Source organism: Bos indicus, chromosome 22 (genome assembly GCF_029378745.1).
Source record: "Bos indicus isolate NIAB-ARS_2022 breed Sahiwal x Tharparkar chromosome 22, NIAB-ARS_B.indTharparkar_mat_pri_1.0, whole genome shotgun sequence".
NCBI classification, from domain to species: Eukaryota; Metazoa; Chordata; class Mammalia; order Artiodactyla; family Bovidae; genus Bos; species Bos indicus.
Window position 1 is genome coordinate 11,998,567 of NC_091781.1, and position 121,200 is coordinate 12,119,766.

The following is a 121,200-nucleotide window of genomic DNA, read 5'->3' on the forward strand; positions in this document are numbered from 1 at the left end:
GTGTCTAATTTGGGTCTGTTATGAACAATGATAATAAGGAATCTTGTTCATGTCTCCTAGAGCTTGTGTGCATGGATTTTTCGAGGTTTCATACCTACCAGTGGAAAACCCATGTGATGAGTATATGTACTTTAGTAAAGTACATAGTAAACTCTTAGTAAAGTTAAACTGTTTTCCAAAATGCTTATGCCAATTCGCATGCTCCAGCAGTGCATTAAGCTTCCTGTTGCTCTATATCTTAGCTGACACTTGATTTTTGTTATAGATTCTATAAGTTTTACAGATTTGATAGATGCATAATGATAGAGCACTATGGTTTTAATTTGCATTTCCCTGATTACTAATTAGGTTGTGTGTTCTTTTATTCATAAATAATCATCTTACTAATCTGCTTCTGTGGGTGCTTGCAAACCCCCACAAGCATTTGGGAAGCCTCTTTGGTCTCTGATGGGTCAACTGTGATAGGGAAAGTGAGGCCCAAGAAAATCTGTGTCTGTGAAGCATGTAAGCTGGACCAGTCTTTAGGTTTTGTAACTGAATACATGGGAAATTTTATGAAATGATCAAGCACATATCAATGAATTGACCTGATCCTTGTCTCATCATGGCAGAGAATGTCCCAAGAGTTAATAGAAGATCACAGTTGTCATTCAGAGCCTTTATGTCCTATGCTGTCACACAAACCTCTTACTCTCTTTCATCTCAAGCATGCCATGTGCCCTTGACCTGAATGTCATCCTCTGACAACCCTTACTCCCTCCACTGCATAAGTCCAATGAATCTTTGGGGGATTAATTCCCATTATGCCTTGTGCGTAGAGCAGGGGCTGTCAAATAATAGGTACTTAATATCATTTGTAGGATGAATTAAACAAAGCATTGGCCTTACCTTTTATCTCCCAGATCATCTTTCTCAAAATGTCTCTTTTCTTTCACTTACACTAATTATGGAGTTCTGGCCGGAGGGGAATGTGAAAACCTTCCTCCTTAAAGTCTATGAGATGTCAAATAGGCTCTGGAATATATTCAAAAGCAGCCTTTTGGCTAGACAGCAGAAAGATTTGGCCGTTGCTGCCTCAGAAGAGAGTGTTTTCTTCATCTCAATTGGGACAGGGCATTACTGAGTTCTACAACTTGGAATGCAAGGGCTACAGAGACTATCCATTCTGCCTCCTGCCACCATGGGGAAGGAGGTTCAGAAGTGAAAGAGTTTGGCCCAGGTCAGCCAGGCGAGCAGTGGAAGAATTGGCTAGGATGAGGACAAGCTCCCAGAACAGTGCTCCTTCCTGTCTGCCCAGCTTTAGCTGCAAACTGCAAGATATCAGGAAACTTGAAAGTGAATGAGACATGATTTATGGCACATCAGTGTCACATAATTTTTTTAAAATGATGCTTTGAGTTATAACATTGGTTTTGACATATCTTTAAAAATATTAATTTTAATGGATAGCTCAGAGGCCTTTCATGACATAGACCACAGGTATTATCTTAGGCCAGAGTAGTTGTCTGGCAGCTGTCAACATGCAGTCATGCAAAATCTTAAATAACACTGCCAATCTCTATGTGCTGTTTTACAGAGGACAACCTTGGCCCTTTAGCAACATCCTTGCCATATATCTTTGAAAGTTCTGGTCCTGAGATGTTTGTCTTGGTAAAGATAAGCTCTAGTCACCATCAAAATAAAAGGACCAGGGACATTTTCTGGAAAGTAAGGGAACCCACCATCTGATACTGAAATTGAAAAAGGAAGTCACTGTGGAGATGCCCTTGGTTTCTGACTCCTGTTGCTGTGTGAGGGTTTCTCCAAAGGTGGGTACCAACTGCATTCCCTGCCCAGTTGTGACACTGTGACTAGTGGCATGCATTGGTGAGTCGGTGGTGGTAAGGTATCACAGAGCAGCGGGCACATCAGAACTGGACATGCCCACGCTGGAGGGTCCACATGAGGGCCCAGCGGCTTCTCTACTGACAGCCTCCCCTTCATTTTGCATTGAGCTGGACGTGCTTAAGTTGACTTGACCACTAAGGCCTCTAGTGACACTGTCGTAGGATGGTGGGAAAGATGTGGTGGAAGCAGTTTCAGATTTGTCTGGGAGCGCACAGTTCTCATTTGCTATGAGCACAGCAAAGCCTTCCTCGGGGAGTGCTGCCTCCTCCTCAGCCCTGGGCGCCCCCGCAGGGCTGGCAGCCGTCCTGGAGCGGTGTTGCATGTAGCTCCGATAGGCCTTTTGGATGACAGTGGCCGAGATGTCTTCTTGCTTCCATCGGAGGGTGGTTGCTATTGGTTCATAGGATGCTTTTGAAAGATTAGTTGCCATAAATTTCTCCTCCATATTTGCCTTCAGGGAATCCAACTCCCCCGATTCTCCCAGGACTTTCTTGGTGAAGGCAAACAGGATGTCCAAACAGTGGATCTTATCTCCAGGGACCAAGGGCAGGTCCATCTGGATTAATACACTCCGATTGGGTTTGGGGATTCTCAGGGGGCCAGACAGGGCGTCTGCAAAGTCTGAGAGGGCAGAGAAGGTGATGAACTGGGTGGCCTCTGGGTCAAACTTCTCCCACGTCTCGTAGAACATGTCGAAGTCGTCCTCACTCAGGGGCTCCGTGCTCTCCTCCGTGGCCGCATTGAAGTTCTCCAGAATCACTGCGATGTACATGTTGACCACGATGAGGAAGGAGATGATGATATAGGTGGTGAAGAAGATGATGCCCATGACAGGGCTCCCGCAGTCCCCTCTGGTGCTGTTGTTGATGGTCAAGTTGGGGTCGCAGTAGGGGGGCCCCGTGTTGAGGATGGGGCTGAGGAGCCCATCCCAGCCCGCCGACGTGGTGATCTGGAAGAGGCACAGCATGCTGTTGGCGAAGGTCTGGAAGTTGAACATGTCGTCGATGCCAGCCTCCCACTTGACGTAGGCGAAGTTGGCCATGCCGAAGATGGAGTAGATGAACATGACGAGGAAGAGCAGCAGCCCGATGTTGAAGAGCGCGGGCAGGGACATCATGAGGGCGAAGAGCAGCGTGCGGATGCCCTTGGCCCCGCGGATCAGCCTGAGGATGCGGCCGACGCGGGCCAGGCGGATGACACGGAAGAGCGTTGGGGAGAATAAACTTCCAAGTGATGAAACAATTGCAGAGAACACCAGGCCTTTAAAAGCAAGGGAAGATGGTCTGATTAGTACGTCCAACCATGAGCCCTGACAAAGTTGGCTGTGATCACACCCCCTCATCTCTGCCCGTGTGGACTTTTATGCGAGCATCTCCATTCAAGCACTCTGGGCCCTCTGAGCTTGGCACTAAAGTACTTGGCCTAAAGTAGGGGCTCAGTAACTGTCCATTGCATAAATCTGTCTCCTTTGAGTCAGGCTCGCCCTTCCTACCGTGTTCTTATCTTTCCCTACATCCAGATACCTTGCTAGTCAACCTCCATGGTTCTGCTGTCATTTCAACTGGATGTGACTGCGTCTGTGCCACATGCTGACAGTCCTTTGTCTGTGACACAGACCTGGCTCTCCCCTGAACATTCAGCCCTCAGGTCATGCCTGTTCTTCCACCCTGGTCCCATGCTCTGTGAGAGCCGGGACCCTCTATGATTCATATCCTTATCTCCTACTGCGAAGATTGACTCAGTTCCTGGCACATGGTCCTATGGATAATTGTACAGAGCCTGGAATAAATTATAAGGGGCCTGAGGAGTTGGGCAACTTGCTGACAGCTAAAGCAGAATGGCTTTGAATGGCCAGCTGTCTACATAATGGCTTTTATTTGTTTCTTTCGTTTCCAGCTGTGTTTGAACTCTGTGTTAGGGCCCAGAGATGAGTTTGTTTAGGGTCAGTTACAGCACCTCAGTCCAAACTATGAACTGGAATTTGCATGTCTCCTTGTGTGATATCCAACTCAAAGATTTGTCTTGAGGACCTGAAGAGGCCAGTTAAGACCACCAAAGTTTAGGCAAGGCCTTTAGGTCACACAGGATTCAAAACCTCTCAGGAGAAATGGTGAGGGGGTATGGTAGACGCTCACTCTCCTTGCCAGGGTGCCCTTGATCCAATTCTCCTACTTGTCTTTTGTCATATGAATATGGATAGTCATGGTAGTATGTTGGAAGGAAGAAGGACATGGGAGGAGAACTGGGAAATAATTATAATTTTGTATTATGAAATCTTTATGAAAGCCCCTCTCTTAAAGTCCAGTTTAACTGGGGCATTTTCCCATAGTGTGAGGTACATTATGTGTTTTTATAATCTACTAAGATTCGGAGAAGGCGATGGCACCCCACTCCATTACCCTTGCCTGGAAACTCCCATGGACGGAGGAGCCTGGTAGGCTGCAGTCCATGGGGTCACGAAGAGTCGGACACGACTGAGCGACTTCACTTTCACTTTTCACTTTCATGCATTGGAGAAGGAAATGGCAACCCACTCCAGTGTTCTTGCCTGAAGAATCCCAGGGACCGGGGAGCCTGGTGGGCTGCCGTCTATGGGGTCACACAGAGTCAGACACGACTGAAGCCACTTAGCAGCAGCAGCAGCAGCAGCAAGATTCTGCCAACCAACTAGTCTACCTCTACAAGGGAGAATGAGTCTTCATACTTGTAACAATTAGATATTCCAAACATGTCTTATCAGTGGGAAGGAAGAAAGGCAGAGAAGACAGAAGCATGGCTGAAGGGTTCTTGCACTTGTTTTCAAGCTGTCTTTTCTGCCAGTGGTGGTGTTGCTGTGTAGGTCAAAGGAACTAGTTGTTTAGGTGTCCCCAAGATAGAATGGAGTGCTTTGTGTATCTTTTATTGCTATGGTACTGATATGGGAAGTCACATAAGCAAGCTCCCTTCTCTAATATAAAATAAAAAATGGCTTTCAGAGTCTCTCACTTTGGAAGGAAAACAAACAAAGCAACCCTTCCACCCCCAGAAAACCCAGCAGCAATAGGAAAACAAAACAAAAAACAAAAATAAATTTCAACTCCCCAAACAAGCACAACCCAAGGCTGTGTTTCAGCACCAGGAGAGAGAGACTGATTAAGTGCTGCCAGGTTGTATTTAGAGGCTATTAGCTCTTGATGGTAAATCAATGGAAAATTAAATCTATAGCTATGCTTTGACATGAAAAGTAAGCAGGTCATGATATAACAGGTCAGGATATATTTATATTGCAAAGTGAAGCTGCTGTGCTGGGATTTGGCCTTTATAGGGCCGAATTTTGGCAAATCACGCGAAGGCCAGGGACAGTCTCTTGGTTGTTGGTAGGAGGCTGTTAGTTTGTTAAAAAGAACATTGCTGCTGCTGCTGCTGCTAAGTGGCTTCAGTCATGTCTGACTCTGTGCGACCCCATAGACGGAAGCCCACCAGGCTCCCCCGTCCCTGGGATTCTCCAGGCAAGAACACTGGAGTGGGTTGCCATTTCCTTCTCCAGTGCATGAAAGTGAAAAGTGAAAGTGAAGTCGCTCAGTCGTGTCCGACCCTCAGCGACCCCATGGACTGCAGCCTTCCAGGCTCCTCTGTCCATGGGATTTTCCAGGCAAGAGTACTGGAGTGGGGTGCCATTGCCCCTGGTCTAAATTCAGCTCTACCTTTCACAAACTATATGACCTTGTATAACTTCCTTAATTCTGAAGCTCCATATTAAATGTATAAAATGACTATAGGAAACTCCTTCCCAGGGTTGCCATGGAGAGCCATGGATCCCAGCCCAGTTCTCAGAACTCAGCAAGCACTCAATTATATGGTGGCTGCATTACCCACTGGAGCCTCTGAGTCCATTCATTTTCTCTGAACAACATCGACCCCCAAGTACTGGGCCTGTCATTTACCACCACCCAGACTAGGTCATAAGAGCACTGACCTCTTGGCATCGGTCCCCTGACTTTTCTGTCACTCATATTCCCCGAGTGGATAGTTACACAGAGTTAATTCCAGACCCTTGACTTAAGAATCTCCTCTGAACAATCTCCTTCTAGTCTTTCTGCACTCTTCTGGCAACCACCTCCTTTTCCAGAAAGTATTTTATGACTCACCTCACACCACACCACCCACTCTCTGCTTTGAAGGCCATAAAGATAAGACCCACTGGAAACTCTGTCATCTTAGATTCCCTACTGCCCCCTGCCCCCCACGTTCTGACGATGGCGGTGCACACAGCACGTGCTGGAATACTCTTCATGGCAGCATGGAGAAAGCCAGTGGAACCTCTCCCTTTCATTGGGAGGTGCGGGGGCATTTTAAATCCGCTGCTTTTGCAAAGCAGCAAATACTGGACTCCTCTAATATACAACATAGGTTTTTAGAAGTTTGTTAGCTGTCCCTTTGGTTTTGAAAGACCGGTCAAAACGACCCCAAGCAGAGGCTGGGTGACCCAACCACATGCAATGTCCACTTACTCCCAATGGAGAGGACCACGACGACGAAGTCAAACACATTCCAGCCGTTGGTGAAGTAGTAATGTCTCAAGGCAAACATCTTCATGACACACTCTCCCGTGAAGACAGCCACAAAGAACTGGTTGATTTTGTTCAGGACTTTTGTCTTTTCTTCACTCTGCTCATCAGTCTCCACCATCATGGTGATCATGTTGAGGCAGATGAGGACCATGATAACGATGTCAAAAGTCTGCCTGGTCACGATGTCAAAGACAAAACCCTGGTACTTATTCTGAGAAAATAAGAGATGGGACATCAGGCCTTTGGGCAACATAAACCAGGCACCTGGAGAGGCAGTGTTCTTTACAGAAGGGTTTTTAAAGTCTGTCTCTTTAATCTCCCTCACACTCCACATCCTGACAGAAGCCAAGTCTTGATCTTCCAAAATCTCACTTGTGGTTGATTCTAACTCAGTGCCTCAGCTCAAGTCCTGGTTGCCATTCCTGGCACCATAAAATCACCAGGCACTTTGTCCCTGTCTATGCTCTTTCCTCCACTTACAGTGCCTTTCCAGTCCCTTCTCTTGGCCATCTAAATCCCCTTGAGTGATCTCTCTCTCTTAATCCCCACTTCCCTCAGGGAGTCTTCAATTACACCATACCACATCACTTCATCCCTTCTTTGGGCTCCCCCAGCCTTTACAAGGAAATCAAATATTCCTGAATATTCATTGGAAGGATGGATGCTGAAGCTGAAACTCCAATACTTTGGCCACCTGATCCGAAGAACTGATTCATTAGAAAAGACCCTGATGCTGGGCAAGATTGAAGGCAGGAGAAGAAGGGGATGACAGAGGATGAGATGTTTGAATGGCATCACCAATTCAATGGACATGAGTTTGAGCAAGCTCCGGGAGTTGGTGATGGACAATCCATGGGGTCACAAAGAGTCAGACACAACTGAGCAACTGAACTGAACTGAACTGAACAGCCTTTACAGTCAGTCTAGAGTTCTAGTGTTTCCTGTATACCTCTCTTTTCTACTAGAAAATGAGCTCTTTGAGGAGGGGTCATGTCTTATTTAATTTTGTGTTCCTGCAGTGCCCTGCATAGAGCAAGAGTTCAAGAACTTCTTGAAAAATTATTTGAGAGTCAAGTCGAGTAGTGCACATGCATATAAAGTCAAGTGCAGTGGTACAACTGATTCTTATAAATGCTATTTTTATTCCTGGATAGATGTCTAAGCAGGGCACAGAGTCAGGTCTTGGTTATTTGCTTTCTTAGAGGAAGGCAGAGTGGCCTGGACAACCAAGATATCATTTTGGATAGGGGCTGTTTTTATGGCATTAAAAAATTTTTTTTCCTTGTGTGGCCCTCTAGTCTTTCCTGTGCTGTTAACATCTTACTGTTCTGTGAGTTCTTGATTCCAACTTTACTCTCCTCCCTCACCTCGTCTTTGACACTTCTGAGCTCTCTGGAACTCACCTGCCTTGATCGGCAAACTTCTCCTCTTACTCACCAGCTGCTTATTCTCCCCACTCCATAGACCCCAGGGCTGGGGACAGAGATGAAGTCCCTCTAATTCCTCACGGTCACTCCCAGACCTTTGCTCCTCCTGTGTCTCATAAAACCTCTCCTCCTCTGACACCTGCATCATCAAGTTAGCCCACCTTCACCCCCTCTTCTTTGCTACCACTTACCTACATCCTGGTCCCTCTGCTTTATTACTGATGAGTGAGACTCTTGGCCACACTTGACCACTCTTGGCTATTTGCTCTCAGATCCTTAGCTAAATCTCTAATGATCTAGCTTTTCCTTAGAGAAAAATCTTAAACCACATGTCTCTCTCCAGCTACCAGACTACTTCTCTCCCCACTTTCACAGTTAAATTTCTTGAAAGAGTTATGTGTAGTCATTGTTTCCCATGCACTCCTCAGCCTCCTCCAACATAGCTTTTGTCCCCATCCTGTCGCTAAAATGTCTCTTGTTAAGATCTCATAACCTCCATGATGCAAAATCCCAAAACACTTATTTGACATCATTTAGCACATCCTCCACCTTGAAATGCTCCTTACTTGGTTCCTAGCAGGCCTTACTTCCCCGATTCTTTTCTTGCCTTTCTGGCTGCTCTTTTTTGAGTCTTCTTTACTCAACCTTGAGATGTTAGAGTTCCTCCAGGCTCAGTCTTAGGTACCCTTTGCTCTTCACCCCATTCTTTCTTTCCTGGCAATTTCTCCAGCCTGTGAACTAATATGTGTGTGATTTTGCTAATTGTTTTCCTGCGTCACTGGACTGCCATCTCTGTGAGGGCAGGAACATCTCACTGCTCTATCCCCAGTGTCTGCATAGTATCTAGCATGCACTAGATGATCAATAGATAGCTGAATGAATGGACAACTGAATTACACTTCAAATAGAATTATAAAGTCACTCCACTAGGTTGCTTACATTTACTTCTGTACAAGAAGGACTTCCTGAGTGCATAGTATGTGCAGAGCTCTGCATGAGTGGCTGTGAGGGAGAAAGGAACCTGTTATGAGTCTCGCTAGGGAGCTCCCAGGAGCTGCGAAGCAGGCAGAGGGGAGAAGGGCCGTGATAGAGGCTGGTTCCTGCTTTCTGCTTCACAGTGGGGATGGGATGCTACCCTGCAGGGTTTGAGCAAAGAATCAGACCCAAGCGGGCCTGGCTCCAGGCATAGCTGCTGGCTCATGTCTTTTCTGGGATGCTGAGCACTGGTAGTTTTTATTTCATCACTGAAAATGGTGAAAAAAATACAGGCCCATTCATGACTTCTAATGAGACAGAGCAGGCAACACTGCTAAGTCTGGACATCATGTTTGTCCTCGATACTCAGCTGCTGGGGAATGATGCAGCTTTCTAGCTGCTCTTGGCTTAGCTTGTGGGCAGAGATCACCTCTTTGCAACCCTCGGTGCTCTCAGAGATGATGAAGTGGGTGACTGATGATGTGATATTCTGGAGCCTATTATTTTCTTATAAAGTGGAGTATATGAAACCTACTTTTAATGATTTCTATAGTAGGGAATGTTGCAGAATAAAATTTACCAGTTTTGTGGAAGGTTTTGTCTTTGCTATAATGAAGCAAAAGATTTAGAACTTGGGCTTCACCTGAGGCAAGGAGTACTATGTACATGCATGTGTTGGAGGTCTGTATGTCATCCGAGCTTGGCCCTGCTATGAACTGGCACACGTGCACCTGTGGAGCAGAGTCCTATACCAATGCTCACCTTACTTGACCAGCTCCACCTGTTGGGACCCCTTAGGGAAGAAGGTGGCCATTCCAGTGCTAGTAATCTGATGAGGAGGAGACCAGACCTGGGAAGGTGAGTCTTAGATGGGAGCAGGCATTTCTCTTTGGGCTTGGGCTTCTTTCTTGGCTCTGGACATTGTGGAGGGCAGATGATCAGCTTTGTCCCAGTGGATAGTGGGTGCCAAGATGTCGCCTGCCATATGGATGCCAGCCAGGAGCTAGGATGGGCCAAGGCTTGTGGGTCCTGGAGACCAGCCAGATGCAATTGCTGCTCGGGTCCTGCTCTGCCAGTTTCCCTTTTGGCATCCCTAAGCCTCAAAGTCTTGTTTAAATGTTCCAACCCTGCCTCAGCTATGCTGAACGGAACAAAGGAAAGAATGTTGGCCATGCCTGGACCAGAATATTAAGGAGAGAGTCACGTTCCTCCACTAGAGCTATTAGTGCTGATAGTTAATGATACACCCCCATCCCATCCAAAGGAATGACTAATGTCAGGAACTCAGCTGGGCTATGAGGCCTTACTTTTCTCACCCACATGGAAGGCCTCCTCCAGTGCTCACCTTGGAGGACCTTGGGGATGGTGCACACAATTAGGAAACATGATGATTTTGTTGTAGGTCTTCCTACTCAACCACTGACTTCCACCCCTATTGCACTGTCTGGAATTTCAACACTAGAGTCCTACCTTTGTATTCAGACAGCACCCTCTCCATGGTCCCTTTTGGAAATAGAACCCACTCTGTCCCAAGGAAATTGTCCTCCTTGAGAGGAGAAAGCTGTGATTGGCATGTGGGATTGACTGATGAGAGGGGAGAAGCTGAGATGTTATAGAGAGATGAAGCAAGTATGTAGGGAGAGGTACCCCAAGCAGTCATGATTTTGCCAAGGGTTGCCTCTAGCAGAGAACACCTTGCTGTCTGTTCAAATGTGGATTCAAAACCAGTCCAGCCATCAGTATAGACTAGCAAAGACTCAGCTGCTTGCTTCTCAGTAGGTCTTAGGAACCTTCGCCCATAACCCCTACTTGAGTATGATTGGCTGGGCTCAGCCTTTCATCTACATCTTCTAAGTTTGAACTTGTTCATTGGACATTGGAGGGATACTCGCTGAACCTTAGGGACTCACTTCAGGCTAATTCAACCCCAGTTATCTTGATCTTACACTGGATTTGGAAGGAAACCTCTGCCCCTACAGAGATCTGAACGTCCTCTCACTCCCTACTGTAACACCTCTTATCAGAACTGAGAGTAGTGATACATTTGTGATCACAGTTTCCAAGTAAAGTGTGTGACAGGTCACAGCATTTTCCCCTCCTGTAAATGTTTTTAAGACTTTGTGCTCATGAAGTTTTTAGTAACTTATGCAAACCCCATGCCTTGATTTAGAAATCCTAATCCCTTGACCAACAGAATGTTTGTTTCCCTGATTCATTTAGGAAAAGGCCTGTACCTTTGCTGAAGGTCCTTAGGCTTTGCCCTTGTGTGAGGAAGGGCTAATGGGCTTGAGCCATGGCTTTTAGTGAACAAAAGAATCAAAGAGGGGTATGGCGCTAAGCTTTGGTCAGTCTTTAAACACTAAAGTGGGATAATTTTTGGTTCCTATTGTGTCACCTGACCATGACCATGACTGGGCCCAGGATCCCAGCTGGGCTGGGTTTGGCCATTTTCTCTCTGTCTACCTGTAAGCATAGGGTGGAATGTGGTGGTGAGCCTGGAGATACATTGCAACCTACATCATGACTCATAATCACAAATGTTTAATCTCAGGTCTCGAACCATCCTTAATATCATTTAGCCTAATCTGTTTCTGATCTGGTGCTGGAACCCTAACCCTGTTGGGCAATTCACTACTTCCCTACACGGGTCTATTTGGAACATCTACAGGAGTATGTTCACTCCAGAAGACCAGAGTTGCTTCTTGCAGACGTTTTTTCCTGGGGCCTGGAAACTCTCATTAGCTCATCCCCAAACTCAACTAGATGTCCTCCTCCACAGAGAATTCTGGTCAGACCCCTACCAGCACAGGCATGGGCTGTCAGGTTGGAGTGACATGCCCTGCTAGAGGGGGTGGGGGGATTTGGGGCTCACCAGGGGCCGTGGGATGGGCTTCTGGGGCTTCTTGGAGCCCAGCTTCTTCATGGCGTTGTAGTATTTCTTCTGCTCCTCTGTCATGAAGATGTCCTGGCCCCCTAAGTGCAGAGAGACAGGATAATACACACCACTGTTATTGCCCCCAGTGGCAGCCTTCAGCCCTTTCTGGGCCCGACTCCAGACAGGGATGAAGGCTGACATCAGTGGGCCAGGGGCAGTGTTGGTGCTAAAGGCCAAGACTGGGCTCCTGGTCAGGCATGGGGGCTGTGACTAGTGGTGCCTCAGTCCTGAGGCCAGGGGACAGATGGGAAGTCTAAGATGTGCCACTACCGCAGAAACACTCGAGCCCCACTTATCTTTTTTTTCTGTTGGTTGAAGTTGTCAATGATGACGCCAACAAAGAGATTGAGTGTGAAGAAGCCGCCAAAAATGATGAAGATGACAAAGTAAAAGTACATGTACACGTTGTCCTCCCACTTGGGCTGCAGGTTCACCTGTGAGCAGACAAGTGGTGGCATGGGAACAAGGGGGCGTCTTAGCTTGTGGTAACCCCAAAGAACCCTGAGCCCCAAGACAAGGACCTGGGTGCAGGGGGCTTATTGGGAGGTGATCCCAGGAAGCAGAAATGAGGGCGGGGAGGGGAAGCAGCAACAGGATAAAGGCCGCGCCATCATCACAGGCAAGTGGCGCGTCATCCTCTAAGGACCGCAGAACACAGCTCAGAATCGTGCCTCGAAGGGACAAGGAGGCAAGGGCATGTGTCTACAGACTCCCACAGCTGACGTGTGAGGGTCACCCCTGTGGACTTGTGGTCCTCTGCGCTTGCAGGAGGAGCTGCTGAGCAAACTCTGAGGCACTGAAGAAAATCAAATCTCAGATACAACCAGCAACAGAGCATGAGGGTGAACTCAGAGGGGGCCGAGAGGACATGGGACGGACTGTCAGTAGTGTCTTTTGCCCCAGCAGGAAAGGGTCTTTCCCCAACAGCACCCATCTCCGCCCATCAGCTGCCATGATGGCGTCTGAAATTCCATTGTTCTAGCTATACTGCCCTTGGCCCCACCTCTGCCCAGGGAGTACCCTCACACACAGTCTTTTAGGGGTTCTCTGATAATTTCCTCAATGGTGAACAGAGGAAGAACTTGAGAAGCCTAGAAGACTAGGTCGGTTTAAACATCCAACAGAGGGCCTGCTGGCCGCTGTTCCGGGTTGTGGGATGGTGCCAGACTGCTGGGTGATCGCCTCTCTCAGCACCAAGGCCGCTTTCAGTCCATTTCAAATAGACTAGTGTGGGTGGGATGCACAGAGGGAGAGGCAGGAGGGGCTGCAGGCTGAGACTCACATCCCGGGAATCGACAGCCGCATACATGATGTCCATCCAGCCTTTAAAGGTTGCCTGGAAACAAGGAGCAGAGGCCACTCAGTGTCCGCCCAGTCATCTCCATCGGCCTCTATTTTGATTCACTTATTTGTCTGTTTTTCTCATAGAGCATTCCCCGCCCGCCACTCCCCGGAGCCAGTTCTGACACGTCTCTGATTTCAGAGCCTAGCATGCCATAGCTACTTAGGGACTAGTTGTGGAACAAATCTGTGAACAAATGGTGGCGTGCAGAAAGTTGTGGGTAACTGCGTGACAAACATTAAGTAATCGCAGCAGCACTGAATGACAAGTGGATGAAGGCAAGGGATGAATGAATGAATGAATGGAAGTGTGAATGTTAATGACATTCACAAGCCAACATTACTTGTCATTACAACAGACCTGGAACATAGTTCGTTACCCTCTAGGAGATGATTTGCAGTAGAAGACTGTTTAGTCTATGTGACTAAATCAGGTCTATTTTGTGAAAGTAGTGAATTCTAAATTATCACCCAATACAGTCCCATGGCAAGCCCATCCCTTTATTCTGTTAGCCCACATTGGTCCAATTGCACCACTATGAAGTCGCACTCACTGATAAGCTCCTCTAGCCTCACAGTGTCCTCTGTAGGAATAGGGAACAATCTCAGTTCACATTGAGTGCTATCCCTTGCAGAGTCTCCACATAGCATCTTCTGGGAGGCCCCAGACTGTCCACATTATTGAGCAGCCAAAGGAAGAGAAAAGGTTGATCTCAGGACTCACCACCTGCAGAAGCGCGAGGTAGCCCATTGCAACATTATCAAAGTTGACCTTCACATTGACCCAAAATAAGCTTCCAGTGTGGTTTTGACGTTCACAGTCAGACATGTTATTCACAGTAGACCACGGCACAAGAAGAAAGCCTTCATTGGTCTTGTTGATGCATTTCTGAAACTTCCCTGCGAAGAAGTTCACGCCCATGATGCTGAAGATGAGCCAGAAGATGAGGCAGACGAGTAGGACATTCATGATGGATGGGATGGCACCCACTAGGGCATCTACCACCACCTGGGGAGAAAGGCAAAAAGACCTGGAGCCCCACCAATGTTCCACTTTTCTTGCTAAATTCCAATTCTTTCTACATTTATTCAGGTTGCGTCACAAGCCAGTGGCCTTTGGAAGGAAGAGAAGTGGGTTAATCAGAGCCAAAATTCAGACTCAGAAGACAGAGGCACTGGGCAGCTGAAGATGGGTTTATACCTTCTCTCTCAAGGTCATTCAGAGCAGGGCCCACTGTCTTTCCTCAAAATTGAGGACACATTTATAAGTGCATACATGCTCAGTTGGCAGTGCAAGTGTGTTTTGTACTTGCACACACAGACTTCCAGAACTTTATTTTATAAAGTATATTTTTATAAAATATATAGTGTACTTTGGTCAATAATCAGTGAGAACCCAAATTCATATTCACAAACTTGCTGATTTGTAAATCAGCAACCTGGAGATAAGATAAATATCAAAATATTTCAATCATAAGTTCCTAGTGTTTGAAAAGATACAAGTTAATTTTAAAAGCCCACACTTGTTTTGAAAGTACTGTGTATTTTTTGAGGCAATGGTGGAGGAAGAAAGAAACCTTGCTTTCTGTACCAGGAGACTTTCATGGTTATGAGGAAGGGGGGTGGAAATGTGCAGTCCCTTGTCCCCCTGTGAGACAAGGGCCAGGCTTGTGAGCATTCCCTTCTGAGGAAGACAGGGAGGGCAAGGTGGAGGCTGAAGCCATGGATGAGGAGAGGGATGGATCAAAGGAGAGAATCCAGAGGACAAATGATTGCGCCGGGTTGGAGAAACGATCCCTGCGGGTGGGTGGTGGCCAAGCTGCTGTCTGTCACTGCATTTAAAAGGAATGTCAGAGGCAAGGCTTATTTGTCATGGAAAGATGAAGAGCTTGGGATGTTGTGAAGATTTTTACAATAAGGACAAAAGGCGTGAAGCAGGGTCACCTCACTGAGAGCAAGAGAGAGTGAGGTCTGGGTCCTGTTGGATGTGAGAAGCGAAGAGCGCTTACAGAGGGACTTGAAGGAGAACCAGGAGAGTTGGGACACTGCAGGACCACCAGTGTGACAGCAGAAAGTGGGGCTCTTTGGGGGCGGGGCCCAGCGCTCAGGGTCAGTGGTACACAGAGCATGAAGGTGGCGTGGAAACCAAATGCTGCAGACCAGAGCAGTTAGGAGGTAAGTCTTACCCGCATGCCTTCAAATCGAGACAGAGCCCGCAGTGGCCGCAGGGCACGGAGGGTCCGAAGGGCTTTGATGGATGCCATATCAGAATACTGCAGGATCTTTGCTATGAGGCTTGTCAATGAGATCTGACAAGAGAGCAGGCAGAGAGCAAAAGCATCACCCTAAATTTCCTCAGTTGGCCCTGGTGGAAGAAGACAGGAAATCCCTCCCACTCCCTACTCTGTAGGAGCCATCATCCTGGCTTCCACCTTATTCTGAACTCTAATGAGAAGTAAAGCAAGAGTCCAATCTCTTCACTTTCATTAAAGCTTTCATTCAACATTAATCTGAACTACTGTTGAAGAAAATCTCAGTCTCTCACATTGCCACCCCCTGGTTGTAGGCAGTCAAGCTCCTGGTGGAGTAAATCAGCCTTCCCTTTCCCCTCTAGGGGCATCAGCCAGGTCCCAACAGCCTTTAACATTTGATTGACTTTCAGAGACTTGGATAGAGATGCTGGCCCTTCATGGGGGTGACGCTGAAAGTCCATCTTGAGGAATATAAAGTGATTCTCAATTGTATGTGCTCAGAAAAGAGGGAAGGAAAGAGTCCTGGGCTGGGTGAGATCTGTTTTGTAGTCGCTCGGTTGCGTCTGACCCCATGGACTGTAGCCTGACAGCTCCTCTGTCCATGGGATTTCCCAGGAAAGAATACTGGAGTGGGTTGCCATTTCCTTCTCCAGGGGATCCTCCTGACCTAGGGAATTTTCCTGTGTCTCCTGCATTGGCAGGCAGATTTTTCACCACTGAGCCACTGGAGAAGCTGGGTGGGGTCTAGTTCCCTTTCAACACTGATTTTTTTGCAACCTTCAGTCAGTGCCTTGCTAGTCCAGGTTTACAAAAGTTGTTACCCTTTGTAAAGTGAGGAGTCAGGCTAATAGAACTCTGAGGCCCTCACAGCTCTGCAATTTTGCAGGAGGATGACCGGCATGGGGTCAGGAGACTCAGCCTTGACAGGCAGCTGAGGCACGGTGACTTGAGTTGTGAGTCCCTGCTGGTCAGTCGGTTTTGCATTTTTGAAGTGTTGGACCAAGGACTGCAAGTGACACAAACTGACATGGAAAAATGGTCATGCTTCCCAGGAACTTTGAAGGTTCCAGAGAGATACCTTATGCCTTGGCATGAGCTTGCCAGAGACTGTGACCCAGTCCTGGGAGACCCCAACGGCACCATGACTGGTGGGCTGAATTCAGGCTCAGTCTGTCTTGATAGCTGGGTGGGTGTGTCAGAAAAGAAAGGGTTTACACTTGGGTGCTAGAGCCCCAAATAATGCCTGTTCTCTGAACTGTAGCTTATTCCACTAGGACAAAAAAAATGGAATGGGAAGGACCCCCTTCCTTCATCCAGGCAACTCTCCAGACGTCACCAGGTGGCACCCAGCTGCCTGGCTGACTGACAGCAGGAGGTCTGGGGCCAGTTCCATCCTGGACCCTGTTCAGTCTTTTGCTCAGTCCCCAGGAGGGCTGCAAAATCTGCAGTTGGGGCAATCAGTAGCTGGGGCCTCTCCATCAAAGCCCTCCTGCTCAAGTCCAACTCCATTCCTACAGCTCAGGCCACAAGCCTCCCGACTGATCTCTAGGCCCCATTGCTGCATCCATCCCATCCATTCTCCACTGCAAATTTGATTATGATCATGTTTCTCCCTTACTCCCAACCTTCCCTGATGCTTTATCATCTCAGGACAAGCTCCAGACTCCTTAGCCTATTTAATATGGCCACAGCCTGCTTTACCAGTCATATACCATCCATATACCCTACCCAAATCAAATCATTCCCTAAATGTACCTGTGTCTGTGCCTCTGCCCAGGGTCACCTTTTAATTAAATTGGCCACTCCACCCCTTTTTGTACCTTGTTGCTCCCACTCATTTTAAGTTCTGTATCTAATGCCAACTTCTATATGAAGCCTTCCCAGCTACGCCACCCCCAGAGTGGATGCAGGTTTATGTCTCTATGTCCCTAAGACACTAATTGCTTCCAGCAGTGCTCACAGCATCCTCAATCATCATATGTTTATTTCTCTCTGTGTGTCCTATCTGCTGGAGGATTAAAGTATAAACTTCTGGAGAGAGGGAATTTTTATTTCTCGGCTTCTATCTCTGCCAGAGCACTTCATAAGACAATCTTATATTCTGTAGTTATAAATAAGCATTTTGACAAATTGAAAGAAAGACAGAAGTATGTTGGGATGAGTGGATGGAAGAAAGGAAAGAAAGAAGGAAGATATATTGATAGAAAGTTGAAGGGTGATTGGATAGAAGAATGGATTAAATGATACAAGGATGGATATGATAGAATTGAAAGAGAGGATGGAAGAAAGAAGGCAAAGAAGAATTGACATAGTGGATAAATGGGGTGGATGGACTGGGGAAGGATGGCTGGCTGGATAAAATGACTGATGGATGAATGAAAAGATAGATGGAGAGAGGAATGGAAGAGAAGAGAGGATGCATGGAAGGTTGACAGGATGGATGAGTGGAAGAAAAGGGGATGAATGGACAGATGGGTGGAAGAAAGGAAGGACAGGTGGATAAGGAAGATTAAAGGAAGAATAGAAAGATAGAAATGAATGAGTAGAAGGATACTTGGATGGAAGATGCTTGAATGAATGAATAGAAAGTTAGATGACTGGACAGTTTGATAGAAAGAGAAATCAAAGGATAGAAAGAGAAGGGTTAAGAATCAATTGATGGATGGATAGAAAGTTAGGGTGAACAGAGGGACAGAAGGGACGAGAGGAAGAAGAATGAGGATGGATGAAGGGAGGGGGGGGACTGACAGAGGATAAATAGGAGACGTAAACATGAATGGATGTTTGGAAGGAAGGAAGAAGGGAAGGGTGAACGGTCGGATAAACGGAAGAAGGGATGGGTTGTCAGAAGGAGAAATAGTAGGAAAATGGGTGGATGAGTGGGTGACCATTTCAGGTGATTAGGACTGAAATTAGTGAGACCTGCTTAGGAGTGACTGCCCCTCACGAGGGTGGGTGGCTGGAATTAAACATTTATCCTTCATCTATGAATAATTATTTGATAACCTACAAAATTATCACCTGTGACTCAGATTTCAGGCCTCACAGCTAATCCCTGTGATACAGTGGCCTGATGCTGCTAGTGCATTGGTATCAGGAAAGAAGAGAATTGGGTGCCCAGGCCTGCTGTGGGGGACCTGCCAACACAGGAGGCTGGACAGAATGTTCTGAACTGGACTCCATCCAGCTTCAGGAGGCAAGCACCAAATACAGACACATTTCCTAACACCTCTGATGTGCAGACCTTGGCACCGATGGCTGTGGGAGTGCGGGAAGCAGAGAAAGACTTAGCCCGTGCCTCCCCTGCCTGCAGGGACCCTCAGACATGCAGCAGTGAACAAACAGCCCAGGCAGCCATCCTGAAAAGCCAAGACTGCAAGAGCCTGGACAGAGGGAGGACTGTATGGTCAAGAAGAGGAGGCACTCTCTCTGGGCTCTGGGGGCTAAAAGGACTATTAGGAGACTTTATTGAGTATGGTCTCCCCAGAGCTTTGAGAAATCTCAAGTTTAATGAGTGGGAGGCCCTTGGTAAATCCCCTAAGGCAGGGCCAGTGGCCACAAGTCCATCTGAACACACAAGCTCCAGGCATCACCTCTCCAGTGGGGCCTCTCTCACTCTTAGTGCCGCTGGGGAAATGCCAGTGGGGCACGCTCGGTGGTTCTCTATCCTGTCCGCACATTGGACATGCCCAGAAACTTTTACAGGACACTGATGCCTGGACTCCATCTAGGGCCAGTAAGATATGAATCTCTGGGAAGAGGAGTGTTTGTTCACTGTATTCTTACGAGCTCCCCAAGTGATTCTAAAGCACAGCAAGGGCTGGAGATCACTGAGTCAGAGGGAGGGCAGGTTCTCTGTGCCAGGCAGTCTTTAGCATCCTGAGGTCCGGAAGCCCTGCCAGTGGACTCAAGGTCATGTCTATCTTGCTTTGAATGTAAAATACAGAGAGTAGAAAGTGGTCTTTCTGGATGGAGACCAAGGACCTAAAGACTCACTCGAAGGTTACTGTTGTGTTGGAATCATGTACTGTTTAGATCTTACCTGGATCACAGGGATGCAGGGCTATTCTCAGATCCCTTGCTAAACTTTCTTTGCACTAGCTACAGCCATCAGCCAGAGGAAAGGACCCCCAGCTCCACAAGTGCCCACTGTTCACTCACGTTCACGATCAGGAAGTCCAGCCAGCACCAGGCATTGGTGAAGTAACTCTTAAAGCCGTAGGCCACCCATTTGAGCAGCATCTCAAACACAAAGATGAACGTGAACACCCTGTCGGTGTACTCCAGCAAGGCCTTTACCGTGGGCTTCTGGTCAAGGTAAACATCTTCAAAGACCTGGAAAGAAGGAAGCAAGTTGACAGGTGGCCGAGACCCACAGCAGTGGGGCCCGAGGAGAGGAAAGGATCTAGCCAGCCCTGGCCACAGCCCCTGGGGAGCTTTGGGAACCAGCTCACCTGCATCATTTTGTTTTCTCTGCTCTGGGGAGGTAGCGTGAGCTAGTGGAGGAGGCCCTGCGAGATCCAAACCAGGACTTCCCTGGAGCCAGCGGGGACACACAGTTCTGCTTATACTTTGCAGGGAAGCCGAACACAAGTGAGAAAGGAATCCTTCTCGAATTGGATTTTGGAAGTGAACCAAAGGGATTTTTTAACAGTGACTTGGTTTAAAAATAAAAGCAACAAAGGATGTTCATGAAAATGAAAGTAAGGTTCACCAATGAACTCTGGAAAAGAACGCTGCATTTCACCAGTAATCAAGGAAATCCAAATGAAGAAAAAGATGCCATTTCTCTTTCATCAGGTTGATGAAGAGGAAGAGGCATGGGGTGGGCGGTGGATGGGGTGAGGGGAACCCCCAGTCAGTTTGGCTGTGGGGAAGCAGCTCCTTTCACACACAGCTGGGCGGAGTAAAAACTAGTGGAGTTTTTTTGGACCCCTAACTTGGGAATATGACTCAAATGTTTTAGAAATGCAGCAATTCTGCCTTCGAGAATGTATCCTAAGGACACTACCTATTGTTGGTTCCCACTCAGATCCTGTTGAAGGGACCAGTGTGACCATCTCCAGCTACTGTGAATGTTGGTTGCTAACAGCTGGTGATGCCTGTTGCCTGAGAACACGTCCCTGGGCTGAAGGGAAGGGACTCCACCTCAGGAGACTGTATCACCCCTCTGGGGGCAGCTGCAGCCAGTGTCTGACTGACCCCTTGCTTCAAGGTGGAACAGTCCTGCGATGGCCTTTATGCTTCAGAGCGCCCATGGGATCAGGGTGAGGCTGGGCTTCATGGGAACCACATCTTTTCCCAGCCCCTTTCCCTGTTCTGTCCTACTTCCTTCACGTGCTCCAGCCCAGAGGAAAGTGAGTCACTCAGTCGTGTCTGACTCTTTGTGACCCCAGGGACTATACAGTCCATGGAATTCTCCAGGCCAGAATACTGGAGGGGGTAGCCTATTGCTTCTCCAGTGGATCTTCCCAATTCAGGAATTGAACTGGGGTCTCCTGCACTGCAGGCGGATTCTTTACCAACTGAGCTACCAGGGAAGCCCAGAGGGTGCCCTCCACAAATTGCACAAGAATTCCTGCTTCCAGTTCTGCTTCTAAGGCTGGATCTAAGACAGGAAAAAACCGACACCTCCAAAGGAGTGCACATAAGGATGTGTGTGTGTTCTCAGTTGCTCAGTCATGTTCGACTCTTTTGTGACCCCATGGACTGTAGCCCACCAGGCTTCTCTATCTTTGGGATTCTCCAGGCAAGAATACTGGAGTGGGTTGCCATGCCCTCCTTCAGGGCATCTTCCCAACCCAGGGGTCGAATCCAGGTCTCCTGTGTCTCCAGCATTGTAGGCAGATTCAATGCTATCAGGAGTGAGTGTGGGGCTTAGCTACTGCAGCCAGTCAATAAGACAGGAAGACCAAATTACCAAGAAAATTTACTGAGAAATTATGAAATGCACAAGTGTGATTTCCATTTTGTAATACTTATGTATTACATCCATAAAAAAGATGGGAAGGAAGTGCACCAAAATGTTTTCAAAGTGAGATTCTCTCCGAGTGATAGAAAAATGGGTGTTATTTTTCTTTGCATTTTCCCATAATTTCCAAGTATTTTTTTTGCACTTTGTCAGATAAAAACTCATGCTATTTTTTTTTTTTTTAATGTACTCAAAGTAAAAGCATAAGGAAGACTAAATTTGGTGCCAGCCAGTTCAGTCCCTTGGGGAAGGAGAGGGGGATGGGAGAGCAAAGCTGGGGCGGGTTCAGCAGCTGGTGTGGGATGTGTGCTCCCTGCCTGGAGGGAGGGCGGGGGAGCAGCTCGGGTGTGTGGAGAAGGGGAGTAGAGAGAGAAGAGAAGGAGATGATGAAGAAAGCACCTAGTCCCTACCAAATGTGGTTACAGTCACATCAAATGAATAAGGTTATCTTTTTCAGGATAGAGGGAAGGGTATGTGTGGTGAACACGCTGCCCAGCCTCCCCTTGCCCTGCAGCGTGGCCTCTGCACTTAGCACTAGGCTGAGACTGCTATTTGAGAGAGACCTCACCACCCTGTGCTGGGGCAGTGGGCACCACCAGATGCTGCCAGCCCCTCTCCACTCAGCCAAGATGGCAGGCCAGCCTGCTGCACGAGACTCTCCTCCCTCAGCTCTGGGCCCTTGCTGGCTTAGCTTTCCTCCCATCAGACCCTCTCACCTTCTTTGGCTCCTCCTGAATGCTGAGACAACACCCTCAGCAGTTTGGCCTCCCTTCCTGGGAAATGTGGCTTTGGAGTGCATGCCCAGATGGTCAGCATATTGCTTTCAGGGAGTAAATGACACCTGGGGAGTAAGACAAGTGGAACCACTGGGGCTATGAGTCAAGAGGCTGGGGCGTGAGTACTCCGTTTAACTAACGAGCTGGGGGCTTTCGGGGCTGTGATGTCCTCATCCATAAATGTGGACCCCTGAGGATGACAAATCCCTTCCTGTGTCCATGTCTACCTTGGTTCACTGGGAAGATGAGTTGAGATTGCATGGTGAGCCTAAGGCATGGTGCAGAGGGAAACATCCTTCCGTGTGCTACAAAGCTGGGCATTCAGCAAGAGGCTTAGGATGAGTGTGTGTTCAGTTGCTTTCAACTCTTCGCACATCTGTGGACTGTTTGCAACCTGCCAGGCTCCTCAGTCCATGGAATTCTCCAGGCAAGAATACTGGAGTGCCATTTCCTCCTCCAGGGGATCTTCCTGACCCACGGATCGAACCTGCATCTCCTGCATTGGCAGGCATATTCTTTACCACTGAACCAGTTTAGGAGGTGTCTCAACTCAGAATCTCTCTGACTGTAAGGCCTCGTTATTCAAACTGTGGCCTGTGGACCAGCACCAGCACCATGTGGGAGCTTGCTGGAAATGCAAATTCTCAGGTCTCACCCCAGATCTACTGAATCAGAACCTGCATCTTAAGAAGCTCCCTGGGCGATTAAATTTTGAGAGGTGCTGTTGTGATGATTTTCCGTAAGCATTGAATGAATGACAGCAGGTTATTTGCAAGTGACCTGATAGTGCAGGGAAGGGTGGTCCTCCTGGTTCTGGGCCCTCAGAAAAGGCGGTGTGTTTGGGAGGCCAGAAGGTGAAAAATCAGGGACTTTGGATCAAATGAGGGCAAAGTTAGGTTTTATGACTGAAAAGCTGGGTAGCCTTGGACAAGTCCCATGAAGCCTTTGAGTGTCGGTTTCCCTGTCTATAAAGGGGATCTCCACACTCACGGCTTGAAATCCACACAGTCAGGTGTAGCAGGCCAGGACCTGGGCGCCTCAAGCACAGATCATGCACTCCTGCTAAGAGGAGCCCTCATGCTGGGCTGCAGATCGCCCTTCAGTCACAGGTTGGGGACTTCCAGCCCAGGAGTCAAAGGAGCCCAGCGTTTCAGCCCCAGGGCCTCTGGATGGTGGGAGATCACACACCTGGAGGACTCTGGGGTAGGGACCCCATGCTCCCTTACCAGCGCTCCACTGCTGAGCAGGATCATGAAGACAATGAAACTTTCAAACCAGCTGTGCTCCACGATGCGAAAGCAGGCCTTGCGTACCTGCCAGCCTGTGGCCCAGGGAAACCTGGAGCTGTTCACTCTGCAACAGGGACAGTGGTGAACACAGCCTGTGGGGAGAAGGGCCTGGGGGTGAGTGATGTTCCACTGGTAAAGGAAGCGCATTTGGCTCCAGCCCTGGCAGGGAAACCGCTCTGCTGGGAAAGCCACTTGCTGCTCCTTTGGAAAAGAATTCTTTCCTGGGAAGTGAGAGAAGCCGGGTCCCTTTTCAGGCAGCCTTTCCATCCTGCCCTTCCTCCTCTCCACCACTGGTCTCGCTCACTCTCACCTCCTCCAAGGCATCTTCCTCCCTACAGGTGATATCATGGTCCCTGTCCTTATCCCACCCTCTCTGGTGGCTGGACAAGACATGGGGCCTGGGCCTGGGGGTGTCTGAGGGGCCATGCCTGAACCTGTGCTGAACTGGGAGGTCCTTACGGCTGGGATGGGGCCGGGGGGCAGCCCAGCCCAGGGTCGTGTGAAAGTAGAAACTCAATTAAATGGTTCATTTGTTTATTTAGGCCACAATCACTTTCATCATATGAAATATGTTTATTCATTTATTGCACAAATATCTACTGAGGACATGCCAGGCCTTGCTGTTCTAAATACTGAGGAAAAAGAAGGATAAAAGATGCAAGTTCTGCCTGTAAGAGTCACACAAAGGATCGAGGGACACAGATGATCCTACCCTCCTCTGGGTCCTTTATGTCCCCAATCAAGAGTTCATGGCAGTGGCTACCTTTCTCTTTCACTCTCAACAGGGCAGGTTTATAACTCAGTGAGGTGTTTTCAAAGGTGATGAGTAAGGCAGAGCATCTGTTTGCTGTGTCTAATGTGGCGGGAGATACAGATTCCACCGCTCAACTTCTGGGAGTCTGGCATTCGTGTTTGACGCTGGGCCCTCAAGCCTGAGAGAAAGGAGCAAAAGATCCTGCTTGTCTGTCTCCTGTGGACCCCAGGCCAGAGCCCTGAACACAGAAGTGTCCAGATGAGCTGGATTCTGGCCCTAATGAATGTCAAGGGGAGGAGGCCTGTGGCTGCCACTCTACCTTCCGTGAAGCAGTCATCTGGCTCATCGAGGTCATCTGCCAGCTCAGGGATCTTCCTCAGGATCTCCTCAGGGTCCAGGAAGTCCACAGTGCTGCCTTCCGAGGAGCTCGTGTCATCCGCTCCCTGCAGGGCAAAAGCCCCAGCAGTGAACCCAGCTCTCCGTGGGGCCCCGTGAATCTGCACACGGTCACCATCGGCCCAACGGGCCTGGAGTTCCAAGATGCCCTGAGATACAGAGAGAGCCCCTTGGGGCTGGACCCACCATGGCGCCCCTTCTGTTCTGGTGCCTCGCCAGCTGAACCCCAGAACAGCGGTGCTCTCTGCGGAGCCCCAGAGGTTCAGCCGTGCAAGACTTTAAACCTCCAGGCCCCTGATGGAGGGCTGGCGATGGCCCGAGACACCGTAATTACACCCATCAAGACTCTCAGCGTTCACTGGGCTTGAATATTTAATCATGGAGCAATGCTGCAGGGGCCCTGCTGCCCTCCTGGCAGCTTCAGCCCTGTAATGTCTCCAGATGAATTCAATTAGGAGCTGAAGCTGCTCTCATATTAGTAAACCTGATCGCCCGGCTAATGGACCCAAATGGGGGTGGGTGGGTCCCATCTGTCATTGTCAGGCCCCTCCCTGCCTGGCCGGGGTCATGGACAAAACAAAAACAAAAACAATCCCCAGCAGGAATGCACTGAGAAGACTAGCCAGGGGAGTCCTAACAATGCTCAGCAGAAATATGCTGTCCACATGAAGAGTACCCCTCACCCAGCTGGAACCAAGAGGCCGGTGTTCATCCAGGGCCCTCAAATCCCACCTCAGCCCACCCTCTTCTCTCACCCCTCTGGGCCAGCCTTGCCCAGAGGCACACAGCCAGTGGCCGGCACTCCTCAAGCTGATGGGCTTGATAGCTTCAGGATGAATTATGTCTTCCTTATCTTTGCCTGCCCGGTGCCTGTCACCATTGGAACTCGGTGGTTAGGTGTCAAGTTAAATTCTTATTAAATTCTTGAATGTAATATGGAGCTATTACAGATGCTAAATCTTTAGAGATACCTCTTTCAATGTAACTTGTTTTCTTTAAAGATTAGTAATGAAACCACCAAGTTTATTTTTACCGCTTATAAGATCTTCTTCCTGTTCGGTCTATGTGAGACCATCAGTTCACCATTCAGTACAGACAGCCTCTCCCCAGCACCAGTCTGGTTTTGACCAGAGACGATGGTGTGGACAAAAGAAAGTGGGGGTGGTCACAGGGAAGACTTCTTCACCCACAGCACCTCTGATTTTTATCTGCTGGCTCTGAAAGATACTCAGCTTTCTCTGTGCATTGTCTTTTTGTTTCCCTTTTTCTTGCCTGTCATTTTCTGGGCACTTATACCATTTCTGGCAGGAGCTAAACATTTGACAAGCAGCATCTCATGGAAGCTTCAAAAGTCCTACCAAGTAGCCATAACCACTTGGCTTCCAGATGGAGGCACAGGGGCTCAGAGAGGTTGAGGAATGGGTCCTGGCCCCCTAGTCTATGGAACCTCTTTCTTCCCAATAAAATCATACTGATTAGCCCAGAGATTAGGAAGGACTTTAAAAACTCCCAAGATGAGACATGAGGTTTGGTTGAGCATGGTCTGGAACGCCTCATGCCCGGCCCCATCCTCCGGGCCCCACCATCCTGGTCAGTGTCCGGCAGGCCTTTCAACCTCTCCAGGAAGCTCACATACCTACCTCTGCAGGGCCCTGAGCAGGAGCCTCGCCTTTGCACTTCTCACCTAGGCCTGGAGTCAGGTCTTCAGAGGATATTCCAGACCCTGGGCTCCTGGGTGGCAGGTGGTCCTCATACTTCCCAACTTGCTGCAGCTGCTCCTGATAGTGAGAGAAAGTCCTCTCTTGGGTACCTGGGCTCCCCCTCAGTTGATCACTTCTAACTCTGAAGAGATATTGCACAGCATTGTCTGCCAGAGCCAAGGACTTGATACATACAATTAATGTATATACATATAGCCAGATGGATCTCTGTGTGCTCCTGGCATCATTACTGACAAGATGTGTGACATTAGGCAAGTTATTTAACCTCTCTTATTTCTATTTTTCCCATCTGCAAACTTGAGAAGGCAAGATCTACTTTATTTGGTTATTTTGATGACTAAATATGTTCATACTTGCAAAGCACTTAGCAAGTAGTGCTTGGCTCCATAGATGTTAGCCATGACCATTGTCACTTGTTCTGGGGTCAGAGTGGTCATGAACTTGGCCCTTTGGAGACCCCAAGAACCCCCAAAGTAATTGAAAATGACTCTGAGTGGAGACGGCTGTGACAGAGTTCATGTCCTTTACTCGGGGGATGTTGATGGCCTGCCTTCGGCTGTCACCCAGACAAAGGCATGTAAAATATGGCAGCTGATAACAGCAGCTGCTGGAACACAAGAGCAGTGACAGCTGCAAGGGAAGGAGGCTAGGGGAGAGCTGTAGACTCAAAGCACAGCTGTCTGAGGCCACTTAGTGGCCTGGCCAGCAGCACTCTGTCCCCAGGTCCCATAGGCAGCCCTGCCTTTCCACGTTGTGGAGAGGCGCATGTGCTCAGTTGTTGAGAAGAGGTTAACAAGGGTTGATTTATACCTTAAGGTAGAAAGGAGCTGTGCAAAGCACTTAAAAATATATGTTACCCAAAAATGTGCTTTCAATTCCTTGGTGCCAAAGGAGCAAATGTCATTTCCCTGTGACATCCCTTGTCGGGAAAAGTTGGATGAATGAGTCACATAGTGATCATTTAGGCTGCTGGTGAAGATGAGAGGAGCCTTGCTTTTGGACAACATCCTGTTCTTAAAGGAATCTTATTCACATCTCCTGCACAGAGCCCGGGTTGGGTGGAATGAATGGGGCAGCTGTAGGAAAGACACTTTCAAGCATCTCCAGGTGGCCTGGGGATCAGACACTTCCCCTGCCCTCTGATTACCCTGCTTAAATGCAACCTTCTCCAGAGAACTTGGCATGGCCTGTGCTTCCTAATGTCTAGAGCTCTTATACCTGGCTTGCCTGGGGCTCTTCAAGGCTGCACCAGCCCTGAGGTTGGAAAACCTCTTATTAAAATTTCCCTGCTGCCCCTGGTCACTCCAGCCCTGAGGCCCCTCCCTGCTTCCTGTGGTTATCCCATGGGAGAACTCTCACCTGCCTTTGGGGGATCATTTCCTGCCTGGTGCTCTGAGCATCCTCCTCACCATTCTCCTCCAAGTCATCCAGGTCGGATTCGCCCTCAGCAATGGGCACAGAGACCCATATATTAGGATCGGTGATGAAGTCACCGGGGTCATCCCTGGGGCTTCTGAGAGCTGGGAGCCGTCCGGGGCTCCCCAGGGCTCCCTCAGCAGCAATGTGGTTCTTGGCTATGGAGGTGGAAAGTGGGATTTTCACCACCAGCTGGGGCTTTGCCTTGGACCGGGGGAGCAAGCAGGGCCGACTGAGGAAACTGCAAAGAGCCCTCTTGGTGCGCTGGCCGAACACCTGGATCCTGGCTAAGGCCACCTGCAGATTGTTCACCTCACCGTCGTCCTCAGGTGGTGTGAGGTTGTCGGCACTGAAGGAGTTCAGCAGCAGGGCGATGAACAGGTTAAGCACCTGGAGAGAAGGTGTAGCAGGGAAGATCATGTCGATGAGCTGAGCCCTTCCACAGCCCACCAGGTTGGCAGCTGGATGGCAGGACAGCCACACCTGGGCCTCTTCTGCCCACCCAAGATGCTTGTCTTCGTGGGGAAATGGACATTCTGACAGCAACTGAGAGGAGCCTCAGGGATGCCCTTAAGATGTCCATGCCCATGCCACATGAACAGGGCCTGCAAGCATTCTCCACCACAGAGGAGGGTCACTCCTGCTGAGCAAAGGGACATTAAGGGACAACAAAAGGAGCAGGCCTGGGCATGCCCCAGGACCACCCTTATCAGCCAAACTCTGGTTCAGCTGCTCACTCTGGAATCCTGGGTACATCTCCTCTCTGCTTCCAACTTCATGTCCTTCCCCTATCAGCAGGGAGTGGGGGTCCCCTACCTTTCAGAGTGGTTGTGAAGAGGAAATGACATGAGGATGTAAAAATGCTCAGAGAGGCAAAGTTCCTGCCTCAGGGTCAGGGGCCCCTGTGACTCTGCAAGGATGGGGAGCTCAGCTGGGAGGAAAGGCAGTCTGTCCAGCCCCCTACTCAGAGAGCAGGTAGAAGGCTGCTCTGGCTCAGGAACCCTGGTGGGAAAGACTTTGAAGAACCTGGATTTGTCTTGTCATCCCCTCTTATGGTTTAGTTTTCCCCTATCTGTAAAAATCTTATGGGAAAAGAATTCAGGTTGGTTGACTTCCAGGGCAATAAGAAAGGGGCTCCTGTAAGACATGGAAGTGACCCAAATATCTATCAGCAGATGATTGGCTCAAGAAGATGCGGTGTGTATAAACACACACACATACACACACACACACACACACACACATATACACAATGGAATATTAATCAGCCATAAAAAATATATTTTGCTATTTTTAGCAACATGGATGGACCTAAAGGATATAATGCTTAGTGAAATAAGTCAAACAAAGAAACTTACTATATGATATCACTTATATGTGGAATCTAAAAAACAATAAATATGAATATACAGAACAGAAACATACTCACAGACAGAAACTAAACTATGGTTACCAAAGGGGAAAGGTGGGAGGAGGAGCCATAAATTAGGAGTAAGGGATTAACAGATACAAACGACTATACACAAAACAGATGAGCAGTAAGAATTTACAGGGATAGCACAGGGAATCACACTCAATATCCTGTAGCCACTCATAATGGGAAAAAACCAAATCGCTAAGCTATACATCTAAAACTAATACAATGTTGTAAATGAACTATACTTCAATAAAAAAAAAAAGAGAGAGAGAGAAAATGGTTCCTAGAAGTCACACCTTCCCCCTACCCAGGCCAGAGCTGAGAGCAAGGGTACCCGGAACTTGAGAGAGTGGACACAAGCTGAGGGGGAGGAGCCAGGCTGGGACAGAGAAGGGGTGGTGGGGCCAACTGGGATAAAGGCCTCCAGAGGGGCTTCCCCCAAGCCTGGGAGAGGATTTTGTTACTGTCATCATGATGTTGGATGTTATCTATGACCTAGCTCCTTCCTCTAGTCCCATTGTGCTTACCCTCATGCTCTTAGCTAGAACCCATATAGCTCCGAGATATCAGTCAGTTCTTATTCCCTACCCCCTCCCCCCCCCAAAAAAAATCTCCTGATACCCCCTACAGTGGGGAAGGGAAATTTTCCTTCAACAACTAACAACTAACATTTATTGACTTTCTGCCATAGCTCAGATGCTACACTAGGCAATTTGCATATATTATTCCTACAATTTAATTCTCCCAGTAAGCCCATGAGTAAGCACTATTTTTTTATTTTAAGGGAATTAAAACTCAGGAGATTGTCTCTTGCACAGGATCACCCAACTTTACTGGAGGTGGAGCTGGGCTTCTAAACCAGGTCCTTCCTGCTCTGTCACATAAGCTTATTCCTGCTGCCTCCCAATGGACAGTTCTCATGATGTACCCCACACCTCTCTGAAAGGTTTGAAGGCTTTTTCGTCAGGGAGGTGCAATGTGGCAGCACATGTGCAACATCAAAGCTTTCTAGGGTAACCCTGAAGTCTCCTGCATTGCCCGTGCACTCACCACCAGGTTGCCCAGTACCATCACTGTCAAGAAAAGGATGAGGCAGATAGACTTCTGGCCAACTTCCATGCAGGCCCACATGTTCTCAATCCACTCTCCACAGAGGATCCGAAAGACGATGAGGAAGGAGTGGAAGAAGTCATACATGTGCCAGCGTGGCCAATCTTCGTTGAGCGCTGAAATTTTTTTCCGCTTTTGGCAGTAGTTTTCCCCCAGGAGCTGCTTGCCAACCAGAGCAAAGATGAAGACAATGATGGCCAGGATGATGGTGAGGTTCCCCAGAGCCCCGACCGAGTTGCCAATGATTTTGATGAGCGTGTTTAAGGTTGGCCAGGACTTGGCCAGCTTGAAGACCCGCAGCTGCAGAGAAACAGAGACCGTGTCAGGTCCTGGAAGCTGACCATCACCTTTCCTCTCAAGACCTGGTCAGAAACCAAAGATCTGGGAAAAGCACATGGCAACTCACTCCATTAGCATGGGTTGATCCCAGAAACTGCTTTGAGGCCTTCCTCCCCATGTTACCTGTTACTCAAAAATATGACCAACCCTCGATGTACTAGTGTGCTCCACTGATTGTGGCCAAGTCAGGGGTCTCATACTGGGGTTGTGGTCTTGTGACAGGTACTCTGCTCTGTAGCCACAAGCCTCCTAATGTGGAGCTACTCTATGGGGTGGAGTGGGGTATGATGGAGCTCACAAATGAGTGAGAAGAGCTCACGTTTGACCTGAATAGAGGCTAGCCGCCTGCAGGTAGGGCACGATCCACTGCATTTGATAGGTATTGGCTAACCATTGTCTTAGGGCATTTCTTGTCCTGAGGCTGTGAACAACACCTTTAATCCCCACCAGCTCTGAAATGGCAAATATCTGTGATTTCAGAGGTTTATTTACTTGACCAACCAATCTACCTACTTTGCTGAACACCAGCCACACACACACTAGGCACTGTACTAGCCTGTGAGGTATATGGAAAGTGGCATATAGGCTCTTGTCCTCACGGGAACAATGAATTAGTTGTAAAGATAAAGGCAAAGACCCAGGAAGTCTTCACTGTAAACCCAAATGTGCTAAGTCCCACAAGAGAGCAGAGTGCCATGCATAAAGATGTTTAAACATTTAAAAAATATATTTGTGTGGTTCTCTAATTTGTTAGAAAGAAATATGTGAGCTCAGCTTTCATGGGGCATTTATGGAGCACTTACTAAGAGCCTAGTAACTTCCCTAGTAGCTCAAACGGTAAAGCTTCTGCCTGCAATGCAGGAGACCCAGGTTCAATCCCTGGGTCGGGAAGATCCCCTGGAGAAGGAAATGGCAACCCACTCCAGTATTCTTTCCTGGAGAATTCCACAGACTGAGGAGCCTGGCGGGATACAGTCCATGGAGTCGCAAAGAGTCAGACATGACTGAGTGACTAACATACAATACTAAGAGCCAGGTTCTGGTTAAGGTGCTGGGAGGCTGTGCTGGACAGAGCAGCAGCAGTTTGATCACTCAACACAGCAATCAGCCCAGAGGGAGTGGGTTTAATCCCCTTATACAGGGAGTTCCATATCTATTTTTCTATATGATGTGGGGGTGGGCAGTCTGTGTTTACCTTAGAGCAGTGGCTCAGCTGGTAAAGAATCTGCCTGCGATGTGGGAGACCTGGGTTCGATCCCTGGGTTGGGAAGATCCCCTTCAGAAGGAAAAGGCTACACACTCCAGTCCATGGGGTTGCAAAAAGTCGGACACAACTGAGAGACTTTTTCATTTTCACTTTCACTTTAGATTTAATCTGGAACTTCTATTAATGAAGATGCTTTTCTTTTGGAACAGAATGCAAAGTAAGTCTAACATCTGTCCTCTACTAAAGAAGTCACCATTTGGTGAGGAAATGTCCTTGAACTTGTGAAGAATATCAGAAAATAGAGTAATATGGAAGACTATATTGGGTCCCCCTTGGGCTCCCTTCTCCATCAAAAAGTTACTAAAAATGCTAGATAATAAAATCTTAAATGCATTGATCATCTGTCAATAAAGTAATTCTTTGATCAAAAATTAAATAATTCTGTGAATTCAGAGATATAACTAGATTTCTGAAGTCAATTTTACTCAAAGGCATTTGTAAAACTGAGTGAATCTGAGCATAAGTTTTAATAGTCTCACGAGGCATAGCAAGCAGGAAACATCCCAGTGCTGCCTGAGGTAGACAGTGTAACAGGAATTCTCCCATCATTAAGGAAAGGTCCCATAATAAATCTCTCTCAAGAGAATGGCAAATTGAATGGCAAATTTCAGATAAAACTGAGAGAGGTTACTGCCAGAGGCACTCACTGAAAGAAATTCTAAATGATGTACGTCAGGCAGAAAGTGATCCCAGAAGGAACGTATTATACGCAAGAGTGGAAAAAGAGCAAGGAAGTGCTAAGTATGAGAATGACTCTTAAACGCTGAATGGACACAACAGTAAAGTCTCATGGGGTAGGGCAGAGACTGGCTCTATGGCATTATTCACTTTTACTCCTCTCAGCCACAAAAGAATACTGTTTTCCAGCTTTACTTGCAAATAGTTGAGATCATATTATTGAGTTCCGGCTGATGGAATGGAGATAGAGACAGAAGTAATATGCACCACTTTCAGGCAGAGCCATAAAACACCATGCACTTTCTCTTCCTTTCCCATCGCCCCCATGGAGGCCACCCATTGAAGATGGGAGATACACACTGTCCTGGATCCTCGAGTCACTACTTGGAGCAGACACACAAGGAGAGTTTCCCAATCAGCATGGAATACACTATAAACATAAACCTCTAAGGAAAGTTATGACCAACCTAGATAGCATATTCAAAAGCAGAGACATTACTTTGCCAACAAAGGTTCATCTAGTCAAGGCTATGGTTTTTCCTGTGGTCATGTACGGATGTGAGAGTTGGACTGTGAAGAAGGCTGAGCGCCGAAGAATTGATGCTTTTGAACTGTGGTGTTGGAGAAGACTCTTGAGAGTCCCTTGGACTGCAAGGAGATCCAACCAGTCCATTCTGAAGGAGATCAGCCCTGGGATTTCTTTGGAAGGAATGATGCTAAAGCTGAAACTCCAGTACTTTGGCCACCTCATGCGAAGAGTTGACTCATTGGAAAAGACTCTGATGCTGGGAGGGATTGGGGGCAAGAGGAGAAGGGGACGACAGAGGGTGAGATGGCTGGATGGCATCACTGACTCGATGGACGTGAGTCTGAGTGAACTCTGGGAGTTGGTGATGGACAGGGAGGCCTGGCGTGCTGTGATTCATGGGGTCGCAAAGAGTCGGACACGACTGAGCGACTGATCTGATCTGATCTGATCTGATGCTAACTCACAGATTTAGAGACTATCACTCCAACTAGTTGTACTTCTCTTGATTAATGGAGAAATTTGTATGTTGAAGAGAACCATTTCAACAATATCAGATATGTGGCACGGGCTTAATGATCACGTGATGGATAGCAAGGAAACTAACAGAAGGCTTGCAAAGTGTTGATTTGTGTTGCATGGGCAAAATGATTGCCTGTAATAATTTTGGGGTGGATCATGAGCTAGAAGCCCTAGGGGATAGGTCTGTTGAACAGAAACTTAGTATCAGTTGTAATTGGCTACGTTTTAACCAACTCTCTTGTAACCAGCTGTTAAGATATTGTAAGGCAGACTTCCCTGGTAGTCCAGTAGTTAAGAATCTGCCTTGCAATGTGGGGGACACAGGTTTGATCCCTGGTTGGGCAATTAAGATCCCACGTGCCAGACATAGAGAAGAGACCTGTAGACACAGTGGGCGAAGGTGGGGGTGGGACAAATTGAGAGAGTAGCATTGAAACATACAGTCGTGTCTGACTCTGTGCGACCCCATAGACGGCAGCCCACCAGGCTCCCCCATCCCTGAGATTCTCCAGGCAAGAACACTGGAGTGGGTTGCCATTTCCTTCTCCAGTGCATGAAAGTGAAAAGTGAAAGTGAAGTTGCTCAGTCGTGTCCGACTCTTAGCAACCCCATGGACTACAGCCCACCAGGCTCCTCCGTCCATGGGATTTTCCAGGCAAGAGTACTGGAGTGGGGTGCCATTGCCTTCTCCAAACATACACATTACCATATGTAAAATAGATAGCCAGTGGAAATTCGCTGTATGATGCAGGGAGCTCAACCCAGAGCTCTATGACAATCTAGAAGGTTAGTATGGGGTGGGAGGGGAGGGAGGTTCAACAGGGAGTGGACATATATGCACCTATGATTGATTCATGTTGTATGTCAGAAATCAACACAACATTGGAAAGCAATTATCTTCCAATTAAATATAAAAATTTTAAGAAGTCCCACCTGCTATGGAGCAACCAAGCCCACAGGCCACAGCTACTGAAGCCTGTGCACTCTGAGCCACAGCTGGAGAGTTTGTGTATAAGTCTGTGCGTGCTGACAAAAGATTCCACATGACACAGGGAAGATCCCGCATGCCATAACTAAGTTAACTAATTAATTAAAAAGACTTTATAAGAAATAAATGCGCTCTGGGAATATTTGGCTCATTGATAATAAATAAAAGGAAAATGTATAACTGAATCACTTTGCTGTATGGAAGAAAGTGACATAACATTGCCAACCAACTATACTTCAATTGAAAAAAAAAAGAACCCAGCAGTTTAGAGTCTTGAAGGTTTAGGGAAGTACACTGTTTTAGACCTCAAAGAGTAAGCAATGAGATTAAGTCTTTATGTGCTCAAGACCAGTTAAAGGTTTCAGTGAAATGAAGCACATCTTAGCAAAGATCATATTAATGCTGTAGCCACCCTTTGAGGCAGAGAGATGTGGGGACAAGAAAGCAGAGAAACAGAGCAGAACTGAGAACTTTGCCAAAGAAAGCGCTCTGAGTGTATGACACAGAGAGAGGTCTGAATTCCTCTAAGTTTTGAAGAAATTGTGTTACAAAAGAAACCATGAGCCCTGATTGATAAAGCCTTTGACTGTGTAAGCTGGTCGTATTTCCACAAGGAGGGGCAAGCTATGAAGGTTGTGCAGGCCTTCTTCATACATGGCACAGTCCCTTCTAGAAGGAGTCCCACCGAGAGCTGACTGAATTGCGTAAGACTCCAACTTGAGTGAGGGATATACTTTTATTGGGCTAAGCTACCGAATTTTGGGTATTGCTTGCACAAGTCTTGAATAATTTATAATTGATTAAGTCATACAGCTTTTAAAAAACAAGATAAAATTAAAATACTTAATAAAATAGGAAGCTGGGAAGGGGGAACTGGAATAAAAGTTGTCCTGGAACGTAAAGATCTTAGCTAACTTCTGGCTTTGATTAAGTTAACAATACCTGCTCTCATTTCTAAGGTAACCACTCAAAGAATAGAAACAGAGTATTTCCAAACCAATAAAAGAGAAAAATGGAACAAGGCAAAACAAACAGTTCAAAATAAATCAAGAAGAGAGACAGAACAAAAATGCTAGAACAGAGGAAGCAAATAGAAAACCCAGAATATAATGATATACACATATCCAAATATATCAGTATTCACCATAAAATAAGCGGGCTAAACGCTTTGGTTAGAAGACAAAAAGTAGATTGTCAGAACTGAATAAGAATCTAAAATCTGTCTACCATTTATAACAGGCATATAAAAACCTTAAAGATACACAAAGGCTGGAAGTAAAAGGATGGATAAAGATATATCAGGCAAATTCTAAACTAGAAGAAAACAGAGTTGCTTCTGAAAGTGAAGTCGCTCAGTCGTGTCTGACTCTTTGCGACCCCATGGACGGTAGCCTACCAGGCTCCACGATTCATGGGATTTCCCAGTCAAGAATACTGGAGTGGGCTGCCATTTCCTTCTCCAGGGGATCTTCCCAACCCAGGGATCGAACCTGGGTCTCCTGCGTTGCAGACAGACGCTTTACCGTCTGAGCCAGTTGCTTAATTAATATCAAACAGAAAGCATTTCTAGGGATAAAGAAGGTCCATTCTCTTGGATAAACATTTTACTCTACTGGGAAGATATAATAATTTAAAATATGTATGCATTTAAGAACATAGCCTTAAGGCAGAATCATAAGGAGAAACATACCATGCTGTAATCACAGTGGGAGATATTTTTACACACGACCATCTCAGTAATTGCTACAACAAGCAGACAAAAATAAGCAAGGATATAGAATATCTGGACCATATAATGAACTTTCTCTACTCAGTGGATATATATGCAGAATATTGCACCCTACAACTGCAGAAGATACTTTTTTCAAGCACATAAGGAATATTTTCACTGTACTGAGCCAAAAGAAGATTATTAATAAATTTCAAAGCATTGAAATCATACCGTGTATGTTCTCTGAGCACAATACAATCAAGCTGGAACTCCATGGTATAAAGAATTACCACATACATTCAGAATTAAGAACCATGCTTCTAATTAACCTTTGAATCACAGAATAAATCACATTTGAAATTAGGCAATATTTAAAATCAAAAATATGGAAAATTCTACCTATTAAAGCAGTTCTTAGAAGGAAATTGAAATCTTCAATGAATAGATTGGAAAAGAAAAAAGGTTGAAAATTCTGTCTTAAGAAGTTAGAAAAAATAAAATACGTAGAACAGAGGATGCAATTATGCAGGATTAATTGAAATAGAAAACATCAATGAAGTAGAGAGGATCAACAAGATGAAAGTTGGTTCTTTGAAAAGACTAATAAAATTGATAATCTTTGGCAAGACAAAGCAAATAAGAGAAAGCACAAATCACTATTTTTAAAAAAAGAAAAAGATAGCAAATACACGTGATATGGAACATTAAAAGATAACAGCATAGCATATACAACTTTATGCCAATAAACTTGAAAATTCAGATAAGAAGGGGAAATTTTTAGAAAAAGCATAACTTACCAAAACCAATTGGAGAAACAGAAAATCTGACTAGTTTCACAGACATTAAGAAAATTCAATCAGTAATGGAAAATCTTGACCTCCAGATGGTTTCATTATTGAATTCTACTATACATATAAGAAGCAAATAATTCCAATCTTACCCAAAGATTGGGTGTAGAAAGAGAGGAATATTCCTCACCTCTTTTTATGGAGATTAGGATAACCTTGATATCCTAATCTTTATTTTTATGGAGATTAGGATAACCTTGAAGCTCCAGTACTTTGGCCACATGATATGAAGAGCCAACTCATTAGAAAAGATCCTGATGCTGGGAAAGATTAAAAGCAGGAGAAGGGGATGAGATGGTTGGATGGCATCACCGACTCAATGGACATGAGTTTGAGCAAGCTCCGGGAGATGGTGAAGGACAGAGAAGCCTGGCATGCTGCAGTCCATGGGGTCACAGAGTCGGACACACTGAGTGACTGAACAACAAGGATGACCTTGATAACCTGGATACTAAAATCTAGCAAGGACAATGAAAGTAAAGAAAATTACAGGCCAAATATTACTCATCAATATTGATGCAAATTAAAAAAAATTATTAGTGACCTGAATTTTCCAATGTATATATAAAAAAATATCATGATCAAGTTGGGTTTGTCCCAGGAATGCAAGGCTGATTTAACATTAGAAAATCAATTAGTATAATTCCCCACTTTAACAGATTAGTGAAAATCATGTGATTATCTTAATCATGCAGAACAACTGTCTGATAAAATTAAACATCCAGTCATGATTAATATTCTTAACAAAAGAGAGCCTCCTAAACTGATAAAAAAAATCTGCCACAAATATCAGACATGCTGAAATACTGAAAGCATTTTCTTTGAGATCAGGAAAACAGCAAGAATGTCTGCTGTTAACACTTCTTTTCAATAGTGTACTGGATGTCCTACCCAGCACAGTAATGTAATAAAAAGAACCAAATGGCATAAAGATTAGAAAAGAAACAAAGCTCATCATTTGCATATGATATGATTGTGTTAACAAATTTAAAAGACTGCATAGATAAATCATGAGACTTAATAAGAGAGCTATCTGATACAAAATATTAAATAGCAAAATGTTAGCAAAAAAAAAAAACTGGAAAAGAACATTTAAAAAGAGATTTCACTTGAAATAGCATAATGAAGTAGGGAATATCTAGGAATATATCTAACAAAAAATATGCAGGAAGTCCCTCATGGAGAAATTGTAAAACTATTGAAAGGCTAAAATAAATGGATTGTGTGCCATTTTCATGGATCAGAAGATTACATAACATAAAGGTTACGTTTTTTTTTCCCCAAACTGATCTAGGTATTATTACAATCCCAACAGAAAAAAACAACAACAATTTTGTGTGTGTAGGTATGTAACTCGGCAAGTTGATTCTAAAATGAGTATGAAGTACAGGGGCCATGGTAGCCTTTTTTTGGCACTTAGAGCAGCTTGTCGGAGAAGGCAATGGCACCCCACTCCAGTACTCTTGCCTGGAGAACCCCATGGACGGGAGAGCCTGGTAGGCTGCAGTCCATGGGGTCGCTAAGAGTCAGACACGACTGAGCGACTTCACTTTCACTTTTTGCTTTCATGCATTGGAGAAGGAAATGGCAACCCACTCCAGCGTTCTTGCCTGGAGAATCCCAGGGACGGGGGAGCCTGGTGGGCTGCTGTCTATGGGGTCGCACAGAGTCGGACACAACTGAAGCGACTTAGCAGCAGCAGAGTAGCTTGAGGGACTTTAGTTCCTGGAGCAGGAATTGAACTCTGGCCCCCAGCAGTGAAAGGGTGGAATTCTAATCACTGGACCATCAGGGAATTCCTGGGGCCACAATATTCTTGAAGAAATAAAACAAGGTGGGTGACTTGCCTTACAGACACAGATGCCATGGGGACATCTCTTTTGTTAAAATAGGGGAACCCCTTCAGTAGAGGGCATCCCAGGGCTGAGCTGGGAGAAGAGCTTGGATGAGAGACTAGTAGCAGATGGTTTTTGAGGTGGGTGAGACATTGGGGCGGTGATTTGGGGACCCAGGGAAATTGTGTGCCATTTTCATGGATCAGAAGATTACATAACATAAAGGTTACATTTTTTTCCCCCAAACTGATCTAGGTATTATTACAATCCCAACAGAAAAAAAACAACAACAATTTTGTGTGTGTGGGTGTGTAACTCGGCAAGTTGATTCTAAAATGAGTATGAAGTACAGGGGCCATGGTAGCCTTTTTTTGAGATGGGGTTGGGGGGACTCGAGTTAGGCAGCCTGGCTTCGAAATGCACATCTGAGGCTCACTCAGCAGCGGGGAGACTGGGTCAGCACTTAACCAGTCTGTCTCAGTTTGCCTCATCTCTGTGGGGATAGTAAAAGCAACTCTGTCCAGGTGATGTAAGCCTAAAATGAGGCAAGTTATATCGAGGCTTTAGCTTTGTGCGTCATATATTGCCAGGTCTCAGGAAACAGTAGCTGCTGTGATTATCATCTACTGTATTTGACAAGAGAACAACGGGGTGCTGAGCATTCCCCTCTTGGGGCAGATGAGGGGGCCCAGGAGAGGGAAGGCTCGCCCCCACTCTGAGAAGTGGAAAGCACCAAGTCTCCCAGGAGCCGCACCCCACATCCTCCCACAGGGACGGAAGAGGAAGAGGGAGCCGGCAGGTGGGGTCCCCAAAGGACAGAGTCTGTTTCCAGCAGAGAGCCTGCCTGGATGTCTGGGCGGGGGTTCCCCAAATTGCCAAAAGAGCACGTTACCAGGCGGAAGGTCCGCAGCACCGTCAGGCTCCCCTTCCGGGCCGCGCCCAGCTCTATCAGGCTCACGGTGACAATGATGCAGTCAAATATGTTCCACTTCTTCTGGAAGTAATAGTAGGGGTCCAAGGCTATGATTTTGAAGACCATTTCAGCAGTAAAAAACATGGTAAATACCTGCAGACAGAAACAGGGATTCATCTCAGTGGGGTCTGTGAGGTTGTGGCCAATGACAAGCAGGGCAGAGGAGAAATGTCTTGTTTATAGAGTGGCAAATCCTTTTACTTCATTTTTATTCACTTTCTGTATCATCTGCTGACTCCTAAAGGATGAGGGATGGGAACACTCAGTGAGGCAGCATAGAGCAATCCGTGGACCAGTGCTCAGGTAATATGCATTAGGGTTTCCAGGCTTCAGTGTTGGACACAGAGTAAGTGGATAATCATTAGGACAATAATTATTATATAATTATGTAAATAAGTCAATCTGGTTCAGTTGTTTAAAAGCAGGGATTGTGGGGCAACACAGGCCCAGATAAAAACACCAACTCAGCCATTTCTAGCTTGTATGAGCTTGGACAAGGAATGCATCCTCTATACTTCATTTTCCTCATCCGTATGATGGGTTTTGGGCTTCCCTGGTGGCTCACTGGTAAAGAATCCGCCTGTCAATGCAGGAGACCTGGGTTCGATCCCTGGGTTGGGAAGATCCCCTGGAGAAGGGAATGGCAAACCACTCCAGTGTTCTTGCCTGGGAAATCCCATGGACAGAGGACCCTGGCGGGCTACAGTCCACGGGGTCACAAAGAGTCAGAGAGGACTGAGCGACTGAGCAACAACACTGTGATGGGCTTAAGTGAGATAATGCATATGCAGTTCTTAGCAAAGGTCCCAGCAGACAGCTCGTCATTAATCAATAATAGCTATTAGCAGAAACAGTAATGATACATTGTCTCTAAGATTCTTTCAGCTCTAAGTATCTTTAATGGTCTTAGGCAGGACAGAATTGTGATGTTGAAAGAGGTTAGGGCCAGGCTCAGGTCACGCAACAACCAGCAGGGAAAGGAGGAGACAGGTAAGGAAGAAACCGGAGACCAGGGCCAGGAGTTTTCTTTCATTTGCTCTCATCAGAGCTTCTTGCCAGCCTGGCAAACAGAGGCAGCTACATCCCTTCTACAGAGAAGGAAATGACTGAGAGTTTAAGGGACTTTCCTGATGCCATAAGACTACACCTGTGAGATGCAAAGAGCATCCATGAGTGTCCTTTGTAGGCGAGTCAGTGTGGTGTGGTGTGGTGTGTTGGGGGGTGAGGTCCTGTGCCCTAGAGAGACCTTGGTCGCCTCTGGCTCCACTCTCACCATCTGTGTTACCTTGGCAAGATACTTAACCTCTCTGGGTCTTAATGCTCTCTTTTGGGCTGTGAGGTGGTGATAACCTCATGGCCCTGTTGCAACGCTGAGATAATATTTACAAAGCACCTGATTTACAATAAACACCACACAGTGCCTGCCTTTCTTTTTGAAAAATGACTCTGGACTCTGTCACAGCAGTAAAGGCCTTTGGTCTTTCTTGCCTTAACTTCTCCAACTGTAAAATCAAATGTGGGCTCAGAGATCTCTTCCATAGGATCCTTGGGGTCTATGATGACTCTTGGCAATAAGCTCTCCCTTCTCTTTCCCTTTCCCCTTTTCAGATCAACTTTAAATAGAATATGTCTTCTTAGCCTGCATGCTGGGGCTTCCCAGGAAGTTCAGCTGGAGAATTTGCCTGCAACACAGGAGACCCCAGTTCTGTTTCTGGGTTGGGAACATGCCCTGGGGGAGGGCATGGTAACTCACTCCAGTATTCTAGCCTGGTGGGCTACAGTCCATGGGGCCGCAAAGAGTCGGACATGATGGAGCAACTGAGCGTAGCCTAGCACAGCACAGGGCAGCACAGTGCAGCAGCCTGCTTGCTGCTGAAACGCAAGGCACGCTGGCTCCACAGTGTCCCAGAACTGACCGGCCTCCTTTTTACATCCATGAATTCTGGGGAGAGGAGAGATTTCTAGAGAAGTCACATTTCCTCTGGGACACCTCTATCTACCTGTCTGCAGCCTGCAAGGAGCTAGAAGAGCTGTATGGTCCTGGTGGACCTAGTAAGCCGCCCAGTGGAGTGGACACTGCGGGGGACATGGAGGCAGGACCCCGACCTCTCAGCTTCCGCTTTTCTTGTGTGCATGTGTGTGGCCCTTTGCTCTGGTGCAATTCTCATATACTCACATACACACACGTACACTCACATGCACAATCGCTCCCTCACACACACACACACACAAGCAGTCCTGTAAAGGGGATTAACACTCAAGAGCTGAGAAGTGTGAGCTTCAGAGCCAGTTGGCCTGGGTTCCAATCTTGATGCTACCACTTGCTCACCTCTAGGACCTCGGGCAAATTATTTAACCTCCCGCACCTCGGTTCTTCCATCTGTGAAAGGGCATAATAATAGCACCTACTATATCGGGGTTTTTTTGTGAAAATAAAATGAGATAACCCATGAGAAGCATCTGAGGTTATGTGGGGTCTGAAGTAGGTGGTCAAATAAAGTTGGCTATTATTACTGTGGGGACACGGGCTGATACTTGAGTCTGATACTTTACTCAGCATGTAGGGAAATCTGGTACGGATTTTATCTTGTTAAAAGGAAATAATACTAAAAAGTTACGGAGGAAAATTTAAAGGAGAGTCCTGTCTAAACCCGATTAAAAAAAAAAGTTTGGACTCCCTGATGCTTACAAGATGACAGCAACCACAGGCCCAGGCTCCCGCCCTCTCTTTATTTTTCCCTCCCTCCCGCCCCCTTTTGGCTCTTAGAGGACAGAACTGGAAAACTGCAGCCACTGTGTTTTGTGGTCACAAAAGCCATAGAGTTGGAAGGAAATTTGCAAGTCCGTAAGCTGTCTCCAGATGGGAAAGTGGCATTTCTCGTCATTTCAAGGTAGAGGCAGCTGCAATCCCAAAATTCAGTGGGGTGGGGGTGGGGTTTCCTAAGTTCTGTAAAGGGGGGAGGGGAATCTGCTGCCCCTAGGTCAGGGCTCTTGCAGTCCACCTCCCTGGACTGTTTATCTGAAAGCAATTCCCACCAGCGTAGCCTGGTCCTCCAGAATTGACTTTCTGTGCTCAGTGTCCACGCATCTCCCACACTGTTCCCTTGCTCTCAGCCAGCTAGATCAACACTCCAGTGACTGAGGGCATGCCACCACCTTACCCAGAGCCGCCCCAGCCCTGACTCACTCACAATGTTGCCAATCTGGAGCATGGCTTCGAAGGCGGGGCTCATGCCATAGTGCTCCATGGCCATGAAGACGGTGTTCACCACGATGCACAGGGTGATGGTGAGCTCTGCAAAGGGGTCCGTCACAATTTTGAAGAGAAGCGTCTTGAGCTTCACCCATGTGGGGCAGCAATCCCAGATAAGATACTTCTGAGCCAAGCTGGTCAAGCAGGGTGGGCACCTCTGTTTAGACTCCTCGAGTTCTGCATCACAGGTGTGGTCAGTGATAACTATCAGCCAGGCGTGGACTCAGAACCCCACCCCATGGCCAGCCCCCAGACCTTGTAATTACTAATAACTACCACCTCCCACCTCCACTTCAGCGCTCACCCTCTTTCGCTCTGATTGCCGTTTCCTGTAGTCTAGCAAGTGCACCCCAACCTCTGTCCCCATTTGGTCCTTCAAACCATGGACTGTACACTTTTTAACTGCTTTGCTTCATAGAGGTCATGTCTTTGCTTCTCAACTTACCCAGATCAGATTTCATGTCTATCCCTCCTTATACTCCCTTGCAACCCTGAGTTCCCTTGCCAGCTCCTCCTCCATTGTACTTTCCTGGCAAAACCCCAACTCTGAACGAACCCAACATGCAGACAATTCTGTACCTGCACCCAACCTACTGAACTGGGTTAGAAAAAAATAACAAAACTATGTTGACTGCTCCCAGCTTGTAACCGCCCAGAATCCTGCTGTGTTTCTCCATTTCAGTCCTTCAGTCTTCCAAACCTGCATTTCTCACTACCTCCCCTCTCCTCCAACTTCTGCCTCCTCCTCTCTAATTCTCACTCTCTGCTGATGAGTAATTATTAAATAGTTATCCATGAGGAAAGATAACATGAGAGTGCATACACATTGTTGTTACTGGAATAGGTACACATTTTTCAAAACACAAACACAGGTATGCAAAAAATGTGACTTAAGGGTTTTTTTCCCCTGTAACTAAATTCAATTTATGCATCAAGTCCCCAACTAGGGGACTTAATTTGGTTAATTCAAAGTCTGTTACTACTCATTATCTAATGTTGTGTCTGAGTTCTGGGGATCTCAAGGTTGGTGGAGGGTTGAGCTGGTCCTTAGTCATTGCCAAGTGTGTTTCACATGAGTCATCAACGTCCCCATCTGGTAGCTGGTGGGAGAGCCAAGGAAATGGCTATTCCCTGTTTAACTCTCATTCATCTCCTTCTGTAGTCTTAAGTGGGAACAAAGGGATCATCCAAATACTCTCCTGTAATGCCAGGGCCACAGGGCAACCCGTGAGGTTGCCTCAGGCCCTCTCTATGCAGATATGTTATTGGCTCATTCTACCCTACAGTTATGCTGTGCCAGGTATGCAAGTCTCTCTCTAAGACTTGCTACCTCTGGGTTCACCTAGAAAGTAAGGCATTGATCGGCTGTTTTCAAGTCCCTCAGATTTTTTCCTTTCTTTATTTTTTGGGTGTCTATTGTCCACCATGTCCTCCCCTGCAGTGAGAATTCAGCCCAGGACTGGGTGGAGAGCCAGGGCCCCTTCTCAGGGACACACCAACATCCAAGCTCCCTTCTCCCTCCTCCAGCACAGGACATTTTAAAATTTTCCAGAGGGGATAAATAACTGGATATGACTAAGGCCATGCTTTCCACACCCTGAGGCAAAACAAAGGCTGGATAAGAAGACAGGTCTTATACTCAGGGTAAGAAAGATACAGCCATGCTCTTTGGGAACTCAAGTGCCAGGTGGCCACTCTCTTCCTCCATTTCTTGGTTTGCTGTCAGCAATTAGAACTTGGATCCATCCTTGGGGAGACTGAGTGGATTCCTACCTGACTGATGGAACCTGAATTAATAAGTATTTAGTAACCTTAACAATTAATTTACTGAAATTGCCTTCTAACACTCAGCATGAGCCTGAGACAGAAATTAAGTTATAAGATGTAAAAGTTACAGCCATGAAATATACTGGAACAATTTTTCCATGTTTGAAAACTCAAGACTGTTAAATTTCTTGCAAACCTGAGTGGTAGCTTGAAATTCTCCAGTGCATGTTAGATCACTTTTTTCCCCCACACTGCATGGTATGTGGAAATTCCCCAACCAAAAATTGAACCCATGCCCCTCCTTCCCATGCAGTGGCAGTGTGGAGTCTCAACCACTGGACCACCAGGGAAGTTCTACATCACTTTTAAAAATCTAATTTGTGAATACATATGAAGCAGATAAAGAACAATATTGCATAGGAACCTGGAATGTTAGATTCATAAATCAAGGTAAATTGGACGTGGTCAAATAGGAGATGACAAGATTGAACATCAGCATCTTAGCAATCAGTGAACTAAAATGGATGGGAATGGGAGAATTTAATTCAGATGACCATTCTATCTACTACTGTGGGCAAGAATCCCTTAGAAGAAATGGAGCAGCCCTCATTGTCAACAAAAGAGTCCAAAACACAGTACTTGGGTGTCACCCCAAAAAAGACAGAATGATCTTATTCTGTTTCTAAGGCAAACACTCAACATCACAAAAATCCAAGTTGATACCCCAAACACTAATGCCAAAGAAGCTGAAGTTGACCAGTTTTATGAAGACCTACAACACCTTCTAGAACTAACACCAAAAAAAAAGATGTCCTTTTCAACATAGGGGATTAAAATGCAAAATAGGAAGTCAAGAGATGCCCAGAAAAACAGGAAAGTTTGGCCTTGAAGTACAAAATGAAGCAGGGCAAAGGCTAACAGAGTTTTGTCAAGGGAACATGCTAGTCATAGCAAACATCCGTCCCAACAAACCAAGAAATGACTCTACACATGGACATCACCAGATGGTCAATACCAAAGTCAGATTGATTGCGTTCTTTGCCGCTGAAGATGGAGAAGCTCTATATGAGACCTGGAGCTGACTGCAGCTCAAATCATGAGCTCCTTATTGAAAATTCAGGCTTAAGTTGAAGAAAGTATGGAAAACCACCAGGCCACTCAGGTATGACCTAAATCAAGTCCCTTATAATTATACAGTGAAGGTGGCAAATAGATTCAAGGGATTAGATCTGGTAGACAGAGTGTCTGAATAACTATGGATGGAGGTTCGTAACAATGTACAAGAGGCAGTCTCCAAAACCATCCCAAAGAAAATGAAAGGCAAGAAGGCAAAGTGGTTGTCTAAAGAGGCTTTACAAATAGTTGAGGGAAGAAGGGAAGTGAAAGGCAAGGGAGAAATGCAAAGATATACCCAATTGAATGCAGAGTTCCAGAGAATAGCAAGGAGAGATAAGAAGGCCTTCTTAAATGAGCAATGCAAAGAAATAGAGGAAAACAACAGAATGGGAAAGACTAGAGATCTTGTCAAGAAAACTGGAGATATCAAGGGAACATTTCATGCAATAAGAGGCATGACAAAGGACAGAAATGGTAAGGACATAACAGAAGCAGAAGAGGTTAAGAAGAGGTGGCAAGAATACACAGAAGAACTATACCAAAAAGGTCTTAAGACCTGGATAACCATGATGGTGTGGTCACTCACCTAGAGCTCATCCTGGAGTGTGAAGTTAAGTGGGCCTTAGGAAGTGTTAGTACAAACAAAGCTAGTGGAGGTGATGGAATTCCCATTGAGCTATTTAAAATTCTAAATGATGATGCTGTTCAAGTGTTGCAATATGGCAGCAACTTTGGAAAACTCAACAGTGGCCCCAGGATGGGAAAAGGTCAGTTTTCATTCCAATCCCAAAGAAAGGCAATGCCAAAGAATGTTCCAACTACCATGCAATTGCATTCACTTCAGTGCTAGCAAGGTTATGCTCAGAATCCTTCAAGTTAGGCTTTAGCAGTACATGAACCAAGAACTTCCAGATGTGCAAGCTGGGTTTAGAAAAGGCAGAGATCAAATTGTCAATATTCACTGGATCATGAAGAAAGCAGGAGAATTCCAGAAAAGCATGTACTTCTGCTTTGTTGACTATGCTAAAGTCTTTGACTGTATGGATAACAACAAATTGTAGAAAATTCTTAAAGAGATGGAATACCAGACCATCTTACCTGTCTCCTGGGAAACCTGTATGTGGGTCAAGAAAAGTGACAGCTAGAACTGGGCATGGAGCAACTGACTGGTTTCAAATTGGGAAAGGAGTACATCGAGGCTTATTTAACTTACATGTAGAGTACATCATTCAAAATGCTGGGCTGGATGAATCACAAACTGGAATCAAGATTATTGGGAAAAATATCAACAACCTCAGATATGCAGATGATACCATTGTAATGGCAGAAAGTTAAGAGGAACCAAAGAGCCTCTTGATGAAAGTGAAAGAGGAGAGTGAAAAAGCTGGCTTAAAACTCAACATTGAGAAAACTAAAATCATGGCATCCAGTCCCCTCACTGCAGGGCAAATAGATGGGGAAAAAGTGGAAACAGTGACAGACTTTATTTTCTTGGGTTCCAAAATCACTGCAGATGGTGACTGCATCCATGAAACTATAACAAAACTAGACAGCGTATTAAAAAGCAGAGACATCACTTTGCCGACAAAGGGCCATATAGTCAAAGCTATGGTTTTTCCAGTAGTCATGTATGGATGTGAGAGTTGGACTATAAAGAAGACTGAGCACCAAAGAATTGATGCTTATGCTTATGAAGTGTGGTGCTGGAGAAGACTCTTCAGAGTCCCTTGGACAGCAAGATCAAACCAGTCAATCCTAAAGGTAATCAACCCTGAGTATTCATTGGAAGAACTGATGCTGAAGCTGAAGCTCCAATATTTTGGCCACATGATGTGAACAGCTGACTCATTGGAAAAGACCCGGTTGCTTGGAAATATTGAAGGCAGAAGGAGAAGGGGGTGTCAGAGGATGAGATGGTTAGATAGCATCACAAACTCAATGGACATGAATTTGAGCAAACTCCAGGGAATAGTGGAAGACAGAGGAGCCTGGCATCTTGCATTCCATGGGGTCGCGAAGAGTCAAACACAACTTAGGAACTGAACAACAACAAAATAAAGCAGATGTTAATTTGAATATGAAAGGAACTAGAGGATTTCATTCACAGGATTCTATTATTTTTGAAAATTTATTCACATTTAAAAAACCACATTGATAGGCTGATTCATGTTGCTGTATGGCAGAAACCCAACACAACATTGTAAAGCAATTATCCTCCAATTAAAAATAAATTTGGAAAAAAAAACACTGATAAAGGGTAATGGAAAGAGAGCATAAAAAGAGTAATAGTTATGATCCCAGGACACAGAGATGAGTGCCCTTCGACACAAGTTTGGGGCATCCCATCTTCTGCATATAAGGGGCCTTATCATGGCATACTGAAAAGAAGTTCCAATGAGCAGTACTTACCCTCGAGGACAGAGGTCATGATACTGACAACGCTCATTGCCCTTTGGACTCGGAAAGGTTCATTCAAGTAGTCTGCTGTTAGGAAAGTCTTCTGTCCTGCATCAGATGCCTGCTGGGACAGAAATAGAGTCAGGACACTCTCCAAATAGAAGTCTTCAGTGGCAAAGACTGATCACTCAGCCTCTTATTGGCCTATCTTGGGTGGTTGCAAGCTGCCCAGTGAAGCTATGATCCTCTGCAGTCATGCTTGGAGTAAAGGGTCTGCTGCATGAACTTGGGGTAAGAGCTCAGGTGTGAAGAATAGGACACAAAGCTGGGATCCAACTGGAGCCTGGGTTCAAGTTGACACATGACCTGGGATCACCTGAGGCTTTGCTGACTCTTGTTCTAGGATAGGTACCTGAGCACCAGAGCAGAGATAGAGCTGCCTCAAGAGTCTCTGAGATGTTTACCAAAGGGAGGTGGGCAATGCAGAGGCATTGGGCCAGGCAGTCATTATTGGCCTTCTGCTGGGATGCGCATGTGACATTCACCCAGAACTCCTACACCACAATAGGGCTCCTTGACCTCCCTCCTAAGAGGCCCGTATCTCTCCCCAGTACATGACCTGGTTCCAATTCTACATGATCTCTTTCTGAGGGAATGCTTATGTGTCTTGATTGTCCAGTTCTTCGTTTCTGACACAATCCTTTTGATTCTTCCATCTCTGGGCCTTTATTGGAAGTTCTGTCTGGGTTCTGTGCCAGGCCCCTAACTCTAGTCACACACATACCCTGGATGTGGGGAGTCCCAGGTTCATAGATGCTGACTCAGCACTGCACAAACCATTCAGAATACAAATTCAACAAGTGTTTACTGAGCACCTGCTGTAGGTGAAGCTCATAGTAAGTACTTCATACATACAAAAAAAGTTTGGAAAGTTCTCAACCGTGAGGACTCAACAGAAGGTTCTAGCATCTACTGCTATTATTGATCAGACATATATATATATAAATGAAAGGGCTCTGTGATTCCACTTAACCCGCTAGCCATTTAGAAACCTTTTAATAAGGTTTTTACAAGAGGAAATATGGAGGCTTGAAGAATTTAAGGGACTTGCTAATGGTGACTCAGTTGGTAAATGGCACAACTGTGAATGAAGTTCAGGTCCCTGTGACGTGGAAGGGCTTAAGGAGTTCATCTCGCACTAGTTGATAATTTCACTAAAATGAATCAAGCCTGGAATATCTAGGAAAGTGGCAATCCACAGAATAACAAGAAGGTTTCTTGAATGAGGCATTTTCCAGAGTGTTAAAGTACCTCCCGCAGCCTGGTGTTGACCTGAGGGCTCTGGGTTGGCGATTCTCGGTTGATCCTCGGAGGACCTACCCTCCACCGTCTCTGCCCTGCTCCATACTTGGGGAGGGTGACCTGGGCAAACTGAATCATCCTCACCCTCTGGTTCTGGTCAGGTATGGCCAGTGGGAGGCACAGATAGGAGATCAGAGGCTGAGAGGAGGGAGGAGTCACTATCTGTCCGTTGGCTACTTCTCTGCTGGGCTATTGCTGGGCCACCTTTTGTTAGGCCACCTCCCACATAAAGTGGCAGCACTTGCTGGGCTCTGGTTCTTCCCCTCATTCCTGCAGCCTAGGTGGGTTACAGCTTCCCACTGTGGCTAGTCTCTCAGTGCTTCACTGCCCCTTCTTTGTTCTTGAGTCCAGAGCACACCTCTTCAATAAACTTCCATAAACTCCAGTTGCGCACTGCAGTGGCTCATCTGTTTCTTGCTGGGACTCTGAATCCCATACATCCAGTCAGGGATGGAGCTAAGGTAACTCTGTGAGACTTAGCCAAGTCACTAGAGCCATATAATGGTCAGCTCAGCAGTCTGTGTGCAAACCACCCTGTGTCCTGGACTGGCCAGAGGGCAAAAGAAAAACAGAGATGCAAGTTTTGAAGCTGGAGGGAGAGTTTAATTAAATCACAGCTCCAATCAGATGAGGAGTCTCTGATTTGCCATTAAATTCTGGGATTATGCTGTTAAGAGTGTTGGCCAGTTAGTCACTGTTGCCTAATTTGTGCATTTTGGCAAGTTCTTTCTTCTCCAAGTCAAGTTAGGGATACTCTGCTTCTGCTAAGATCTGTCCAGGGCACCTCCCAGGATTTCTCTGAGTCTTAATTGTCAAGCCCAGGATAGTTTGCACAGAGTTACAGGCAAGAAGAGAAGAACATTTCTTTTTTTTTTTTTCATACTCATCCAGGGAGCAAATAGGCCTATCTCTAAAGCAGCGATAGGGAAGAGGGACAGAGAAACTCCAGGGGAAAGAGATCAGAGCAGCTGGAAAATAGTGTGTATCACTTGTTGTTGTTGTTTAATCACTAAGTCATGTCTGATGCTTGTGCAGCCCCATGGACTGTGGCCCACCAGGCTCCTCATCCATGGCATTTCCCAGGCAAGAATACTGGAGTAGGTTGCCATTTCCTTCTCCAGGGGAATCTTCCCAACCCAGGGATCAAGCCTGGGTCTCCTGCATTGCAGGCAGATTCTTTACAGAGTAAATGAGGAGACAGGTTTGATTTCAGGTAAATTCAATCACTCCGTCTGGGTCTCACCTGTCCTGCCTGTAGAATGAGGGTAGCTGGGAGGAGTTGGGCAGAGCAACATCTAAGTGATCCTTCCATGGGTAACACACAAGGCTTTTTGGCCTGAGGCCTCTAGCTGCAGAGCAGCCCCAGAAAGCCTGGAGCATTCACAAACTCACCGAGACTTCGATGACTCCAGGGGCAAGCTCTCCAGTGGTCATTTTGGGAGCTCCATCTTCTCCACGCCCTGAGCCACAGTTGAGGGTTTGAGGCAGTGGACTCCTAGGGAGGGGGCCTTGCTGGCTTGCACGCCTAAGCATCAGCAGAGAGCCATGATGGCTTTCATGGTCTCCAGGAAAGACTCCATCATCTGTGACCCCATCAGGGAATGAGATGTCTCGGCCAGGGGCCTGGAAATGGAACACACTGCCATGGCTAGCCCGGCGTCTCCCAGTGGCGAGGCCTAGGAAAGACTGGGCATTGCCCCAAAAAAGCAGGAAAGAAGGTAGCCTGGAAGATCATCCTGCAGGCAAATCTGGAACTCAACACTTCCCTCCACCTACTCCCACTTCCTGCCTTCAGCCTTACGACCCTCCTGTGCAAAATTAAAGACACAGATCTATGGAGTGCTCTAGGTGTACGCAGAGAAGGAAGGAAGGAAAAGAATATTCTTAACTCAGTCTGGGAAAAGGCCAACACCGAAAAGAGACTGCAAGGTGCTCAAGGTCAGCAAATAGGCCATCATGGCCAAGGGTATGTCAGAGGACAAACGTCACCCAGGTGGGTCAGTTGTTTGCCAATCTTAGGCCATGGGGCTGGACAAAGGTATCTTAAGTTCCCCGCTTGAGTGCAAAGTTGTGACCTCAGAAGACAGTTATGTACACCAATACAGAAACAAGCTTGGTAAATGGTTGTTGAATGAACAAGCGCTCTTTATTTTCTGAAAATTAGGTCTGACAATTCATTAGATTCAGCCTATAAGGGTGTGAGAGTTTGTGTTGCAAAGGAGGAGACAAGAGCTTTGTAATATAATGAGCTTCCAGGATCCCTTGAGGCAAGCGTTGAACAGTCAACAATGGGGAGATGGAAGGGAGAGTTGCAGTCTAATTTCCTGGAAGAATAGTGCCATTCCTCCAAATCAATAAACATTTCCCATCAAAATCTTCTTCCCAGGGAGTCGTGTGGTGTACAGTTGCCAGAGGAAAGGAGCTAATTCATAGGCCTCCAGCCCCTGGAGGGTTAGTATGCTGGGTTGGCTGGTTCCCACAACCATGAACCTGACCAGACAACTTATCAGTTCTGTCCTCAGCTCATAGAAAGTGCTTCTTTCTTTTTTTAAACTAATTTCTATTGAAGTATAGTTGCTTTACAATGTTGTGTTCCTTTCTACTATACAGCAAAGTGAATCAACTGTGAAAGAAAAAGTGTTAATTATCAGTTGCATCCAACTCTTTCCATGGACTGTAGCCCACCAGACTCCTCTGTCCATGGGATTCTCCAGGCAAGAATACTAGAGTGGGTTGCCATTCCCTTCTCCAGGGGATCTTCCCAACCCAGAGATTGAGCCTAGGTCTCCTGCATCACAGGCGGATTCTTTACTGTCTGAGTCACCAGGGTTAACTATACATGTACATGTATCTCCTCTTTCTTGGATTTCCGTCCCATTTAGGTCACCACAGAGCCTTGAGGAGAGTTCCCTGTGTTACATAGTAGGTTCTCATTAGTTATCTATTTTATACATAGTAGTGTATATATGTCAATCCCAACCTCCCAGTTCCTCCCACCACCCTTCTGAATTGGTTTGTTCTCTACGTCTGTATCTCTATTTCTGCTTTGCAAATAAGATCACCTATAACATTTTTCTAGATTCCACATATATGCATTAATATATAATATTTGTTTTTCTCTTCATGGAAAGTGTTTCTAAAATCTAAACGTTGACTTCCTATCAAACTCAGATCATATTGCTGAATTTCCCCTCCCTTACTTAATTTCTTTTACTTACTAAATTATTAAAGTTGGGACACACTTAAAGCCCTCTTGACCTGCCCCCATCTCCCTCAGAATTGAAGTTTGCTTTCTGGATGATTTGGAGCCTTGTCCTGACAGCAATCTTCATTGTAATTCAGTATTAAAAACATAGCACTCTTTGTCTAGAATATATGTCCAAGGACTGCGAACTCATAAAATCTATGTATCCTTCCTACTTTTGAAGCAAAGGAGCAAAATTGGCAAGTCCTTATGAAAGATGGGACAACTGAGTCATATGCACTTGGGAACTAAGCAAACCAAGAAACTAAGAAGAAAATTTTGGTCCTGTATTTATCAAGCAATGTCTCCTTGGCCACAACCTAATATTTCAGAATTAACCTATTTGGCAAATGGTGGACAATGGCTTCTGAATCTAAATTCTGGACTTGCCTTAAAATCATTCAAGCAGATCAACTGGTATCCTGTGTGTTCTCTGAAAGCTCTGCTGCATCTCTCTGCTAAGTGCTACCCCCAATCTCCCTCTCATTACTGCTGATCAGAAAATGGCTTTTTATTAAAACTGCCTATGGTCTATTTACTACAATAACACACCTGGGAAAGAAGGAAGGGAATGCCTTAACAAACAGAAACTCCAACCAGTTAGTACTAAGGAAGTACCCAAACAACTTCTCCCTGTCCTTAGAACAAACATGATCTTTCTGCCTGGAAAACATTCTTTCTCAAACCCTCTCAGTCCTCAGTTACTGGAGGACTTACTCACTACTTACTAAGAACTTCAATTATCCCCTACTTCATGAAGCCTTTCCTGATACACTCTCACCCTCATAAGAATAGATGTTCCTGCTCCTATTCCCCAAACAACATCTATCTGTCCCCAATATAGTATTCAACACATAGCTGTTTTTATATCTGCCTCCTCCACCCAAATGGAAGTTCTTGAAAAATGGGCCATGTTTTAGTCAACTCTTTATACCAAGTACCTAGTGTTGTTGAATTAGAAAGGGATGTTTCCTCTTTTGCCCTTTGAAGGTAAATCTAGCTAGAGAGACAAGCACACACATACACCAGACAATTATTGAACATCCAAGTGCTAATCTGTGTGAAGTTGACTGCCAGAAATTAAAGCCCAGTTCAGAGTGTCACTGACATGTCCACAGAAGCTGGGATTCATCCTGCCCTGAGGTTGTCAGAGCTCCAGACAAACCCCAGTTTGAAACAGCTTCTGAACTGTGCCCTGTTCATGCCAGGTGTTGCTCAAAAGAGGCAGAGCAGACCCTCATAAATGCTGGTGTGTGGGTGTCACCGAGGCCAGAGTGCGTGGGAGTGTGTCTGTGTGTGGACATGCACACAGAAGTCTGGGGGTTGTCGAGATCCTATTCCAAAAAGTGACACATCTTTCAGAGGAGCACAAGGAAAAGAGATCAAGAGGGAAGTGAGATCCAGCAGCTCTGAAAAATAACCATGTCAAGCCCCTTTCGCATACTGCTAGTGTGGGACCTGCTCTACCACAAAGGGGTTATCTCTCAGGCCTGTTGAAAGGGTACATCTGGGGTACACAAGACTTTCAAGGGAGAGGGAGCTGGTGGGAGGAAACCCAGTGAGTACCGGGACTCTTGGAGTGGGAGGTAGTAGGTGATGACGAGAGGGAAAATTGCTACTGGGTCTGAAATGAGGTCCTGAAGGTATTCCCAGGCTGGACTGTTACCACAAGACAGGTGCCAGGATCTCCTGGGCCAACAGTAGGTGAGAACTTGAGCTGGAGGAGCTGAGGCATGAGGTTAGAAAGAAGCTTTTAAATGATTTCAGCACCACGAACAAGGACCCCTCTTCTGCTCCAGAACTAAAGATAAGAGTGTCAGAAGGAAGCTTACCCTTGATGCCCAACAGGTTCACAGACACCTCATGGTCAGCATGTTCAAACCACCTGCCCTATCTATAATCCAGAGTTCTTCCTCCAGTGTGCCTCTCTTAGAATCACCACCTACTTAAATGGCCAACCTGGAAACCTGAGAGTCATTTTGGACTTCTCCCTTCTTTTGCAACATTCCACAGTCCTAGTCTTGTTGATTCCCTCGAGCTCCCATAAAAGTCTTTCTAATCCACACTTTTCCCCATCCATAATGTCCCTGCCCTAGTTTAGGCCACCATTGGTAGTGGTGGGGGCATAGAGGGTGGATTATCAAAACATCCTCCTAGGCTCTGTGCCTCCAATTATCTCTCTGCTACCAACCTCTTTCCACTTCAGTGTATTGTGCATGGAAGCTGCAAAAGTGGGTTATCTTTCAGGCACAAGCCTGAGCGCCTTACCATTCGGTGCTGGTTGTAAGACTCAGACCGGAGTGACTTGTTGTCGTCTGTGGAGCCCTCTGACACCCTTGACTTCATTCTGTGTTTTCCTTCACTGGCAGTTTTGGAGGCCAAGGGGGATCCATTGTGAGACTGGAGAGAGGCTGTGTCGACCCCCAGCGCTGCCAGCACCTGAGGGGAGAGAATAGCAGCTATAGCCGACAGTATCTGGATGTGCTCAGCATAAACGCGTGTCCCCCAGACAGTGGGTGAGGGCTTCCCAACCAGAGGAGGCCTGATTCAGGACCAGAGTGATGGTTGGATTGGGACATTGGGCAAGAGCCACCTCTAGGTCACTTCCCTCATTCATGCCCTTGTAGTAAACTCTGTTGATGCCCTGCCCAGGTTTCTCTTACCAGGTCAGTACCCTCATCTCCAGCTGCTTGAATGTTAGTAAACATTACTAATGTTAGTAACCCATTAGTAAATGGGTTACAGCTGCCGAATTCTGCAGAAAATTTCCTTTGACTGTACATTTGGCTTGAGCATGGAGGTATGAAGGGCCAGTCCTTTTGCCTCCAGGTAGGGCTACCTCTGTGGAACAAGTCATACCCTGGAGTTCCCCATGGGATCAGGTCAAAGCAGTCTCTAGCTGAGGCCACTGCCTTATTTAATTCTTCCCTTGTTCCATCCTGCTAACTTTGATCCCCTCCTAAGAGCACCCCTCAGTGAATCACTTGCGCAGGCTCTTCATTTGGGTTCTTTTTTTGAGAAAATCTAACCTAAGATAGTCCCTGAGATAAGATGAATCCTTGCCGTGGTTCCCTAAAATGACAGCCTTAATGTAAGACACTGGTCCAGATGTCTGCCCAACTGTGAAAGGCCTACAACAGACTTCGCAAAGGTCCAGCCCTCACTGACCTCCTGCTCTGTCTGGAGCATCTTCAGGGCCTCCTGGAACGTCTTCTCCTTGGCTTCAATTTCATCAATGGTTGCCTGGTTCTGCTCCTCATATGCCATAGTGACCACAGCCAAGATCAAATTGACCAGGTAGAAAGACCCCAGGAAGATAACAAGCACGAAAAAAACCATATAGATTTTCCCAGAAGCCCTCAGGGTCTGCAGATTCAAGAGAAAAAAAAGAGAAATGTGTACCCAGATAACATGGCCCCCTGATGTGGTCAGAGTCCTCCAGGAAAAAACATAGCCATGCAACAAATGCTCCAAACGCCAACCGAGTGTGTATGGAGACATGCAGATCAATACCTGCTGGTAGAGGCGTTCCCAGGAATCCTGTGTCATGAGGCGAAACAGTGAGAGAAAAGCCCAAGTGAAGGAATCAAAGCTGGTGTAGTTAAAATCTGGGTTGTCAGATGTCTTAAGGCAGAAATAACCTTCAGGGCAGTGGCTGCAGCAAGAACAGATAAGGCTGTCAATCACGCAGACTTCTGTTTATTGGGGCCAAGACAGTCCAGGGCTGCCAGAAGGCCTGAGGGTTTGAAGTCAAAGACTGGAGCTCAAGGCCTAGCCTTATTCTCATTAGCTGAGTCACCTTGGACATTCAGCCTTTTTAGCCCTCAGTTTCTTTTGGCCATTAAGTGGGATAATAATGTTAGGAAACCACTTATCAAAACTGCCCACTGTGGCCAGACACAAAAATAACTTGTTACATGAGTTACGGCAAAAAAACTACAAGTGTAGTTTCCCACTAAGGAAACTACAAACTGCCACCAAAACCAACTGGAAGAATTCAGGAGGGACCAAAAGGAGGGAGCAGACACCAGCCCCTAATAATCCTGCAAACCTCCCAGAAACCCTTGCTCTGGAATCCGTCTTGATTGAGAGATGTGTGCGCCACCAGGAAGGGCCCTGAGGCAGACCAAATATGGGCATGAGCAAAATGATTGGCCAGAGGCAACCCGGAAAACCAGCACCACCTGCATAAACCCTGAGACTGGGAGCCATAGGAAGAACACCCGTTTACAAAAAAGAAAAATGCTCTGCTCAAGCACTTAGTCTTTCATTTTGTCAGTATGTGTTTATCTCCCCAGAAAATTTATTTCTACGTGTTAGACAAGAGTCCACTTTTCTGGGCCTAGTAGGGGATTCTGCCCCCGTCTCCCCCCCACCCCCACCCCCACACATACAGCCTGGCCTTGCCCCAGTAACATAATACCTTCAGTTCAGAGTTTCATGCAGAGAGAAATGGCCTGGAGAAGACTAGCTGGCCCAGACAAGACCTCATAAGCTTTTTGCAAATTCACACTGCAAGAGGGACAGTCAGTAAAACCTGAGTCAGTTGGCATCACTTGCAGAGTTGTCTTTCAAAGGAGGACACACATTAGCCAAGTTCACTGACCAATTAGATGTAACAATAAAGACACCACTTCCCAATAACTGAGCCTCTCCCTCTCCTAAGTGTTTCACAAATGCTATAATTTAATCATCTCAATAATCCTTTAAAAAAAAAAACAAACAGATGCAGAAGCTGGGGTTCAGAGAGAAGAAGTCAGTAGTCTAAAACCACACAGATGCCAATGGATTTATTTCAAAGGAGAAATAAAATTGTCGAGTAGCTTATGAAGACTGACCTATGAAGAAAGGCCAAACTGAAGATGACTGCCTGCTGAGTCTTGGGGTGGGGAAGGCTCCACGTCCCTCTTTCTCATCATAAGCAGCTAAGCTGATGTCGGGAAGCATCTCTAAGCTCAAGGCATGTGAGAGATCCTTTCCACCCGTGTGGGATGACCTGGCTGAGGAGAAGGTAATGCTTTTTTTCTTAGTTAGGGATTCTACTTTAGGATTCCTCCACCAACACCAATCTCTGAGGGATCTTCTTACTCCAGACATTCATGCAGACACACAGGCAGGAACCCATACAATTGATTAGGGCCTGAAAACTTGATTGTAACCCAATCCCAATTCTATCTATCTCCAACTTTGGTTGGAGATTTGCAAGTTCCCAGGCTCTGTAGACCCACATATAAAGACACTCTCTTGGTTTCACTTTCCCAAGGAGCTAGTTAACCCATTACCTGTAGGTTTGCTAGTTAATGCTAAGGGCAGCCTATCTCTGCCTCCTGTAGAACCCCACTATAGCTGCTATGCATCAACAGCTAACTGCTCAAGAGAATTAAATGAGACCATGGTGCAAAGGCTCTTGCAAGGTGCCTTCAGCATAGTAAATATTATATGTAAAATGCAGAATTAAAATTCTTGCTGTTTTTAACCAGAAGCTACCAAAAACATGGACTAGAATAATATATGTGAAAGAATGCTGAAAACCATCAAGTATTTCTTGGTACTTGTTCTCCACCTTGAGACCTCAGACTTTCTCCCTGCAGTGCCATTGGTCAGTATGGGCTTTTGCTTAGGTCTCTGACTTCTCTGTGGCTCAGCAAAGAACCCAGGTTTGGTGTTCACAGCATGCCCACCAAGGTTCTCTCTGCCCGTCACCTAAGCTGGCCTCTACTTGACACCCCAGGCCTTTCCCAGCCCTTTCCACTTCTTCCCACCTGGCCAGGACCTACCCATCGGGATAGTTGGTCTCTCTCGGATACAGAAGGGGGCCCCATGGGCCCACCTCACAGCTTTACCGCAGTCAGTGTATGGGTTACTATGGAACCATGCTCCTGAGAAATGTCATTATCCAGATGGGAAAAGGACATTGACAGATCCTTGGTTTCAATTAAGTCAAGGGCAAATGAAAACTGACATCAGAACAACCCTCTTCCTGAGCTCAAGAACCAAATGCCAAGTGCATTTATGAAGAAAGAGACCAGGGGGCCTGTGTTGCTCAAATTCTTCTGTTAGTCCCACCCCTCGGGTCTTGATGAGATTGTTTTCTTAGGGAACTGATGAAGGCTGAACTCCAGCATGCCCCACCCTGTACTACTTACGCAATACAGGACTGTTAGTCATTCAGGGAGTAGGTTGTGTGGGCCCGGGCTTCCAGACACCCCTGCCGTGGAGATGGGCAGGGATGAGCCTTTCTCATCTGTTGCCTAATCTCTTTCTACTCATACCTGCTCCCGCAAAAGCAGCAGGCAGACCTGAGGAGTCCCATGTGCCTTTGCTTTGTCTCACATTCTATTCTGCTACCTGGAATGGTACCATCCAAACCATCTCTTGTTCATCCAGCCTGGAGACATCCTGTTTGCCCTTCAACCTCACCACCTCTGGGAAACCTTCTTTGACATCCTCCCTGCCTCACACCATCACCTTGCTGTGTTTTCCCAGCCCAGGGAGCCTCTAGGACAGCACTGGTTCTCCATAGCACAGCATCTTTATGTAAATGCATCAGAGCTCACAAACTGGCAGATTGCTGGCTGAATTTGCATTGCTAAAATATTGTGTTTGGCCCACAATATGTAGATATTTTTTGGAATTTGTAGTCAATGTTTATAGTTAAGAAAGTTTACATAAAAATCGAAATTTCCTGTCTCTCTTTTAAAAACCTGGATCATCTGGAAGCAGTGGATCCATGTTTCCACATGATAACCAAAAGCTGAACTGGGAAGTGGCTGCCACTTTGGCTGGCGCGTTAACTCTCATGGTCTTGGTACCCACCCAGCCCATTCCTCACATTCTAGACACATGTTGTTTTGTGTCTGGCCTCTGTAAGAATTTGAAATTGCAAAGTCTGAGGCATGTGTCTCTTCCTCAATTATATGAGGATAATGAAACCCATGTGATGGAGTTGTGACAACTAAATGAAGAGCATTTGACACAAAACATATTTAATAAATATTACTTCCTTTCTTGGGCAGATTGTTTGCAAAAATGACCATAATTATTCCCTTTCCCGTCTCCATACCCCTTTCAATATGATGTTGCAAGTTTTCCCATCAAGAGGTGAGTCTGTTCCTCCATTTCTTGGATCTGGACTCACTTGTGCCCTGCAACTTGGGTCAACAGGATGCAGTAGAAGTGACATTATGCCAGTTGTAAGCCTAGGCCTCCAGAGACCTTGCACATTTCCATTCTCTCTCTCGGAATCCTGCCTCCAATAGGAGAATAAGCCTGGGCTAGTCTGCTGGGGGGTGAGAAACCATGCGGAACAGAGACAAGACACCCAAGCTGAGGCCATCCTGGATTAGCTGGACCCCTGATAATCTGTCCACTGTCTGCAGATGCATGAATGAGTCCAGTCAATGTCAGAGGAACACCAGGCTGATCTCAGGTGCAGATGCACAGAACTGAGCTAAATAAATGGCTGGTGTTTTAAGTCACAAAAATCTTGGGGATGTTTGTTTCATAACAAGAGCTTACTCATACACTCTCTTCCCATGAGCCTGGGATGGCAGAGGCCATGGCTTATTAATTTCCACATTTTCCTCAGGACTTTCAACCTAGGCTTTACCCAGAAAGAACTGATGACAAAAAGGAGGAAGGGCTGCTGGGCACTGGTGTTTTGTTATGGCTTGAACACTCACCCTGCATCAGATCCATTGCCACAGAGTAAGGGGTCAGAAGTGCCTTCCTTGTTGGTATAATAATCTGCAAAATAAAGGAAGCAGCAGAAGTCTCACATATGGTTCTCAACCCTCAACTCAAGCCTTGAGTGGTGAAAGCAACACCTGCTGAGACTTCTGCCTGAGCAAGGAGGATATCCTTGACTGCGTGCCCTCCGTGGGTATGCTGGGAGCTGGGAAGGGGAAATGTCTCATCTGGGAAGAGAGAAGCTGAGCTGTGGCCTCAGCCTTGTGCAGAGGCAGAATCCTCCAGCAGAGGCAGAATGACTTGCCTCTGGACTCATTTCCTTGTGAAAGGGACATTGGACAACCGAGAATGGGGGTCCCCAAAGTAAAACACAACTCATGAGAAGAATTTCAATCAAAATATATGTCTGCACAGGTATAAAGAGGCGTCACACTCCCCACCAACCAGACCTTGGTCCCCTTGGCAGTAATTCCACTCCCGATTTTCGTGAGAGGAGTAATTGGCTGTCTCATTGACAACCATGCAGTTCTTGACACATTTGTTCTTGAGGTTGCCCTTGAAGAGCTGCAGGCCCACCAGGGCAAAGACACTCAGGCAGAAGACAGTGAGAATGGTCACGTCAGCCAGCTTCTTCACCGAGTGGATCAGGGCCCCCACGATGACCTTCAGCCCTGTGGGAAGATGACAGTGGTACTTCTACATGGATGACATCGCACACACAGAGCACACACGTGTGCCTGGCACGCTTGCATCTTAGCCTTCCTACCCTTTCATTACACACAGGTGTGAGATATTTTACAAACTCTAGGGCAGTTTCAAGCCCAGTCCCTCATCTGAACCTTGCCATAAGCCTGAGAGGCAGATAGGAAGAGAATATTGTCCAATTGTAAAGATGAGGCAACTGAGACCCAGGCTATGCATTATTAAAATCTTCTTAAAGTGAATAAATTCCAGACAGTAGCAATCTGATGAAAAAATAATTATTGAGTGCCTGCTGTGCTCCAGGTACTAGGCCTAGCAGGAGGCTGCCAATTTCACTCCAGTCATTTGGTATCTGTCTGTCTGTCCTTATCTCAGTCCTGGGAGGCAGCTTGAGGCTTGGGGACATAGGAACATTGGTGTGTGAGAGAGAGCAAGAGAAAGGAGGAGAAGAAGAAAAGAAGAAAGGAGGAAAAGAGGAAGAGGAGGAAAAGGAAAGAAAGAGGAGGAGGTGGAAGAAAAGGAAGAAGAAGGAAGAAATGGAGAGAGGGAGGGAGAGATACAGGGAGATAGAACAAGACAGGGACAGAAAGACAGAGGGATGAGCACAGCAATAGAGTGAGGCCATGAGAGCCACTGAGAGCCACTGAGGAAGAAACAGAGAATCTGAGCTGCTCAGATGGGGCCCCTGCTTGTTTAAGGAAGGATGATTTATTGCTCTGGCAAAGGAAATCACCTTCTTTGGAAAAGCAGATTTCTAAGTAACAGAAAGAGCTCTAAGCAGAGAAGCAAGCTGCGATCTAGCCTTGCCTTGTCTTTTTGGCCAAATAATCCACCGAGCACCCTCTGCCCTGCTTGGTTCCCTCTCAGGAGCCAAGCAATGGTTAAGGCACTGGTCTGTTGTGGGGCTGTCTGACGAGTGAGGGAGAACTAGATAGCATCAGTGAGTAGGTGGGCACACGGAGAAACAGTCCATCACAGAAGCCTGGGGGTGGGCGTAGGGTCGGGTCGGGGGTTGAGGAAGATGGGAAGGACCAGGGAGCCTCTTTGAGGAAGTCAGAGCATGGCAGAACCCTGAGGATGCGTATGAATTGAGTGAAGAGGAGAAGGGACTTTCCTAACAGAGGAGCAGTGTGGCCTGGGGCTGCGTGATGAGCAAAAGCTTTGAGTATCTGTGGAACCACAGGAAGCTTCTGGAGGTGGGTACAGGAGAGAGATGAGGCAGGAGGGGAGTCTCCATAGGCCAGGTGTTGTACACAAAATTCAGGGTCTTCCTGGCTGAGTAGGTGAGAGAGATACTAAGGGGAAGAACTGACTACTTATTGCTGTGATTCTCTTCATGAAGAAAATGATTCTTCATGATTTTCTTTGTTCAGTGGAAGTTGGCAAAGACTTTCCAGTCATTTCCTGCAGAGCCAGATGCAGAACTGTGGAAAGGGACTTCTCTAGCGTATGTATTTCTGTTTCCAGGTGAGGGCAGGGGTTTTTGGGTGAGGGAGGGGAGACAACCCATTAGGCCACAAGGGGGAAGCCTTGAGTCCCATCTCAAGGCCATTACCTGGTCTCAGGCCTCACCATCCCCTCCATCAACCCAGAGGGGGTTGAGGAGTATCATGTGGCAACAGAGATATTGGAGGCCCAATAAGATCAGCCCTGGGGGACTATTTCCATTTCTGAATTGTCTGTAATCAAGAATTGTCTAATTATTTTCTCTTCTGTGGGTCTGAAGGCAGGGCTGAGGCTTATATGTTCAGATTCATGAAAATGGGAAAGACAACCACCAGAGCCTAGGACTGCCTTTTCCCTTCTTCTCTGTTTTCAAGCTTACATTTTGGTTTCAAGTATAAAAGAATCTGACTGGAGGCTTGCCTGAATCCCACAATGAGAATGTAAAACAAGGACCTGATCTTTTTGTCCGTTATGGACAGCATGAGTTACTCTGGATAGAGCGCTGGCTAAGAATCAGGACACGAGGTTTCCAGGTCACAACTGCCTCTAGTGATGAGGATTTGGGATTGTGTTTTCTACTCTCTGGGCCTCAGTTTCTCTCTTAAATGAGGACAATAGTCCATATTCTGGCAATTTATAGGCTGTTTATGAAAATCAAAGTGGGATGTTAGGCTGTGGAAACCAATATAAGCTCTATGAGTAAATATGCTGGTTAAAGCCACTCACCTGGGATCACAGACACGGTTTTTAAAGCTCTAAGGACTCTGAACGTCCGTAGGCCTGAGATCCCTCGGAGATCTGTCACTTCACCAGCGTAGCTGTAGGACCAGAAATCAGTCAGCATCTCTGCATGAACAGGGTCTTGGGAATTTATGCAGCATAAACACAGGCAATTTTGGGCAACACAAGCCTAGGAAGTACCCAGAACAGACTCTGAGAATCTACTGGCACTTGCATCCATGGACTGACATGAACCCTGATTTAATTATGGCAATATTTTTCAGAGTGGCCTCTTTGAGAAGATGCAAGAACTTCCCTGGTGGCTCAGTGGTAAAGAATCCGCCTGCAATGCAGGACACCTAGCTTCAATCCCTGGGTCAGGAAGATTCCCTGGAGAAGGAAATGGCAACCCACTCCAATATTCTTATCTGGGAAATCCCATGGACAGAGGAGCCTGGTGGGCTACAGTCCATGGGATAACAAGAGTTGGACATGACTTAGCAGCTAAACCACCACCACACCATTGTGATCTAGAAGATTCTGTGTACTACCATGCAGATGGTGTGTGGCCAACCCATCTCCTTGGGCACTGGTTCCTCAGGGAAAGATCTTCATGTTCAGGAGGTACAAAGCTGATCCACTTTGACAGGCCAATTATCAGCTCAGATTTAAGGTCTCCAACTTCTCCCTGAGGGTATGGGACTAACTCTGGAAAATGACTCCCAAAGCAAGAGTCTTTGGCAAAGATACCCTGGGCCACAGAGTCCCAAATGAGGAAGCTGGAAAGAGATAAGGATAACACCCCCAGAATGGCAGCCTGTTTCACTTCAGTCACTCAGTCATCATGTCCAACTCTTTGCGACCTCATGGACTGCAGCACGCCAGGCCTCCCTGTCCATCACCAACTCCCAGAGTTTACTCAAACTCATGTCCATTGAGTCAGTGATGCCATCCAACCATCTCATCTTCTGTCATCCGCTTCTCCTCCTGCCTTCAATCTTTCCCAGCAAATGAGTCACTTTTCAAATGAGTCACTTCTTTGCATCAGGTGGCCAAAGTATCGGAGTTTCAGCTTCAGCATCAGTCCTTCCGATGAATATTCAGGACCGATTTTCTTTAGGATTGACTAGTTGGATCTCCTTGCAGTTCAAGGGGCTCTCAAGAGTCCTCTCCAACACCACAGTTCAAAAGCATCAATTCTTCATCTCTCAGCTTTCTTTATAGTCCAACTCTCACATCCATACATGACTACTGGAAAAGCCATAGCTTTGACTAGATGGACCTTTGTTGGCAAAGTCATGTCTCTGCTTTTTAATATGCTGTCTAGGTTGGTCATAGCTTTTCTTCCAAGGAGCAAAAACTAAAAGCATCTTTTAATTTCACAGCTCCAATCACCGTCTGCAGTGATTTTGGAGCCCCCAAAACACAAGTATGTCACTGTTTCCATTGTTTCCCCATCTATTTACCATGAAGTGATGGGACCAGATGCCATGATCTTAGTTTTCTGAATGTTGAGCTTTAAGCCAGCTTTTTCATCCTCCTCTTTCACTTTCGTCAAGAGGCTCTTTAGTTCTTCACTTTCTGCCATAAGGGTGGTGTCATCTGCGTATCTGAGATTATTGATACTTCTCCTGGCAATCTTGATTCCAGCTTGTGCTTCATCCAACCCAGCACTTCACGATGTACTCTGCAAATAAGTTAAATAAGCAGGATGACAATATACAGCCTTGGAGTATTTTTTTTTCCCAATTTGGAACCAGTCTGTTGTTCCATATCCGGTTCTAACTGTTCCTTCTTGACCTGCATACAGGTTTCTCAGGAGGTAGGTAAGGTGGTCTGATATTCTCATCTCTTAAAGAATTTTCCACAGTTTGTTGTGATCCACACAGTCAAAGGCTTTGGCATAATCAAAAAAGCAGAAGTAGATGTTTTTCTGGACACACCTATAATGTGTGTCCAGATCACTGTGGAGAAATACTCACGCCAGAGTGATGACACTGAAATCCAGCCAGTTCCAAGGATCTCTTAGGTAAGTGAACTCATTTAGACAAAATCCTCTTGCCAATATCTTTATCAAGGCTTCAAAGGTATAGATGACAGTGAAGACATATCTGGGAGGGAAGATGGAAAGGGAGTGTTAACTGCACCTTGGAGAGAGCTCAGAGAGAGAGTGGTTGTGATTGTTCCAAAGGAGAATGTGCAAAGAGCATCCAAGGTAGGGAAGGAGATGAGGGGAGGCTAGGGAGATGAGCCGCAGATGGAGGAACTCAGAGGAGTCGCAGAGATGGCTGGGGTGGGGAGGGACGTACGTGGCTGGGATGACTAGCAGCCTCGGCTGCTTTGAAGGTGGGCAGAGGGTGAGGGCATGCAACCACCGCAGGGTTCCAAACAAAGCTCTTCCTGTTCCATGAGGTTCCTCAAGGCTCCCTGCCCTGAAGGAAGCCGGCAGTTCCTCCCTCAATTTGACTGAAAATATGGAAGAGGGAGGAGATCTGACTGCATCCCCCCTCTCCAGACTTCTCTGCTTCCCAGTCTTTTCTTCTCATGCCATGCTTGGCCTGCTGGCATTTCTGGCCTCAGGGATCCTGGTCTGTTTACTATCTAAAGCAGTAAATAACTAGGTGTCATGGAAGAGAAAAGCATCTGAATTCATACACATTTTCTCAGGAGGATGGGTCCTGTTAGAGGAAGTCATCTCAAAAGAGCCTTTTTATTCTGTTGGACACATTTTGGGTCTGGATTTGAGGAGAAGGCTCTGAAGCTGAGGTTGAGAGTAGGGGAGTGTTTCTCTAGTGTTCAGAATGCCTCACTCACCAACAGCAGTTGTTCTCAGACTCCAGCACAGATCTGACTGACCCCATGGAAAGCTTGTTCAAGCACAGATTTCCAGGTTGTCAGCCCAGAGTTTCTGATTCGGTAAGTCTGGGGTAGAGCCCAAGAATTTGCATTTCTAACAAGTTCCCAGCTCAGCCTAATGCTGCTGGCCTGAGGAACTACCCTTTGAGAACTACTGCCCAAAGGGACATAGATGCATGCATAAATCACACCTAATTTTAGATACCCTACATTTTTTTAAATTATAAGATTCTTTTTTTTAATTTTTTTTAAATTTATATTTATTTATTTTAATTGGAGGCTAATTACTTTACAATATTGTATTGGTTTTGCCATACATCAACAGAAACACTGGTATGAAAAATGAAAAGACTTTTGATTGAATATGGCAGATTGAAAATGTATTTACCTCCAACCTTTTGGAAATTCTTAAATGGTAGTAAAAGGAACTTTTAAAAAAGTATATATTCACTAGGGCAATGTAATGGAGAACACAACAGCATTTTGGAAATTAGAGTTAAGACGGATGAATGGTAACTGGCAGAGCAGACCCTGGAAAGCTGGAAGCAGGGACTTCCCAGAAGCAAGCCAACCCAGATAGCAGAGCTGCTTAGGACTTAGGGATGTTAAATGTCTCTGAAAGTGGAGCCCAGGGAGACAGGGGCAAGTGGGTCTGTAAAGAGAGCTTGAAAGTCTTTATTAACAAGCAATTGGGCTTTCTAAATACCACCCCACACCACCCATTCAGAGAGGAACTGCCTCCTCTGATCTGGAAATAGACTGACTGAATAAGAGGGAGAGAGCTGCATCCTGACACAGGGGTATGAAAGAAAAATTTACATATGTACTAAAAGGCAGCAACCCTGCCACCCACCCACTTCTTCCCCTCGGTAAGTTCCTATAAGCTTGGCAGTCAGGTTAACAGCTCAGGAAGATGCTGCCCTTTTAATATATTCAGGCAGCCACTGAGCATCAGGAATCTGAAGGATACTTCTAACACTAAAGACTAAAGGAACGAAACAGGAAAGAAAAAGAAAAAGGGAGAATGCAGAGAGAAGTAGATTTAGGAAATATCCCAATCATTAATATTTTTAGAGAGTTAGGAGATGAGAAGACAGTGGGTACAAACAGAAGGCTACAAACTAGAACATTCAAAGGACAAAAGCGAACACTTTGAAAGCAAAAATATGATAGCAAAATTAAAACATTAATAGAAGGGCTAGAAACACAGGTGAAATCTCACAGAAAGTGGAACAAAAAGAAATAAATAAGAGGTGATTAAAAATATGAAAATTAGAGACTTAGACCAATAGGTACAATGTCTGATTAAAGGGAGATCCAAAAAGAAATAGAGAAGGAAATATACAGGAAACAATTATCAAACAAATAGTATAAGAAAATTTCCCTAAACTGAAGGATCTAGTCAGCTAAAATATCCATGAGTGTTCAGGAAAATGAACGAAAAATGTTCATAGCAAGGCACAACACCACAAAATTTGAGAACATTTTACACAAACAAAAAAGCCTAACTTTCTCTGAAGGAGTGAAAATCAGAGGTTACATACAAAGGACTGAGAATCAAAATAGCACCAGATTTCTTCAGAGCAAAAATTGGAGGTTGTAAGACAAAAGAACAATGCCTTAAATTTTTGAGGAAAATAATTTCTAATATAGAATTGCTTCTCCAGCTAAACTGTTTAGATGAGGGTAGAATAAAGATATGCCAAGTCTCAGAAAATTTATTTCCCACCAACCCATCTAAAAAAGTTACTAGATGCTGCTGCTGCTGCTGCTGCTGCTAAGTCGCCTCAGTCCTGTCCGACTCTGTGCGACCCCATAGACGGCAGCCCACCAGGCTCCCCCGTCCCTGGGATTCTCCAGGCAAGAACACTGGAGTGCGTTGCCATTTCCTTCTCCAATGCATGAAGGTGAAAAGTGAAAGTGAAGTCGCTCAGTCGTGTCCGACTCTTCGCGACCCCATGGACTGCAGCCTACCAGGCTCCTCCGCCCATGGGATTTTTCAGGCAAGAGTACTGGAGTGGGGTGCCATTGCTTAGATGATATGTCCCACCAAAACAAGGAAGTAATCAATAAAGAGGAGGATATGGGATTCAGGAAAGTGACAAATGGGATCCAAAAGAGGATGGAGAAAGAAAAATCTCTGGAAAAGATCTGTTCATCACATTGAGGGAACATCTAGACCAAACTGAAGCAGCAGTTGAAGGACACTAAGAGGGATTTTCCCAAGAAAAATAGAAATCGATGGATAATCTGATACATTCAAGTAAACTTAAGCAATAATTAAACCTCTGGAGAAGACTTTGGGTACAAATTAGTGATAAATACATAGAAAACTGAGCAAAGGAAGAAATGAAGTCCTTATTAACTCCAGAGAAAGCAATATATATGTGTGTGTGTGTATATATATATATATATATATATATATATATAAGCAAAATATACTGCATGATACAGCTGTGAGTAGTATTTGCTTAGCAATACTATTCTATCATCGTATATATAGTCAGGCAGTGTCCATATTGTCTGATTCTCTAACCAAAAATTATAGCTATAATTTTTGAAAGAGAAAAAATAAGTGTAAATATTTTCTCTTTTCAGAAAGAGAAAATAAGTGTTTATATGTGGAGTTAATCCCTTTCTTTTCTATAACAGAAAGCCAATAGATAATATCTAATGTGGAAAAATTTTTTTAAAATAGTAGTCTGAGTATATTATTAGAGAACAAGAGGTATCAAAGAAAGCAGTAGGCAAAAAAAAAAAACAAAAAACAAAAAAAAACACCAGAGTGGTTGCCTCTAAAAATACAGATTAGGTGTAAGGAGATGAGAAACATGAAATTGCTGTTTTTGTTTGAATCTTTATGGAGCTGTGTGACCTTTTAAACCTTGTATCTGTGTATCTTAACTAAAAGTAAAAATCAGATTAAAAGGCAAATAGCAGTAACGTTTTTTTCCTATCTGTGAGAGGAGAAATGCTGTTTGAAATCATTCACAAAGAAATCTATATCTGGCTGGGGAGCTGCTTGAGCTGTCAGCTCCCATAGCTTGTTGGGTTTCCCCCCGCTCTTTATGTTTTCTAAATTAGAAAATCTTAACTCAGAATTATAGGTTGTTGGGAAGCTTTGACAGATTATTTCTGGCCTTTCACATCAAATTCAGATCTAGAAATTATGGAGAGAGTTCTCTCTGAAGACTATTTTCAGAGTTTCACCAGAGAACAAGAGCCCGGCTTAGTGCCACTGCAAGCCAGGTAAAAGGTCTCAGCTGGGGAGACAGCAGCTGACGGAGTTACATCCTCTCTCTGGTGACATTAGCCTCACAGGGTATGTTTGCATGTTCAGATGCAGCATTTGGATGTGATTTTTAATATGCAAAGACATACCTTAAGTGTTTTTCCTGATGAGTGAAGAAAATCATTGGTACTGGGAAAATGTCGAACTCTCAGCCACTGAGCTGTTTGCACCACTGTTCAGTTTTAAGAAGTTGTGATATTTAATCGTTTAAAAACCCTGGTATTTAGACCCTGAAGTCAAAGATCCAGACTATTCAACATCCTAAATATATTACTGAGACATGCTATGCATAGCCACAGAAATACTCATTTTAAAAGATTTGATTTCTTAGTAGAAAACACTGCAAAACCTTTCTTTGTTGTTGTTGTTTGCCAGCCAGAGCAATTCAGTGTGCAAAAGTATCCTGTACTCACTTTTTGTTTCAGTCCTATTGGCTGAGGAGACATATACTAAGTGACCACAATCAGTTTATAATCACAACTTCCATGATGTCCCTCAACAGCAAATCAGGGTCTGGAGGCATGCTATAGACAGACCTCCACTATTTTCACCAATAAGCACCATACTGCATCTGGAAGCAACATCTTCCATTGATATAGTGGAAGATACATTTCCTTGCTGCTCATGTAGCTAGAGCTTCTTTAATATCAATTTAACTATCTTTTCTTTCCATTGTGGTAAAATACATATAATAAAAAACTTACTACTTTAAATAACCATTTTAAGTATATAATTCAGCAGCATTAAATACATTCATAAAATTGTGCAAACATCACCAAAGTATATCCATCTCTAAAACTTTTTCATCATCTCAAACAGAAACTCATTAGGCAACTCCCCATTTCTCCTTCCCCTGTTCCCTGACAACCACTATTCTACCTTCCCCATCTCCATAAATTTGCCTATTCTAGGTACCTAGTATAAGAGGAATCATATCAATACAATACTGGTCCTTTTTCGTATCTGGCAAATTCAACTTAGCATAGTATTTTAAAGCTTCATCCATGTTGTGGCAAATATCAGAATCTCATTCATTTTTAAGGCTGAACAATATTTCATCATATATACATACCACATTTTGTTTACCATTTATTTCTTGGACATTTGTCCATTTATCTGTTGATGGGACATTTGGAAACCACTTTTCAAGTATTGTGAATAATGACTCTATGAACATTGGTGTAGGAGTTAATGTACTTTTTTAAGTCTATTTCATAATTGACAAACTAAGTTTAATTAAACCAGAAATCTCTTCTTTTAAAATCAGCTTCATGAAAAATAGGTCAAAAAGCTATCGAATACTTCTCTCTCACATATATGGTGAATCTATACTGACAACTGATTTATTCAATCATTTTACTCAACTATGAAGTACAGTGTCTGCTTGTTTACATACATAACAGTCATCGATTTTTAAATGCCAGTCACATTATAAGAAATCCAATAGCTCTGATAAAGGAATTGTACTGATTATTTCTTGCTTTCTTTCCAACCACAATATTTGTTATTTTTGAAGCTAGTTTTATATCTTATCAGCAAAGGTATAATTGTGCTTATTTTTGCTATGAAGGCAAATGATGACTCTATAGTTTTTATATCTTTCAACCTTTAACATGGAATTTTGACAATTTTGTACTGGAAATCCTTTTTTTTTGCGTTTGTACTAGGGACAGTCAGTTGGTTTAAAAGTGAGGTTGATAAATTAGAATATAGTATGGAAGTTTTTGGAAGTCTTCTATTATTATTTGATAAAATGTTAAGGGATAATAAATTAGGTATTAGAACAAAGGGGCTTCCCTGGTGGCTCAGACAATAAAGAATCTGCTTGCAATGTAGGAGACCTAGGTTTGACCCCTGAGTTGGGAAGATTCTCTGGAGAAGGAAATGGCGACCCACTCCAGTATTCTTACCTGGAGAATTCCAGGGACAGAGGAGTCTGGAGGGCTACAGTCCATGGGGTCGCAAAGAGTCAGACATGACTGAGCAACTAATACACACACTCTTGACCAAAAGGTTCATTGATCCAATAAAATGTATCATTATTCATTGTCATCTCCCTGTTTTCTTATTTATTTTTATCTGCTTTTGTGTGATTATCCACATTGATTGTCCACTTATGACATACAGAGTCAAGCTTTTTGCTTTGATGAAGTCCATTTATTACTTATAGGATTTATTTTTCTATTTTCATCACTATTATATTTCTGCAAATCACTTTTACAATTATAGTTCATTCTTTGAATTGTGATACTATGCAATGGTAATGATGAAAAATGCAAGTTTAACAAAAGTAAACAACAAATGTAAACATAATGAAATAGGACAATAAAATACATTAATTAAGATAGAGGATTAATTCCATAACTAACTCCATGTTAACCAGTATGAACTAAGGCAGTCCTTGAAGTTCATACACTGCTCTAAAAAACATGAAAAGTCAGAAATTCTATGTAAATGACAATTAATTTTACATTTCAGATTTTTAAATGATCTGTGCGTAAAATGATTACATTGCTTTTTCTTCTGAATCTGTCAAATGTTTTAGAAGCTACTGAGAGATTTTTAGTGAAAATTCTTTGATCACTTATTGAGAAATGCCATGGGGGGATGGAGAGCTGAATTGTTCTGCAGAGCAGAGTGAGAATTTGGAGTTCTCAGGGCCAATATAGAAGGAAGACAGTGAAGCAGAGATGGAAAAGCAACCCAAAGGGTTGGCTCATGAGAGAAGATTATAAGTCAGCCTCATTTACCTAGACAGATCAAATGAAATGTTGGCAAACTGAATCCAGCATTGATCAAGCTAGAAGCATTAAAAGAGATTAGCAAATTTATTACTGTAACCTACTATATTAATAAATAAAAGACTATATGATAATAAGAATAGAAATATTGATAAAAACCAATACTCATTCAAAATGAAACTCTTAAACCAGAAGTGAAAAGGAATTTCCATAACTTGATAAGGGAAGTATCTTATAAGAATCCCATAGTCATCATGATAATAGTGAAATATTAGATGCATATTCTTTAGAACCAAGAACAAAAGAAATATGGTTACTATTATAGCATCAATTCAGCATTGTCCTGAAAGTCCTGGCCAGTTTAATAAGACAGGAAAAATAAACAAGTGGTATAAGAATCATAAAGAAAGAAGCAATTTCCTCATTATTTGCAGATGATATAACTGTTTGAATAATAATTGTTAAGGAGTTCTACAAGGTTGCTGAATGCAAAACCAATATACATAAATTTAATAACATCAATTTATTTTAGCAATAGAAATATTCAAAAGGGTAACAAAATGGTAATGTATCTAGAGACAAGATACGTAAGAACTTTACAGAAGATGTCAACTCTTATGGAAGAATATAAAAGAAAGCTTATATAAATTGGGAGATACAATTATATATGTTATAAAAGTGGCAATTTTTCCTGTAGAGTAAAGTCACTCAGTCATGTCTGACTTTTTGTGACCCCATGGACAGTAGCCTACCAGGCTCCTCCATCCATAGAATTTTCCAGGCAAGAGCACTGGAGTGGGTTGCCATTTCCTTCTCCAGGGGGTCTTCCCAACCCAGGAACTGAACCTGGGTCTCCCGCCTTGCAGGCAGACACTTTAACCTCTGAGCCACTAGGCCTCCCTAGATTTAAGGGACTAGATCTGATAGATAGAGTGCCTGATGAACTATGGATGGACGTTTGTGGCACTGTACAGGAGACAGGGATCAAGACCATTTCCATGGAAAAGAAATGCAAAAAACCAAAATGGCTGTCTGGGGAGACCTTACAAATAGCTGTGAAAAGAAGAGAAGCAAAAAGCAAAGGAGAAAAGGAAAGATATAAGCATCTGAATGCAGAGTTCCAAAGAATAGCAAGAAAAGATAAGAAAGCCTTCCTCAGCAATCAATGCAAAGAAATAGAGGAAAACAACAGAATGGGAAAGACTAGAGATCTCTTCAACAAAATTAGAGATACCAAGGGAACATTTCATGCAAAGATGGGCTCGATAAAGGACAGAAATGGTATGGACCTAATAGAAGCAGAAGATATAAAGAAGAGATGGCAAGAATACACAGAACAACTGTACAAAAAAGATCTTCATGATCAAGATAATCACGATAGTGTGATCACTCACCTAGAGCCAGACATCCTGGAATGTGAAGTCACATGGGCCTTAGAAAGCATCACTACAAACAAAGCTAGTGGAGGTGATGGAATTCCAGTTGGGCTATTCCAAATCCTGAAAGATGATGCTGTGAAAGTGCTGCACTCAATATGCCAGCAAATTTGGAAAACTCAGCAGTGGCCACAGGACTGGAAAAGGTCAGTTTTCATTCCGATCCCAAAGAAAGGCAATTCCAAAGAATGCTCAAACTACCACACAATTGCACTCATCTCACATGATAGTAAAGTAATGCTCAAAATTCTCCAAGCCAGGCTTCAGCAATATGTGAACCGTGAACTTCCAGATGTTCAAGTTGGATTTAGAAAAGGCAGAAGAAACAGAGATCAAATTGCCAACATCCGCTGGATCATGGAAAAAGCAAGAGAGTTCCAGAAAAACATCTATTTCTGCTTTATTGACTATGCCAAAGCCTTTGACTGTGTGGATCACAATAAACTGTGGAAAATTCTGAAAGAGATGGGGATACCAGACCACCTGACCTACCTCTTGAGAAACCTATATGCTGGTCAGGAAGCAACAGTTAGAACTGAACGTGGAACAACAGATTGGTTCCAAATAGGAAAAGTAGTACATCAAGGCTGTATATTGTCACCCTGCTTATTTAACTTATATGCAGAGTACATCATGAGAAACGCTGGGCTGGAAGAAGCACAAGCTGGAATCAAGATTGCTGGGAGAAATATCAATAACCCCAGATATGCAGATGACACCTCCCTTAGGCAGAAAGTGAAGAGGAACTAAAAAGCCTCTTGATGAAAGTAAAAGAGGAGAGTGAAAAAGTTGGCTTAAAGCTCAACATTCAGAAAACGAAGATCATGGCATCTGGTCCCATCACTTCATGGCAAACAGATGGAAACAGTGTCAGACTTTATTTTTGGGGGCTCCAAAATCACTGCAGATGGTGATTGCAACCATGAAATTAAAAGACGTTTACTCCTTGGAAGGAAAGTTATGACCAACCTAGATAGCATATTCAAAAACAGAGACATTACTTTGCCAACAAAGGTCCGTCTAGTCAACGCTATAGTTTTTCCAGTAGTCATGTATGGATGTGAGAGTTGGACTGTGAAGAAAGCTGAGTGCCAAAGAATTGATGCTTTTGAACTGTGGTGTTGGAGAAGACTCTTGAAAGTCCCTTGGACTGAGAGGAGATCCAACCAGTCCATTCTGAAGGAGATCAGTCCTGGGTGTTCTTTGGAAGGACTGATGCTAAAGCTGAAACTCTGATACTTGGGCCACCTCATGCGAAGAGTTGACTCACTGGAAAAGACTCTGATGCTGGGAGGGATTGGGGGCAGGAGGAAAAGGGGACGACAGAGGATGAGATGGCTGGATGGCATAACTGACTCAACGGACGTGCGTCTGAGTGAACTCTGGGAGTTGGTGATGGACAGGGAGGCCTGGTGTGCTGCGATTCATGGGGTCGCAAAGAGTCGGACATGACTGAGTGACTGAGCTGAACTGAACTGAACTGAGCATGGCCCCGCCCATCAGAAAAAGTCCCAGTTTCCCCCTCAAGTCAGTCTCTCCCATCAGGAAGCTTCCATATGCCTCTTATCCTTCTCCATCAGAGGGCAGACAGACTGAAAATCACAATCACAGAAAACTAACCAATCTGATCACGTGGACAACAGCCTTGTCTAACTCAATGAAACTATGAGGCTGTGTAGGGCCACCCAAGATGGACGGGTCGTGGTGGAGAGTTCTGAAAAAACATGGTCTGCTGGAGAAGGGAATGGCAAATCACTTCAGTATTCTTGCCTTGAGAACTCCATGAACAGTATGAAAAGGCAAAAAGATAGGACACTGAAAGATGAACTCCCCAGGTCAGTAGGTGCCCAATATGCTACTAAGATCAGTGGGGAAATAACTACAGAAAGAATGAAGAGACAGAACCAAAGTAAAAACAACACCCAGTTGTGGATGTGACTGGTGATAGAAATAAAGCCCAATGCTGTAAAGAGCAATATTGCACAGGAACCTGGGATGTCAGGTCCATGAATCAAGGCAAATTGAAAGTGGTCAGACAGGAGATGGCAAGAGTGAACATCGACATTTTAGGAATCAGCAAACTAGAATAGACTGGAATGGGTGAATTTAACTCAGATGACCATTATATCTGCTACTGTGGGCAAGAATCCCTTAGAAGAAATGGAGTAGCCATCATAGTTAACAAGAGAGTCCAAAATTCAGTATTTGGATGCAATCTCAAAAAGAACAGAATGATCTCTGTTTCCAAGGCAAACCATTCAATATCACAGTAATCCAAGTCTATTCCCCAACCAGTAATGCTGAAGAAGCTGAAGTTGAACGGTTCTATGAAGACCTACAAGACCTTCTAGAACTAACATACCAAAAAGATGTCCTTTTCATTATTGGGGACTGGAATGCAAAAGTAGGAAGTCAAGACATACCTGGAGTAGCAGGCAAATTTGGCCCTGGAGTACAGAATGAAGCAGGGCAAAGGCTAATAGAGTTTTACCAAGAGAATGCACTGGTCATAGCAAACACCCTCTTCCAAAAACACAAGATTCTACACATGGACATCACCAGGTGGTCAATACTGAAATCAGATTGATTATATTCTCTGCAGCCAAAGATGGAGAAGCTCTCTACATTAGCAAAAACAAGAGTGGGAGCTGATTGTGGCTCAGATCGTGAACTCCTTATTACCAAATTCAGACTTAAATTTCCCTACTTGAAGAAAGTAGGGAAAACCACTAGACCATTCAGGTATGACCTTGATCAAATCCCTTACGATTATACAGTGGAAGTGACAAATAGATTCAAGGGATTAGATCTGATAGATTACCTGAAGAACTATGGACAGAGGTTTGGACAGGAGGCAGTGATCAAGACCATCCCCAAGAAAAACAAATGCAAAAAGGCAAAATGGTTGTCTGAGGAGGCCTTAGAAATAGCTGTGAAAAGAAGAGAAGCGAAAAGCAAAGGGGAAAAGAAACGATATGCCCATCTGAATGCAGAGTTCCAAAGAATAGCAAGAAAAGATAAGAAAGCCTTCCTCAGTGATAAGTGCAAAGAAATAGAGGAAAGCAATAGAATGGGAAAGACTAGCTATCTCTTCAAGAAAATTAGAGATACCAAGGGAACATTTCATGCAAAGATGGGCTCAATAAAGGACAGAAATGGTATGGACCTAACAGAAGCAGAAGATATTTAGAAGAGGTGGCAAGAAAGCACAGAAGAACTATACAAAAAAGATCTTCACAACCCAGATACTCACGATGGTGTGATCACTCACCTAGAGCCAGACATCCTGGAATGTGAAGTCAAGTGGGCCTTAAGAAACAGTACTACAAACAAAGCAGTAGATGTGATGGAATTCCAGTTGAGCTGTTTAAAATCCTGAAAGATGATGCTGTGAAAGTGCTGCACTCAATATGCCAGCAAATTTGGAAAACTCAGCAGTGGCCACAGGACTGGAAAAGGTCAGTTTTCATTCCGATCCCAAAGAAAGGCAATTCCAAAGAATGCTCAAACTACCACACAATTGCACTCATCTCACATGATAGTAAAGTAATGCTCAAAATTCTCCAAGCCAGGCTTCAGCAATATGTGAACCGTGAACTTCCAGATGTTCAAGTTGGATTTAGAAAAGGCAGAAGAAACAGAGATCAAATTGCCAACATCCGCTGGATCATGGAAAAAGCAAGAGAGTTCCAGAAAAACATCTGTTTCTGCTTTATTGACTATGCCAAAGCCTTTGACTGTGTGGATCACAATAAACTGTGGACAATTCTGAAAGAGATGGGAATACCAGACCACCTGACCTGCCTCCTGAGAAATCTGTATGCAGGTCAAGAAGCAACAGTTAGAACTGTATGTGGAACAAGAGACCGGTTCCAAATTTGGAAAGGAGTACATCAAAGCTGTATATTGTCACCCTGCTTATTTAACTTATATGCAGAGTACATCATGAGAAATGCTGGACTGGATGAAGCACAAGCTGGAATCAAGATTGCCGGGAGAAATATCAATAACCTCATATATGCAAATGACACCACCCTTATGGCAGAAAGTGAAGAAGAACTAGAGAGCTTCTTGATGAAAGTGAAACAGGAGAGTGAAAAAGTTGGCTTAAAACTCAACATTCAGAAAGATCATGGCATCTGGTCCCACCACTTCATGGCAAACTTCATTGTTTCCATGGGGAAATAATGGAAATAGAGACTTTATTTTTGGGGGCTCCAAAATCACTACAGATGGTGACTGCAGCCAAGCATATTAAAAGCAGAGACATTACTCTGTGGACAAAGGTCTGTCTAGTCAAAGCTATGGTTTTTCCAGTAGTCATGTATGGATGGTAAGTGTTGGACTATAAAGAAAGCTGTGGGATGAAGAATTGATGCTTTTGAACTGTGGTGTTGAGAGGACTCTTGAAAGTCCCTTGAATTGCAAGGAGATCCAACCAGTCAATCCTAAAGGAAATCAGTCCTGAATATTCATTGGAAGGACTGATGCTGAAGCTGAAACTCCAATACTTTGGCCACCTGATACGAAGAAGTAACTCATTTGAAAAGACTCTGATTCTGGGAAAGATTGAAGGCAGGAGGAGAAGGGGATGACAGAGGATGAGATGGTTGGATGGCATCACTGACTCAATGGACATGAGTTTGAGTAAACTCTGGGAGTTGGTGATGGACAGGGAGGCCTGGCATGCTGCAGTCCCTGGGGTCACAAAGAGTTGGACATTACCGAGCGACTGCACTGGAACTGGAATCCCCTACAATGTGGATTTTGTGTTTGTTTGTTTGGCAGCTCTGCACCGCATGTGTGATCTTAGTTCCCTGAACAGGGATCAAACCCATACCCCGCTGCAGTGGAAGCATGTAATCCTCACCACTGGACCACCAGGGAATGCCCCTTCCAATGTTCTTGTCTATTTACCCTAATATTCCTATAATTTTTGATTTACGAACATTGTTGCCACATTATTTGTTGCAAAAATATACACTATTGTTTATGGATTATTTAGCATTATGTAGAAGGCAAGGGCTGGAGAAGGCAATGGCACCCCACTCCAGTACTTTGCCTAGAAAATCCCATGGATGGAGGAGCCTGGTGGGCTGCAGTCCATGGGGTCGCTAGAGTTGGACACAACTGAGCGACTTCACTTTGACTTTTCACTTTCGTGCATTGGAGAAGGAAATGGCAACCCACACCAGTGTTCTTGCCTGGAGAATCCCAGGGACGGGGGAGCCTGGTGGGCTTCCATCTATGGGGTCACAGAGTCGGACACGACTGAAGTGACTTAGCAGCAGCAGCAGCAGCAGCAGCAGCAGTGTCATTTTTATCCTGTTTATTAAGTTTGGGGCTAAATTAAACCTTCTCTGATATTAAGATCTTGCTTCCTGTTCTACCTACCTTCACTATATCTTTGCCCATTTTTAAATTTTGACCTTTCTGTGTCACTTTGAGTGGTATATTTTTAGTCAGCATAGAATTCAGTACTGCTTTGTTATATAATATGACTTTTTTAAACAGATGAGTCAAATACATTTATATTTCTTGACATGATAGATTTGATCTCAGTTTATTTATATTACTTTGTTACATTTTTAATAGTTTTTAAAATATTTCATTGTCTGATGTGTTTTATTTGCTTTATTTTTCTGTATGATTCTGAATTTAGAAGTTTTTATTTCAGTTCTAGTACTTACTTGAAAATATACATTTATAATTATAATAAAGCTATACAATACATTGCCCTTACTATGTTGTCTCATTAATTCTCTTTCCCTTCTGTTTTATCCATCATCTGACTGTATTTAATAATATTTTTTCCTGCTTACTTTTGCACTGTTTAATATAGTTATTTTTCATTCCTGTGTATCAACTTTAAAGAATGCTCTTTAATTTCTTGCTGTTAGAAAAGCAAGTGAACATTCTCTGCTCCCATGTTCTTCCCTCATTCCAGTCTCAGTTTTTGCCACCTGTACCACATCAACATTTTCAGGGCTCTGGCGTTTTAGAGGGTAAAATGCCTTGGTCTTCATTTTTATCCTTCTTTGCAGGCACTGTCATTTAACAAGCCCTGGTCTGCTGAGTCATTCACCGTCCTCCATCCACTTTTGGTTTCCTGAGAGTGTTTTGACATCTTTTGTCCTCTGTGCTTTCTTTTCTACTTCTTTTTGTTCTTGTACATTTATACTGTTCCCATGCTGTCATTCCATTGGCATTTTCAGGGGGCTGGGGTAAAACATATTCATGCTATCGTCCACATTTAACCAGAATCCCCAAATAACTCTTAATTTTGATAGAAAATGCTTTTGCATTAAAAGTTAAAAAGGATAGAAATTTTACATGCTATAATGCTATGTCATCTCTGTATATATGTATATATACTTTATATAAAGAGAAAGAATAAACTAAAATTCTAACAGCAATTTATTTACCAAGCTACTATCTTCTGACTATTTTTCAGTATTCTGCCTTTAATGCAACAGTCATTTATTTTAAATTTATTTTGTTTGAAAGCTTTTCATTATGATATGTGTCTGACTCGTTGCGACCCCATGCTCTGTCGCCCTCCAGGCTCCTTTGTCCATGGGATTTCCCAGACACCAATACTGGTGTGGGTTGACATTTCCTACTTGAGGGCATCTTTCTGACCAAGGGATCAAACCCAAGTCTCTTGTGTCTCCTGCACTGACAGGTGAATTCTTTACCACTATGCCCCTGGGAAGCCCAATATGTAACACACAGAATGAAAACACATATGAAATATAAATTAGCTGTAAAATGAATGCTTGTGTATCTGTCAGCTTAGGCTGCCACAAGAAAATACTATAGATTGAATGGTTAAACGACAAATATTTATTTTCTCACAGTTAAAGGGGCTGGTGCCAGCGTGGTCAGGTGAGAGTCCTCTTTCTGACTTGCTAATGGAAATTTCTTACTGTGTCTTCACATGGTAGAGAGGGCTGTGGTATCCACTCCTCTCTTACAAAGGTACCAGGGTCAAAGCTCTGCCGTTATAACCTCATTTAACCTTTATCACTTCCTTAAAGGCCCCTTCTCCTTTACAGTCACATGGTGGGGGCAATTAGGGCTTCAATATATGAATTCGGGTGGCGGACACTTCAGTCCATAGCAGCTGTATGACAACTACTCATGTCACAAAACAAAACATTTTGAACACCCACAAGTTCCTTCCCTCTTCTGCCCTAGGGGTTACTACTACCCTAACTTTTGGTACTTTGTTCTTGTGTTTTTAGTTTATATTTTTATCTCCTGAGTACACATCCAAAGTAGTTAAGTTGTGCTTGCTTTTGAATTTTGTATAAATGGAATCATATTTTTGAATCTTTTGTGTCTGGCTTTTTTTGTTCAATATTATGTTCTTAAGACCCTGATTCTGGGAAAGATTTAAGAAAGGAGGAGAAGGGGACGACAGAGGATGAGATGGTTGGATGGCATCACCGACTCAATGGTCACGAGTCTGAGCAAGCTCCGGAAGTTGGTGATGGACCAGGAAGCCGGCAGGCTGTAGTCCATGGGGTCACAGAGTCAGACAAGACTGAACAACTGAATTGACTGATGTTCTTAAGACTGTTGTATGGAATTATAATTTATTCATATTCAGTGCTATACATTATCCCCTTTTAAGAAAACAACGGAGATAATTAATACATTAAAAATTATATAAGGCACTTCCCTGACAGTCCAGTGGTTAAGACTGCCTTCCAGTGTGAAGGGTGAATGTTCAATCCCTGATCAGGGAACTAAGATCTTGTGGCCAAAAAATGAAAACATAAAACAGAAGCAATATTGTTACAAATTTAGTAGACTTTAAAAAAATGGTCCACATTAAAAAAATGTATGGACATTTTGGCCATTTCCAATTTTTGACTTTTGTGGGGAATGTTCATGAATGTTCTTGCAGCCGCATCCTGGTGTCCGTAAGTACGAATTTCTGTTAAGTGTATGTGCCTAAGAGTATACTCAGAGGTTCACCGTGTTTGTGTGTTTTCACCTTTATTTGCTAATATTCACTGCCATCCAAAGGGGTTGTACAAATTTACATTCCCACCAGCAAGACAGGAGTTTCTGCTGCTCCATATCTTTCTCAATTTTTGGTATAGTCACAATTTAGAATCTCTCCGTATGCTTTTATTTTATTCATATCTCCTTGATTAAGAAAAAGGTTAAGAATATTTTCATATGCTTCCTGACCATTTTGGGTTTCTACTTTTATGAAATATCTACTTTATCTTCTCAGTTTTCCAATTGGTTGCTCTGACATATTTCTAATTGATTTGTAAGGGCACATTATTCTGGATATAAACACTTTTGAGGCATATGTGTTGCATGTTCTACTTGCTAGATTTGTGTTTTCACTTTCATAAAGTTGTCTTCTGAGGAACAGAAATTCTTTAACATCCTAAAATGTATCTGTTTTTTCCTCTGTGGCTAGTGCGTCTTGTATCACATGTAGTAAATCTTTCCCTAACCTGAAGCCATGAAGACTTCTCTGTGGTTTGTTTGTTTTTGCTTCTTTGGGGGTTTACTCAACCTTCTAAATGCTTGATGTCTTTGTCTTTCACAAAGAAATTTAGACCTTAATCCACCTAGAATTGATTCTTGTATTTGGTGTAAAGTTGGATGTTCAATATAATTATTCTGTTGGGATTCCTAATTCTTCATCATCATTTACCAGATGCCCTTTCCCTGCTGTTCTGCAGTGCTGTTTTTGTCACCAATTCAAGGTCTGTATGTGCACTGTTTGTTTACGGGCCAACTATTCTCTTCCACTGCTCTGACTAATCTTATGCCAATGGCACTGTGTTTCAATTATTGGAGCTTTACAGCAAATCTTGATATCCAGTAGAGCCCGTTATTTTCTCCCACCTCATTTTTCTGTCTCAAAAGTGTCTTGGTTGGAATTTGAGATTACAATGGCTATTTTATGTTCATAATTATATTATCTAAAAATCATGACATCTTTGATACTTCTTTTCTTATTCTTATACGTTTTATTTCTTTTTCTTGCTTTACTACACTGATTAGGATCTCCTTTACAAAGCTGAATAAAACTGATGAAAAAGACATCTTTGCTTTTTTCCTTTCTGATCATAAAGAGAAAGCTTGCCATGTTTCACATCAAGTATAATGTTTGCTTCTTTCTTTAAAGTGGTTTCCCTTTATCAGAGTATAGCAATTCCCTTATAACTTCTACTTTTCTAAGAGTTTTTAATCATAAACAGATGTCAAACTATATAAAATTCTTTTTAGCATCAATTAAGATGACCACTTGATTTTTCTTTTTTAATTGATAAATAGAAATAGAATTTATTTCCAACTGTAGCATGATTTCAGTAAAAGGCAAAAATCTAAAAGTTGGAAAAAGAGAACACTCTACAGAGCTCCTGTTATTATACCAAAAATATGTTTTTTAGTTATGTTTGAACTGGGTGAGGGGCAACTGTCCTAGATATGTTGGTGCAGGATGTTTTTAGAAAGGCCCCCAAATCTGAAGCTACAGATTCCATCATTAACCTAGGGAGATAGAATAATCTCAGGAATATTATAGTCACTTTGAGGTATATGACCCATGATAACTTAAACAGTTTTATTCATGGGTTATTTTTAGAATATGTTGCAGGACCATTTGTTCTTAGCTCTGCCTCACTATGCTCCATCCTCTCTCTCCAAGTAGGACGTCCCTCAGTTTCATTCAGATGTACACCTAGCAGGTAAGTGTCTGTGTGGCAGTGGCCAGGGGAAGCGGGGAGCTCATATACCCAGGCCACCCCAGACCAATGAAATCAGACCCTCTGGGGCTTGGACCCAGGCATTAGAATTTTTAAAATCTCCCCAGGGAGAACCACTCATCTATAGCTCTTTGAAGCTGAAAATCATACGTGTGTTTATGAAACAGAGTCCATAGAGAAGAAGATATTTATCTGTGGCAAAGTCAGATAGGCAATAGGATTCCACATTACCCAAATGAGACCCAGCAGGATGAATAAGAGAGAGAAGCCACCCAGTGAAGGAAGAGAAAGAGAGGACAGGAAGGAAAGGCACAAGAATGACAGCAAATCTACTCACTCCATTCTCTCCGGAAGTTCTGTTCGGGTCATGCCCACACAATTGACCAAAATAGTGATGGTTATAAATAAACTGAACCACCTGAGAGGGTCGTGTTAAGGAGAAGCTGAAAGTCACCATGTCTTCCTGAGGTCACCGCTGATCACCTTGACACTGAATTGATTAAATTAATAACTCTTTCACTAGGATCAACTTTATGGTCTTGTCACATAATAACAGCTAACACTGAATGCCTACTCTCGCTGAATACTTTGTCCACATTATTTCTAATACAACTAACCTATAGGTGGATATTATTATCTATACATTGGAGCTAAGAAAATGGGCTGACAAAGCTTAAATATTTTTCCAAAGTCATACAGTTAGTCAATGATGGTGCTGAGATGTGTCCTCAAATTGTCTGAAAACAGAACTGAGCAAGATGAAACAGAATCCCTTCTCCAAAATGTCCTTCTTCCCTGACACTTGCATTTAACTATAGAGTATGGCTTGAAATTTCATCCTGCAAATGTCTCATTTTCCCTAAAAGACAAAGAGAATGCAGTAGCCCCCACCCCTACCCTCCATTAACCATGGTTTCATTTTCTGCAGTTTCAGTTACGTGTGGTCAATGGCAGTCTGAAAATACGCGTGAAATTACCCACCATTCTCAGTTAGCGTGGTGACATCTCAGCCTTCTAACTTCATCCTGCCTGGGATCCCCAACCATCAACACTGTCTGCTTCCGACACCCAACCATTGACATCATTATGGCTCCATGATCCAGGGTCACCCAAAGCAGACGGTGCCTCCCTCTGACTTATCATCAGGAGGTCAATAGTAGCCTAATGCTATGTCCCAAGGGCTACATCATTTGCCTCACTTTATGTCATCATTGTAGGTGTTCAATCTCACACCATCACAAGAAGGATGAGTACAGCACAATAAGACATTTTTAGAGAGAGAGCACATTCACCTAACTTTTATTACAGTACTTTGTCATAATTTTCCTACTTTATTACTGTCGTTACTCTTACTGTGCCTAATTTATAAATCAAACTTTATCATAGGTAGGTATGTATAGGAAAAAACACAGAGGGTTCAGTACTATCTGTGGCTTCAGGCACCCACTGCGGGTCTTGGAATGTATGTCCTATGGATCAGGGGCAGGGGAGACAACTGTATTCCGAGGAAGTTAGAGATAAGGGGAGGGCCACATGCTTTCATGGGAATTAGGGTAGTCAGATTGTGTTTCTAACTTAGCTGAGGTCAGTCACACTGAGGAAGTGGACATCTGGTTAGGAATGGTGGAGGCAGGCACAGGTGGGTAAAATGTTTGCTTAAGGAGAAGATTCCAAACAGGATTAGGCTGTCAAGGAGAACTCTGGTGAGTAAGAGGGAAGAATATTAAAGGCAAAGAAAATATCTTTGTCCCTTTAAAGAATATTAAAGGGGCAAATAAATTGCAAGAAGGGGACAGAGATACTGAATAGGAAGGTGAGTGGACAAGGGTAAATAGATGGGGCAGAAATATTGGTGGCAAAGTCCAAAGATAAATATCTCCCATTGGACGTTTTTCTGGGGACTAGCGGGGTTCCTAACAGTTACTTCCTAAAGACAAACAACACCTGAAGAGAAGCTTGACCTACAGAGAGTGAGAGAATCACTTTTCTTCCATAATTTCAATTTGAGCAGAAATATCTATAACTATTTTAGTTTTCTGTAAATGCTTTTAATGTACTCTGTTTTACAGTTACTTAGGAACCCATCTATTTTGAAAAAGGAAATTCTACTAATTAAACCACATTTTCCTGTTGACTTGCAATTAAATTAAGAAATGTGTTCATGTGGGGGGAAAATGTTAACCCAAGGATTAAATTAAAATTATATCTCCAACTCCACAAACCTTTAAAAGAATGATGATATATTCTGATAATATTACTTGTGAAAATGTTCACAGAAAATTTGATTAGAATTATAATTTTGGTGAAATATTAATAATAGGAGATTGAGAATTCCATATCTGGAAGAATATTCTGGGGGCTGGAGCTACCAAGTTCATGAGATTTAAATATATCAATGCGGTCTTTAGTGAGAAAGAGATCCTTAACAGCTTTTCTGTCCAGCTGTGACTCCACCCAGCAATTCATCAAATCTCAAGATAAAAAGAATATTTACTAGTACACTTTGGTTCCTTAATGGGATTTTACTTCTAAATAGCTGTTTCTTACTTGCTGCTGCTGCTGCTGCTAAGTCGCTTCAGTCATGTCCGACTCTGTGCGACCCCATAGATGGCAGCCCATCAGGCTCCGCCGTCCCTGGGATTCTCCAGGCAAGAACACTGCAGTGGGTTGCCATTTCCTTCTCCAATGCATGAAAGTGAAAAGTGAAAGTGAAGTCGCTCGGTCGTGTCCAACTCTTAGTGACCCCATGGACTGCAGTCCACCAGGCTCCTCCATCCATGGGATTCTCCAGGCAAGAGCACTGGGGTGGGGTGCCATTGCCTACTTAAATAGATGTAAATCAACCAGAATGGATGAAAAGGAGTTTGCATATTTTCTGTTTTTATTTGTAATTTTTATGTAATTTATATTTTTAAAAACACCTATATAGAGATGACATACTTAGAGAAAAAATTACTGTAATTCATTTCCATTAACTTCCTACTTCCTTATTGCTGACACTACTCTATGCAGGATGTAGTCCGGATTTTTTAACTTGCTATATGGCCTTGCACAATTAATTTAACGCCCCAGTATCAGTTTCATCATATATAAGACGGAGATGCTAATCCCTTCTTCAAGGGTTCTTGTACCTATGACAGTGTTCATGCTTAGCAAGCATTTAGCAGTGGGAGGCTGTTATTATCAGTAAAGACTCTTTCATAGCATTGTGTGCTGTGCTGTGCTAAGTTGCTTCAGTCATGTCCAACTCTGCAACCCCCATGGACTGTAGCCCGCCAGGCTCCTCTATTCATGGAATTCTCCAGGCAAGAACACTGGAATGGGTTGCTGTGCCCTCCTCTAGGGGATTTTCCCAACCCAGAGATTGAACCCGTGTCTCATGTCTACTGCATTGGCAGGCAGGTTCTTTACCACTAGCACCACCTGGGAAGCCCTTCCGTAGTATTAGGAAAGTTAAGAATGAATTGGGTTTCCCTAGTGGCTCAGTAGTAAAGAATCACCTGCCAGTGCAGGAGATGCAGGTTCGGTCCTCAGGTTGGGAAGATCCCCTGGAGGAGGGCATGGCAACCCAATACAATATCCTTGCCTGGGAAATCCCATGGACAGAGGAGCCTGGCGGGCTACGGTCCATGGGTCACAAAGAGTTGGACATGACTTAGCAACTAAACAACAACAAGACTGAATTAAGAAAGTCATTCCCACAGGTTAGCCATAAAGGCAAAACATGTAAAGGCTAAATGTAATGTAGTGAGCTACCAGCTCACTGAATGCCACCCAGCAATCCAACAAGCTGTCCCAGAGGATGAGATGAGAGCTCTTTTACTGTCCTCCCTCAACTCAGAGGAGGCTGGCTGCCATCTGCCAGGCCAGTCAAGGCAAGGATGTTCTTGCAAATCAACCTCCTAGAAGCCACAGCTGAATTCCTTATTAGGAACTTCCAATTTGGACAGTCACCAGGGAAGATCCTTAGAAACCAAGCCAAAGTCTCTTGTTTGTCCTAGTTTGGCTTGCCTTGAAAAAAAAAAAAAAAGAAAACAAAAGCTGGAGACAGTTCTGAAGCTACCTAAAGCAATTAATATATTACAGACATTTGAGCAGTGTGTTTCTAATCACTACTGCATTCCCCAATGGCATGAACCTCAGACTATTGACATTTTTAACCTGCTGGTAGTTTGGGCGGTAACTAATGCTCTAGACAGTGCCTCATGACCAGTGGGATCCCAGTGAGACAATCTTCACTCTGCCCATTACAGGCTGTTCTCTTCACCCACTAGGAAGGGCTGCTTTTTTGCCAAATAAGCAGTCACTGTCCAGCATGGTTAGACCACAGAGAACTAACGTACCCCTGTCTCATCTGCCCAAACCATAAAGCCTTCCTGGTTACTATGTTGTGGAAGAGCAGGCCACATATGGTGAGAATGTGCCTGGGTGCCCTTTACAAGTTGTATGCCCACAGGTGGACCCAGACTGGTCTACATGCACCCCAACCCACCTGTGGGTTACATGAATACCTCCTCTGTCTTGGGACGGCTTTCAGGTGTTGAACACATTAAAACCACAAACATTGTTTTCAATTTAATGATCCTATTGTTTTAGGATTCAGTTGAAGGAAGGCCCCGTTGTTAACCCCTGAAGAAGGTACAGGACACAGTTGGCAGCATCTGATTCTAACATGTGGAAGAAGCAACCATGCAAAGGATATGAGTGGACGGACACTTTGATGGCTATTCTTCTGATCGGGTTGAAAGGACTGAATAACCACAGGGCCCGAGTGGCGCTAAACCGGGAAATGGTCCTCCCTTTGTTCAGCACCATAAATGTCTAAAACAAAACACAACAGAAAGTGGACCTCCAGTGAGACACACACATCCTCACCCAACCATGGATTTGAACATAAGTGAGATCATCTCAGGCTCATGAGTGACAAGGGCTCTGAAACCTATGAGTCAATGAGAGGCAAATGGAGGGGCAGACAGAGAAGATCAAGAACTAAAAGCCATGTCCTCACTCCCAGAAAGACCCCAGACCCCCGTGGCTGACTGTACACCAGATGGGCCCCTGAGGCTGCCCAGTGAATAGGAAACTGACCCAGGGCTGGTGAGATATATCATACAAGGGGGAGGATTCTGGCAGCAGGGAGGTGGAGTTCTGGTTGCATTTATTTCCTCTTCTGATTAGTGGAACATCCCTGGAATGGTCCTTCTGTTCTCTACCTCCTAGGTCTCCCCTTTCAAACCTTCTACTGGTTCACTCCTCTGAACATCTAGGGAGGATGTGGGTTCTTGGCAAGTGAGAGGAGAGAGAAAGGCATTCCAGTGCCTTCTTATTTTTCTCTACAAACCATATTTAAGATGGCTGGTTCCTGCCCTTCCCAGCTCCCAAACACACTCCCCTTTTTCAGCTGTGTAGAACGTCCGAGATAGTTCTAGTTTAAACTGGATGTTCTCAAACTTTAATTTTAGGGCCCTTTTATATTCTCAAAAATTACTTAGAACCTTAAAAATATTTTGTTAATGTTTATACCTTTTTCTTACACCACGTGTGTGAATGTATGTGTGTGTGTGGGGGGGGGCGGGGTACGGGCTGCCCAGGTGGCATGAGTGGTAAAGAACCTGCCTGGCAATGCAGGAGACGTAAGAGACATGTGTTTGATCCCTGGGTTGGGAAGATCCCCTGGAGGAGGGCATGTCAATCCACTCCAGTATTCTTGTCTGGAGAATCTCATGGACAGAGGAGCCTGGTAGGCTATGGTCCATAGGATCACAAAGAGTTGGATATGACTGAAGCGATTTAGCAAGCATGCATATGTCTGTATATATGCATGCATATAAGTGTATATATATATTTATATACAATATCAGAAATAAAAAAGGGCCTTTTAAAACACAAGAGTATATACACATACATTCCTGTAGCTGTTAGACTGATGTGATCCTCTATTAATAGCCTCTACATTCACTATTGTATATTCACAAGAGAATGTGAGTGGAAAAGACAAATGACATCTAAGGATCTTTAAGGCAAAGTTCTGAACTCCCAAACCCACTAGAAGTGTTTTGGGAACCCCAGGGGTTTTGAGACCCTACTTTGAGGACCACTGGTTTAAATCATCCTGATTTTGGTTCCCCTTCCTTATTCTACCCACTGTCCCACCTTCAGCCTGAAGATCTCTGCTCCCTACTTACATAGAGATCCAACACCTCTAGAGATCTGAGGCTAGAACTCAACCAAGGGAACGGCCAACTTTATCTGAAAACTCCACAACAGTTGTCTTTAGAGGATCTGAATTTAATTAACCTCCACCATGAATACCATAGAGATTCAAAGAAAGCATTGAGGAGGTGAGATAGAGGTATTTTTCACTAACAGTCCAGCTGACAATCACAACACCCAGGGTGCAGGAGGACTCCTGGACTGGGTGGGACAGAGGCCTCTTCTCCCAGAGCTGAGAATGGCCATTCCCGCCAGTAGCCCTTACCCGGTGTGTGCTGTAGAAGGGGTCCAGATCCTCCAGCGGCTCCCCAATCAGCTTAGGCGGGAGCGTACCATAGAACTTGGGCAACTGGTTGCAGGCTTTCAAGTCTAGCTGGGGCCGAGACTTCTCTTTCTGGTCCTTCCGCTTCCTGAACTTCTCTTTGGGTTTCTTTGTCTTTTGCTTAGCAGCAATTCTTTTTTCAATCTCCAGCAGGGACTCCGGGGTGAATCGACGGAAGTTGGTAGTTTCCAGGGACCCAAAGGGGAATTCCATCTTCTCATTCTTCTTTAGGAAGAATATTCTTATGAGAGTGAACACAACCACAGAGAGGTAACAGCCTGCCTATTAGCTCACCCCTCCAACCCTGCTTGCTAGAACAGCTACCCTCCCCCCACCTCTCTAGTTCTTTCCTTAATTCACACTGAGCTCCCCTAGGACTCCACTGCCCAGCAGTGTTCAGTCCACTCTAAGCCAGTACCTCAGAGTAGTCTCTGTGCTGTCCATGAGCTTCTAGCCACTGTTCGTTTAAAATTTTTGTATCCCACCACCACCAGATCCAGCCATACTGCCCTCTCTCCCCATTTCTATGACCATTGAGTACAGGCACTTGGCTGCATTCATCAAAGACTTTGGTTTATGATCTACTTTATCTTGAGTCTTATCCTACGTTCTGATCACCACCTTTTATCTGCTGACAATTTTGATGCTTCTCCCCTTCTCTGAACTCCATTTGGACCTCCAGACTGCTTTCTCTATTTGTCCATGACTGAACAGTTCTCTCCATATCCAGATAAGAATTCCATGAACAACCACTCCCCTGTCCCTATCCTAAATATCCAGCCTAGGTCAACTTAGATGACTCTAACTCAGGTTTCCGTGAATCAGGACTGTTGAGGAGTGATGAGGAACAGCAATGTCACTTAGGAATCATATGGTTTCCCTAGGCAACAGTTTCTCCTAGTCTGATATTTCAAATACTGTTTGTCTTTCCTGACTGCTTTCTCCTACTTCCCCTTCCAGTAAGACAATAACCACATTCCCTCCCTCATTAAGAACACAGAACTCCTTCAACTTCATGCCCCCAAACCTCTGACTTACCTACCATCTGAACCCTTCTATCTTCCCTCCTGTCACAATCAGGAGAACATCACCTCTCATTCTGGCTAAGACCAGTCTTCCTTCTACTTTGGACCTTATTCCCTTACTACCTCATTTCTCTCTCCTGACTTGTTGGCTGGTTTCTTCCTATCAGCATTTGGAGATGCTCAAGTCTCTTTCAACTTTAAAACTTTTTACCTGGTACAGAGCCCATCCAGTACTTCCCTCTTCTCTCCTCCCATTCTCTGCTGAGTTCTGCTCACTATCTCCAGTTATTCTTCAGTTTTAGAAGCTGTATGTCCACTACCTCACTAAAATGCCTCCTTGTAAGGACAGCAGAGACCTTCTTATAGCTATATTCAGGGAGAACTTCTCAGTTCTTATCTTGATGAGGTTATTGGCTATTTTGCCTACTTCCTCCTTCTTGAAACACAGTCTCTCCTCAGCTGTCGTGACACAGTCTCCTTTTCCACACTTTCTTCCATATGTGACTGTGACTCTAGAGGCTCTACGTTATGCTTTTAAAATTTTTGCATAGTGATAATAATAATGAGAATAGCATTTACAGAGATTCACTATATTTCAGATTCTAAACTAAGAAATTTGCATGCATTAACATATTAACCATCACTGTACCCTATGAGGTATTAACTCTAATATGTAAATGAGAAACCAGAGTGGCAAAGTTCACTTTTCCAAGACCACATTTCTAATAAGTGGCAGGACAGGCACTCAGTCCCAGGTCTGTTTGACACCACCTCCTGAGAGCGTCTCAACCATACTTATGGCTTCAGTTCTCATCTGTAGGCAGATGACTCCTGAGTCTTTATCTCCAGCTCTTATTATGTCCATGGGGATCACTCTAATTTGGTATTTCTACTTGAATGTATACTGCTGCTGCTGCTGCTGCTAAGTCGGTTCAGTTATGTCTGACTCTGTGCGACCCCATAGACGGCAGCCCACTAGGCTCCTCTGTCCTTGGGATTCTCCAGGCAAGAATACTGGAGTGGGTTGCCATTTCCTTCTCCAACTGAATGTATACTGGGCACCTCAAACTCAACATGACCCAAACTGAAATTATCATCTCTTCACCCCTTCTAGTATCTGCCTCTCCTCAAAGCTCTCTCCCTCTGTGAATGGTACCAATAGCCTATTTCTGTGCCTGTCCATGGAGAAGGCAATGGCATCCCACTCCAGTACTCTTGCCTGGAAAATCCCATGGACGGAGGAGCCTGGTGGGCTGCAGTCCATGGGGTCACTGAGAGTCGGACACAACTGAGCGACTTCACTTTCACTTTTCACTTTCATGCATTGGAGAAGGAAATGGCAACCCACTCCAGTGTTCTTGCCTGGAGAATCCCAGGGACGGGGGAGCCTGGTGGGCTGCCATCTATGGGGTCGCACAGAGTCGGACACGACTGAAGTGACTTAGCAGCGGCAGCAGTGCCTGTCCACAACTTAGCTATCATCATAATGTCCTTTCTGTTTCATTCCCACATCCAATCAGACATCCAGTGCTATAAATTCCATCTGCCTAGTATCTTCTCTCCATTCTCTTTAGCCTCTCCATCATACCTGTGGTGAAATCACTGTCATCCAATTACTGACCTTCTATGTATCCCTTTTTCTTCCCCTTTAGTCCTTTTTCATCTATTTTCCAACTGTATCCAAATGACCTTTCTAAAATGAAAATCTGGCTTTATTATATTTTTATTTAAACTCCTTCTAAAGCTCTCTACAACACTCAAGGTAACCCTCACTGTGTATTTACCTCTCCGTCACTGTGGTTGACAGGCATACCATTTTTATTATTTTCCCCTTAAATCTAACACATTCTTTTTCATTTTATGACCTTTCCGTGTTCTATTCCTTTTGCCTAAAATCACTCCTCCACCTTGATTTGCCTGATTAATTGCCCCTCCTTCTTTGACTCTTGGGATAAATCCTCTATTTCTGATCCTATATGAAATCTGTGTTAGTTTTTCCATTTCATGCTGCCTAACTTGCTGCATTTTCTCTATAAACCTCTGATTCATAATTGCTATTTGCTTTTCTATTTCTCTCACTAAATTGTAAGCTCAGTGAGGGAATACATTTATCCTGTTCAGTATTGATTCTCCAGCCTGGAGCATAGTGTCTGGCATTTAGTAAACACTCAGCAGATATTTATTAAATTAATAGTGGGTTTGAGTTTTAGGAAAACAGGGAAGAGAAAGCACCAGGACTTGGACAGTAAGACCAGGATGGGTAGACTTTTACCATACCCCATGTTACTGGTGGCAGTGGTGGGGGGTGGTGGTGGTGGTGGTGCGAGGGTTTTTCTGTTCAGTAACAACTTAAGGCAGACATTCCCAAAGTCCATCCTGATTTGGATTAAATTTGTTCTCCAAGGTGGAAGGAAAACAGTGAGGACTGAAAACTGGAGAGTTGTAAGGGCAAAGAGGTGTTGAACATTACAGAGATGCTACAGCCAGAAAGGGAGAAGAACAAGGATCTGTCAGTGTCATAGAAAAGCAGGAAGAGAAGTTTTAAGAACTGTTGAACCTTATTTTAGGGATGGGCATGGTTTTAGTCATGGGGATTCGGGGGGGAGCATGAGTAAGTACAGTGGAGTAGAAAAGACGGGACTAGATTGCTTGATTTGCTGAGAGTAGTTGGGTATGGGTGTAACTACAAGCATGATTAAACTAACTATGAGGTTACCCAAAGAGTAGGCCCATGATAATAAGCTGCTTCATGTTCTGCTTCCATGACTTGGCTGCTTGGTAGAACAACAAGAATATTATCAGGATGTCACTAGAATAGAAAATATAGTTGGACATTTCATGGATAGATTGTGAATGTGACTAAGCTGGTGCTCAGAAGTAGTAACTAAGCCGTTGACACATCTGAGTGAAACTGTATTGTGCATGGTGCTGAGAGTGTGTTTGGGCTCTTTGTTAGTGTCATGAGCAACCTAGCTAACTTTAGCACTGCGGATATTGCTGCGGTCTCCATACTAATGGGAACATGGAATTAAATGTCTCCTGTTTCAAGGGATGTGGCCAGACTAGTCAAGATTTAAGTGGTCTCTAAAGTGTCAGCATTTTAGATAGTTGTGATACTGGTAAGTGTCTATCTGAGATGTCCTTTGACCTGAAAATTTTAATTGTTAGGCATCTGATTGGAGTGACAAGGAAACAGGACATGCCAGTAAGGTATCCAGAGAAGAGACAGAATTCGAAGTAGTGATGTCACTGGGAAAGTGCAATAAGCTGTTTGTGGTAATGAAAGTGAGACCACATTATGAATGCTCTTGCTCAATAGTCAGAGATTGAGCCTCAGATATCCGGGACATCAGAAAAAATATCATAATTGTCTTTGAACTTGAATGGTCCTAAGTTGCTCCTGGTGCTAAAGGAATAGGGCTATGGGAATTCTTGCCGAGTATAATTTACCTCTGAATGATTCAGAGATAATAGCTAGGTGACCTGTTGTCCAGGGATGGAGAACAACAAAAACTATTTACAGTGTGGAGAAAATGGTGTGTACCATCTTTGGTGCTGAAAGAGCAAAGTAATGCCTAGTATGTCCTTGAGCTGTCCGTGGTGCTGAAAAAGAACTGTGGGGATGGGTGAGAGCTGAGTGAGAATGGTTTTCTATGGGGCTTGGTGAATAACCGCCCTGTTTATAGTGCTCAGTGTGAGTGTGTCCGGCTATAGTGCTGAGAATAATCAAATTTCTGTGGGAGATAAAGTGGAAGAAAGGAGTAATTCAAGGAAGAAAGAAATCTGAAAGTTTTGGGGAAAGTGCCTAATAAGCATTTAATCAAAACATCTCTGCCCACTAGAACAGAAATCCAAATGAAGTCAAGAGGAGGAAAATATTCTTTCCTTATGAGTCTTCATTTTCCAACCCGAACCCATTGAAAATAAAATAAGGATGGGGGAAATCTTTTTTTCAGTAAGGAAGAAATCAAGTTCCTCATCACATGATCGGGAGTATTATGGAACCAGAAACTCAGGGTGGTAGATTTGGTCAGTTCTAGAGATTCCAAGTTATAATTACTAAAAAGGGAGAGAGAGAGAGATAAGTATTGCGGTTTTGTTAAAACAGCACTGGAATTGGAGAAAGGAAGTTTGAATTCTGACACTAACTAGGTTTTTTTGAATTGTTCTTACCCTCATTTCTATGATTTGTGAACTGGAGATGCTAACATCTGCCCTGCTAATCTGATGCCACTGTTGGAGAATCGAATAATATATGTGAAAGCATTTTGTAAGCTAAGTGCTATGCAAATGTACAATGTAACTTTAATATTTCCCATTACACATGTGGTTTAATAGCCAATAGCCACTTAGTCTATTTCAATTCTGCACCACTAGTTCTCTGCATACAATTTAAATAAACATTTGAGGTCATTTACAATTAAACACAGTATTAAAAACTCATAATGTTTCCACTTTATTTCTCCATCTGCCACATTTAGTGAATGGATACTTTTGAATATGGTTCAGCTGCCCAAAATAAAAGTGTTTATTTACTGAGATAATATATATTATCTCTATAATATATATATAGTCAAGAATTTGAAGGGAATTCATGCTGTGGATAAGAATTTTTATTAAAAACATATAGGATCTATTTTTCTCCTCAACAGAATTCCTATCCTATTCAACAGGTTCCTATCAGAGTATATCATTAACAGACCTTCAGAATTCTTGGGTGAGGGAGATTGGCAAGCACTGTGAGTTCTTATGGTTTTTAAAACATGCCCAGGCACATTTAAGTAAGCTAGAGATTTTGTGAGTGCTGGTGTCTTATGAATCTGGAATATGGCTTTGACTCATTCTGAGGGTGATCTTGTGAGGAAACTAAGGTTTTGTCTAGTTAAGGACAGGTTAACTTTGCAGCAGAAAACATCAGGAATTGGCTTGATCAAGCACCTGGAAGAAGTATTTCTCCCTGACATGACTGATCTGTTTAGTTGCCTTCTGGATGCAACTGTTTGAGGAATAAGATGATGGTCCTTCATATTTACTTTGCTTCTTGACTCTCTAGGGAATGAGAAGCAACACATCTGTGTTCCCTTGGCTATAGTCAAATATGAACATGGCCCTGTGCCTTTAAGGTTCAAGGGTTTTCTTGAAATTGCCATAGCCTGGAAGTGCTCAACTGAACTGCTGGTTTCAGGGTGAGCCTGGAAGATTTTGCTCTTTCTCATTCTGTCAAATACTCAAAAATTCTTTCTTTCTCAGTACCTGCTAACTGCTAAGGCTTAATGTGTATTTAGCCCTATAAGGTGTCAAGGATGATACAGTGGTACAGAGGAAAGACCACTGGGCCAGAAGTTAGAAGACTGGAGCCCCAGGCACAGGTCTATAATAAACCTTATTCATTCTTGGGGTATTTTCTCTCTCTGGATTTCAGTTTTCTCCTCTGTACAATGAGGTAATTGGTCTAAGTGTACACTCAGACCTTCCCATTTAACAAAAAGTCATGTTTCTTGCTTTGGGTGCCTTTGAGTATTTTCAGGAAGAAAAGAATCCTAACAATTAGGAGATGATTGTAAAAAAAAGGCGGGGTGCTAAATTATATGGTTCTGGCCATGGAGTTTTAAATCATAAAGACAAACGCCTGAAGGTATTGAAAAAGAGCAGGACAAACCTAGATGAGAGACGTTGGTGAAGGCTTACTGTTTTTAGAAATTTTATGACTGTATTATAATGTGAATGTCACATATTCTAGCTGGGAGAGGTACAAGTGCCCACTGGGCTAAGGGACCCTAAAGAATATGCAAATTCACACCCAAGCCAACAGCCCCCACTGGAGTATCTTCTCCCTTTGTCTGGCCTTGGCTGAACACCTCCTAGAAACAGTGGCACCTATATGAGGCCCCTTTCCATGAGGCAATTCTACGGCTGTTAATCTTCTTCTTAAACATTAATTATTTTAGAGTCAAATATGTTTCTCATGAACAATAATCCCCTTTTTTCTTTGCTGAGTTTCTAAAGAAAATATATGCAAATGCTGACAGGTAGAAATGGATTTTGGACAAGTTTCTAAGGCAATTATGATCCAGCAATCCCACTGCTGGGCATACACACTGAGAAAACCAGAAGGGAAAGAGACACGTGTACCCCAATGTTCATCGCAGCACTGTTTATAATAGCCAAGACATGGAAGCAACCTAGATGTCCATCAGCAGATGAATGGATAAGAAAGCTGTGGTACATATACACAATGGAGTATTACTCAGCCATTAAAAAGAATACATTTGAATCAGTTCTAATGAGGTGGATGAAACTGGAGCCTATTATACAGAGTGAAGTAAGCCAGAAGGAAAAACATAAATACAGTATACTAACGCATATATATGGAATTTAGAAAGATGGTAACAATAACCCAGTGTACGAGACAGCAAAAGAGACACTGATGTATAGAACAGTCTTATGGACTCTGTGGGAGAGGGAGAGGGTGGGAAGATTTGGGAGAATGGCAATGAAACATGTAAAATATCATGTAGGAAACGAGTTGCCAGTCCAGATTTGATGCATGATGCTGGATGCTTGGGGCTGGTGTACTGGGACGGCCCAGAGGGATGGTATGGGGAGGGAGGAGGGAGGAGGGTTCGGGATGGGGAACACATGTATACCTGTGGCGGATTCATTTTGATATTTGGCAAAACTAATACAATTATGTAAAGTTTAAAAATAAAATAAAATTAGAGGAAAAAAAAAAAAAAAAAAAAAGTTTCTAAGGCAAGAGAACTGTGAATATTATGTAAATGCCAACCAATATAATGCAGCCCATTGGTTTATTCCAGGGAAGCAAAAGGTGTTCAGAAAATCCGGTGCTGCTGCATGGCTCTTGACATTGAGTGAATCCGTCTTTTGTCCACAAATCACATTCTGATTTGGTCCTCAAATTCTGCTTTCAAAAGGCAAATTCTGACATAAATGGCATGTCTCCTTTTAGGCCACTGCTTAAATGTCACTTCCTCAGGGGGGCCTTCTGTGATGTTGCCTTTCTAAATTAGATACCTTCAAGGTGATCTCTCAAAGAATCTTATTCTTTTCTGACATTTATCATAGCTTATAATTATGTTTATTAATGTGTTTGTTTAATATCTGTCTGCCCTAGTCGACTGTAACTCCTGTGAGGACAGACACAAGTAACTCCTGTGAGGACAGACACAAATTTATTCCATCCATGGTTCTGTGCCCCCCAGTGCCTGGCACAGTATACAGCATGAAGTATTGTCACTGGACAAAAACGAGATCTCAGTGAATTGTCACTTTTAAAACCTATATCGCACATGCTTAGTATTTCAGATATTTCAAAATGCACTATGTTACTTCATCGAATACTTGATTTCTCTAAAATTTTTAACATATTTTTACTTCTCCTTCAATATAATGAAATATTTTCCATTGGTTAAGAAACCAATACGTAGAGAGGCAATGTGTAATGATTAAGTTCTTAAATTCTGGAGCCACACTATCTAGGTTTAAATCCCTAGTCTACAAATTACTAGCTGTGGGACATTGGAAAAGTTACTCAACTACTCTGTCCTCAGTTTTCTCATCTACAAAGCTAGCTTAATAAAAGCACTATGAGGTTATCATGAGAATTAAATATGTGCTTAGAACAATACTTATCTACAGGTGCTTAGAGCAATGACTAGAACATAGGAGGCATATATTAATTTTGCTGTTAATATCAGTATTCCCTAAGGGAACATAATTATTAAGTAGTTGACCCAGAAGTGCTACCCAATCCGTCTGATTTCATATCAAACTGTACAATCTCCCTGAAGGACAACTATCTCTAGTCGACAAGTGAAGACTCTGAGACTTCAGGTGGATAACAGATCTTGCCCAAGTCCTCCAGCTAGAAAGAAGCAGTGTTGGGACAACAACCCAGATATCCACCAATCATGCTGTCAGTCTCCCCAGGAGACTCTCTCCTGCCCTCATACCGATGCTCAACAGAGCTAGGATTGGAATAGATGGAACAGGAGATGTGCAGCATCTGGACGAGCACTGAACTAGCAGGCCAACCAGGACACTCCAAGCTGACCCTATTATTAACCCATTTCGATAGATAAGGCACTACAGCCTTGAGGCTGACATAGCCAAGATCAGAGCTTATTGGAGACCTAAGTCATTATTCTTATCTGTTCTGCCCAGAAGGTGAAGAATAGAAGTATTAACACTGTTTCTTTCTGTTTTCTTTTTTTGTCCATACTGCATGACATGTAGGATCTTAGTCCCTGATTGGAAATCAAACCCATGACCCCTGCATTAGAAGCATGGAGTTTTAACCACTGGACCTTCAGGGAAGTCTCAACATGGATTCTTTTGGGGGGTATTATTTTTGTTGATTTCTTTAACATAGAGGGATAACAAGCATACAAAGGAAATAAGAGGCACTGATCTTAACTTTACAGTTTGATGCTTTTTTTCTTTTAACATATGCGAACACCTGTGTAACTAGCACCAAGACCAATATGGAGAACACTTCTGGGAGCCCAGAAGACTCCCCATGTAACCACTACTCTGACTTCTGTCGCCAGTGTTGGCACTTTCCAGGTTTCTCTGATTCTTTGCTTATGTCTTTGCTGCTCCCCCCTTTCCCCCATGCTCAGTAACCGCCCCCTTCTCCATCTATCTAAAGCCCACCCACTATTCAAGGCCTTCCTCTTCAAGTGGCATCCGTAACTTGTCCTGCCTGTCAGCTCTGTGAGTCCTTCAAATAATAATAACACCATGACTCACTCTGTGTCTAATGCAAGGTCAGACTTACACCTGCTGATGCATGCATGCTGGGCTTCGAGTGCCTTGGCCCCTCCCTACAGAACATGAACAAAGTATCTCTACGAGGGCTCCCTTCTTGGCATCTCAAAGGTAATCAGTGCCACATGGCAGGGGGAATTCCTCACCTACGGCAGGGAACCTGGGTCCCTGCTCATCATGCCAGTAACCAGCTATGCAAACTTGACTAATGGGTGGGCTTTCAGAAGAAGTCACTAAAACTGAAATTCCAGGTCCCACTGGAGACCTGGAATTTTATCTATAAAATAGGGTGCTGGACTAAATGATTCTAGGAATAGTAGCTAATAGGCTAGGCTAAGTCCTTTATACATTCTGCTGTTTAAATTTCACCATCATCTTGTGAAATAGGTACTATTATGTCCATTTCATAGTTGAGGAAACAAAAGGAAACAGGGAGAGTTTGCCTGATGTGCTAATAAATAAAGCTGGGACACTACCCAAGGTCTGGCTCCATCAGCAGGCCTGTGCTCTTAGCCCCTGTACTCTCTACCCACCTGTGGTCACTGTGACCTCTTCCCACTCTTCTGATCCAGTTTGTGAAACATGACTCTTGTCCTCTCTGGAGCCCCAGGGGAAAGCATGACAATGAGTAGTAAGGAAAGAGTAGTGACCACGGGAATCTAATGAGCAAGATGGACCACAGTGACATCTTCCCCAAGGACAAACAGTTCTAAGCTCCCAGAACTGATGCCAGCAGGCAAGGGAGACAACACATTTGGTTGAAGTGGGAGTGTGAGAGAGGATGCTTTTGTGTTTGAATCTTTTTCCCAATATGATCCAGAACCCCAAGCCATGATTTTCAACTCAGGAAGCACTTGCTGAACTGCCAGTGTGTATGAAGTTGTGACGGGGGAATGCAAATCAAGCAGGCTGAGATCCTGCCATTCAGAAACCGACACTCTGGTGGGATCTGTAGAAGGGACATGTGTCATACAAAGAAACATTAAGTGAAGTGGTGAGGCAGAAGCAGAGAAGGGAAGAGAGGGCATTATGCCTTGTGGGAGAATGAGGTCTATCCAAGACTTGGAAGGGCAGGTAAGATCTGGGCAGAAAGTGATTAGGCAGAAAGGGTGAGCCCAGAAATAAGGAATGTATCAGAAATGGCATAGAAATTGCAGAGAGGGAAGGGACAGCATTTCTTTCATGGGCTCAGGAGGCATGGACTCTGAGCTCACAATATTAGTTTGTATGTGGGACCCAGGCTGGGTTTGTTCTGAGACAGAGGGGACCAATGGAATCCATGGGCTGATGCTCATGAAAAAGCTGAGGTCTCAGGAGTCTTTTTGATGTGATTGGGTTCTGACACAAAGGAATGCACACCCAGATCAATGATCACTGCCTTTTCTCCTCCTAGAAAAGCATTTCCTTGGCAATATTTATTTGTGAAAGACTTTTATCCACCATGTATCATTACAGGCCGTTCTCTTTTGCCATTTCCTTTTGATGACACTTTTCTTAAAACCATCCTTGCAAATACCCACTCTTATATATATCTGGGGCAAAAAAAAAAAAAAAATGCTGATGTTTCACATTAAATGCTTACTTATTGTTATTTTTATCACTATGATTTGATTGCTAAGTAAGTGGCTAGGGAACCCATAAATTATTTCTTAAGACCATTCTAAAATCCTCCTAACATTTGAAACCAACTTTCTGCCATTTCAAAACAAATTCATCCATCAAACTAAAAGCAGTTCATTTCACGCTGTTATTTTCTCCTTCCTCCCACACCATGCAGCTGGAAAGCTCAACCTTTAGGCTGCTGTTACTCAAAATACATATGTGGGGTTGCTTCTACCTGCTTCATTTTGCAAGTCCAGGAAAGCCAACTCAAACTGCATTTTAAAATCACAGAAGAGTTTTCTTTTTCTGGTACTGACCCAACAGGTACTCTCAAGGAGCAAATCATGATCAAGAATCAAATGTACACAAAGTGCCCTTGAACTAAGAAGTGGGGAAAAAAGCCAAACAGAGCCAGAACCATAGAAACTTCTGAATGAGTCATTCTTGTGGATTGCAGATTTGGGACTAAAAACAAAGCAGAGGTAACTTTGGTTCGACCTGTTGTCAGCTTTCTGAGCATGTATAAATGCTCCCCAGAAGCTTGCAAAACACCCTTGATCATCTGTGTTTGTCTTTTTTCACCACCATTCTAACACAAGAATTTCTCAACCATGTTGCCCATCACAGTATTCTCGAGAGCACTGAAAAAAAATATAGATTCTTAGCAGTCACTCCTACACCAGATTAACTAGGCCTTGAGTGGGGCCCAGGAGTCTGCTTCTAAAAAGCTCTCCAGATAATTCTAATTTGTGACCAAGAGAGGAACCCACTACTTTTAACCTTACTTGTGTTTCTCTAACAGGAGTACATGTTGCTTAAGTTTGAGGCAAAACTTATCTCTGAAGGAGTGTATCACCTCCTACCCACAGACCATGCAGTCTCTGCTTTCTATGTCCATTCTTATTTAAATTTTCATCAACACTACTAGGACATTTGGCCTCTGTTACCACAGCTTTGCTAAAATTTCTGAAATTATGCTTGCTAATAAAACATCTTTATATCAATGTGACTCTTTGAAGAGTGTAAACTCAACATTAATGTGGCATATAGAATTGATAGTTTGGGATTTGGCTATATTTTCCCCCAATCCTTCAGAGGAAGGGAAGCAGGAGAGTCTTCTATACAAACAGATCAATTGTAAAACTATTTTCTAAGAACTATGGGTGTTTGGGGACAGTCATGTATTCAACAGCCCATAAAACATGTTTTATTTTGGGATCATGGACAAAACCTGTAATTCTTCCAAATCACCCCAAACCTAAATCTTTACACCACTAGCCACAGACAGGCCCCCAAGTCCCACAGTCAAACCTTTGCTGCTCAATCTTGTTTGTCTTCTAGGTGGAGAGGTCACCTCTTCTATCCCAGATCGCCTCCACTGGAAACCATGAGTTCCTGAAACCTACGCTCAGCTTAACATCAAGCATGGCCAGAAGACACTCCGACTGATGTCTGTTCTGCCGGGAGGCTACAAGCAACTCTGGGAAAGGAGAAAAGTTCAGGACCCCCAGTTTTGCAAAGACTTACACTTGTATGTCCTCAGGGAGGTGGTTCAGTCCGTCTGCTGGGAATCTCACTGTCCTTTACCGGGAACTGCAAGGAATCCTCCTTTCTTGGGTGGCATTCCCATTTCCCATCACAAGATCCACCCTGGCTGCTGGTGCTCCAGAAAGTGCTCTCCTTGGATGGAAGCAGGGCGTGGGGAGGGGGCGGGGAAGCTTATGTGTGATTAGATGGTAAAGTAACAAATGTGATTTTAAATGATCTCATGGGAAATGCTGAAACCCGAGGAAGCCAAGAAGCTGCACTTTAGATCACAGTGCCTCCGGCATCCACCATAGACGCCCAGTCTGGAGCAAGGCTGCCTTGAGTAGTCAGACAGGCAACACCCCACCATTGACCACAAAGAGCAGGGCTGCACCCAGTCACAGGGGTCTTTACCTTCTGTTTCCAGGACAAACACTCACGTTTATTTCAATGTTTTTGTGCCCCTTCCCCACTAAAACGTTAACATTTTATTTTTTATACTTTGAAAACACTAAATTGAAAAGCGTATTGAAGTAGTTTTCTTATTCTTCAAGTATATTCAGTAATAGGCCAGATCTTGTGAAAGAACAGTTTGAAATGAAATTGCCAAAAAGGTCTGAGACCTCAGATTTTGTAAAAGAGCAGGAGAAAATAACCTGTCCACGTGGCCATGGGACCAAGAGGGAAGCTGAGGGGTCTCCGGACTGCTCTGAGGCTGCCTGGTTCACCCTGGGCTGCTGGGGTGGGAGTCATCCCTCAAGGCTAGTTTATATTGCAGGAAACTGGCTGGATGTTGTATTGCATTATAACTTCATTTATGCAAAATTTCCCAAATCAAACAAAAAGCGGCTTTTTCAGGTCAGGATTCAGTTCTGATGAAGTGCTGGTCTCTCCATGCAGGAACCAAAACTTTCAGTGGAACAGGCCAAGAAGGGCCAACATCTTGGCTCTAAGGCATACATCATAGAAAGATTGGAGGCTGGTGGGTTTGGGCATCACAACAGCTCTGTGGGTGTAGGGAGGGAGAGTGGTGCTTCTTTGCCCTTGGCAACTTCTTCAGGATGCTTCTCCTGTGGTCCATCCAGACAGTGGCATCTGGACTGCCTAAAAAGATGAAGCTTCTAAAGTATTTATGGGTGGAATGACATGAGGCCTGGGATTTGCTGCAAAATAACCTAACAGGAGGAGGGTGAAGATGAAACAAGACTGACCATGAATAGAAAACAGTGGAATTGAGGTAAGTATTTATTACACTATTCTCTCCAGTTTGGCATATGCTTGAGTCTCTATGACAAAATGTTTTAAAGAAGAAGATTCAGAGATATAGGATAGGGAATTACCTGGTGGTCCAGTAGCTAAGACTCCACAATCCCAATGCAGAGGGCCCAGGTTCAATCCCAGGAAACTAGATTCTGGTCAGGAAACTAGTTTCTGCATGCCACAACAAAGATGGAAGATCCTATGTCCATAACTAAGACTTGGCACAGCCAAATAAATAAATTAAAAAAAAATTTTTTTTAAAGATATCGGGTACCTACCAGTAGGAAGAGGGAAAGAGAAAGGGGCAATATAGGGATAAGGGGTTAAAAGGTACAAACTATTAATAGAAAATAAGTTACATTGTACATTATACGATATATTGTATGATACAGGGAACATAGCCAAAAATTTTATGATAACTATAAATGGAGTATAACCTTTGAAAATTGTGAATCACTATATTATACACCTGTAATACATAATACTGTAATCATCTATATTTCAATTAAAAAAATCTAAGTTTTTAAAACATATTCATATAAAGGTATCTAAGTGAGAGTTGCTCAGTCGTGTCCATCTCTGTGACCCCATGGACTATCAGTTCAGTTCAGTTGCTCAGTCGTGTCCGACTCTTTGCGACCCCATGAATCACAGCACACCAGGCCTCCCTGTCCATCACCAACTCTTGGAGTCCACCCAGACTCTCGTCCCTCAAGTCAGTGATGCCATCCAGCCATCGCATCCTCTGTCATCCCCTTCTCCTCCTGCCCCCAATCCCTCCCAGCATCAGAGTCTTTTCCAATGAGTCAACTATTCGCATGAGGTGGCCAAGGTACTGGAGTTTCAGCTTCAGCATCATTCCTTCCAAAGAACACCCAGGACTGATCTCCTTCAGAATGGACTGGTTGGATCTCCTTGCAGTCCAAAGACTAGACAGACCTTTGTTGGCAAAGTAATGTCTCTGCTTTTGAATATGCTATCTAGGTTGGTCATAACTTTCCTTCCAAGGAGTAAACATCTTTTATTTTGTTTTATTTTATTTTATTTTTAAACTTTACAATATTGTATTGGTTCTGCCATATAGCGAAACGAATCCGCCACAGGCATACATGTGTTCCCCATCCTGAACTCTCCTCCCTCCTCCCTCCCCATGGTAAACGTCTTTTAATTTCATGGCTGCAATCACCATCTGCAGTGATTTTGGAGCCCAAAAGAATAAAGTCTGACATTGTTTTCACTGTTTCCCCATCTATTTCCCATGAAGTGATGGGACAAGATGCCATGATCTTTGTTTTCTGAAAGTTGAGCTTTAAGCCAACTTTTTCACTCTCCTCTTTCACTTTCATCAAGAGGCTTTTTAGTTCCTCTTCACTTTCTGCCATAAGGGTGGTGTCATCTGCATATCTGAGGTTATTGATATTTCTCCTGGCTATCTTGATTCCAGCTATACAGTCCATGGAATTCTCCAGGCCAGAATAATGGAGAGTAGCTTTTTTCTTCTCCAGAGGATCTTCCCAACTCAGGGACTGAAGCCAGGTCTCCCACATTGCAGGCAGTTTCTTTACTAGCTGAGCCACCAGGGAAGCCCAAGAATAGTGGAGTGGGTAGCCTATCCCTTCTCCAGCAGATCTTCCCAACCTAGGAATTGAACTGGATCTTCTTATTGCAGGCAGATCCTTTACCAGCTGAGCTACCAGGAAAGGAGTTTTTAAAACATATTCATACAAAGGTATTAACAGTAGTTATATTTTGTGGATTATGACACGATACTGATCTAGCTTTACGAAAAACTATTCTAGCTAACTACAGAGAATATTGTCTGGGAGGTAAGACACCAAAAGTTTATGTGTTTGTATGTATATTGTAGAACTATGAGTCATTTTCTTTTTTCATTTTTTTAACGTCTCTTCATATTAATTTTTTTCTAGGGCAAACATAGTACTTTAAAGCAATATTTGAGGACCATGGCTAGGGCTCCATCTCCCAGGATCTTTATTCTGCAAGTCCTGGTCTGGTGAGTAAGAGGGTAAGAGTTCTGGTGGGAGAAGGGAGTTCCTTCATTCAGGTGGTGTTCCGTGAGTGCCCCTCAGGCGTATGTTAAGACCATTACCAGTATGTGACAGAGTCTGCACAGTGAGAAAAGGGCTGCTCTCTGCTTTTAGAAATCACCCTTTTCCCTGCTTTCTCTCCTCCTCCGAGCAGAGAGCCCAGGCTTCAGAGTTCTCAAAAGTGGCACCACCTGAGGAAACTGCTCTGGGTTGATATCAGGGAAGGTGGGCTCTGCTGCTGGCATGTTTGTGTCCTTGGACCAGCCCCCTGATTTCTCTGTACCTCTTTTCCCCACTGCCACTTCACCACTCTCCAACATACTCTCCACACAGCACCTGGGATGTTCATTGTAACAGAATCTGATCAGAAGACACCTCTGCTGAAAACCCCTTAATGTCTGCCCGTCACTGGTACCAGGAAGTCCCAGATCCTAGAAGCAGCTCATGAGCTCTCATGATCTCTTAGCCTCAGGTTGACAATTCCCTGCCTTACCCCCATGGCCACGCCCCAGTGAGAATGGACCACTTACAAATGCTTCAACACACCACACTCTTTTCAACTTGGAGACTCTGAAGATGTTGTTCTTCCTTGTTTTCTCATATATTTCCTCCTCTTCCCTTCACTTACTCATTACTAATGATCCTTCTTCCTCAGACAGAATATTACTTCCTTGAGAAAATACACTCCTTGAATTCTCCAAACCAAACTCATGTTATACCCTGATACAAATTTTTTCATTTACTCAACACATATTTATTGAGTACCTATGTGCCAAGAACCTACAGTCTAATCAGGAGACAGACATTGAATAAATAATTCTGAAAATGGTTATGATAATATGCCTTGTGGAGACATATCCTGTGATAATGCAGATTCAGACAGACAGCGATCAGCTATTGGTTCTCCTCCTTGGCAGCGGCTGGCTCACCCTGGTCACTTGGCGAGACATGATAATGCAACACATGGTCTACATGACTGAACTTTTGGAGCCTCACTTATGATGTCAAGATTTTACTATGCGACCAATTTATATCACTGAGAACATAAAACATTTCAAGTCATTTGTTCAATATCTCTCTTCTCTCACTGTTACTTAGTTCTTCAAAGGAACCTACGATGCATCTTTGCTGAGTGCTGGGTAGAAACAAAAAGATGAATTTCTGCTCTCATGGATCTTATATTCTAAAAGGGGGGAGCACAGAAAATAAGAAACTAAGAAATTAGTGAACGCATTATGTGATGCAATTTTTAAAAATTCTTTAAATTGAAGTATAGCTAATTCGTGCTTCCCTGGTCGCTCAGCACAAAAGAATCTACCTGCAATGCAGAAGACGCAGGTTTGAACCCTGGGTCAAGCAGATCCCCTGAGAAGGAAATGGCAACCCACTCCAGTATTCTAGTATGGAAAATCCCATGGACGGAGGAGCCTGGTGGGCTACAGTCCATGGAGTCACAACGAGTCAGACACAATTTAGTGACTAAATAGCAATAGCTAATTCACAATGTTGTGTTAGTTTCAAGTGTACAGCAAAGTGATTCAGTTATAAATATATATTCTTTTTCAGATTCTTTTCCATTTTAGGTTATTTCGAGTTCCTGAGTATAGTTCCCTGTGACAATCAGTAGGTCCTTGTTTATCTGTTGTATATGTAACATATGTATATATGTTAATCCCAAATTCCCAATTTATCCCCTCCTCATACCTTTCCCCTTTGGTAACCATAAGTTTGTTTTCTATGTCTGTGAATCTGTTTCTGCTTTGTAAACAAGTGATTTATAATAAAAATATATATTTGATTTTCATCCCCCTGTTTCTGGCACAGAGCTCATAAAATCCTTGACATTTCCTAAGTGATGAGAGCCATAAAGGAGTCTCCTGTTATGTTAATGAGGTGACTTTTGGGATGGGGCTGGTTGCAGGGAGAACCATCTATGGATTAGAGGATTGGAACTTTTGGTCTCACTCCTAACCTCTGGGGAGGAGAGAGGGCTAAAGGTTGAATCAGTCCCCAGTGGCCAACGATTTAATCAGTCATGCCTCTGTAATGAAGCCTCGATAAAAATAAAAATAAACTCAAAAGGATGGGAACTGGGGAGGTTCTTTACGGTTGAACACATGGAGATTCAAGAGAGTTGGGCTGGGAGAGGACATGGAATCTCTGTGCCCCTTCTTCATATCCTGCCCTGGGTATCTCTTTCATCTGACTGTTCCTGAGTTATATCCTTTCATAATAACTGGCAATCTGGTGAGCAAATGGGTTCCCTAAGTTCTGTGAGTCATTCTAGGAAATTAATCGAACCCAAGGATGAGGGTGGTAGGAACCTCTGCTCAATAGCCAGTTGGTCAGAAGGGCAAGTGACAACCTGGCTTGCAATTGGCCTCTGAAGGAGAGGGCACTGTTGCAGTTCTGAGCCCTTAGCTTGCAGAATCTGATGCTATCTCTGAGTAAATGGTGTCAGAATTGAGTTGAATTGTGAGACACCCAGTTTATTGGGTGTCAAACACAGACTTGCTTGTTGAATTCGAGGGAAAATTTCCCCTCCCCCTGCCACACACACATTGGACCTGGGTGCTCACTTTTAGCATGTCAAAGGAGAAGAATTGTTTTCTGGAAAGTAACATATTTTGCAAAGATTTCTTTTGCTCTAGACAAACAGAGAATTTTCACCCCCTCTAAGGCAATTTCCTCTTCATCTCAGGAACCTTTCTATACTGAGTAGACACCTACAAAGGTCTTCTTCCCAAATCCATACTATCTTCCTTCTGTGTTTCACATATCTTGTGCTCATCTCCCTAAGAAGTTTTATTTGTGCTCCTTGAGAAAAGTGGGACCGTCTCTTCTGGCATGCTTCACAGCACTAACCACACAAGTAGGTCAACAAAGACCCTTTCTGTGAGGCTGGGAGTCCCTCCAGGGCAAGGTCCAAGAACTTCAGCCGGGTCTCCCGCTTCCAGCACCCTGCCAGTGGATAGAGAGGTACTAAGCTCAGACTAACTGAAGGAATAAAGCAATTGCTCCTTTTAATCCATCAGTGAGCTGTCATGCTTTTATTTATCTAATTGTTTTGAATACAGATGATGTTTTTAGCCCTCTATTGCACCAATTCCTTATAATACAAGGGCTTTGTCACTCGCCCTTTACTTTGAATAATGATACTTGATAGATAACTGGTGGATCAAATGGTCCTTGTTTATATGTAGGGAGGCTGGGTGTGGAGAGCTCGACTCCCAGCTCTGCAGTCTGAGGACAAGGATGGGAGCACAAGGTCTCCCACTCCAAGGCTCTTGACACCACAAGTTCTCCAGATGTGACTCTTGCTCCCTTCCATTACTGCTGTGCAGACAAACCAACTCCTTCCGGGCAGTAGCCATCCCCAGGAATCATGGGAGCAGTGAGACACAGTGGAAGAATCCCTGCTAGTTTCTTGGTTCATCTGCTCTTCCTTCTCCTCCAAGTCCCCACCATCCATCTCTGTGTCCGTGAAGTGCCCTGGACACAGGCTGAGAGGGCGAGGAGGAGCCCAGGGGCGAGGGCGCTCGGTGGAGTCTGGCCTCCCTGTCAGAACTCCAAGCACCAGGGAAAGGAGAACAGCTTGGTTTCCATGGTGACCTCCCACCCGGTCCCTGCAGCTGCAGCCCCTCTCTGGCCCCCTGAAGCGGGGCTGCGGGTGACCTGAGCCAGTCCTGTGCCCACGTCGGCCCCCGCCGGGTTCAGGCCCAAGGCAGGCTGTTCATTCTGAGCTGGAGTTTTGCCTGACATGGTTCCCATGGGGACGGCTGTGGGCACACGCTGCCTGCGGTCAGATCACCGGGTCAGAACTGCGCTAAAATTCAGGCAGCTCTTCTTCGGGCTCAGAGACTTTGAAAGAAAGAATGAGTTTCAAATGCCTTGGTCCTTTAACCCACCCTTCATCCAAAGATAGATTTAAGAACTTGGCACTGTGGGGCTGTGCCAGGTACAGGGCATTCCCTCGGCGCCAGGGCCTGGGGACACCAAGATGACTGAGGCACTGTCTCTACCCTCAAGAGGAACAAGGAAGACAGTCCATCAAGCTAGTAATCACAGGGCAGTGAGGCCCAGCAAAGTGGGACTAAGAACAAGAAACCAGGATTGCTCAGCTCTGTGGAAAATTTAAGAAGGGGAGTGGGAGCTATTCCAAACACAGGCAGGAGCTCCTGCAAAAATGTAAGAGGAAAGAATATGCTGTGTGAAATACCAAAGTTCCAAGTGCTGGGAAAAGAGGGACTTGGCTTTGTCCTACAGGGACGGTGTGTGTGTGCTCCATTGTGCCCGACTCTTTGCAATCCCATGGACGGTAGCCTGCCAGGCTCCTCTGTCCATGGGATTTTCCAGGCAAGAATACTAGAGTGGATTGCCATTTCCTCCTCCAGGGGATCTTCCTGACTCAGGTCTCTTGCGTCTCCTGCACTAGCAGGTAGATTCTTTACTACTGTGCCACCTGGGAAACCCCGTCCAACAGAGAGGAGTCATTTCACACAGGAAAGCAGGGTGGCTGGATTTAACGGTCACCAAGGATGCCATGAAAGGACAGATTTAAGGAGGAGAAGATTAGCGGTGGGGAAGACAATGAGGTGGCTGCAGAAATCCTGGTGAGATGGCAGAGGCTGGTGACTAATCTCTTAGTGTCAGGGGCCTCCTGCCCCACTGGTGTGTTCAAGGGCATCGATTCTATACCTTCATGTGGAGATGGAGGGAACCTGAAGCCTGGAGATCTGGCTGTCAGCTGATAGATGTCTTGCCCACATCCTGCCACAGGTCAGGAAAACTCAGAGAGGGAGGTCAGCCTGTAGAGGAGAGCACCTGGGTCAGCACCTGTGAGGGAAGGGGTGGTGGCAGGAGTGGGCAGGAGGAGAGGTCAGCTGTGACTGACCCATGGGCAGCTCAGGAGTTCAGATGCTCTTTGGAGTCATCCTGTGTGGGGCACATGGCTGGGCCTTTATACCCCCACCTCAGTGGGTTCCTGGAGGTGGGTCATCCTCAGAACGCAGGACATGGAAGTAGCTGCCTGCTGCTAAGACTGTCCCAAGAGCTGACAGCTGCATCCACCTCCAGGGCTGCTGGAGCTGGGTGGTGGGTTCTCACTGAAGGGGATTTGTGGCTGCTTCAGACCTCATCCACATTCATGGCTTCTCCCTGGGTAGCTCTCCCAGCTGGAAAATGGATAGGCCTGGACTAGGAGGTCTAGAAAGTCCTCTTGTTCTTGGTACCTCCCAAGTCAGGGAGATGTCAATAACAGTAAAAAATAACCATCATTATTGAGTGCCCATAGCACTAGTGCAGACTCCAGGCCTTCACACTCTACTTACATCATCTCATTTCATCCTGTGAGACAGGCAAACCTATTGTCCCACTCTGAAGAGGAGATTACAGGGGTCAGAGAGGTAATTGACCAGGTCCCCAGCCCCTCAGTGGCAGTCTGGCCCTTGTGCACCATGTCTCACCTCCAGGAGGAATGCTCTCCTTCCTCATAGCAGATCCCACAGCTGCATGCGAAGATTAGGGGATGATGATGTGACCATCATACGAGTGCACACCAGTCGGCAAGCTGTTGCTCTCTGCCGGGAGCCCTAGGTAGCAGAGTGAGGCTTACAGCACTGCTTCCTCACCCGCCTGCTGGCAACTCAAGCTTTCATGGCAAGGGCCTGGGACAGTGACATATAAAAGAAAGGACACCGCCCTCGTTGAGAAATGCACTCGTTGGGTTTAGAGCGGAGACCTATTCTGTCAGAGTTGGGGAGGAGTCCGGAGCCAAGTACTAAGAACCTGAGATGTAATTCACTTGGTAGTCTTCCTCCAGTGCCTGCATTCCCTTTGTCTCCCCTTGTAAGCACCGTCCATGAGGCGGACTCTGTTCCTCCCTCTCCACCTCCTGACAGCTGATTCCTTAGCAAGATGGCCCCATTTACTGAGCAGCCAGGACAGGCCAGGCTTATGCCCCGACATCATCTCACTTTCACAACAGCCTTGGGAGATGGAGGCTGTCTTCCCCATTTCACAGAGGGGTGACTCGAGCCCCACATGCATTTAGTCACTCGTCTGAGTCACACAGCCATGGTGAGACAAGACTTGAATCTAACCAATCTGTCTGCTCACCCATGGTGCTGAGGGGATCAAGACTGGGTTCAGATAAAGGGGACTTCTCTAATGAGAAGGACGTAGTCTTGTGGGCCACAGCAGGAAGGAGAGGAAAGGCACACAGAGCCACTGGAATGTTGGGACTGGTTGTTCCAGAAACCACAGAAAGGGGAGCTTCAGAAGCAGGATCTTGAGAAGGGGATTTGGAGGAGTGGGCAAAGGGCCATCTAGATGAGTGGCTTGGTGACCCATACAGGGGGTCTTAGAGCAGGTTTAGAACGCACTGCTGAATGACACCCCACTGGGGACTCAGGGAACCTGTTCTCCTGTGGCTGAGTCTCTTTGGTATAAAATGGCCAAGGAGGTGGTCGTAGGGGAACGATGAGATGAGATGGTCTAGAACATGGTTCTCAAACTTCAGTGTGCATTAGAATCACCTGGAGAGCATGTTTCACTCGATTCCTGGGCTCCACCCGAGAGGTTCTGACTCTGGAGGGGAGATCAGGGGCAGGTCATATTCTCCATTTCTAATAATCGCAGGAGATGCTGATGCTGCAGATTCCAATCCTACTATGAGGAGCACTGGTTTGCCTTTCTGAGACTCTGAGATCGGTTTCCCCAGGAGGGACCCCTCCCTGAGGCTGGCCACTGCTGACTCAGGCAGGGGAGAAATGACCCTCTTGCTCCAGGAGCCATGACTGGGAGTGGCTGCCATTTTCAATATGCTTTTTGCACCAACTTTAATATAGAGAATAAGCTTGGATATCAGAGACGTGGTCTGAGAGTTTACACTGGAGCTTAGCTGAGGTCCAAGAGGAGAAGGCATAGGCACTAAGGAGGCCCTTCAGGACCTGGAATGCCCACTGCTCCGTGGGAAGGTATAACAGGATGTTTGTTTGGGAGGTCTGGAGCTCTGCAGCCCTGAGATTCATTGAATCACTTTCCAATCAAATTCCTGAGACAGGAAGGTCAATGGGATGAAAGAAGGACACTTTGCCTAGGGTCTAGGAGTTGTCTGGGGAGAAATGGATTGATACCAAGACTTTCCCCCTGGGGTTCCAAGTTGATTGGATGGACTAAGTACAGTGAACACACCACTGAGATTCTTGAACTCTGCATGAGCCAGTGGCACTAGAGAAGAAAGACACCCTCCCCGAGAACAGAACAGAGCTTGGAGTTATATGAATTTGAATCCTAAAGGAGGTGTGATTTTATTTTGTACCCAAGCTCCTCGCTACAATAAGATTGGATGGGGGCGGTGCTGGCAGGAGAGGTATGCTCTTGTTCACATTATCTCTGAAATAGAGGCACATTCATTAAAATGACAATTGTCTTAGAGTCATAATTGATACCTGCTTTCATAATTTTAAAGTAAGAGAAAAAAAATAGGCGGAAGAAAAGATGCCTATAACAGCGAGGGCAGTGAAATCAGAAGAAACACACTTCACGAAACACTATTTAGAGGAAAAGGCATCACCTGATGTGGATTCAACAGAAGTTGGCCAGAGAAATTCTTATAAGAAGAGAAAACATTTGGGATCTTGAACCTCTTAGCCCCGGGCTGGAGGGAAGACTGAGAGCTGGGTTGGAAGAAGCAGGGTGTGCTCTAAGAGCTATGCCATGCCCTGGAGAATTGGGAGCTCGCAATACGACTTAATCTAAATGGACAAAGGAAATACAGAATGGATGTTAATGGATATTTCAATCCAAGATGAAATATGACTCCAAGGAGCATTTCAATATAATATATATTTAATTGAAATGAACTACAAATCTTAAATCAAAAATGATGTTAGTGATTCCATGCAGAATGAGAATTGCTCTGTGACCTTCATTTTCTCCCTCTTTATTGCTTATTTGGGGAGAGAACTGCTGGCTCAAGTATTTGCTGAATGAATGAGTGAATGAATGAAGTTGCATTGGCAGAAGTGTTAGTCACCCAGTCATGTCTGACTGTTTGTTACCCCACGGACTGTAGCACACCAGGCTCATCTGTCCACAGAATTCTCCAGGCAAGAATACTGGAGTGGGTTGCCATTTCCTTCTCCAGGGGATCTTCCTGACCCAGGGATTGAACCTGGCTCTCTTGCATTGCAGGCAGACTCTTTACTGACTGAGCCACCAGGGAAGCATTGGCAGAAGAGGTTTCTGAAACTATACTTTTAATAATGCAATTAATTTCCTGTGCTTTCCAGGTTTTCTACAGTGAAAAGAACTCACTTCGATAGAATAAGATTAGAATTGACTTGGGGACTGGTTAGGAATCTGTCCTCTTGGGGGAAAACTTCCTGAGGGGCCAGTGAGATACTCACTCTCCCAGGCCAGAGATGGGTGCTCTTCTGACCTTTGACCCAACTACGGGGAAAAGATGAAGACAGACGCTGGTCAGCAAGGCTGGAGTGGTGAACCATCCGGGACTGAGTTTCTCTGTGTCAGGGGTTGTACGTGGAGCCGGTGTTCCAGGGGAGGCACTCAGGTGGCCTCGCCCTGAACACACTCACAGTTTTGGCCGTGAAGGTTCATGCACTTGTTACATGTAATTCTAGAACAATCTGTCTGGATCTGTGGCCAAAAAAACAGCAGAGCTGCAGCTAAACTAAAGAAGAATGGCTGGCAGATGGGTGGGAACTGTGTTGAGAGACAGCTGTTAGTGCAAAGGAAAAGGGTGCGTCCTGGCCCACAACTACTCTCACTGGTTAGAAATGACTGGAATGTGACAAACCAGCTCAAATCTCCCTAGAGTAAGTCCCTCCGATTTTCCTGGAACTCATAGCAGAAAATTCATCAATGGACTTCACTGGAGTGGAGGTCACAGCAGGGCTGGAGCTTTCCTGGAAGGGGCAGGACTACATCTGAGGGTCCTCTGGATGGGGAGGGTGGAGAGCAGGGATGGATGGAGACCCAGCAATGGACCATCGAGGTGGCCACCAAATGTCATTGGCAGGAGTATCCTGTCCAGCAGCCCCGGAGTGATCCTAAAATGCATAGTCCAGAGCCCTATTCCTAGAGATTTCTTCTCCTTTTGTAGATTTGGAGTTGATTCCAAGAATCTGCATTTTTCACAAGTACCCTGGATGACTCCAGTGCAGCATGTCAAACATTAGACTTTGGCTACTATGTTAGCGTGGGCTGTCATGACAAAATACCACAAGCTGGGTGGCTTAAACAACAGCAGCTTATTTCCTCATAGTTCTGAAGGCTGGGAAGTTTCAGACGGAAACTGGCAGTGTTGAGTTTCTGGTGAGAGCTCTCCTCCTGGCTGTCGACGGCCACCTTCCTGCAGTGTTCTCACCCGGCCTTTCTTCTGCGCGCTTGTGATCTCCGGGGTCTCTTCTTCTAAGAAGCCCAGTCTTATCTGGTTAGGGCCTCATCCTGTGGCCTCATGTAACTTTGGTCATCTTCTTAATTATCTTCCATCTCCAAATACAGTCACATTGAGAGTTTCAAACTATGAATTTGCGTGGGTGCAGGCAATGGCACCCCACTCCAGTACTTTTGCCTAGAAAATCCCATGGACGGAGGAGCCTGGTAGGCTGCAGTCCATGGGGTCGCTAGAGTCAGACACAACTGAGCGACTTCACTTTCACTTTTCACTTTCATGCATTGGAGAAGGAAATGGCAACCCACTCCAGTGTTCTTGCCTGGAGAATCCCAGGGACGGGGCAGCCTGGTGGGCTGCTGTCTATGGGGTTGCACAGAGTTGGACACCACTGAAGCGACTTAGCAGCAGCAGCAGCATGCTCAGTAGCTAAGTCATATCAGGCTCTTTGCAGTCCCTGCCAGCCTACCAGACTCCTCTGCCAATGGGATTTTCCAGGCAAGAATACTGAAGTAGATTAGCCATTTCTTCCTCCTAGGGATCTTCCCGACCCAGGGATTGAACCTGCGTCTCCTACACTGGCAGGCAGGTTCTTTGCCACTGAGCCACCTGGGAAGCCCTAGTTATGAATTTCAGGGGACACAAACCAGTCCATAGAGGGTACCTACTCCTATGGAAGAGGAGTGGGGCCTGGTTACCTGGCTGATGATGGTGGAAGATGTTCAGTGAGATGGGCCGAGATTCTGGCAAAGGATCCTTTGCAGGGAGGTGACTGATATCAGATTTGTCTCCTTTTTCAGATCATTTGATGATCAGCACATAGCAAGCAGGGGTTTTACTACACTATGACACAAGTAATGTTATATATGACTTTATTTTTCTAATATTAAATGACATATGTCTGTGAGCCTCCAGCCCTCCAGGAGTAAGAACTTTCAGTCATCCCTGGGGTGATTCTTCTCTCTCCCTCCTCCCAGGGGTGAGTGATCTCTCTAGGCTTCCTTACAAGGTCTGGAGCACCTGGAGAAGGTGCCCTAGTCTCGCACCACACCAGTCACCATGGCTGTGCTGTTTAAACCTGCATGGTCTCTTGAAGGTGACAAGTGACTCCTTGGTGTCCTGCTTCGTAAGACATCTTTTGCCAGGGCTGGGACACCCAGGACCTGGAATGCAACTTCCCTTTAACATGACAAGGTGATTTTCCTCTGGTTCTGCCTTGACCCCTGAACAGCCTCATTACTCCTCTGGCTCAAAATTTCTCCCCAGCCAAACTGAAGAGACTGCACAAAGCACTGACGTCTCTAACGCTCAAAATCCCCTTCTGGTTCCAGGGAACGTCCACTTCATTCTCAGTCCCAGGTCATTGATCCTACACCACTCCATGCCTTCCGCTCTGGGACACGTGAACTTCCATGACCTGTGCCCAGCAGGTCTGTGACGGAACAATGCTGTCCCTCGTTCTTGATTGGGGCTTAGGAGGAACAGGTGAAAGCTGGTGATCTGGTGGAAGCTGAGAGCTTGCCTTGCAGAGTTTAATGGCCTATCCCAATCAGCTCCCTTGGAGTATTCAGGTCTCCAGAACATAATGCATAATATGCAGGCTCTCCCAACCCTGGACTGAGCGACTTCACTTTCACTTTTCACTTTCATGCATTGGAGAAGGAAATGGCAACGCATTCCAGTGTTCTTGCCTGGAGAATCCCAGGAACAGGGGAGCCTGGTGGGCTGCTGTCTATGGGGTTGCACAGAGTTGGACACGACTGAAGCGACTTAGCAACTGCAACGGCAGCCCAACCCTGGAAAGCAGAAAAGGGCCAGAGGGTATATTTCCTGTCTGAAAAGTAATGGGGTCAAAAGAGATGGATAGCATGTCCATCAGAATGAGAGGATTCTAGAATGTCAATGCCAAAAACTGAGAGCTCATCACATCAGTTTCCTTCTTTTACAGATGAGGAAACAGAGCCCAGAGAGGGGAAGGGACTTGCCCAAGGTCTCACAGCAGGCTGGTTCCAGGACAGGAACAGATCCCCCAGATCCATGAGTCCCACATTGGCTCTGCCTTTCTCATTCTCAATGGATGTGGGCCTGGTTCTTCTGCTCCAACTGTATCTTATTATTTACCTGGTTCTACTAACCATACAATTACTATGTACTTCATCAGAAAATGTGCAGTAGATCCTAAAGCCCTAGGGAAACTATATACATCCATATACACACACACATGTGCACACACTTCCAGACTCCAAGGTAACCCCTGTCAGCACTGGGAAACCTGTTCTCCCAGGACAGGGGGAAAATCCCCAGTTCAGAGGCCTGGTGCCCAGCCCACGGGAGCAATGTTGCACTTCCTCTCCCGTAACGACAAGTGTGAACCACAGCAGCCAGCCCTCACCACCAAGCTCAGAATGGGAATGGGTGGCCACCAGAACGCAGTGGAGAAGATCCATAGATCCCTCCCTTAGCAGTGTTAAACCCACAGTGCTTAGCTGAGACCTCATCTGTGAGCCATTAGGAAAGTGGGGAGCATATTTGTGCATTTCTTTGAGACCCGGAAAGCCATGTGTCCTGCCCTTGGCATGAATATAGTCAGCACTGACCTCTGCAGTGAACTGTTCAGACCCAATGAGGAAGGCTGAGGCCACGACGGTCACTGAGAACAGAGAGAACAGCACCAGCGTTAATAGTGACACCAGCCAACACTGCTCATTATGTGCCAAGAGCCTTACATGGTTACCTCACTTAATTCCCAGAATGAAGTGGGGACAAAGGTGGTGGAGCTGCAGGTAAGGAGAAGGGGGCTGTGAGTGACGTGGGGGTGGGGTGGGGCTGGGAGGGCCAGGAGGAGCATGAGCGGCCCCCGCGTTCCTCTGATGAAATGTTCCAAGCAAGTTCTGGGTCTTCTGCTGAACTCACCCTCAAAACCCTTTAGCCATCAGCTGTGAGCCTCTACTGGTTGGGAAAGCAAGTGTGTGTATGTGTCCTTCTGGCCACAGCTCTATAACCAGGGTGGAAAGAGCAAGGGAAGGAGGTTGATTCTGGCCCCCAAATCATGCTCTCCTCTCCTTCCGATACCTGGGGGCTCTTCCTGACCTGGCTGGTTCCAGGACAGGTCCCACCAGGCATCGGGGGCACAACAAGACTTCCCTTTATGCCTTTCCAGGTGGCGCAGTGGTAAGAAATCTGCCTGCTAACGCAGGAGATGTGGGACACCCAGGTTTGATCCCTGGGTCGGGAAGATGCCTTGGAGAAGGAAATGGCAACCCACTCCAGTATTCTTGTTTGGAAAACCCCATGGACAGAGGAGACTGGTGGGCTACAGTTCATGGGGTTGCAAAGAGTGGGACATGACTTAGTGACTGAACAGCAACAACAAAGCTTCCCTTGCGCAGGTATTTCTGTGGGAAGAAGCGCCGAGGCGCTGCCTTCACTGCCTTGTCAGGGAGTGACTCATTTACTCGGGTGTCAGTTTGCCATAAGTATTCATGTGACCCTCCTTCTTCCTGTTCCTCTAGGCCCGGCACCAAAGGGGGTACTGAATTTCTCCATGACCGACCTTCTGAGCAGCAGCAGGGGGCCAGGCAGGTGGCCTCTCTGCCAGAGAAGAAGGGCCATGTGGGAGCCTCACCCACAAGCAGACTCACCGAAAGTAGAACTTACACTGACTGCCCCCGAAACGATGGGCAGCACACTCAGCCTCTCACCTACAAAGCTCCGGAGGCTGTTGCAGCAGCCCCGAGTCACTAGTGGTTTTATCTTTCTCACTCTAACACCAGGCAAACTGACTTAGGGGCAAAATTTTCTAAGTCAAAATGGAAAGATCAGGTGCAACACTGAGGCGACCAGTTCTTTAAAGACCTCTGCATCATTCAGGACACTAGAGATACCCATTCAGAACTCACCTTGGAGAGTCCCCAGGGACCCTGGGAAAGGGACTCCCAGGAGGATGTCCATCCAGAGGCTTTCGGGGTTGGGTCCCAGGATACAGGCCCCCACACAGAGTTGTTTCTTTGGCAGCATCCAGATGATTTCCTAATAATGAAAGGTAAGCAACAAGAGTCAAAGAATGAAGCGTAAAGGAGTGAGATTGGGGTTCCTTGAGGGAACAGCACTACTCTTTCATCATCTTTGTACCCCAATCCTGACCCTTCAAAATCTAACAATACACATTCAGTAAATACTTAATACACAGCAATGTCAATACTAATTGAACCGTATCTCACTTAAGTTTCATAGTTGCCTCATGAAATAGGCATGGTCATTACTGATGTGAGAGCCATGCAGCTGCCATTGTGTGACATGTTTTAGGCCCAGAGAGAGCAACAGAGTCCTTGCAATGAGGATGGTACAGAGTTGGGAGCAGATTGTAATCACAGAACCAGTGGCACCCTCTCTGGCTCACCCTGCTCAAATTTATCTATTTCTGGTCATTTTAAATCCAATTTGAATTCCATTATTTCATTCTAGGAATGGAATACATAGGAAATGTTGTGTCACCCTTCAAGGTTGTTGACAGAACCATTGCATCAGTTAGAAATTCCCCACAATTGCTTGAAACAGAGGCTTAAAGATTGGCTTAAAGAATCTGCGTCTCTCTTTCTCTAATGTCGTTGGAAACACAGCAGCGGGTGCTTCAGAGCTAGTGCAGCACAGCCATGATCCTGTCAGGTCCCACACTCTCATCTTTCTCCTCTGCCATCCTGAGGATGTAGCTGCTAATCTTTAGTGTGCCTCATGGTCACATTATGGCTATTAAAGCCCCACTATCACATCTGTATTCCAGGCAGGAAGGAAGAGGAGGTGGTAAAGGAAGAAAAGGGCATATATCAACTGATTTAGCCCCCTCTTTTAAGGAGTTTGTCTAGAAGCCTCTTTCAGCAATGTCCACCATAACTTATTGGCCAGAACTTACAGCAAGTCTATTCCTAGCTTCAAGGGAGAAATAAAGCTGTGTATTTTTAAGGTGAGCACTTTGACACCTCTAATATAATCAGATTTCTTTTACTAACAAAAGAGGAGAATGGATTTTGGGTGAGCCCCTCACCAATTCTGCTACAGCTTTGCCTTAATTACTTTGGTCTCAGTAGCTAAGGACAGCCCTGGGGCACACCTTCATAGCGACTAAGCTGTAAGTGACTTGACCATGAGAAACCCGAGGTGAGCCTGGCCCTGCTCTAAACTCTTCCCAGCAGCAGACTCAGTAGCACAGCCTGTCTGGACTAGCCTCAGCTAGGAAAGCACCTGTGTTGGGGGAGAATAAATACCTGTGGCTTGACTATGTCCTGTGGCTGCTGTGAGCTCAGGGGAGCCGATGAATGTAACAATACCTC

The 121,200-nt window shown here is 44.7% G+C and overlaps 1 protein-coding gene across 3 annotated transcripts; it reads right to left on the minus strand.

The window, feature by feature from the left end:
- Positions 1–1,571: 1,571 nt before the first annotated feature.
- On the minus strand, positions 1,572–90,416 carry SCN10A (sodium voltage-gated channel alpha subunit 10). Of its 3 annotated transcripts, none has more exons than XM_070777258.1 (27): positions 90,147–90,416; positions 88,362–88,489; positions 84,006–84,086; positions 65,583–65,711; positions 63,607–63,698; positions 61,212–61,403; positions 60,726–60,792; positions 56,557–56,698; positions 56,212–56,409; positions 55,312–55,482; positions 51,192–51,485; positions 48,450–48,558; positions 43,096–43,334; positions 39,824–39,997; positions 30,158–30,517; positions 27,634–28,080; positions 26,194–26,331; positions 24,477–24,600; positions 23,341–23,495; positions 19,529–19,702; positions 15,302–15,424; positions 13,840–14,124; positions 13,057–13,110; positions 12,071–12,208; positions 11,712–11,816; positions 6,378–6,648; positions 1,572–3,147 (listed from the first exon to the last, which is right to left on the minus strand). In XM_070777258.1, the coding sequence occupies exons 1-27, from the start codon at positions 90,414–90,416 to the stop codon at positions 1,889–1,891; spliced, it is 5,919 nt and encodes a 1,972-aa protein (XP_070633359.1). In that variant the 3' UTR covers positions 1,572–1,888. The 3 variants fall into 3 exon arrangements, with proteins under 3 accessions (XP_070633359.1, XP_070633358.1, XP_070633360.1); XM_070777257.1 differs by having other exon boundaries at positions 26,194–26,328; positions 27,628–28,080; XM_070777259.1 differs by lacking the exon at positions 51,192–51,485 and having other exon boundaries at positions 26,194–26,328; positions 27,628–28,080.
- Between the last annotated feature and the right edge of the window lie 30,784 nt (positions 90,417–121,200).

Coding starts and splice junctions, on each gene's coding strand:
- SCN10A (XM_070777257.1), bottom strand. CDS start 90,416: ATGGAATTCCCCTTTGGGTCCCTGGAAACTACCAACTTCCGTCGATTC. Junction 63,699..65,582: donor TTCAGTGTCATCACTCTGGC/GTGAGTATTTCT, acceptor CTGGTCCTACAG/CTACGCTGGTGAAGTGACAG. Junction 14,125..15,301: donor CTCGATTTGAAGGCATGCGG/GTAAGACTTACC, acceptor CTTTCTCCCCAG/GTGGTGGTAGATGCCCTAGT.